Source organism: Medicago truncatula, chromosome 1 (assembly GCF_003473485.1).
Source record: "Medicago truncatula cultivar Jemalong A17 chromosome 1, MtrunA17r5.0-ANR, whole genome shotgun sequence".
In the NCBI taxonomy this organism is placed as follows: domain Eukaryota; kingdom Viridiplantae; phylum Streptophyta; class Magnoliopsida; order Fabales; family Fabaceae; genus Medicago; species Medicago truncatula.
The window spans coordinates 20,059,648-20,166,686 of NC_053042.1; the positions used below are offsets into that span (position 1 = coordinate 20,059,648).

At 34.6% G+C, this 107,039-nt stretch overlaps 14 protein-coding genes and 1 long non-coding RNA gene across 19 annotated transcripts; 8 read left to right on the forward strand and 7 right to left on the reverse strand.

Annotated features, from left to right (window-relative positions):
* The first annotated feature begins 908 nt into the window (after positions 1-908).
* LOC25483257 (cleavage and polyadenylation specificity factor subunit 2) lies at positions 909-12,066 on the forward strand. Of its 2 annotated transcripts, none has more exons than XM_024775881.2 (17): positions 909-1,088; positions 2,732-3,159; positions 3,237-3,363; positions 3,452-3,567; positions 3,795-3,889; positions 3,986-4,137; positions 4,627-4,684; positions 4,759-4,866; positions 6,666-6,918; positions 7,537-7,721; positions 8,166-8,258; positions 9,144-9,242; positions 10,264-10,395; positions 10,481-10,525; positions 10,613-10,780; positions 11,301-11,375; positions 11,505-12,066. In XM_024775881.2, the coding sequence occupies exons 2-17, from the start codon at positions 2,745-2,747 to the stop codon at positions 11,604-11,606; spliced, it is 2,223 nt and encodes a 740-aa protein (XP_024631649.1). In that variant the 5' UTR covers positions 909-1,088; positions 2,732-2,744; the 3' UTR covers positions 11,607-12,066. The 2 variants fall into 2 exon arrangements, with proteins under 2 accessions (XP_024631649.1, XP_013467375.1); XM_013611921.3 differs by having other exon boundaries at positions 2,735-3,159.
* Positions 12,067-13,698: 1,632 nt separating this feature from the next.
* On the forward strand, positions 13,699-15,534 carry LOC25483258 (pentatricopeptide repeat-containing protein At1g12775, mitochondrial). The gene has a single exon (XM_013611922.3). The coding sequence runs from the start codon at positions 13,768-13,770 to the stop codon at positions 15,403-15,405; it is 1,638 nt and encodes a 545-aa protein (XP_013467376.1). The 5' UTR covers positions 13,699-13,767; the 3' UTR covers positions 15,406-15,534.
* An 8,797-nt stretch (positions 15,535-24,331) lies between these two features.
* Positions 24,332-26,857, forward strand: LOC25483259 (bZIP transcription factor 60). The gene is made up of 3 exons (XM_013611924.3): positions 24,332-24,826; positions 25,028-25,251; positions 26,353-26,857. Exons 1-3 carry the CDS (start codon positions 24,495-24,497, stop codon positions 26,601-26,603), a joined length of 807 nt encoding a protein of 268 aa, XP_013467378.1. The 5' UTR covers positions 24,332-24,494; the 3' UTR covers positions 26,604-26,857.
* Positions 26,858-27,975: 1,118 nt separating this feature from the next.
* LOC11434124 (WAT1-related protein At5g07050) lies at positions 27,976-30,147 on the reverse strand. Its single transcript, XM_003590245.4, has 6 exons — positions 29,842-30,147; positions 29,689-29,751; positions 29,223-29,580; positions 28,714-28,875; positions 28,463-28,614; positions 27,976-28,327 (listed from the first exon to the last, which is right to left on the reverse strand). The coding sequence occupies exons 1-6, from the start codon at positions 30,045-30,047 to the stop codon at positions 28,195-28,197; spliced, it is 1,074 nt and encodes a 357-aa protein (XP_003590293.2). The 5' UTR covers positions 30,048-30,147; the 3' UTR covers positions 27,976-28,194.
* A 3,320-nt stretch (positions 30,148-33,467) lies between these two features.
* Positions 33,468-36,768, forward strand: LOC25483260 (exocyst complex component SEC15A). Its single transcript, XM_013611927.3, has 2 exons — positions 33,468-33,685; positions 34,048-36,768. The coding sequence occupies exon 2, from the start codon at positions 34,062-34,064 to the stop codon at positions 36,417-36,419; it is 2,358 nt and encodes a 785-aa protein (XP_013467381.1). The 5' UTR covers positions 33,468-33,685; positions 34,048-34,061; the 3' UTR covers positions 36,420-36,768.
* A 4,721-nt stretch (positions 36,769-41,489) lies between these two features.
* On the forward strand, positions 41,490-46,208 carry LOC25483262 (uncharacterized). The gene is made up of 4 exons (XM_013611929.3): positions 41,490-42,569; positions 42,771-44,114; positions 45,015-45,129; positions 45,725-46,208. Exons 1-4 carry the CDS (start codon positions 42,018-42,020, stop codon positions 45,967-45,969), a joined length of 2,256 nt encoding a protein of 751 aa, XP_013467383.1. The 5' UTR covers positions 41,490-42,017; the 3' UTR covers positions 45,970-46,208.
* A 1,337-nt stretch (positions 46,209-47,545) lies between these two features.
* Positions 47,546-55,316, reverse strand: LOC112418549 (protein MAINTENANCE OF MERISTEMS-like). The gene is made up of 3 exons (XM_024774944.1): positions 55,248-55,316; positions 47,648-48,379; positions 47,546-47,551 (listed from the first exon to the last, which is right to left on the reverse strand). The coding sequence occupies exons 1-3, from the start codon at positions 55,314-55,316 to the stop codon at positions 47,546-47,548; spliced, it is 807 nt and encodes a 268-aa protein (XP_024630712.1).
* A 627-nt stretch (positions 55,317-55,943) lies between these two features.
* Positions 55,944-58,462, forward strand: LOC25483263 (PP2A regulatory subunit TAP46). Its single transcript, XM_013611930.3, has 8 exons — positions 55,944-56,003; positions 56,089-56,175; positions 56,321-56,407; positions 56,591-56,752; positions 57,022-57,057; positions 57,138-57,209; positions 57,552-57,832; positions 58,052-58,462. Exons 1-8 carry the CDS (start codon positions 55,944-55,946, stop codon positions 58,299-58,301), a joined length of 1,035 nt encoding a protein of 344 aa, XP_013467384.1. The 3' UTR covers positions 58,302-58,462.
* Positions 58,463-62,567: 4,105 nt separating this feature from the next.
* LOC25483264 (pleiotropic drug resistance protein 2) lies at positions 62,568-73,626 on the forward strand. The gene is made up of 20 exons (XM_013611931.3): positions 62,568-63,121; positions 63,320-63,440; positions 64,406-64,494; positions 65,404-65,488; positions 65,735-66,025; positions 66,117-66,207; positions 66,451-67,351; positions 67,697-67,857; positions 67,988-68,091; positions 68,178-68,343; positions 68,592-68,723; positions 69,168-69,313; positions 69,725-70,057; positions 70,306-70,596; positions 70,684-70,767; positions 70,848-70,981; positions 71,086-71,313; positions 72,153-72,324; positions 72,424-72,678; positions 73,241-73,626. Exons 1-20 carry the CDS (start codon positions 62,769-62,771, stop codon positions 73,508-73,510), a joined length of 4,407 nt encoding a protein of 1,468 aa, XP_013467385.2. The 5' UTR covers positions 62,568-62,768; the 3' UTR covers positions 73,511-73,626.
* LOC112419071 (uncharacterized) lies at positions 64,639-72,307 on the reverse strand. Of its 2 annotated transcripts, XR_005646558.1 has the most exons (8): positions 72,169-72,307; positions 70,662-70,779; positions 70,416-70,489; positions 66,802-66,915; positions 66,469-66,597; positions 65,756-65,948; positions 64,969-65,086; positions 64,639-64,810 (listed from the first exon to the last, which is right to left on the reverse strand). It is a non-coding gene; the product is annotated as an uncharacterized lncRNA (long non-coding RNA). The 2 variants fall into 2 exon arrangements; XR_003009101.2 differs by lacking the exon at positions 64,969-65,086.
* Positions 73,627-75,995: 2,369 nt separating the features above from the next.
* LOC25483265 (eEF1A lysine and N-terminal methyltransferase) lies at positions 75,996-77,690 on the reverse strand. Its single transcript, XM_013611932.3, has one exon. It carries the CDS (start codon positions 77,583-77,585, stop codon positions 76,179-76,181), a length of 1,407 nt encoding a protein of 468 aa, XP_013467386.2. The 5' UTR covers positions 77,586-77,690; the 3' UTR covers positions 75,996-76,178.
* A 3,936-nt stretch (positions 77,691-81,626) lies between these two features.
* On the forward strand, positions 81,627-86,836 carry LOC25483267 (protein FLOWERING LOCUS D). 2 transcript variants are annotated; one of them, XM_013611934.3, is made up of 6 exons: positions 81,628-83,449; positions 84,394-85,161; positions 85,258-85,303; positions 85,413-85,540; positions 86,392-86,455; positions 86,558-86,836. In XM_013611934.3, the coding sequence occupies exons 1-5, from the start codon at positions 81,769-81,771 to the stop codon at positions 86,427-86,429; spliced, it is 2,661 nt and encodes an 886-aa protein (XP_013467388.1). In that variant the 5' UTR covers positions 81,628-81,768; the 3' UTR covers positions 86,430-86,455; positions 86,558-86,836. The 2 variants fall into 2 exon arrangements, 1 of the variants encoding a protein (XP_013467388.1); XR_005646566.1 differs by lacking the exons at positions 85,258-85,303; positions 86,558-86,836 and having other exon boundaries at positions 81,627-83,449.
* Positions 86,837-88,496: 1,660 nt separating this feature from the next.
* LOC25483268 (BLOC-1-related complex subunit 8 homolog) lies at positions 88,497-90,394 on the reverse strand. Of its 2 annotated transcripts, XM_013611936.3 has the most exons (3): positions 90,280-90,384; positions 90,072-90,124; positions 88,497-89,573 (listed from the first exon to the last, which is right to left on the reverse strand). In XM_013611936.3, exon 3 carries the CDS (start codon positions 89,543-89,545, stop codon positions 88,802-88,804), a length of 744 nt encoding a protein of 247 aa, XP_013467390.1. In that variant the 5' UTR covers positions 89,546-89,573; positions 90,072-90,124; positions 90,280-90,384; the 3' UTR covers positions 88,497-88,801. The 2 variants fall into 2 exon arrangements, with proteins under 2 accessions (XP_013467390.1, XP_024632464.1); XM_024776696.2 differs by lacking the exon at positions 90,072-90,124 and having other exon boundaries at positions 90,280-90,394.
* Positions 90,395-93,900: 3,506 nt separating this feature from the next.
* On the reverse strand, positions 93,901-95,663 carry LOC25483269 (F-box/kelch-repeat protein At3g23880). The gene is made up of 2 exons (XM_039834908.1): positions 94,259-95,663; positions 93,901-94,098 (listed from the first exon to the last, which is right to left on the reverse strand). The coding sequence occupies exon 1, from the start codon at positions 95,548-95,550 to the stop codon at positions 94,330-94,332; it is 1,221 nt and encodes a 406-aa protein (XP_039690842.1). The 5' UTR covers positions 95,551-95,663; the 3' UTR covers positions 93,901-94,098; positions 94,259-94,329.
* Positions 95,664-100,331: 4,668 nt separating this feature from the next.
* On the reverse strand, positions 100,332-105,384 carry LOC25483270 (putative carboxypeptidase C). The gene is made up of 9 exons (XM_013611938.3): positions 104,999-105,384; positions 104,756-104,927; positions 104,500-104,619; positions 103,332-103,475; positions 103,095-103,248; positions 102,349-102,437; positions 101,512-101,770; positions 101,263-101,396; positions 100,332-100,743 (listed from the first exon to the last, which is right to left on the reverse strand). Exons 1-9 carry the CDS (start codon positions 105,286-105,288, stop codon positions 100,615-100,617), a joined length of 1,491 nt encoding a protein of 496 aa, XP_013467392.1. The 5' UTR covers positions 105,289-105,384; the 3' UTR covers positions 100,332-100,614.
* Positions 105,385-107,039: the final 1,655 nt, after the last annotated feature.

The following is a 107,039-nucleotide window of genomic DNA, read 5'->3' on the forward strand; positions in this document are numbered from 1 at the left end:
CAGTTATATAAATGAAGAAGTTGTTAGATTGGCTCCGTCTACGATGGGAGACTTGAATAGGTCTTCTAATATAGGAGACATGGTTTTTTTCTTCCTTTAAAATGAATATGAACCATATGATAAGGGTTGGATCAAATTCCTTAATATACATTTCCATCACTCAACTGCTTTCTTTTATTTTAAATTAGTGTATTTATCTGACGTTGTTCGGTTTATACTTATAATTAAGGACGACCAAAATTTTGTATGCAACGTATCTGCATATAAATTTACCACGAGCTGGTATAAGACCAATATCTTAATGAGTAAGCACGAATAAAAAAAAAAATTCATATTTTAAGTACTCGTAAATTTATAGATGCACATGCAGATGATATTTATAGAATTTAGTAAAAACAAAAATTGACACATTGGATTTAGTAAAATTATTAACACATGTAAAATAAAATAAATATTTTTTAAGTTCATGGACTCGTATAAATTTATACTCGTTATTAAATTAGTAAAATTATACGACTGCCGTATTACTTAAATAAAAAACTTCTCGTCATGAAATAAAAATATGTAATTTTGTAACAAAACTTATTTTTCTATCTAGCATAAACATCTCAACAATCCACATCGGCTTCGTCCAAATATTTTATATGTTTGTTTTTATTTCATGAGAAGATTTTTATTTTATATAAAATATAAAAATATTTATTTTATTCAATATGTGTTACAAATATTTTAAAGGAATATGTGTAACCAAAAAAAGAGGAATTGTTGTGACAACCACTTTTCACCTCATTTTATTGGATAAAAACAATAGAAAGAAAGAAGAAGAGAAATAATAAAAATATATGTAAATATAAGAAAGATGTTGTTTCAAAAGTTGTCAAAAAAATAGATGTACAAATATTGTTTCTCAATATTTTATCACCAAGTTGAATTCTCTCGGCTCTTTTTCCATCAGAAACGAGCACTGAACTCAAATAGCCGGAGTTGCTTGTAGCCGCCGGCGATCACATCTCTCACGGCCAAGTCCACCGCTCTATATTCATCTCTCACTCACTCAACCTTCATTTTCGTTTTATTCTTCCAATCAAGTAAGTTCATCGATTTTGATTTTGGGTGATTTTTTTCTTTCTCAAATGCAACTTTTGTTGTTGAGTTAATGTGGATTTTTATGCGTTATTTATGCATTGAAAAGATTAGATTTCATCTATTGGCTTAGGATGAATGAATTTTTGCATGCATTTCACTTGTTGCCTTTTAGGTGTTTGATAAATTGTCCTAAGTGGTGTTATGTGAATCTTTGATAGAGTAGACTGAATTTTTTGTAATCTTGTGTGGCTGTGAAGATAAATACACTAGAATAAAAGAAAGTAATTGAGTGTTGAAGATATATAATAAGTATTTTGATCCAACCCTTATCTAAGCAAAGTGAATTCGGTAATGCTGCGGAATAACACATCGGCTGAGTTCATTTTCGCATTGTTACAAGAACTGTCTCATGCTCAAGCTGAGCTATTTGCTTCGGTATTGTGGAGTTTGTGGAAAAGCCGTAACCTACAACTATGGCAGAATGAAGTAGAGACATTGCAGGCCATTGTTGCACGCGCACAGAAGCTGTTGGTCAACTGGCGTGTAGCAAACAGCAAGCGACAGCAAGGTGGAATGACTGGCAGGTCTGCTGATCCGATTACAGATGTGCAGCAGTCAAAATTTGTGTCCAGCAGTGTGCAGATTGGGCAGAATCGATGGCAGAAACCAATCATGGCAGGCTAAAGTGCAACATTGATGCGTCGTTTTCGGAAGCTTTAAATTGTGTAGGATTTGGATTCTGCATCAGGAATGAATTTGGAGAATTTATTCGAGCAAGAACAATGTGGTCGAATCCTGTTTGTCCGTCGGATGTTGGAGAAGCTTTGGGACTTTCATACGCCATCCGTTGGGTGCATGAACTGCAACTCAATAATGTTGATTTTGAATTGGATGCCAAGACGGTTGTAGATTATTTTAATTGAGGTTGCAATGATATATCCGAGTTTGGAGCAATAATTGACGAGTATCGGAGAAATCGTGATATGTATCTAGAAAACTCCATGGTAGAGTTTAGTCGGAGACAAGCGAATGAGGTCGCTCACACTCTTGCACGAGAGGCCACTTTCTTAGCTAGTCCCCATACTTTTAATGATGTACCTCATTGTATTACGACGTTGATTTTTAATCAAAAGCTATAAGCTATTTTCCTTCAAAAAAAAAAAAGTATTTTGATCCAACCCTTATCCAATGGTTCATATTCATTTAAAAAAAATGTCTCCTACAGCCCTACCGTAAACGGAGCCCATTAGATTTCATATAGCCACACCTGATGATTATTGCCCGATTTTTTAAAAATAAAAGAAAAAAATCAAACGACACTGCATACTCTCTTCTTCTCACTCTCTCTTACAACCAGTGTGTCACCACTAGTCACAGCTAATTCTCTCTCAGTTGTCATTATTCACTCTAAGGTAAGCCAATTGATTTTCCAATTTCTTGTTTTAGTGTTTCAAAATTGGGAATTGGAAATGAAATTTTGTTATGACCAAGTTGTTTGTTAGTTAGAATTGGAATTTCGGAATGTTAAAAAATTGATGCTTTTGTTTCATGTAATTGGATTGGATATCAGCTGTTTGTTCAAATGTCTGAATGCATTTTCCTTTTTGCTTCATATCGGTTTTTATGTTATTATTTTGACACACAGAAGAAGGCAGATCATGGGAACATCAGTGCAAGTAACACCACTTTGTGGAGTTTACAATGAAAACCCTCTCTCTTATTTGGTTTCCATTGATTCTTTCAACATCCTCATCGACTGTGGTTGGAATGACCACTTCGACCCTTCACTCCTTCAACCCCTTTCCAGGGTAGCATCAACTATAGATGCTGTTTTACTTTCACATCCTGATACACTTCACCTTGCCGCCTTACCATATGCCATTAAGCATCTTGGACTTTCTGCTCCTGTTTATTCAACTGAGCCTGTTTATAGATTGGGACTTCTCACTATGTATGACCACTTCCTCTCCAGAAAGCAAGTGTCCGACTTTGATCTCTTCACTCTAGATGATATTGATTCTGCTTTCCAAACTGTAACAAGGCTAACATACTCTCAGAATCATCATCTCTCAGGTAACAATAACATAACACCTTCCTCAATTTATTATGTGTTTGTTACCATCAATGACATTCATTTTAACCAATACTAGGAAAGGGAGAGGGAATCGTCATTGCACCACATACTGCTGGACATCTTTTGGGAGGTACGATATGGAAAATTACAAAGGATGGTGAGGATGTCATATATGCTGTTGATTTCAATCATAGGAAAGAAAGGTAAATTATTTTTTTACTTCTCCAAAATTTAACGTGCATATTCTTAACGACAAGAAAGTAAGCTACTTATCAATCTAATTTTCACTAGGCATTTGAACGGAACTGTTCTAGGTTCTTTTGTTCGCCCGGCTGTTCTAATAACCGATGCTTATAATGCTTTGAATAATCAGCCTTACAGACGTCAAAAGGACAAAGAATTTGGAGGTAACTAACATTTAAATCTTATAATTGCTACACCTTGACAGAAATAAGGTGAATTTTTCATTTTTTGTTTTCTTGAGTTGCTATTAAGAGAAAACTGAAATATTTTTATGCCTGGGATATTCAAAGACAAGGCATGCAAGCATTAAAAAGTCTTCATCACGAAACGAGAAAACTGTCTAGACTATATACTTTGTTTTTTCTGATCATATATCTTGTTGATTATTTAGATATCTTAAAGAAGACTCTAAGGGCAGGTGGCAATGTGTTACTACCTGTTGACACTGCTGGACGAATATTGGAACTTATTCTGATGCTGGAATCGGTCAGTACAAGAAAAGACTTACACTTATATTCTCTCTTTCTCAGTTTATTCCTAAATGTACATGCATGTATTGACATCAGATCTTGCCGTTTGCAGTATTGGGCGGATGAAAACTTGAACTATCCTATTTACTTTCTTACATATGTTGCATCCAGCACTATTGATTACGTGAAAAGTTTCCTTGAGTGGATGAGTGATTCCATAGCGAAGTCCTTTGAACAAACTCGTGAAAATATATTTCTTCTGAAGTAAGTTGTGTCTTCCTTGATTTATATTGGGAGCAAGATATTTATATGTCAATTGCATTTTTGTTCTTGGGGATGCTACCGTGCCTTTTTATTGTTTAAAATTTCAAACCTAAAAGTAATGAGTTTCTTGTGATATATTAAAATAGAAGATTTTGTTCAGTCATGGGTGAAAGATGAGTTTTAATAACCTACAGGTTGTCACACACACTTTGAGGATCTTTCCTATATATGTATTAAACAAATATTTAAGAGAGAGGGAGATATGCACTTTCAGTGTAAGCTAGTTTTAAACCAATTTCCAAGAAGAAATATTTTAGTTATTTTTAAAATGTTGAAAAAATGTGGCAATATGATGAATTGTCTTTGGATGTTGGTGTAAAACTAATTTACACCGGCAATGCACCTCCATTAGCTCAAAAGTTAATGTCCTTATATTTTAGTTTCTGCATTTATCTTGTGTTTAAAATAGACTGTAATGCCTGCCTGCAGGAATATCACACTTCTGGTTAGCAAGGCTGACCTCGACAATGCTCCTGACGGTCCAAAGGTTGAATGATTTCTTATGCTAATATTTTATGAGGCTTTCTTCCTTACTGATTCTGATACACATATCTTGTATAGGTTGTTCTAGCATCCATGGCAAGTTTGGAAGCAGGTTTTTCACATGATATATTTGTTGAGTGGGGGAACGATGTCAAAAATCTTGTGCTTTTTACTGAAAGAGGCCAGGTATACTCTTTAGAATAAAAACATTTCTGATGTAATGTGTTTTAGTATTCTTGTGAAAGAACTTCTTTAGAAAACTCCTACTCTTGGTCAAGGGAACCTAAAGGAAAGTGAAGCAAGAGTTCTTTAGAATAAAAACATTTCTGATGTATTGTGTTTTAGCATTCTTGTGATAGAATTTCATTGGAAAACTCCTACTCTTGGTCAAGGGAGCCTAAAGGAAAGTGAAGCAAGAGTGCTTGAGAGTGGAGATTAGGCAACTCAATAAACAACTAACTCCTGTACATTCATCCCCAATGTGTGGCTCAAGTGGTTGAGTTGGAACATATGAAAGAGTTTGAGAAGCAGTTCTAGAGTTTGAACTGCTACTAACAACCCATTTGGGTTGGCCTTATGGTGTTGACTTGGGATCTTGGAGTGTGCTCCTCTCAAGGTCTCACATTCGATTCCCCGCGGTGCCAATTTTAGTGGGCTAAGTCCATATAGAGCTATGCTCTGGCTTTAAATGGGTACCCCCGCACGTGGACGGTGGGATTGGATCCCTCGGGTTAGTCGGTCCTTAGGCTGGATACCGAGTCTGCGAAAAGAAAAAAAACTCTGGCTACTAACATAACATACTAACAATAAGGTAGATATAACATGATATACTCTCAACAGTTCTCTTATCTAAATCTAAGGAACAATCTTTTCGAAAATTTAATCCAATGGCTAACGTGAATTCGTTGCTTTTCGTCGTCACGTCCCTTGTACCATTTAGTATTCCTTTTATCTCTTTTATTAGAAAATGCTTTATACCTGTGCTAATAGTGCTTGAGAGTTTGTTTTACGTCTTTTGGGCAGTGAGAATGGAATAAGGATCTTGGGTCATGCTCATGCGACTTATTTTTATTTGTGATGTATTTTTTAAAAGATTAATTTTGTGTTGGAAATCCCGCCCCGAGCATGAGGGGGCTAATAGTGCTTGAGAGTTTGTTTTACGTCTTTTGAGCAGTGAGAATGGAATAAGGATCTTGGGTAATGCGACTTATTTTTATTTGTGATGTATTTTTTAAAAGATTAATTTTGTGTTGGAAATCCCGCCCCGAGTGTGAGGGGGTGTGTTGGTAATCCCACCTTAATTGCGATCTGCCCCTAGTTGCCTTGTGTTGGCTTGTCTTTGAGGGGGTGGATTTAGTCCCACATCAGTTAGATTAGAAGCTTGATCAGAGTTTATAAAGAGGAGGCCATGTTGAAATTTGGGGCCTAACTCATCCTTACAAAACCGGCTTGTAAGGTTTGGAGTGCCTACTCTTTATAAACTCTGATCAAGCTTCCTATCTAACCGTTGTGGGACTAAATCCACCCTCTCAAAGACAAGCCAACACAAGACAACTAGGGGCAGATCGCAATTAAGGTGAGATTACCAACACACACCCTCACGCTCGGGGCAGGGTTTCCAACACACCCCCTCACGCTCAGACCCAATGGGCATGGAGCGTGGCAATGCGGAATCCCGAAAATGGTAGATCTTGGATAGGCTCTGGTACCATGTTGAAATCTGGGGCCTAATTCCTCCTTACAAAACTAAACTGGTTTTGTAAGGATAAGTTAGGCCCCACATTTTGATACACTATCTAGTATACACAAATCATCCTTTTTTATAATTTTTAAGGTAGATATGATTAAAGTTAAATATTTTTAGTGACCAGCGAGTATGATTGATCGACAGTAATAAATTATTCATTTCAATTAAATCATTTCTTTAAATACTATATATTTGTTAATCTTATGTTTCAATTGATCCTTATGTATACAATGCATAGTTTGGCACACTAGCTCGTATGCTACAAGCTGATCCACCTCCAAAAGCTGTCAAAGTCACTGTGTCGAAGAGAGTTCCTTTGGTTGGTGAAGAGCTAATTGCCTATGAGGAAGAGCAAAACCGAATAAAGAAAGAAGAAGCTTTAAAAGCAAGTCTTATGAAAGAGGAAGAATTTAAAGCATCTCAAGGGGCTGATAATAATGCTATTGATCCAATGATCATTGATACTGGCAATAGTCAACCATCACCAGAAGGTATGTATTGTATTAATTATTTCGGAGCTAATGATTAGAAGTGTTTCCCTTTTTTTCTTCTTCTTCTTCCTTTCACTACAAATCATGACAAATTTGGTGTTGTTTTTATGTTAAATGCATTCACTTAGGTATTTAGAATTATCCGCTTGTGTTTCCTCATATCATATTAATTTTCTTCTGTGTTTTATTTAACTATATGCCATTTTGGGTCATGTATACTTTTTTCTACTATTATTAGCTGAATCTATTTATCTTTAACTAGTTTTGAGTCTTGGAAAGTGCTACACAGAGTGTTAAAACAAAAGAATAAATAACTTCATCTATTCCCTTCTGTTACAAAACAATCACTGAAATCTATTAAATAAGCTACATTTAATAGCCATATAATATAAATCAATTTTGGAGCTAACATTTCTGACACTTTTATCATTGTTTTCTGAACCTGCTGATGTAATATTAATATAATATTACAATGCAATTTGTATAATATAATCATGTTATATCTACCTTAAAATAGCTATATCATGTGTGTATAATATAATGCATCTCCGAATATATTTTGTATTTTTTTAACGATGTTTCTTTCGACCCCTTAAGTAGTTTAATTTGCACTTGCAGTGGCTGTTCCTAAAAATGGAGGATACCGAGATGTATTTATTGATGGATTTGTTCCCCCTTCATCTAGTGTTGCCCCAATGTTTCCCTGTTATGAGAATATAACAGAATGGGATGATTTTGGTGAAGTCATAAATCCAGATGATTATGTAATTAAGGAGGAAGACATGGACCAGGCAGCAAATAATGTAAGTTTCCGCTTTAAAAATATCAACCTCGTGACATCCCAGTTTCATTAGAATTATCTTTTCCTGTTCAAAATGGCATTAGTGTTCATATCATATGTTTCCGTTCTGAGTTACTAGTCTATTGTAGACCACATTATAAGGAAAAGCTTATAACGTTTTTTATAATTTACATTGATAAAGGTTAATGACATCATTGGATTGAAAAGGAGTAGGAAATGTTATAAATGATGATATGATACGTTCGGCTTATGGTAAAGCTAGTCTTTAACTATTTCCCCATGACTTAAATATGGAATGTTAGACATTTGTCTTCTATCCATGAAAAATATTTGCTGTGATCTAAGTTTTCTTGTTGGTGATTAGAAACGTTTGCTGGTATTTGCACTCCAACCCTATGTTATGAAAAATAATACTTGTTTATCATTTTCCTATTTTTTCTATTAGGTAGGTGGTGATTTAAATGGAAAACTAGATGAAAGTGCTGCAAGTTTGATATTTGATACAAAGCCATCAAAAGTTATATCTGATGAAAGGACTGTAAGCTTCGCTCACTATCTTTTTCTTAAATCTTTACGTTCCGTGTTCTTGTGATTGGTAATTTTATGTAATTGTGTTGGAATTTATTACTGCTTTATTCATATATTGATTGGATGAATGAAGTTGAATCGCCTTTTCCATTTTTGGCTTTGTCACCAAATTTATTATTTTGCAAATATTAAAAGTCTCTCCTCCCGTCTTTGATATTTTACAACAGATGCTATTATGTTTGTTTTTTCTAACATCTGTATTAGCCCTGCAACTGATTTTTTTCCCCAAACTATTTATTTGCTCCTTAGTTAGATAGATTATAGTCTCCGATGGAAGTCTATCTTACAGGCATTTTTATCTTATTTTATCCCTTAAATTCAATATATTAGGCGGAACATCGATGCAATAGGTTACAGAGTTGAAACCACATTCATGATTTATTAAAATTCTAAGCTTTGTTGTGTGCATTAGGGTTGAGTTCGACCAATCCAAATTCTAAGATGGTATTAATGTCTATCCTAGATCCACTGGGCCACCCACTATTGGGCCACTCGGGCCACACTCTAGATATCCAGTCATGGGTGTGAGGGGGTGTTGAGATCCCACACTAGAGAGATATGACCTGATAATGTGTTTATAAGTGGGAGACATCCGTCACCTTATAACCAGGTTTGTAGGGTTAAGTTCAACCCAGATTCTAAGATACATATACATTTCAGACTGCAAAACACATTAGAGAAGAAGTACTATTATGGGCAAGGAAGCTTGTTTTGATTGTGGATTTACACTTGCATTTCTTGTATTTGTAACAACTTCTGCATTTATTACTCTACTTGTATGAATCTTAAATGGGCCGAATCTACTTATGATGGTGTTGATTTTGTTGTTGTCTAGGTCCAAGTCAGATGTTCATTGGTTTACATGGATTTTGAAGGTCGTTCAGATGGAAGATCAATTAAGAACATTCTCTCCCATGTTGCTCCCCTAAAGCTGGTATGGATCTTTTTGGTCTTTTTCAATTCAATCAACAGGGGCACATCATAAATCTTCTATAACGTACTTGTATTTGGAGGATAGATCAGAACTCATAGGTTGCCATATCTTTCCACCATTAAAAACCATATGATATTGAAAATAATTTATTTTAATTTTTAATTGATGTGAAAAAGTGTTGTCAACCGCGGATTGTGGAAAATAGTGCTCTGTTAAAATTCCTCCTCTACCCTATAGTGCTATTAGTGCTACTATAGCCACTGTTTGTCAACACTTCGTACTAAATCGCATATCCCAGAACAATAGCAGTTTGTTAAAATTCACTACCCTATAGCCACTATTTGACAACACTGATGCAATATTTTAAGCAAATAATACTTTGACCTTCTGGCTGCAATTTTCAGTAGGGCCAACAAATTAGGATTTTAGCTAACTAGGGTTATAACTTATTATTTATAAAGGCACTGGAATTTGAAAATATGTAAAATCTAAGATGCCTACTTAAAGTATTAAGTTCTATTGAAATGCACACTATTGATAACTATGGTCTATGGCTGTGTGTTGTCCAAAGCTTAAGCTGTGACAATTTTGCTAACTATTGAAATTGATAGCTATCAAATGAATACTAATGATAACTATGCGCATTTTGTTTAATTTTTTTGGTTTTTTGTTTTTTTTGTTTGTTTATGTGTTGTGTTGCATTTTTCCTTCACACTTTATTACTTTAATGTTTGTATTTCTCTAATTTATCTGTTTACATATATAATGTGTTCTATTCTTACCTATGACATCTATTATATAGTCTATTTTATGTTCAAATTCCTATTAATTGTGTACTAGTCTTTAATTTTGAGAAATATTTTTATTTTCTCATTTATAAAATGTTTTGTACAAATAATTTATATTCTTCGGCACAGCAGCCATCTTGCTCTAGCAATTTTGGGATTGTTAACTCCACTCTAAGCAATCTATTTGTCATGTTTATCATTGCATGATGATGAATCTCACTATTGTCCTGAAGGTTTTGGTGCATGGATCGGCTGAAGCTACAGACCATTTGAAGCAGCACTGTCTAAAGAATGTCTGTCCTCACGTTTACGCTCCCCAAATTGAAGAGACTATTGATGTTACCTCTGATTTATGTGCTTATAAGGTGCAATGACATAAAATTTTGTACATTTGCTGAAAAAGCTGTCCAACATGTCAAAATTAATCATGTTATGCTTTTCTGGTTATAGGTTCAATTATCTGAGAAGTTAATGAGTAGTGTACTCTTCAAAAAGGTATATAATATATGTCTGAACTGATTCATTTTGTACAAATTGTCCGCCAGTTATCGTGTTGAATAATAAACATAAATTCAATTGCAGCTGGGAGAATATGAAGTTGCTTGGGTTGATGCTGAAGCAGGGAAGACAGAAAATGACATGCTTTCGCTTCTCCCCGTTTCCGGAGCGCCTCATCCACATAAATCTGTTCTTGTTGGTGATTTGAAATTGGCAGATTTCAAGCAGTTCCTCTCCACCAAGGGTGTTCCGGTAATTCTGCATCTATAGATTTAGTACTAGTTTACTAATTCCATCTTACACTGATTCTTTATTCCTAAATGGAGTGATTTCCATTTCATTTCCCTAGCATTGAAAATGCGGGTTACCATGCGTTCTGAAACTGAAACTTGACTCAATTAAATCTGAACATTTTCTACTTTATAAAAAATACTTTATTACAGTTTTGATCCCCTTATTTTTACTCATCCACGTAATTGATCCCCCTAATTTAAAATCACGTGGGTTTGGTCCCTTTTTCATATTTTTCATCTCAGAATTGTTTTAAATGATGTGTCATGCAACCCAATGATGTCAAATTCTCACCAACCATTAAATTACCAGAAAACCCCCTTAAAACTTCAATTTCAATATCACCTTTTTTTAATTTAAAAAATCTAAAAAAGGGACCAAAACTGTGATTTTAAAATGGGGGACCAATTCCGTGAGTGAGTAAAAATATGACTGTAATTAAGCCTATAAAAAATGTGTCATAACATGATAACTTTTGTAGGTGGAATTTGCTGGCGGGGCTTTGCGTTGTGGTGAATATGTAACTGTTCGGAAGGTTGGGGATGCAACTCAGAAGGTAAATGCTTCTTCTGAACATTTGTTAAATTTTATATTTTCTTTGGAAAATGACTTTTCGAATACAGCTGCGGTTATATATTCAGTTTTATGATAAAGATTCTGATTTATTAACATATATTTTAAACAGGGTGCTGGTTCTGGTACTCAGCAAATTATTATTGAAGGTCCTCTATGTGAAGATTACTATAAAATTCGAGATTATCTCTACTCGCAGTTTTACTTGCTTTAGATTTGGTTGTACAAGTGCATAGGCTAACCGTTAACTTCTTACCTTCCCTACCCTGTTTTCCAAAAAAGGCAGAATGCAAAGTACTATGTAGATGCTTGTAAACATGGTTAATTTCGTAGCCATTCTAACAAGATTCACAGGAGCTGTTATCCATTTTCGAAGTTTTAAATGAAGAAATCACACTGCATTATTCTCGGTTTCTACCTCAAATTTACATCAACCATCATATATCAACTGGGGTATATGAACTTTTCAAGTGTGTTTGCTCTATTTGTATTGGTAGAAAAGGAATTTAATATGTTCCTATTTGTCTGTGTCATTACTTTTCATCTCTAGTATATGCAGTGTTTAGACACTAACATTGAATTAGATAGATAAACAAATCTGTGTAGAGATCGTTTCTTTTCATCCTTTGATAATTTGGACCTTTACTTATATTAAGAACTTATTGTTTACTGAATCACTATGACAATCTGATGGTGGTTCCTTTTCTTTAATGTTATTTTAGAAAGAAAAAAAGCATTCATGAAATTCGTGGGATATTCTAGTCGTGATATATAGCATCACCCTTCTTTGATCAAAAGAGAGTTGATTGAATATCTTTGATCAAGCATGATTGATCACAATAAATAATGACAAACATTAGCAGCAGAATATTTGATTGCAAACAAAATGAAATCATTGAGGAGGTTGTAACAAAGTACCACTTCTTAAACCAATCATTTACAATACTTTAGTTATCCTTCACAATTCAATGATTATTTTCAAGCTTTTACTTGCCTCAATCTTTTTCAAATCTGTCGAGCTCAACTCTTGCAAGTATCAACATTGATTCATTAGATCTGAATTCTATAAAATAATTTTAGCCTAATTTTCCCGAAATGGTCTAAATATCCATGTTAAAGGCAGCCAATGGATATAGGAAAAAAAAAAAAATGAAACAATCAAGTATAAATGGGAATGGGCACAACAAATTGGGAAATATAGAGGATCTTCAAAATCTAAAAATACCAACCTTTTCTCTTCTTTTTTTACTTAATAAAGAGTGAGGAAGACATCAAGGAGTCGCTGGACATCCCGATTAGGTCGGCACCTCTAAGGAACTCTAATCCTCTGCCGCTCACCCATATATTATATATATAGAAAAAAGGGAAAAATACGTACAAGAGGGAGGCCAAACCAAACCCTCGAAAGTTAGGTAACTCCGAACGGTGTTATATAGTTCTAGGGTGGAGCCATTCTTCGGTATAAACTTGAGGCTTCATTTCAACTTCTTCAACTATTTTTCCCAATAAATTGTGAGCTTTTTATGAAACTCAACAACATCATTGTCTACCCTATATGAAGATCTGTTGTTTTCTTTATACAATTCAAGTTGCCTCATATGTCGTATCATTTCATTCAAATTTATTGTTGAATCAAATGATATCTTCTTTTGAATGATGAATCTTGCTTCAAGTTTTTTTTTTTTTTTTTTATCTTTGTTTCAAGAACTTTGATATCAATGTTATGCTTTTGCAGAATGTGTGATGACAACCCTAGCATTTGCTGCAACTGCAAGTGATTCTTGAAAATTGCTTTACATATGAGTTTTTCGACAATATTTCCATACTCAACTGAATCAAATCCTTAACTTTGTTGGATCGTTTTTCATTGGGCTTTATTTCGGTTCGGAAGCATAAACACACTCATGAAATAAACGATATAACTTGCAATACTATTTAATCATTACTTCTCAGTCCGCCTTCAACTAACACTTACTGCTCAAGAGTTGGTTGTTTGCCATAACTATCTTTGTTGTTACCAAACGTAACTTGCTTACTCCTACTAATCATAAAGGACAACCCCACACATTTACCCGTGCCAAGAACCGCTTGTACATCGAAGATCTATGAGATGGACGCGCATACATGTGGAAAAACAAATATTTAATAAAAATACCACATAAATGTTGATTTTTTTTTTACTCTTGTGATAGTGTTTATTTAATATCATTACATATTTGAAATCTTTTTTGGGAAAATGTTAACAAAATATAGGAGTACAAATAAATAAAGAAAAAACACTACAAAAAAAAAAGAAGAAAAATCTTGGTAAAATCCCCAAAATCGAATCCATCAACTCCCGACTCCAGAGCAGTTCTCCTTGGTAACTGGTTACAATGTTGTTTTCACTCTTTCGATCTAGGGTTCTTTCAATTTCAAAACCTTCTCTTCTTCCTTATTTTCCCTTATCTCACTTTCACTCTCAATCGACACCTCTGAATGTTGATGATGCTGTTTCCTCCTTCAACCGCATGCTCCGAATGCGTCCTACCCCACCCATTATCGAATTCAATCAAATATTAACTTCTCTTGTCAAGATCGATAAGAACAACTTCTCCACTGTCATTTCTCTTTTCAGACAAATGGAATTTCAAAGAATTCACCCATCCATTGTCACTTTAAGCATCTTAATCAATTGCTATTCACACCTCCGTCAAATGAAGTTCGCTTTCTCTCTTTTCGGTAAAATTCTCAAGATGGGTTGTCATCCCGATGTCATTATCTTCAATACACTTATCAAAGGTCTATGCCTTAACAACGACGTTAAGGAAGCTCTTCACTTTCATGACAAATTGGTTGCCCAAGGATTCCAGCTGAGCAAAGTTAGTTACGGGACTTTGATCAATGGGTTATGCAAAGTGGGACAAACGCAAGCTGCCCTTCAATTGCTAAGACGCATCGAAAGACAGCTGCTTTTCAGACCTGATGTGGTCATGTATAGTATAATTATTGATAATCTTTGTAAAGATAAACATGTAAATGATGCTTTTGATTTATATTCTGAAATGATTCGTAAGCGGATTTCTCCTGATGTTTTCACTTACACTAGTCTAATACATGGGTTTTGTATCGTCGGTCAATTGAAAGAAGTGTTTGTATTGTTAAATGAAATGGTATTGAAAAACATCAATCCGGATGTTTATACATTTAATACATTGGTTGATGCTTTGTTCAAGGAAGGAAAGGTCAAAGAAGCTAAATGTTTGATTGCGGTGATGATGAAAGAAGGTGTTGAACCGAACATTGTTACTTATAGTGTTTTGATGGATGGGTATTGCCTAGTTAATGAAGTGAACAAGGCGAAAGATATATTCAATTCTATGATGCAAAGGGGAATGACTCCTGATATTCAGAGCTATACTATCATGATTAATGGATTATGTAAGATGAAAATGTTGGATGAAGCGGTAAGTCTCTTTGAAGAAATGCATTCCACAAATATGACGCTTGATGTAATAACTTATAGTTCTCTTATTAATGGTTTATGCAAATCGGGGAGATTAATTTCTGCTTGGAAGCTTTTTGATGAGATGCTTGATAGAGGTCAGCCACCCGATGTAATAACTTATAATTCTTTATTAGATGCTTTATGTAAAAGTCATCAAACCGACAAGGCAATAGCATTACTAAGCAAAATGAAAGATCAAGGTATTCAAGCAGATATCTTCACATACAATATACTTATTGATGGACTTTGCAAAGATGGAAGACTTGATGATGCGCAAAAGATATTTCGGGATCTTTTGATTAAAAGCTACAATGTAGACGTTGTAACATATAATGTTATGATCAATGGGCTTTGTAAAGAAAGTTTGTTGGATGAAGCATTGACCTTGCTGTCAAAAATGGAAGCCAAAGGCTGCATTCCTGATGCTATAACTTATGAAATAATTATTCGTGCTCTCTTTGGAAAAGGTGTGAATGATAAGGCTGAAAAACTTCTTCGTGAAATGATTGCCAGAGGTCTATTATAAATGTATAAGTAAGTGATACTTTTTGTGCTTTATATCATAATGTTTACCTATTTTATCTGGATCAAATGTATTTCAACATGGACTACTATACAAAAACAATTTATAAGAGATTATTTTTTTTATTAAAAATTAATGTCTAGAGGGTTCCTGTGATTCGTTTTAAAACATCTTTAAAGTTATTGCAAGATATTTTCCTGGTTTTTGTTGGTCATGAGTTACTTGTGGAAACCCGTATTTCATGATTTTAATTTATGATAATGACCCGTGTATGAGCGTTATGTTTTTTGCGGTATGTAATAATTTCTTTTATATCACGATTGGATTATGTTGATTACAAGGATAATGAGTTTATCTTTATAAGAAACTTCATTTAGCAGAACTGTTGTTTAGAGGATGGCTCAATGCCAAAATGAAAGGAGGGCAATATAATTTAAGCCCTTTTAGTGGTTTTGTTGTTGTGGTACTTTAGTTAGTTGGTGAATGGAGCTTGGTCGGTGAACCTTGGCACGACGATGGGATTTTAATCACAAAAAACTGCCTCCATGATTGAAGGGACAGTTTGCAAAAGCAGTCCTTGGTGTTTTTAGATTTACCCATCTCTACATATTGGGAATATTAGATCATTTCATACTGGTTGTTTTTTTAGTTTCTTTAACTGCTTGAATATGCAGATTGCTATAACTATTTGTTACTGATTTTTATGAGGAAATCCAAAATCATGTTATGCGTTCTAAACTTCTAATCATGTTTTACAGATTGGAGATTTTGGTGGTTGTGGTATTCTTTTAAATCATAATTCATATGCTTAATTTCTTAAAATAAATAATCTAAACTATGTACAAGTGACCTAAGGTATCTATATTTGATTCTGCTTTTTTGTTCTAGAATTTTACTGATATGTTCTTTGACATTATACTTTAATAATTATATAGTAGGATTTCAACTCTAGTAAGATTATAATAATTTCATTACATGAGAGTCAAGAGAGGAATAAACATGAAGCTTAAACTGAATAAACACTTGTTTGTATAAGATTGATTATTATTATGTTCCAGCCCAAATAACTAGTTATTTATGTCAGATTTGTCGTCAACTAGCATAAGTAACTACTTGACTGAATCATGTGCTCTAAAACTAATGCAATTTGTCTCGATAGTTTTTACCTTTGGAGGCTAAATAATGCAACACATTGCATGTCCTGAAAGAATGAGTTTGACAGTTCACATTATGTTGAATGATCTCTTTTATGATCTGTTATTGACTAAGGCGTTGAGTTTGAAAAAGAATTCCACTACGAAATATATATACCTTTGGGAATTAGTTTATATTTTCAAGTTGTAGATGATTGGTAATTTGGGAGTTGGCAAGAGTAGACTCACACTATAGTATAATAATCAATTATCTAGCTAGTTTGTTAGGATCCAATATGAGGCGGTGTTTTAAGTAATTAGTAGGTAGTTAATTAGGTTTAAGTAGATTATTAGTAAGTTGCTCATTAGGATTAGGATTAAATAATAAGAGGCCCAATAGGGTAAAATACTAGAATGTTCTCTTTATTTGTTTTTAAAGGGGAATTCTCAGGAGTTTTAGAATACAACGGAACAAGTTTTCTGTTTAGGGCTAGAGTAGGATTCCTCTCTGAGTTGTGTCGGAGCTTTGCACTGGGAGTAGTTAGAGAAACTTTCTCTTCTACTATTTTACTATTCTCATCATATCAATAAAGCACCCTATTTTCTTTAATTACCATCTATTTCATCTTCTTCCTTGGTTGTGTTACTGTTAATTCGTTGGTAGGATCTGTTGGTTCCTATCATAGTTTACATTATCTCGTGAAGCAATTTGCATCCTTAAAACTAGATTTTGATGATTTGCTGTCTCCAAGGTTGTCAAAATCGGGATCCTACTAAAGATCGTTGGGGCATAGAAAGAGCGTAGATCGTAGGATCGTAAGATCCCATCTAATAGACAAAATAATAATAAAAGATACTAAAAAAAAATAACCTTCCATAAAAAAAACTATTGAAAGTGGATACTCATGAATTATTATCATACTAGCAAGGTCTTTTCTTGATTTTTCAGGATCAAAATGATAGTTACTCAGATGAGAAGATGACCCGTCTGTTTTCTTTTGTTCTCTCAACAATATTGCTTGTCTTATATCCCTATACGGTTTTCTTTTACAAGACAAATAATGTTTCTTCAAATGACTAGTTCCATGAGTTCTTTTACCTGTCAAAGCTTTGTTACAATAATTGCAGACAACTTTTTCCTCCCCTTTAATTGTTTTTCTTTTGAAATGGTCCCAAACATTAGATATCTTTTTTCTCTTGCCCTCATTAGTCAATTCACATGCATCAACATCATCGTCATCATCAGTAAGAGGATGAATAAGGTCAGTTGGGGATTGAGATTGATCTCTGTCGGAATTGTCCACATTATCACTAGGAGTGATTCCAGGTTGTGTGAGAGAATCATTAACTTGAATCATTCCACTCCTAGTTTCCATCTAGAAACAATAAAATTGTTAATAACTGGTACTTTGTTTAGAATCTCACTAATGAAAAAAATAATGTATAATAACTAAAAATATTAATTATCATAAGGAAAAATTATTTAAGTAGCCACCACAGCTTGAAACATATACAAATAAAAGATTCAAAGCAATTGTTAACAAATAAAAATGTTCAAAGAAAACCATGCAGTCATGCTACGTCAACCCCAAATATGAGACATTAACCTATACCATGTAGTGGCACTTAGTAAACTATATCCAAACATGTTTCAATTATAGTATATGGAGTAAATTGTTTATTCTTTTGCATTTAAATTAATAAAAATTACATATATAAGTGCCACCATAATCAGCCAAAAAATAATCATGTAACAGTCCCTACCAAAATTGCAAACGCGGTAGGCACCTGATTATGTCTGGTTTTTCAAACTATAAAAAAAAAAAAAAAACAAGAGAAAAACAAATCATCCATTGAGTCATGACTGAATGGCGTAAGAAGTGTTTTCCTTTCTACTCACAAAAGTGAATTGAAAATTTCAAGTGTTAGTTTGATTATATTAAAAACAACACAAAAGTGTAATATAGATTTTATATCAATCAATATAGAAAAAAACTGAAGTACGATGAAAAACAATATGAGAAAAAAACTGAAAGTATCAGAAAAGTATAAATGCTATTTTATAAAATAATTGGATTGAATTTGGTAAAACATTTGGTAAAGAGAAAACAAAACAACGGGAAATAAAATGTTACCTAGAAGTAGAAGAGAAGGAATTGGTCATCACAAACACAACATCATTCATTGTTTTCTGCTTCAGCCTATTTCTTCTCTTTGTATGCACCTAATAGACACAAACTACATTAGAATACTATATACCAATTTGGTAGACTATTATCACAACTTAAATTTGAAAGAAACTCACCATTTCAAACGCACTCCAATTTCTTTCACATCCGGATGAGCTACAAGTTAAGCTTAGAACACGGATGGCAAATCTTTGTAGTTCCGGATGCTCATCTCCATATGACTCCCACCATTGTGCCGGAGTTTTGGTTTTAAGAGCAGCCATTGCTATTGGACTACCAAAAAACTTTGCTTTCCTCTTAAAATCTTCAAGTTATTGAGTGAACACCCTAAAGTTAAATACGAGGTAGCAAATCGGGTAGCCGCTGGTCTCACCAAATCTTTTCCCTTGGTAAAATGTTGCAACAAAGAAATTAGGGAAGCTTTAGAGTAAATATATTGAGTGAGCTTCTTACCCTTAGAAATGGTTTAACGATGGATTGTTATTTTTTTTTTCTTTCAAAATCCTCCAACATCAAATCGATACAATGCACGAAGCAACGAAAGCAACGAAAGGCACGCAGCAGCAGCAGAGAATCAACCCAACAGGATGCTAGGTTTAGGTTACTGTAATAAGCATTTTTTAGGTTTAGATTTAAGCTTAAATAGTTAGGTAAATTAATTAATTAATTAATTTATATACATAAATTATTTTTTATTTTTTTTTGAATATATAAATACATATATGCGGGCTGCGGGGCTGGGTAGTATAGTGCCCATACCCGTGCCTGTACCCTTTTAAGTTTGCGGGTAATTACCCGGACCCATGTCCAGACCCATGAAAGCGGGATTTTACCCTACCCATTGCGGTTTTTTTTGTGGGTATCCATCGGACCTGGGTCCAATTGCCATCCCCAAACATAACATATTCGTCTTAATGCTAGTATAACATAATTATAATATAAATTTTTCTTTTCAAATTCCGAAACGTATACTTGAGTTTGAGTTAGAAATTTGCTGTTCACACATGTCATAAGGCTGAGACACAAGTAAAATACACTTTTGCCCCTCGACAGTTAACTATCAAGAAATTCAAAATCCGGCTGCAGTTAACTGCCGAGAAAAACTATTATGCAGACAGTGGGTTCTGCATAATTGTTAAGCATTTCCAAGCTATTTTTCGGCCAGTTTTTACCTGTAATTAAACCAGAGCATTTCCAAAGGTAATATAATTCATACAACATTTAAACTCAGTCATAAATAAGAAAAATACAATATCTTTTACAATTGTCCATAATTAAATCAAACCGACATTTGGTTCAAAATACACAAAAGTTTGAAATTCATCAAACGCGTGTTACATAGTGTCCATAATTAAACAACACATTACAAGTCATTACACATCATTAAATTAAATCCCTACTTACATTCAACGCAATTGCATATAGAACGAACATACATATATAATATATTATCTTCCACCATATTCCGAAACATAAATCCAACGTCGCTATCGTCTCGAATAAGCCAAGGCATATAGCTTGCCGTTTTTTCATACGTATTCATCTCTATCTTCTCGTAGGAATATGCATGACATTTGACCAAACAAGTGACGTGTATATTGATTTTCACCAAGATGCTCAAAATAAGTGTTAAGTTGTGCCTTCAAATCATCAAGAGAGTCGGTCGGCGTTATCATAACCTTAATTGTCTTTTTAAAAGCGGAGTACCTAACACGACCTTCAATTTTTGCAACCTCAGACATGTTTCACTTCACAAAAACTTTATGAAAAAAAATCATACATTAGGATGAAATTAAATGAAATGTAATAACGAATAAATCAAATGCGTAAATATTAATAACGAATAAATAAGTATTGCACTAGTTTCACCACATAAAAGTCATATTATCATATATATCAATATAAATTACAAAATGTTACTTATATATTGGCCACAAAAAATTGGCGTTACAATTTCGACGCCAAAATACACGTCGGTGTAATTTCTACAAAAAAAAAGGACTAACACCGACAAAAAAATCACTCATTAAAGACCAAGTGATTAGGGAAGATCAAGTGAATTAGAATCTTCATCATCTTCCGCAATAACTTCAAATTGTTGCTTTGGTTTTTCGGGAGTGTCCGACAAAATAGGCGCTGCTTTGTTCGACTCCTTTTGTGGTTTCGGCGGTTTGTTTCCACTTTCAATAGCCATGAGCTTTCGGAACAACTCACGTTGATCCAAATACTCATCTTTCCAAGTCACCGCATCTTCTTTCTTGTGATTGTGCCACTCCGTAGATGATATAAGTAGTGGACAACCATTCTTCAAATAAATAAGCACGAAATGACTCGGAATTACCCCAAGGCACATGATGGGAGTTTTTTGCTTACCCAGCGGTGGTGGCCCTCTTAGTGGGAAAAAATATTCCGATTTTCCAACTTCAAGATTTGTCAACACGACCACACACCTTTTGTAATAATTAGCAACAATGTGTCTCATGTCCGGAAAGTCATCCACTTATCAACAAGATGTGCACAACCTTTGGTATTTGTGGGAGGATGTAAGCCATTTAAAATGTAGTTATAACGATCCTCACCCGTATATACTTCAACATAATCATCTCTATGATCTTTCAACTCTTGAATAAGATGTGTATGAATCATGATATGATTTTGTTCGGTCAAGCCCATGAACTCGACTATAGCTCGGAATCCACAATGTCCATCGCCTAAAACATCCACCACTTTTTCAATAAATGGAAGCATGAAGTGTGACATATAATCAATAGGCCTCATAACTGGGATAGCCTTAGGCTTTGGATACCGAGAAGGTGCTGGAAGTGGGGAAAGTGATATTTTACCAAGACGAGCCCCTTTTTTTCTTTTATATGATGATGTTGTTGGTGATGGTGACGGTTGACTATCTGAATTTTGGGAATCAACAACCTCCCACGAAGAAGGAATCCGACTAGTCGATGTAATTTTTCCTTTAGACCTCGCAATGTCCACTTTTTTCTTGGATCCCTTGGTTGGTACTTTTCGTGGTGGTGGAGACATCATGGTGGTTTCAAGAAATGCCAACTGTCGCAAAACCTCTTTGACTTCAAGCTTCATTTCGTAAGGGAGTTTCTTGAGACGTTGTTGAAAAACCATGGTCATTACTTTCTTCGCCCATACGTAACCTATGTCAATGGTGGTATATCTCATCTAATAAAATTGGCTTCTCTTCAAGGATTTTAGTAGCAATTTTGCATGAACATGGTAGCTCGTAAGCTATCCTTTGAACACAACCACAAATTTCCTTGTCCATGCACAATGTTCCCCTACAACGTGACTCTTCCAAAGCAATGTTGTCCAAAACATATCTAGACATATGACCACCTCACCTGGAGTACAAAGTGACATCTTTGAATCTATGTTCCAATACGGTAACGCTCTGACAAAAGGTTGTTTGTATCGCAGTGAACTGAAGCACCAACATGTCATGTATTTTCTCCCAACAAGTACCCAAATCACCCACACTATTGTCCAAAAATTTCTTTACTAAAGCATGAGCCTATTCTACCCTGTTGGTGGTTCTGCCACCAAGATGCAACACATGGTTTGTCCATGCCCTCACTATTTTCTCCTTCACTTCTTTCAAGGTGGTCATGGCATAATTTAGGAAAAGTGGGAAATCACTACATGCATCTAGGAACTCCACTAATGCATTTCCATATAACTCTTGAGTGTGCGATTCAACCATAACTTTTCATGCCCTCATTATCTTCTTCACAACATCGCGAGGTTTCACCTCTTTGCCATCCTTTTTTCCCAAAGGATATTTACAATCTAAGATGCACCTTTGTTTAACATTTGCTTGCACATGAAAGTAACAATTCATTGCATAACTTTCGGGGAAAACATTTGCAACCGCTTTCATCAAAGATATATCCCTGTCAGTCACAATCACCTTAGGCATATTCATCTTTGACGTAAGAAGTTTACGCAATATTTTTAAAACCCAAACAAAGTTTTCCTCTTTCTCATGTGTCACAAATCCAAAGCCTACCGAATATGTCAAATCGGTCGAAGTGACCCCAACTACCTCAAACATTGGCATCTTGTACATGTTTGTTTTGTGGGTGGAGTCCATAACCAAAACCGTTGGAAAATTGTTAAACAACTTAACGGATGTTGGATGAGCCCAAAAGTATCTTTGATTGTAGTACTTTCACTTTGTGTTTTTTAGAAATAAGTATAGTTGTGCTCCTCCAACTTCGAGATTAGATATTGCAACATGGGATTGATCAAGCTTGATCTTTGTGTAACAATTGTAAATCCTGCCTTATTTGTTTGACGACGTGTCCACTCAAGCAATTCTTCTCTATCTTTCGACTTAACGTCGTCTGAAAAAAATCTAGATGTGTCAACTTCGTGGGCATGAAGTGGGAGGACACCGGAGTCAACATATTTAGAAGCTTCAACATGGACGGAAGCTACATCAATGTTTGATTTGGCTTCAACCTTAGGCGGTTTGACATCTCCGAAAATTTCTACAAAATTTGGTTTTGCCTCTCCCGGAACATCTTCCGCATTCTCTACCATTACTATAATTAAACAACACAAAAATATGAATTAACAACTAACTAATGCATAAACATCAATGCCATAATGAATTAAAACAAAAAAAAAAAAACAAAGAATTTTTTTTTTTGAAAAAATAGCAGTAGCTTCCATTTTTTAGGTGTGAAATTTTTTTCACAAGTTTTTCTCGATACCTAACTACCGAGCTTTTTTTCGGCAGTAAACTACCGAAGTTTACTTCGGTAGTAAGGTACCGAAGTTTACTTCGGTAGTAAGGTACCGAAGTTTCCCATGACATAGTTCTGCGTAACTGACGTAGAATCCATAACCAAACAAAAAAATAAACCGATTAAAATGCTCAATACCTGTTTTTTACGTCAAAAGTGTGTTGATACCTCCTATGCTTGATGCTTGAATGTATTTGGAGCAAGATTTGATGAGAAAAAAATATTGGATTTGGGGATTTGATGGAAGTGGTATGGAAGTTGATGATGAAATAGTGTGTAGGGGGAGCAGGTGACTCTTTCATCTGATGAAACATATTTCTCTGCAGTTAACGACTGAGGTTTTCCTCGGCAGTTAACTGCAGCCGAATTTTAAATTTCTCAGCAGTTAACTGTCGAGGGCAAAAACGTATTTTACTTGTGTGTCTCAGTCTTATGATATGTGCGAACAACAATTTTCTATGAGTTATGCTCATGAGAACAATAATTTATAATATAACTAATATAATTATTTATTTTATATAAGTATCGTATTGTTCCTTAAAAAGAAACTATTATATTATTCGCATTTAATATAGTTACTTTTTTTTTTTTTTTTGTGGTGGTCGGAGTTTAAATACACCTTATTTATAACATGAATAAACTAACGAGAAAAGTTATAGACTACTAAAAACAATTAAAAAAAAAAGAACAGAAGGATTGTCTTGGTTGAGATAGAGAGGCCACGTGTAGGATTGATGCATTCTGATTGGTCGAGTGACGGTATACATAAGACTGGAATTAATATACGCGGTTCCTTCCTCCTCAGTTTACAGTTTTTATTACTTTTCTTTTTTTATTTATTTTACTTTTCCTTAATCACCAAGACAACACACAATCAACCCCACTGTTCATAACCGCTCTCACATTTTTTCTTTCTTTCTTTTTTATATGCATAACCTTCACTAATTCCATTCAACTCATTCCATTCATCATCTTCTTCGTAATTTTTGGGTACCATGGACACTTTCGAACCCCAAATCGATTTCGAATCTCTCTTCGCAGAATACGAAGTCGCCGATTTTTTGCAGGAGGATGATATCAATCCTTCTGTTTCCGTCGCAGACACTCCCTCGCCTCTTTCAGAGATTGAGAATCTTCTCATGTCTGATGCCGAGGGAATTGCGTCCTCATCATCGGATTCTGACTATCATAAGCTTCTCCAAGATATTCTCGTCGACCCTATCCCTCTATCGGATGATCAAGGTTTCGTTCTTTCTGATGAAGCCAGGGTTGATCCAGTAACTCCTCAAGAGGTTCCTCCTGAACCCGTTTCAAAAAAGCAAATTAGGTAAAACAAAATAATTTACATATAGTTTATAAGAATTGCTGATGTTGATCATATAAGTATTAATTAGTCTTTAAAATCATGATTTTTTTTTTTTTTTCAACCTGCTGGAGTAATTAGTAATTTGTAATTTGTATTCGAGGTTACCGAATTTGATGGGATGATTATGGTTCTAAAGAGAAGTTTTTGGTATCTGATTTTCAGGCAGATGAGGAACAGGGACGCTGCTGTGAAATCAAGAGAGAGGAAGAAGGTGTATGTGAAAAACCTTGAGACAAAGAGTAGGTATTTTGAAGGGGAATGCAGAAGATTGGAGCATTTGCTTCAGTGCTGCTATGCTGAGAACCATGCTTTGCGGCTTTGTTTGCAATCGCGTGGTGGCTTTGGTGCTCCCATGACCATGCAGGAGTCTGCTGTGCTCTTGTTGGGTAAGGCTTGCAATTGCAAATCATATTTGCTTTGCTTCTTTTTTTATTGTCATTGCCATTTTATTTTAGGTATTGTAGTTTAACTGCTAAAAGTATGACCATATGAAGGATTACAGTGACTTTGCACAAATGATTTGGTTTCATTATTGCATATTCTTTGGTTGTTTGGCCTGGCCTATAATTTTTTTTTTTTTTGCTTACTTTCTTGAATGAATGGACGTTTTGCTAATGCTCTATAGTTTCATATATTGGACTTATCATAGTTTCCCAAATTGCTACTTGTTAGTTGATATTGAATAATATGGATAATATGCTTTTTGTCGGTAGAATAACTGCCATGTTTTCTTCTTACTGTTGTGTAGATCAGATGTTAAAGATGTCTTTAGGTTTTTTATTGGGTTTTGCAGAACACAAAGTACTGGGTAAATTTATTTTATGTTTAGCAGTGTTATGAATAGTGGTGTAGCAGAGTGGCTGCTACAAACAAGCAGTAGTGCAGCCGCTGCTATAGCGGCCAATATAGCTCATGTTGCGGCCTCTAAAGCACTGCATGAAATGAGATCTGAAATTCAAATGAAAAAATTTTAACAATAAAAAAATCCCATGAAACATAAAGCACTAGAGCTTTTTAATTGGAGTATCTTAGGAATTTTTAAATTATGAAAAACACCATGACAGTGTTCGGGCTTCTCATTCTGTCTCATTTAGGCTATAATATTTCACCTTCTCACTGGTCAATAACCATAGTTATTGAGCTCTATGTATGTACTGGTCATCCCACTATAGTATTTTTGAGGTCAGCAACTATGCTATGTTATTCAGGCTAATATTTCACCTTCCAAAGGTGTACCTCCTTTTGCTGTAATCCAGATTTGTGTGCTTATGCAAAATACATAAAACATATACAACATGGAAATTCCAAAACATTCAGAGAAAAAGTAGATTCCCTTTATGCATGCTAAATGAATAGAAAGTGATTTTCATATGTCAATTCCAATGTTGCTATCATTCAAAGAGTGAGTTTTATGAAGCTGCTCTAATGGAGTTCATGTTAATTAGATTATCATTTATTTACAAATATTCATCATATTCATGTTGCAGAATCCCTGCTGCTGGGTTCCCTGCTATGGTTCCTGGGCATCATGTGCCAACTCAGTCTACCCCTTCCACTGTCGCTAACAACAGTGTTACCTCCAAGAGAAAACATGGATCACAAAGGTCTAAGAAGGGTGGCTCTAAAAGGGCCAAACAGTAATAATATCTCTGATTATTTCCTGACTCGATCGTTTGTAAAGAGTAGAAGATGCCAAGCTTCAAGAACGAAGATGAAATTTGATTTTATCATGTTATAAAACTTTTGAAGTGGGGCATTTCAGATGTTCTATTTATTCCTTCTTTCTATGCATTTTCTTTCTTTCTCTCTCCCTCTCTATCTCTCTCACTTTTTGGTTTTTGTTTTATTGAGCTTTTAGATAGAGTCCTAGTTATAAAAAAAAATATGTAAACCAAACATGTTGGGATGCTTTTGACATGTATTATAAGCTTCTATGTTATGCACTTTGACGCTATGTGTTCTTCCTATTTGAAACATGGAAATTGTTTTTTATGTAGCAGTTTAGACTGCTTGTTTTTCTATTATTGATTCTTCGAAAGAATAGTTTTTCAATCAAACGATCTCTATGAACATCTTAGCCAGACCATTAAAAAACCCAAAGCCACCTACAAGCTACAGTTCCACCTCTAACAACCATCATGAAATCTCTTCCATGAAGCACTATCAATCACCAACCTCGGACATTCAGATCGAATACAGCCAAAGAATCAAGAGAAAGACCATGACCATCACCATACTACACCCCTTTAACCTTCTATCTTGAATCTAAACCTACATTAAACCACACCATTACTATCTTTGGTTACCATAAAGTCCACTCAGTACTCACCCACCTGAGGTTTCCCTTTGTGCCCTATTTTTAGTTTTGCTCCAATATATTCATATTCAGTTCATTCTCCTGCAAACACCTCAGTTAAACAACGCTCTCGTGAACCTAGAACTCATGGTAACTCTGAAGTTTTCGTAATCACTAGAGCTGATTATGAGTGATTCAGAAGGAGTTCTAACTAGGCAGGGGGGTAATTGCCGTGGAGACAAGGGAAATGGATCATCTGCTACTTCAAGTCTTGAACAGACTACCTCCTCCTCAACCCTCTTAGTTAAAAATAGTTCAAAATTCAAGTCATAATAAATCAAATGACAAGAAAAGTAGTTGGCACCATAATGAAATGAGATTTATCATATTAAATCAGAATTCGTCATAATTTAGTATCAAATTGAGATACAACACATATCTTAAGGGTGTGTATGTCTTGTCCCTTGCTTCCCAATTTGTCCTATCACTAGAATAGTTTTACAATCAAACACAGTACAACTGGGGTTACAACTGGAGTTGTCCTATCCTGTCCAGTCCCTTATCTTTTAGCAAATCAAACACACCCTTATTGTTATTTCTATACTTTGTGGTGTGTAATGAATTATCTTTTAGCAAATCAAACACACCCTTATTGTTATTTCTATACTTTGTGGTGTAAATGAATTATGAATGGCACATTATGATAATCAGTTGTCTTGTTCTCCTTTCTTTCATCTTTGATTATTATTTATTTATTTATGTTACTGGTTGTACTGCTTGGTGAGTATAACTATTCTGATTTAATGACATGAACTATACAATATTTAGTTTTCATTTCTGCAGTTTTTGTTGGTCAATATTATGAAAATTTGTCTTGTAGAAGTAGAAGTGGTGAAACAGAACTTTGGGAAGCCATGGTTTTTGCACAAAATGTATAGGCAAAATAAACCTACAAATCCTCGTGGTGTACAAATTTATTCTATTCTCTCACTTGGATGTAGTACATTTCCACCTTTGCAGCTAAAGTTACTGACTATATTTTGCATTCTTGGTCTTCACTATAGCACTGCAATTTACCTTTGGTCTTGAAATCAACCTCTCTGTCACCTTCTTTCCCCCACAGTAACAAGTATAGTCCCATGATGACAATAAGTGCACCGATCATGCTGAAAATTTTATGAAAACACCAATTTCAGACTTATAACTAATTATACTAAAAAAAATATTCATGGTAAAACTAGATCTGTATCCCCAATTTTCTTATTATACTATGAAAAGAACTATGAGTCATTGCATGTTACCTGCCCAAATAAAGTTTTTCACCAAGGACAGAATATGCCAGAATTGCCACAAATATGGTACTAAGAGGGTTAAACATTGTGACAAAAACTGGTCCTTTTTTCTCGGTGCACCATAGTTGAGTGTACGTCAACAAACCACTCACAACAATTCCCTGTCATCGATGATTGATAAAGTCAGAACTCTAGATTTTGCAGTATTTTCTTTACAGAAATCATGTCCTTGTTATGAGCTGATTACTTGGTATACTAACCCCATATATTGTGGACCACAAGTCAATATTGAGCCCTATAATCCATGCTGAAGGGTTATTATGTTCTGCTATCACTGTGAAAATAGCTGATTGTGCTGCTCCAATAAAGCACATCCATGTCGTGAGTGATAATTGAGCAGGGTATCTTTTTAGAGTCGATGCCTGAATTTCCAATTACAACCAAGATATCAGAGTTGTAATAGTTTCCAACGTCAAAAATTGGTGCCAGTATTGCCTGCGATGGCAAGCATTCAGTACATCCATAATGATTGGATAAAAACCAGACGATCTAGATTTTAAACTTTGTATTTTCTTGTTTAAAGAAATCGAAATATGTATTGAAATTTGGATCGTCAGATCTCGATCCATCGACCAAGAAGGGTACTTGCTATATGAAGAATCCTTAGGAAAAGGTCAAAACAACAAAAAAATGAAAAAAACTTCTTATTGAAAAATAATAATTATTAAAATTTTCCGGCTAAAAACTAATCATGAGTTAAGATACGGACCTGCATAATGAAGCATAAAGACCATGTAACACAGCATAAAACTATGAGAAGTGAACCCTTAAACTGGCTCTTCTCATTGACAGAAGAAGCAATTGTTGGTTGAATAGTAAACAGAGGACGCCAAAAATTGCTCATAACAGGTCCTTTATATAGTGTCATGGTCATAACACCGGCTAAGGAGATTAAGGTACCAAGGACCTTTGATATACCATGAGGATTTTTAAGATCAAGAACCTCAAACCTGAGTGCCACTGCAATAATGAAGGTAAGGGAAGCTATGCAGTTGACCATGGAAGCAATAAAAGTTGGAGAAGTGTACTTGAAGCTTACAAAGTACATATTCAATGTCAAACTGACCCTGCAATTTTTTTTAATACTATACAAATTAGGTTTTCATACTTGTTTGCGTGTATATATATATATATAACAATGTGATAGCATGCATTTTTTTATTATTTGTGCTTACCCTAACACTGCAAGCACAAAAAATTCCATAAATAGAGAAAATGTCAGCTTTGGTCTTACATTTCTGCAAGAGAAACAACAAATTGTCATCAAACACAAACTAAGAACTCGGATGCATGCATTCGATTAAATATACATATACGTGTGTACGTACTTCTCTAGAAAGTATGCAAAAGGGAGCATCACAAACCCAGCTACAACATGGCGATAGGTAACATACACATAAGGACTCATTCCATGATTAAAAGAAGCTTCAGTGATAAAATATAACAAGGTATAGCCCAACTGGCCAAATACCATGACTAGGTGTGGCTTGAACTTTTTGTATACAAGTAGACAACAAAATATTTTTTGCTCCATAAGTTTTGAGCTTATTTAGAAGCTCTCAACAAGTTCATTACATGCACTTTTATATATAACAAACATATTGAGTATTATACCAATTCGAGTATAGCTCAATGAATGATCGAATCCGTGAAGCATGAATCAATCAATATAGTTATATGCCACGAAATGGCCGGTTCCACTAATTAATTTATTTTATCAAGGCCTGTCTTTATTTTTATTTTATTTTTTTACAAAGTGCATGTCCAACTTAGATATAAGATATATAATATTCATGGTTGATGAGAGTATTTTCTAAAATAATTAATTAAAAGTCGAATTAATCACTCAGTGATTGCAGCTTCCACTCAAATATTTTATCGGGACCTGCCTAATTTTTTAATATAATAACAACAGTGATTGATGAGTATTTTCTTGAATAATTTATTTTTGCGGTCGAATTAATCACTCATGACTGCAGTTTCTCTTTTTTTTTTTAAGCTGCTATATATTCAACTTTATACATTATTGATTAATGAGTATTTTTCTTGAATAATTTATCTGTGGTCGAATTAACTGAGCATTTCCTGTATTTTCATTTCATTTTTAGTTAAGTCGTTAGAGTTAAAAAATATATAATAAACTTTTTTTCCCATTTGTTTACCGACCAAGATAACTTCCGTTCGCTTTGTCCGAGAACTACAATTCTTCTTTTACACTCAACCTTTATCTTCCATCAAAAGTTCAATTATTTTTTACGAAATTTAGGTCTCAAATAACCATTGTTCAATTCCTAAAGGCTTGCTAGATCGGAACGTAATTTTGATCGTTTAAAATAAAAAAGTTGCATTGTTTTATTGCATTTTCTATTATGTGTATGTGTTTAAGTTTTAATTTATTGCTTTTGGTTTTGTGTTGTGATGTGTTTATAGTTATGATTGAACCTCTCGTTGATTCGAAATTGTGTTTAGGGATGGCAATGGGTATCCAATGGGTAGGGTACTATAATGTCCATCCCCATACCCGAATTTTTAAAAATTACCCGTACTCGTGTCCGTACCCTCGTGGGCAACAACTTTAGTGCCCTTCCCCATACCCTATGGGTATCTAAGTGCCCATACCCGCACCCATTACCCACACTTTAACTATGAAAAGATAATAAAAACATCACAATTGAAATAAAACTATGGTCAAAATATTTTAAAATTAACTTATAAAAATAATATGAATTGTAGTATTTAGTCCAATTAAAAACATTTAAAATATCTCTAAAATATTGTACACCAGCAGGATGGAGTTGTTATTGTATTAAGCAGTTTTTTGGTTTAGATTTTAGTTTAGGCTTAAATAGCTAAATAAATTATTTAACTATACACTAAAAATAAATAAATTAGTTATGATATTAAATAAATATGTATATGCGGGGTGCGGGGCTGGGCAGTATAGTATCCTTATCCGTGCCCATACCCATTAAAATTCGTGGGTATTACCCGGACCCGTCCCCAGACCCATGATAGCGGGGTTTTACCCTATCCATTGTGGGTATTTTATGCGGGTATCCATTGGGCCTGGGTCCAATTGCCATCCCTAATTGTGTTGAACCTTCCAATGATTCGAATATGAATATTGTTGAACATGCATGATGTAGATACAGTCAAATACTTTTGTAAATATAAGACATATAAAGTTCGAGATGATTTGATTAATTGAGTTCATTGTGAAGTATAAAGTCAGGTTAATAGCCTGCAAATAGGGGTGGGAATAGGTCAGGCCAGACCAGGCTTTGATAGGCCTGAGCCTGGCCTACGAAATAAATTACAAGCCTGAGCCTGACCTATGACCTATCATAGGCCGTTTTTCTAGGTCTGGCCTGGCCTATTTAAAAGCATGGATTGGCCTGAAAGCCCACTTACAGACCTACTTCACATTAAGGCCATCAAATAGTTCATTTGGCCTACTAAATAGGTTAAACATGTCTTAAAGCCTACTTAAAAGCCTATTTCACTACAAGTAAATTTCAACTAGATTAAAGCCTACATAAAAGCTTATAACAACAAAGCCTATTAAGGGACTAATAGATAGAGAAAAAAATGTTTATATTTTTAATATATGCAATTATTTTAATATAAAAAATTATTTTTTAATAATTAAGTATTAATAGGCCGGCCTATTAGGCTTAACAGTCTTTTTTTAAAGTCTAAGCTTGGCCTATTTAACTAAACAGGCTTTCTAAAAAACCTAAGCCTAGGCCTATCTACTAAACAGTCCAGGCCAAAACAGGCCAGGCCGTAGGCCCCTGTAGGCCAGCCTGGCCTATTCCCAACCCTACCTGCAAATACATTTGAGTCTAAAATGACTAAAATATCCTCCTAACACCAAAATCTACTAATCCCAACCGAATTACACACAGAGACAAATACAAGCACGAATAAACACATATAAGAATTAATTAAAATAAATCTAACGAAAATCAGGCTGTTACACTCCACGTCCTTTTGGTTTGATTTGACTGCAGCGTTGGATTCTGCAAAAATCATGGTGGTTCGTTGAAGATCCATCGAGTAAAAAAGAACATTGTTTTCTCTTGAGAAAACAATATTGAGAACATATTGAGTAAAATAGGGTGATATTTAGGGCTGGAAATGAGTCGAGTCGAGTCGAACTTATCTGAGCTCGGCTCGACTCGAAACTCGAACGAACCTTTTTTTGGGCTCGAGTTTGGCTCGTTTAAAGTTCACAAGCAACTCGGTTCTGCATTTACTCGAATCACATAATTTTAAAATTTATTCTTTTATTTAAAAATTGCATATTTTAAACCTATTAATATTTTAAAAAAAATATTATAAAAAAAAAAAAAAAACTAAAGCAAAGAGGACTACAGCCATTTCACAACCGTGAAATAATAGATTACCCATCTTAATATCAAAGAGTAGCAAAGCCGCTTCTTTTATAGACAAATATTGTTGTATCTATCTCAAATACTTTCGATGTGGGACAAAAACAAAGTAGTGCAGCTTTGCTAAAACACCATGGGAGTACAAGCAATATATTTCCATTGTTTTATATTGCTTCTATTATATTTTACTATTAGTTAAATACTATTACCTAGCTTTTTATATATATATATATATATATATATATATATATATATATATATATATATATATATATATATATATATATATATATATATAATCGAGTCAGTTCGTGAATCAAACGAGTCGAACTATATATAACTCAAGTTCAACTCATTTGGTTAACGAACTTAATCTTTAGCTCAAGTTCGGCTCGTTTGGTTCATGAACCAAGTTCAACGAACTAATTACCGAGTCGAGTTCCGAACTTTATTCGAGTTGTATCGGTTCATTGTCGGTCTTTGTGATATTTATTTTTGTAGTTGAAGGAAGGAAGTATTTGATTTGAGTCAATTGACTTAAACTAACTAAAACATGTGTGTAGTGTATTTAGTTAAACAAAAAACACGCCGGCGCATTTGCGAATGTGTGTGTTTGGGTTGGGACAATCAAACTCCCAAACAGTACTGCTGTCTGTGAGTGCTGGGAATTGTCGTCAGTACAGCTAGTACCATTCATTCATTCGGCAACGGAAATCTCAATACAACACAACACAAACCCTCTCTCTCTCTCTTCTGTGAATCTTTCATTTTCGACCAGGTACCTTTCTTCTCTTCACTCTCACTCTTACTTCAAATCTACTCAACTTTATTTCCATTTACGATTAACTTCTCTATTCCTATTCTGCTCCAATTATACACTGTTCAAGCTTCCAATTATTTTACTCATTTCAGTTACCCTTCTCCAACATTAGCAAAGGTGGGATGGGTTAAGTCTTTACAATTTTACTTAATAATTAATGGGTTAACTTTATTTATTATGCATAGTGATTCATATTCTCTTTGATTTGTTTTTTATTTTCTATTTTGTGATGGAGAGGAGCGAAAAACAAATCACTATTGTTGTATGTTGGTTAATCTCTTGAAATGGAATTGTTCATTTTTGTTGAATTTGGTTTCTAGGGATTCATGTGATCATGGATTTAAAACCAAAGAGGACAAGTGTTACGGAGAATGGTGATGGTGGGGAGGATTTGGCTCTTGCAAATGGGAATGATGTTGGTCCTCTTGTTAGGCATGCCTTTGAAATGGGTCGTCCGGAGGGGCTTCTTCGCCAGATGAGTTTTGTGGTTAAGGAAAAGGAAGCTGAAATTGAGGAGATGTGCAAGACTCATTACGAGGAGTTCATCCTTGCAGTCGATGAACTTCGCGGGGTGTTGTTTGACGCTGAAGAGTTAAAGAGTCAGCTCCATGGTGACAATTTTAAGTTACAGCAGGTTGGCAGTGACCTTCTTGTCAAGCTTGAAGAGCTTCTTGAGTGTTATTCTGTTAAGAAGAATGTGGCTGAAGCTGTAAAAATATCCAAGAATTGTGTTGAGGTGTTAGAGCTTTGCGGAAAGTGTAACAGTCAAGTTTCTGAAGGCCAGTTTTATTCAGCATTGAAAACTGTTGATTTGCTTGAGAAAAGTTACCTTCAGAGTATTCCTTTGAAGGCTCTCAAAGTGGCCGTAGAGAGAAGAATTCCTGTAATAAAATTGCACATTGAGAAGAATGTTTGCAGTCAAGTTAACGAATGGATGGTTCAGATAAGGAGTTCTGCTAGAAATATTGGGCAAACAGCAATTGGCCGTATTGCAACAGTTCGCCAAAGGGATGACGAGATGCTAGAACAGCAGAGAAAGGCTGAGGAACAATATATTTCAGGAGCAGGGAGTCTCGCTTACACTTTAGATGCCGAAGAATTTGACGAAGATTCTGTTATCAAGTTTGATCTCACACCTCTTTATCGTGCTTGTCATATTCATGATTTTCTAGGAATCCGAGAGAAGTTTCGTGAATACTACTATACTAACAGATTGTTACAACTGAATTCCGACCTTGAAATATCTTCAGCACAACCTTTTGTTGAATCTTACCAGACATTTTTTGCTCAAATTGCTGGCTTCTTCATGGTTGAGGATAGAGTCCTCAGAACTGCTGGGGTCCTCCTGGTAGCTGATCAAGTTGAAACAATGTGGGAGACAGCTGTGGCTAAAATGACATCCGTGTTAGAGGAGCAGTTCTCCTCTATGGAGTCGGCCACACATCTTCTCCTGGTGAAGGATTACGTCACTCTGTTTGGGTCTACTCTTAGACAATATGGGCATGACATTGGGACACTTCTTGATGTGCTTGATAGCAGCCATGAGAAGTACCACCAGCTTCTCTTGGAAGAATGCCGGCAACAAACTGTTGATGTTCTCGGCAATGACTCATATGACCAAGTGTTGATAAAAAAGGAATCTGACTATGAGAATGTTGTTCTTTCATTTAATCTTCAAACATCAGATAGTATGCCTGCTTTTCCATATACAGCACCATTCTCCTCCATGGTACCTGATGTGTGTCGCATTGTGAGGTCCTTTATCAAAGGCTCCGTTGATTACTTGTCTCATGGTATCGGTATGCATATGAATGTCTTTGATGTTGTGAGGAAGTATTTGGACAAGTTCCTGATTGACGTATTGAATGCAGTATTACTCAATACAATTAATGGTGGCAACATCGCTGTACCTCAAGTTATGCAGATTGCTACAAACATAGCTGTCCTTGAAAGAGCCTGTGATTTTTTCCTTCGACAAGCAGCCCAACTATGCGGCATTCCTTGCCGATCAATTGAAAGGCCTCAGCCAGATTTAAGTGCAAAGGTGGTCTTGAAGACATCGAGGGACGCAGCTTATATTGGCCTACTTAACATGGTAAACAAAGAAATAGACAAGTTTATGACTGCTGGTGTTAATTGGACTCCTGAAGAGACAAATCAGAATGGAAATGACTACATACATGAAGTGATTATTTACCTCCATTCTATTTTAAAGCCAGCACAACAAATTTTACCCCTGGATGCCATGCACAGAGTTGGGAGTGGTGTTTTTGAGCATATTTCCAATTCTCTAGTGGCTGCTTTCTCTAGTGATAGTGTCAAAAGGTTTAATGCAAATGCTGTTATAAACATCGAATATGATCTTCAGATCATAGAAAATTTTGCAGATGAGCAGTTCTATTCTGCTGGTCTGGGAGAAATTTACAATGAAGGTAGTTTTAAGAATTGCTTGGTAGAAGCAAGGCAGTTAATTAATCTTTTGCTAAGTAGTCAAGCTGAGGACTTCATGAATCCTGATATAAGGGAGAAAAGTTACTATGCATTGGATTACAAGAAGGTTTCTGCCATCTGTGATAAATTCAAGGATTCACCCGATGGGATATTTGGAAGCCTTGCTAATAAAAATGCTAAGCAAAGTGCTAGAAAGAAATCAATGGACGTGCTCAAAAAGTGGCTTAAGGATTTCAGTTGACTAAATATTCTTTCATTTGAATAGGGTACAATTGAGGTGGTCTTCTTCTTCTATTGTGTATGTTTAACTTCAGAATGATTAGTGTTTCTATATTGGTCGGACTTGTTTAATTAGGCCTTAAATTTGAATGAATTTTTCATGGAGCAATGCCTCATCATTGCATAAAATCAAAATTTTACTACCTCTAGGATGTGATTTACTGTCTTAATATGTCTTTGTTGTTTCTGCAATCTGCACCATTCAGCTACTGGAGTGAATGTGTTGATGGATCTGGTATGCGTACATGGCCGAATATAGTTCATGTTCATCTAGTTTGTTTGCAGCTTTCTCATTCGAATGCCCTTTCACACTTCTGATTCTAGTTCTAGTTTAAACTTTATTCAGTTCCTTGTGGCCATTCAATAACTTGTTTTCATATCATCATGGATACTGATATTACAATTTACATCATATTTTTGATACACCAAAACCAATGATTCGTAAGGTTATGTTCAAGTGTATGTGTATGGCAAGACTTTAGAGATGACGAATGTTCTAAAGTTAGTTATGTAATAGCTGAATTCTTAGTATAAGGTAATCTGATACAAGGTTAAGTATGTTTCTAGTTCTTATAAAGTGGTACTTTTCTATCAAGTGTGGTCGCTAAAATTTCCGTCCATATTTAGTTCCTCGTTTGGTGATTTGAGGAAGTAAATTAAATATATATGATGTTGTTTTTTACTGAAATCATTGTATGGCAATCAAACATGGATGAAATTTTTTGTAGAGAGATTAAACTTGATAGAAATATATATTAACTATAGTATATTTAATCGTTTGAAAAATAAGAAAATGTAGGAAGAAGGGAATCCAGGTCTGACAAATTTACACCTCACATTGCGCTCTCATTTTGGTCATATGTATCACTTCCCATATATCACCATCCTACGTGACCACCTTCTCCAATTAAATAGTAAATACCCAATTTGGTCTTTCAAATTGAGCACTTGCATCAACTTAGAAAGCATCTCCGATGGGAGAACTTATTTTGGTTGCTTAGAGCATCCACAATGGCGAGGTCTTCACCATTTAAGATCTGATACCTAATAGGTATCTCCATTGTGGAAAAAAAATTGGAGGTCTTAAAAGATTCAAGATCTAACGCCCACATCACTTTTTATTAAAATAATAATTTTCATGGCCATTAAATAATATTTGTGGGACTCTATTAAAATTTTTGTTAAAGGATCTTCATTGGAGTGGTTGAGTACCTATTAAGTATTATTATTAAAAAATTATTAAAAAATGATATGTCCATGTGCGACCCATTTAAGACTTCAAAATTGAGGGTCTACATTGTGGATAGTCTTAACTTGTTTTTTGTGGGCCCAAATTGCCACATTGCATGTAGCCAACTTATAAGCAAACTCAACCATCCAATGGTGATTAACAATAAGCAAACCCTATGCTTGACCCACAAATTTGTATTTTTTTATCTTCACTTAATTTTGATTTAAATTTACATATTTTTATTAATAGGTAAAAAAATCATAAATATTTAAAAAATGATATACAAAAATATAATAGTAAAAAATTCATTAAGAATTAATGGAATCAATTGACACAATTTTATAATAAATAAATTTTTATAATAAATAAATAATTAAAAAACATTCATTATGATTTAATGGTTGAGTTTTTCTATTCACACCCTATATATTTCTGGTTACATCCAGTATTTTTAAAAAGTTTTTGATAATACCAGAATTGTCCTTTTATATAAATTTTATGAAAATCTTGATTTCATGCATTGTCACTTTAAAATTCCACTCTCTTTCACCCACCAACGATCAAACAATCCTGATGTTCAATTAATCTCTATGAAAGATTAAAGAGTGAATCAAAACATCTTTCATTCATACTCGATTGCATATAAACAAGTGAATTTTTTCTTTTTTTCAATAACGCTGGTTTCAATTTTCTTCTTCTTGTTCAACTGCACTGTACGACAGTTTCAGTTTTACATTGTTGAGGTTAACTTAAATTCAGTTTAAGTAGGTTCATGTAAACTTAATTTACATAATCTACTTAAACTTAGTTTACATAACCTACTTAAACTGAGTTTAAGTATGTATACTTAAACTCTGTTTACATGAGCTACTTAAACTAAGTTTACATGATCTACTTAAACTAAGTTTAAGTATGTACACTTAAACTTAGTTTACATTACCTACTTAAAATTAGTTTATATGTACATAATTAAATTGAGATTACGTAGAATCATTGAACAAGGTTAAACTTTTAAATGTACACTTAAACTCGGTTTACATGACCTACTTAAACTGAATTTAAGTATGTACGCTTAAACTCAGTTTGCATGACATACTGAAACTAAGTTTACATGACCTACTTGAACTGGAGAAGGATTTTAAGGTGTAACCAAGAAAAAAGGAAGATGCTTTTTGAAAATTAAATTTTATGGAAGAGTAATTTTGTTATTTTAAGATGCAACCAGGATTAAACAGGGTGTAATTAGAAAAACTTTTTACGGTTCCGTTGATCTTCAACCCACCCAGGCACCCACACTTTCTACTTGTATCTATAACTCTCCACTCTGTTTTTCTTCTAAATCCACACTTTCAACCATATTTTATTGTCTTTTAATGAGAAGCAAGACACTTTTTGCATTGCTTAAATAAGCAACTGACACAAAAAAACTAACCAAACTGCCACATGTATTTGCTCCAATGCTAGAAATGTTAAGAGACCGAACTTATGCATCCATGTGGGCTATGTGAAGTTACGCGCTCACAAATTGATATGAACTAGAATTTCAAATTGAAAATCTACCATATGTATTTCTGGTTCTCTTATTCCTCTCCTCTTCTCTGAAACCTTAGGAAATTCTTATTGACGATGAGTGCTATATTTAGATTGCTCACTTTTTGTTCTGTCCAGAGAGAAGGAAAAATAACTTTTCTTCCTAGTATTCTCTGCCAATATTTTGCTAGAAGTATAAGCTTTGTTTTTTTCTGTACAAAGAACTTCGAGGTTTTGTATTCGTGCAGCTTGTGGATTCTTTGCGCTATTGATTCCATAGGCTGCAATCACAATGAGAGCAAGTAATGTAAGAGACAAGGCAACAGAGAGAAAAGTGGACTGAAGATGTTAATGAGAAGGAATTGGCTCTTATTCACCAGAAATACATGGAAGCAAAGTGTATGGCTTTCTATGAGACTATGATGAGAGAATATGTCAATCCAAGGAGTTTGATGAATGCTTGGAAGTTTTTGAGCTCCAGTAATGATTTGGCACATGATATCAAGGCTGCGGTTTCTCCGACAGCATCATCATCACTTTAAAATCTGTGAAACACAACCATGAAAATGATGATCTACTTGAATCAGGAATTGCGGCGAAAGAAATCACACAAACAATGCATGAAGACAAGAGGAGCTATGCAAGAGATGAAATCGTGTATTCTGTAGTATTTTCATTCAACAAAAAGTTGCAAACAGAAAAGAATAATGGGAACTAATTGAAATATTGAAGGGAAAAACAGTATGAGTATACATTGCAAGGCTGGCTGTCTTTTCATCTGTTTCTAGGTCTTGCTAAGTAACTCTATAAAAGCAGTCTTAAGTCTTAACCTGTATAATCTTAAGTACTATCCAGAAGTAAGTTTGTGCTTTTTCTACCTAACTAATGAAACTAGTTCCTTGAAACTTGCACTGTTGTAGAAATGTTTGCACAAGTTTTGGCTTCATATGGCATATTTTTAAGGAAATTGGATGACATGGTGGCAAGTTTCTAAATAAGCAAACAATGTTTTTGGAACGTGTTGGAATAGTGAAACAAATGAAAACAATACCTGGTTATAAACATCATATGGCTTGTGATAGTTAAGCTGAAGTGTAAATGGACTAGAGAAGTGTCTGAGACTGTTTTGTTTCTTTTCACTGCCTAAATCGACCATGTCAAAGCCCCCAAGGGACCTCCATACGAAGATGAAAATGCAGCTCATAGAGTACAATCTCAGTTTTAGAAACTTCTTTTGAAGATGAAAATGAAGCTTACAGGGACCAAATTGATGAATGTTAATGTAAAATCAAGTCATACAGTACACTATTTTTTTATAATAGGCTTAAATATGTATTTCATCCTTGCAATTAGGGGTCGTTTAAAAATTGGTCTTTGTAATCGTTAATTCTGGAAATTTACCCTTGCATTGTTTAATTATTTAAAATTTCGTCCCTCTCCCCACTTAATCACTGCCATACATGAAATTCCAATTTTATCCCTGGGTTTCCAATTCTCTCTTCAATATTTTGTCCTCTTCTTAAGGGCAAAATTGGAATTTCACGTGTGGTAGTGATTGCCACGTCATCGAATTAGTGACGTGGCAATGATTAAGTAGCAGTTTATAGAGGAAATGATAAATTTCATGGCGTAAGCCCATAGTAGTCACGGCTCCCCCCACTCTAAAAAATAATAAATTTTTATAGAGGAAATGATGAAAATACCCTTGATATATTTGGATATTTTCTCTTTGGTACCGGAGTCTCACACTCATACATGAAACTCCACCCCAATACACTTTTCTCGGTTCTCTGCTCTCCCTCGACTGCTTCGCTGCGCTCTCTAATTGGTACATAGTAATTGGAGAATTAGTCTTGTGTTGGAGTTGTTGTGATGATGTTTTTTTTTTGGATGAAATTGTATATGACTTTTATGAATTTCAATTATAATATTTAGTTAATATTTGCTGCTCCCTTAATTTTTTTAGGCAAGATCCACAGTTGTGGCTAGAAATTCACTTTTAAAGTGAATAAGTTGGTGTCAAGATTCGAGCATCGGTCCTGCATATGTTATAAATTGCCTCCACCAAGTGAGATAAGTTTACAATGAAATGAAAAATTGTTTTTATTCCAAAAATAAATAAATTGAAAAAAAATCCCAAAAAGAAACTTATAATAAAATGTTGATTATTTACCCTTTAAAATAAAAAAAAATGATATCCAATGCACGCAGAGGTGAGTCATCTGTTGGATTGGAGTATAAAGGGTAAACCTGTCTTTTCCATTAAGTAACCATTTGCCGCTGTACGTGTCCTTGGACGCTCACTCTTCTTTCTTTACTCCTCCTGTCTTGTGAAACAAGAAAAACGCCCTTTTCTTTTCTTCACAAACAAGGATCCCTTGGATTGCGTGCTTAATTAATCTCAACCGTACACCCTTTCAATCCAACGGTACATCTCCACTCTCTCTCTGCACTACAACAATAACACTCTCTCCCTCTTTCTTCAGCGGTTTTTAATCATCATCATCATAATAAACCCTAGTTAGCCGAATCACTCTAACTCTCTCTCTCTCTCTCTCTCTCTCTCTCTCTTCGCTTTGCGTCCGATTATTTCCCTTTGTTTTCGTTTCAGGTTCGATTTTATATAATCTTTTCCTCTCTCACTCTTCATCTGATTTTTGTTTTTTGTTTTTTTTTTTTTAATTCGACTCGATCATCGTTCGAGTAACGATGGCTCTTGATTCTATGTAAGAAACAGAAAAAAGAAAAAAACCCGGTTCGATTTTTCTTAGTTTTTCTGATAAAAAGAACCGTACGGCAATGCCGGCGGCAGGTATGAGGCGGTCCACTAGGGTTTTCGGAGTGGTTATGAAGGGATCCGAATCGGGTCGGGTCCTTCGATCGGGTCGCCGGTTACTTCCAGAAGAATCGGTTGAAGTTAAGATAAAGAGAGAGAACGAAGGAGACGATTGGCCTATCCCGCCGCCACCACTTAAAAACAAAGCCGTAGTGCCGAGAAAGGCGCCAGTTGTGCCCAAAACGGAGGCTGAGGAAGAGCGAGCTGTAAAGCCGGTGAAAAGAAGCCGGGTCGGCGACGGAGTGGACAGGATGTATGGTATTGCGTATACTAGAAAGCGGAGAAGGACTGCTGGTGCTGCAAGCTTGGAACTTTCTAGTAAGAAAAGAGAAGAAAGTGGTGAAATTTGTGTATTTTCTGTTGTTGTGAAGTCCTGTGCTGCAAAGAGTGGCCGGTTTTCGTCTTTGTTGGTTTCGATTTTGAGATACATGATGATGATGAGGTTCACAGTTACATTACCTGAGGTTTTTGCCTTTTTTCTGTCCAAACCATCACAGGGTGTACAGTTTCTGCAGGTATACTTTTCATCTGCATGTATTTATCTTTAATTTGATTTACTAAATTTATTGGATTGAATTTACTTATTGTTACATGATTGCTTCGATTTACTTGTTGTTGTACTGTTTACTTCGAGAAAAGCAGCATGATTACTTGCGAAAAAATGCATACTTTATCACTGTTACATGTTGTCATGATATATGTATATGTATATGCAGGGTTCTCCTCCTTCCATCACTGGAATCTGCCGGTTTTTTGAGATCACACAGTTCATTCCACTGTTCTCTGTTGATTTTTCTGCTGTTCCGGTTTATTTTGAGTATCTGCACTCGTCAATGCTTTTAGATTTTCTCTTTAGGTCATTTTTTATTGTACAGAATCCAATAAATGCACATAGTGATGATAAGGATCATGAGGAGGAAATTGGTTTCCTGAAAAACAAGGACGAATTGCAGACTTTGTTTGATACTGTTGAAAGAGAACCTTCTGCAAGTGGTACTGTTATCCCTGATGTTATTCAAATCAGTGACAGTTTATCCTTACCTACGTCCGCCAAGGGTACTGGGCAACCTCGTAGTCGAAATGGGCAGTTTAAAAGTGTTCTGAACTCTAGATGCATTCAGAAGAGGAGGAGTTCACTCAAGAAAAGGAAAGCTCACAGTCCTTCAACGATGACTTTGCGCAGAAGTAACGGGTCAGTAGCTTCGGATTTAGTGGGTAGTAGAAAATGCAATATCCAGTTCTCTGGTATGACCACCTCCACTAAGAGACATAGAAGTTTTGTCAATGAGAATACTGCTGGAAGCTTAAAAGAAGCAAGTTCTGCCAAATTGGGTTCAGCACAAAGTGTGGATTCTTCTTTCTGCTTTGCAAACGTATTGGTTATAGAGTCAGACCGGTGTTACAGGGAAGATGGTGCAGTTGTCACTTTAGAGATGCCTGATTCAACAGAATGGCTTCTAATTGTTAAGAGAGATGGATTGGAAAGATGCACTTGCAAAGCCGAACAAGGGATGCCATCTTGGTCATCCAACCGGTTCACCCATGCATTTATGTTTTCATTGGATAATGGTTGGAAGCTGGAGTTTACGGATCGCCGGGACTGGCATTTCTTTAAAGACCTTTATAAGCAGTGTTTTGATCGAAATATCCATGGTCCTGTTGCTATTCCAGTGCCAGGCGTTCATGGGGTCTCTTCCTATGCTGAAAGCAACAACAATTCTATCTTTCAGCGACCAGCCACATATATATCTGAGTATGGGGATGAGATAACTAGAGCAATGACAAGGAGAACTGCAAATTATGACATGGATGCTGAAGATGAGGAATGGCTGAGCAAGCTCAATAATGTGTCTCAAGAGCATATTTCAGAGGATAACTTTGAGTTAATCATTGATGCTTTTGAGAAGGTTTATTATTGTAATCCAGATGATTCTTTTGATGTAAAATCTGCGGTCAGTAGTCGTCAGGATCTTGGTAGCATGGAAGTTATTGAAGCGGTATACACCTATTGGATGAGAAAACGGAAGCAAAAACAGTCTATGCTAATTAGGGTCTTTGAGGTAAATTTACCATCATGTATTAGTTATATTTTGTCTGTGATGCATGTTCGTTTATGTTTCATGCATAAAAAGTTTTTGTCTCTTCCTAATTCCCAAAACAATGTCTGTTGTCTTTCCATCCCAGTCTGAGATATAGAAGAATTACCGGTGTGTATGAGCTGTGGTAAAATGGTGTTTTCCATATATTATGAAAATCTGGAAGTTCACATGTATTATAGCAAAAGCCTAATATATTGTGCTTTTCTTAGCCTTTGTTTTTACTAATATGGTTGACTTCAATTTAAATCTGCATCTTATAGCTAAGCCCTTGCTTTTTATGTGGTGGCCACTTCCATTCGTTCTTGCTTGTCTGCAAATTGGTTGTTGATCATTTAAAGTCTCTTAATTTTTTCTTGTATCTTGAATTACATGGAAATGTGACAGTTATGTTATTGCATCTTAAATTTTTCTTTTAATGAGAACCACTAGTGATCCTTAATGATGGAATTTTTTTGCGAATCTCAATGATAATAAACATGCTAGAATGGCACCGGTCAACCAAAGCAAGGGATGAAATCGCATTACACCCCAAATAAGTGTCTCTAGCCACATTAGTTGAGGACAAAAGATTTTTCAGTTAGTTTGAATACTGTGGCCGTGACGGATGCAATTTCCTTCCAGTGCCATAGCCGACACGACACCAGAAATAACGCAATTTATGTGGTTTGAAGGGGCTTGTTGCAATTGATTAGTATAGTTGATATCTATGCCAATCGTATATTATACCTTGAACACATCTAGATAGATTTTTCTCTCAATCTAAGTTTTTGCAAAATTAAGAATACTTAGGTGTGGGGTGTTGTTGTAAAGTGCTGTACTGCATCCCTATTATCTTGTTGACATGGTTATTTTTTTTGTCAGATTCATCAATCAAAGAGGGCATCACTTATTCCGAAGCATTTTCTGCGAAAGAAGAGGTCATTTAAGAGACAGCCAAGTCAGTTTGGTAGAGGCAGTCAACCAAGTTCGTTGAGAGGTAATTTTATTTATACTTTGTCTTCAACCAGATTAAATGAGGAATTCTTCTGTTAAATGTTTTGACTTCCAAACATGTTGGCCTATGGTTGGTGTTGAATTTTGATGTACTTGTTTTTTCTTTATCCTTTATGGTAGGAGTAGATAAGGACCTCTATTTTATTTGGTTATGTTGCAATATAAATACTTGAATATTACCAGTTTGTACAAATATCATGTTTAGTTGTATTTTTTTTAGTTAAATATTCCTATATTTTCCTTGTTTTTTAGGTATTTCATTTGCAATGTAGTATCTTGTATCTGCATGTATAAATTCGTCAAATATCACATTCTTTATTTACCATTTCATAACATGGTACTTGGTCTGCAATTTTATGCATATTTAGAAGAATTATGTTCTAGAATGTCATAAGAGTTAAATGATTGCTGTTGGTTTTACTGGATATTTAATTATATGGTAGAACAACGGGTTGTGTTCATCTTCTGTTCTTAAGTCGCAATGGAATTTATTTGATGAGCATTTAAGTTTCAGATGTCTGTCTGCCTATGTTAAATATAAAGAGCGTGTTGTTAAAGTTTGTCATCTTGATTTTCAGCAATGGTAGCTGAACAAGATGCCTTGGCAGTGGATAGAATGCATAAGGCTCAAGAAGCTAAAGCCTCAGCAAAAAAATCCACTGAAACAGCCATTGAAAAACGCAAAGAGGCCCAATTTCTTGCTAAAAATGCAGATTTGGCAACCTATAGGGCCTTAATGATGCTTCGAGTAGCACAAGCACTAGCTGTTGCTGGAGAATCAGGAGAAGTTGTGGCCAAGGACATTCTTGGGATTGATGGTTAGAGATAAATCCCGTTCCGGATGCTAATTATAACACCATACATTTTATTATAGGAATGCTCACAGGAGATTTGCTGCTGTTCCCCCCTCCCCTCCTATACTGTAAACTTTGTACAGATTTTTGTTTTTTGATGGAAATCAAGACCTTATACACTAATCTTCCGTACCAAGTAGATTGGTTGATTTCTTTCCCTTGCAAAAAAGAATCCTAAGAAAACGAAATACAGGATTTTCAAGACTCATTTATTGCCTTTTTTTTTTTGTTCAACTGGTGGGGAGTTCCTATTTCTTGCCTCCTTCTAAGAGGAGAATTGCTCTTCCCACATTTGATAAGGCTGTGGCACACGGGTAATTTACGTTTGCCCCCTCGGCAACTAAGGAATTAGAAATCCGGCTGCAGTTACCTGCCAAGGATAATCTCGGTAGTTAACTGCCGAGGAAAACAAATTATGCAGTCGGTGACTGAAACATTTCCAAGCCATTTTTTGGTCACTTTTTACCTGCAATTAAAGCAGAGCATTTCGAAAGGCAAAATAATTCATACAGCATTGAAACTCGGACATAAACAAGAAAAATACTATATCTTTTACAATTGTCTATAATTAAATCAAATCGACATTTGGTTCAAATTACACAAACGTTTGAAATTCATCAACGGTTCAAATCACAAAAAAAAATATTGGCGCAAATGCACAACTTAATTAAACCAACATTTTTATGCATTAAACAAAGTAAAAAGTCCCATGAAATTAAAAGTAATGTCATCAAAGTACAAATATACAAATCAATGTCATGAAAACACAAACTAAAAAACAAGTCCTAAAAAACAACTACTGGTTCTGATCCTGCTGATGGTGCCTCCTCCTCGGCCTCTGGCCTCGCCTCTTGGTCAAAATCGGCGCGATCTGCTCCCTCATATGACTCATGGCCTGAAACCACTGTTGAGGGCTCATGTCCTCCTGGCCCATCTGTGCATCAGCATAGGCAACAACGGCACTAACCATGTCATAGGTGTCAGGCGAGCTTCTCGCCTCATACCGCTCTCACTGCTGTGCAATGATCTGCTCTTTATTTGCTGGCCTCGAAAGATCTCCTGGAAGAGGTGGCAAAATCTGAGGGTGAGACACCCTAGTGTACCATAACACATAGCCATCCGCCATGTCTGCTCTCCTGCCTGCTCACCCCAATCGGCTGCCTTAAGCGTGTGAGGGCGGAAGTTGACGAACGCCTGCACAATGTGAGGCGGTGGCAGCTCTACAACATCCGTCGAATGTCTGGGGACGGTCTGGACGTATCCGTACTGCCTCAAAACCCTCTCGGGCAAGTGACGATACACCCTACGAACACCGCACATAATCCAGCCAGAATACCAGAAAACCTCCTCAAGATCCTGAATCTCCCTGTGCTCTTCGTACGGCCTCCAGCATACGTCATCAAATTGTATACGATCAAACAGTGACCGATACATGACCCCCTCTCCGTGACCCTTCTGAAGCTTCCACCTCGCTGCAACCGGATAGTTTTCCATGTAGTTAGTGTTGAGATCAACACTGTAAAAGCCAGGAAAATGCGCCAAAAATCATGCCTGCACAAACCAAACAAATCACATTTATAAATTATTACGCACGAAAAAATATAACAAAAAAATAAAAGTTAAGGTTCACATTTATAAGTTTCTTACAGTGAGCAGTGTCACGCTCCCCCCAAGAGCTCTGTCTCTAGGCCTACACGCCTTAGCTAACTCGACGTATAGGTATGCGAGTGTCATCCCTCCCCAGGAATAATTACGCATCCCTGCGTAGCCGTCCTCCATGGTCGTTAGATAGACCAACTCGATGCGTTTGTTGCTTCTATCGCCAAACAACAAGCATCCAACCAAGTAGAGAAGGTAACACCTCACGCAATAAGTCCTAACCCTCTCCAGCTCCTCCAGCTCCTCTGGATCCTCCGTATCAGCCAATAAGTTGGCCCTACCAAGATACCTCGTATATAAGTCTCTCAGTCTCGGGTAGCTAATGTACCCACCATCCTCCTGCCCACAAATTTTGTCCGCCTCCTGTTGCGACACACCCAAGTGCCTCATAAGTAGTGCCGCTCCCTCATGTTTCGGCATCTTCTTCCCATGGGTCAACATCCGCCCCTCAATCTGAAGATGCGTCAGACATGCGACATCATCCAAGATCACAGTCATCTCCCCCAAGGGCATGTGAAAGGTGCTGGTCTCCGGATGCCACCTCTCGCATAGAGTCATCAGCACGGCATGAGGCACAGTGGCGTAGCCCAGGTAAACCAAGTCATGTAACCCGCTCTCCCTAAGCGGATCCCAAAACCAATCCTGATTCCCGTTTGGGCGTCCGAGACTCAGGATCTTAGCCCCATGATTAATCGGTTTTACCACACGGAGCTTACGAACCTGAAATAATAGAAAAATAAACATAGTTCAAACAAACACACATATTAAGTAAATAATTAAACATAAAGAAAAGAATTAAAAAAACACATATAAAAGTGGATATAATAATTAAACAAACACACATATAAATAAAATAATTAAAATAAAGAAAAAGCATTAAAAAAAACACATATAAAAGTGGATATAATGATTAAACAAACACACATATAAAGAAAATAATTAAACATAAAGAAAAACCATTAAAAAAACACACATATAAAAGTGGATATAATAATTAAACAAACACACATAAAAAAAAAATTAAACATAAAGAAAAAGCATTTAAAAAAATTACACTTATGTTATCTGAATTATACCATAGCGGCAACACCACATGATTGACATAAGAGTGCAGCAAAGATAAGTCTGCCGGTCCTCCAGGAAAGGGAGGGTCCACATGAAACACCGTCGGGGCAATGTCATCATCATCTCCTACATGCTGCTATTGTGGTATATGATCTTGGTCATACCCACCATCAGTCACATCGTGGTGTACCTGATCCTGATAATTTAGGTACTCCAACTCAGACCGGTTAACAAGCTGTGACGGGTCAACAACCTGTGACTCTTCAGGCTATGTAGCATAAGAACTCCCTGAACCATCTCCCCTCCGACCTCTCCCCTTCTTTGGGATGTGGCCGCTCTGCCTCTCTCTCCGGTGGCTTTGGGTCATCGCACGCCTACCACCAATCATTTTAGATGGATCAATGGGGTCCTGATCGGCCATATCTACACAAAAAATAATAAAATTAACATCATTTCCATAACCTAATAAAACACATTAAACCTAAACTAAACATAATAAAACTCATTAAAAGTACAACAATGAACATCATTTCCATAACCTAAAATCATTCAATATAATCAACATTACAATAAAATTTATGTCCATCATTTCCATAATAACATAAACATCATTCATTATTTAACATACACTTAATCATTTATATACACTTAATCATTTGTGTCCAATATAATTCTCGTAACCTACACTAACTAAAAAATCAATATACACTTAATCATTTCCATAACCTAAAATCATTCAATATAATCAACATTACAATAAAATTTATGTCCATCATTTCCATAATAACATAAACATCATTCATTATTTAACATACACTTAATCATTTCTATACACTTAATCATTGGTGTACCTGATCGTGATAATTTAGGTACTCCAACTCAGACCGGTCAACAAGCTGTGACGGGTCAACAACCTGTGACTCTTCAGGCTATGTAGCATGAGAACTCCCTGAACCATCTCCCCTCCGACCTCTACCCTTCTTTGGGATGTGGCCGCTCTGCCTCTCTCTCCGGTGGCTTTGGGTCATCGCACGCCTACCACCAATCATTTTAGATGGATCAATGGATTCCTGATCGGCCATATCTACACAAAAAATAATAAAATTAACATCACTTCCATAACCTAATAAAACACATTAAACCTAAACTAAACATAATAAAACTCATTAAAAGTACAACAATGAACATCATTTCCATAACCTAAAATCATTCAATATAATCAACATTACAATAAAATTTATGTCCATCATTTCCATAATAACCTAAACATCATTCATTATTTAACATACACTTAATCATTTATATACACTTAATCATTTGTGTCCAATATAATTCTCGTAACCTACACTAACTAAAAAATCAATATACACTTAATCATTTCCATAACCTAAAATCATTCAATATAATCAACATTACAATAAAATTTATGTCCATCATTTCCATAATAACATAAACATCATTCATTATTTAACATACACTTAATCATTTATATACACTTAATCATTTGTGTCCAATATAATTCTCGTAACCTACACTAACTAAAAAATCAATATACACTTAATCATTTCCATAACCTAAAATCATTCAATATAATCAACATTACAATAAAATTTATGTCCATCATTTCCATAATAACATAAACATCATTCATTATTTAACATACACTTAATCATTTCTATACACTTAATCATTGGTGTACCTGATCGTGATAATTTAGGTACTCCAACTCAGACCGGTCAACAAGCTGTGACGGGTCAACAACCTGTGACTCTTCAGGCTATGTAGCATGAGAACTCCCTGAACCATCTCCCCTCCGACCTCTACCCTTCTTTGGGATGTGGCCGCTCTGCCTCTCTCTCCGGTGGCTTTGGGTCATCGCACGCCTACCACCAATCATTTTAGATGGATCAATGGATTCCTGATCGGCCATATCTACACAAAAAATAATAAAATTAACATCATTTCCATAACCTAATAAAACACATTAAACCTAAACTAAACATAATAAAACTCATTAAAAGTACAACAATGAACATCATTTCCATAATCTAAAATCATTCAATATAATCAACATTACAATAAAATTTATGTCCATCATTTCCATAATAACCTAAACATCATTCATTATTTAACATACACTTAATCATTTATATACACTTAATCATTTGTGTCCAATATAATTCTCGTAACCTACACTACCTAAAAAATCAATATACACTTAATCATTTCCATAACCTAAAATCATTCAATATAATCAACATTACAATAAAATTTATGTCCATCATTTCCATAATAACATAAACATCATTCATTATTTAACATACACTTAATCATTTCTATACACTTAATCATTGGTGTACCTGATAGGGGTGTTCGCGGTGCGGTTTGGTTCGGTTTCAAGCATAATAATCATCCAAACCGCGAGAGAAAAAAGCATGCGGTTTGGTTTGGTTCGGTTGATTTTTAAAAAGTCATCCAAACCAAACCAAAGCAAACCAATGCGGTTTGGATTGGTTCAGTTGATGCGGTTAATCGTGAGATAAATAAAAAAATTACATTAACTCTAATATTGCCAACTAGTACCAAGCAATTTTAATTATTCAAAAAAAGAACTTGAAGTTCCAAAATAGCATTACAATACCAATAAAAGTTATTTATCTAAAATAACATTACAGTACCAAAATAATATTTAAGAACCAAAAAAGAACAACTTGAAGTTCCAAAGTAACACATTATCATGACTCCAAAATAAGAACACATCGCCTCGACGCCTCCATCTCCGTGACTCCATCTGCATATCATAATTGATTAGTTTGTTGGTCAGATCAATTGATTCAAAAACAAATATAAAAATTTAAAAAGAATAAACAATTGAACATACCATTTACTTTCTCACATCTTCTTTTTTTTCCTTTTTTCGATAACATATAATCATATATAGTCATAATAGGTAAAATTATAACTAACCATATTAAATTTAAACACAACTTATATTAAAATAGGTAAAATAAAGAAGAAACATAAGCATGAATCAAATTATTGGGAAGAAAATGAAACAAATTCATCATTGGAAATGAATTGAAGGAGATGGAAAGGAATTAGAATCGAACCTGATGATGCAACAATGGGAAAATCGAATTAAAGGAGATGAAATTTGGATTATATGGGAGATGGAATTTGGATTATGGGAGAGATTGAGGTACGCAGCCAGAAACCCTAAGGAAAATGAATTGAAACGAGTCTCTGAATACTGAAATGAAATGAATAGCTGGATAGTGTTGGGTTTGTGCTTGGGTTCACTTTGGTATTGGGCTAGTACACTACTTACTTAGTTTAATAACATTGAGTATTTTTGCGGTTTGGTTTGGTTTGGTTCGGTTGCTGAGATGCAAACCGCAAACCGAACCGAACCGCGCGGTTCAGTCTAAAATTCATCCGAACTCATCCGAACCAAGTGCGGTTTTTTGCGGTTTCGGTTTGGGTTGGTTCGGTTTGCGGTTTTTCTATTGGATTGGTTCGGTTTTGAACACCCCTAGTACCTGATCGTGATAATTTAGGTACTCCAACTCAGACCGGTCAACAAGCTGTGACGGGTCAACAACCTGTGACTCTTCAGGCTATGTAGCATGAGAACTCCCTGAACCATCTCCCCTCCGACCTCTACCCTTCTTTGGGATGTGGCCGCTCTGCCTCTCTCTCCGGTGGCTTTGGGTCATCGCACGCCTACCACCAATCATTTTAGATGGATCAATGGATTCCTGATCGGCCATATCTACACAAAAAATAATAAAATTAACATCATTTCCATAACCTAATAAAACACATTAAACCTAAACTAAACATAATAAAACTCATTAAAAGTACAACAATGAACATCATTTCCATAACCTAAAATCATTCAATATAATCAACATTACAATAAAATTTATGTCCATCATTTCCATAATAACCTAAACATCATTCATTATTTAACATACACTTAATCATTTATATACACTTAATCATTTGTGTCCAATATAATTCTCGTAACCTACACTAACTAAAAAATCAATATACACTTAATCATTTCCATAACCTAAAATCATTCAATATAATCAACATTACAATAAAATTTATGTCCATCATTTCCATAATAACATAAACATCATTCATTATTTAACATACACTTAATCATTTCTATACACTTAATCATTGGTGTACCTGATCGTGATAATTTAGGTACTCCAACTCAGACCGGTCAACAAGCTGTGACGGGTCAACAACCTGTGACTCTTCAGGCTATGTAGCATGAGAACTCCCTGAACCATCTCCCCTCCGACCTCTACCCTTCTTTGGGATGTGGCCGCTCTGCCTCTCTCTCCGGTGGCTTTGGGTCATCGCACGCTTACCACCAATCATTTTAGATGGATCAATGGGGTCCTGATCGGCCATATCTACACAAAAAATAATAAAATTAACATCATTTCCATAACCTAATAAAACACATTAAACCTAAACTAAACATAATAAAACTCATTAAAAGTACAACAATGAACATCATTTCCATAATCTAAAATCATTCAATATAATCAACATTACAATAAAATTTATGTCCATCATTTCCATAATAACCTAAACATCATTCATTATTTAACATACACTTAATCATTTCTATACACTTAATCATTTGTGTCCATCATAATTCTCGTAACCTACACTAACTAAAAAATCAATATACACTTAATCATTTCCATAACCTAAAATCATTCAATATAATCAACATTACAATAAAATTTATGTCCATCATTTCCATAATAACATAAACATCATTCATTATTTAACATACACTTAATCATTTCTATACACTTAATCATTGGTGTACCTGATCGTGATAATTTAGGTACTCCAACTCAGACCGGTCAACAAGCTGTGACGGGTCAACAACCTGTGACTCTTCAGGCTATGTAGCATGAGAACTCCCTGAACCATCTCCCCTCCGACCTCTACCCTTCTTTGGGATGTGGCCGCTCTGCCTCTCTCCGGTGGCTTTGGGTCATCGCACGCTTACCACCAATCATTTTAGATGGATCAATGGGGTCCTGATCGGCCATATCTACACAAAAAATAATAAAATTAACATCATTTCCATAACCTAATAAAACACATTAAACCTAAACTAAACATAATAAAACTCATTAAAAGTACAACAATGAACATCATTTCCATAAACTAAAATCATTCAATATAATCAACATTACAATAAAATTTATGTCCATCATTTCCATAATAACCTAAACATCATTCATTATTTAACATACACTTAATCATTTCTATACACTTAATCATTTGTGTCCATCATAATTCTCGTAACCTACACTAACTAAAAAATCAATATACACTTAATCATTTCCATAACTTAAAATCATTCAATATAATCAACATTACAATAAAATTTATGTCCATCATTTCCATAATAACCTAAACATCATTCATTATTTTACATACACTTAATCATTTCTATACACTTAATCATTTGTGTCCATCATAATTCTCGTAACCTACACTAACTAAAAAATCAATATACACTTAACCAAACTATAACTAACATCATTTCTATCATTTTCATAACCTAAATTAACTACATAATCAATAAAATTGTTATTGAGGCATTTTATCAAACACTTTGTGTGCAAAACATAAAACATATTCAAATTGTGTCCATTTGCCACCATTCAAAGCCACATTATGATTTAAACAACATAGGCAACAACTACATTCATTTATCAATTCATAAAATACACATGCAATCATCAAATTGTCAATTTTAAAATCAACCATAACCACATGCAAACTACTCTAATTTTTTTTTTAAAATCAACTTAAACAAATTAACATTATCATTAAAATGATTGACACAACTTACTTGCGATTTTGTTACCGGGAAGAGTCCATTTGTTACCATACATACATATTATAAAAGAAAAAAGATATAATTGATTTTGATATTTTTAAAAATTAATTTAAAAAAATCGTAAGTTATTTATTGTAAATCATTTTTTGAAAAGTAAATTAATTAGTTATTATCTCATTAAAAAGATAGTTTTTTTTTTGAAAGAATAAAAAAGATAGTTATTAAAAGTAATTTGAAGATAAACTTTTCAAATGGATGATCTATTTGCGTAACAAATGGATGAAGTTTTTAAAGTTATCTTTTAAAATTATTTTTGCAACGAAGATAAGGATTTAACTCATTTGTGATTGGTAAGGATGAGTTCAACTTCCATGGTTTGAAATGACATTTTAGTAGGTAATTAAAAGTCCAATAACAATTTTGTAACAAAAAGAGTCTATTGATCTAAGTGTGTGTTTGTTTGGATTAACTTTTGTAGTGCAAATATTATGTCCCGAGGCAAGTTGGATGCGGAAATCTTGAAACTACAAAAACAAACTTCATTTTATATGAATGAAATTTGGCACTTATACACAACAAAAAGTTATAAGATTATTACAAAGACCGATTTTCATCCATGATACTTGGTATTACATCTCCACTACTTTGCATTTGCTGTGATTCCATGGAACGATAGAAATGCCTACTAAACTTTCCTTCCATTTCCATATGTATTCAATAATTGCCTTTGCCTAAGACATAACTGCTGTCTGATATAATAACTTCTGTCTAATCACACAAAAGCTGCAGCCTGATCACCTAATAACAGCACTAATAAATGTTCTAACAGATTATAGGTAATTACCGTCAAGAATCAATCGCTTGTGTGATTCTAAACCATGTTTTTATTTTGTTTGAAAAGCTACATTAGCCCCATCCAAATTGACCGGGGAGAATCGAACCTGAGACCTTGAGGAGGAGCACACTCATAGATCCCAAGCCAATACCACCAGGCCAACCCAAGTGGGTTGATTCTTGTTTCTATCTGATATACTTGTTAGAAGAGAAAATGTTAGTGAGGCTCGTAATCTTTTCTATCTGATATACTTGTTTCTGCTTCTTCTGGCCGTTTCATAATCAAATCAGTCTTTTAAACAATATTTTTTTATAACAAAATTATAGTTAAGTAAACCAAGTGAAACCTGGAAATTTAGTAAATTATTTCTTCCTAAACGTCACTTAAAAGGAATATGTGCAACAACTGGTACTTTCAATTTAGTATCTATTTATGCATAAATCCTATCATGCACATGCAGCCCTTTCACTTAAGTATGTATCCTCCTTATTAATATGGGAAAGCTGGCTGGAAAATGCACTATCGAATATTTGTTTCATCTGTGTGACGTTCAAGTACAGACTATTGAAGATAACTGATGAATTAATGTTTATCTATTTTTACTTACCATTTGCCAATTTTTCGTTATGATTCCCTCAGGTGCCGTATTATCTCGCTGAGTTGACCGAAAAAATAGCACATGATGACAGGATACCAATTCTAAAGGCTTCCCAGGCAAAGCTGAAGGTGAGAGCTGATCGATAGAAAGGAAACACCTTCCCCTACTTCCAACAACCAATTCAATATGATATGCACAATCCCCGTTATTTTCTGCCATATTATTTTAATTAATGTCCTTTCATCGAAGCTTACTGAAAAAACTATTTTTTAGGAATTTATCTCATTTTGTGAGGCAATGGAGCTGGTCCCAAAAGAGGGGTTAGAATCTTATATTGTTACTGATCAGAGGGCCAGAAAGGTGTCATTTTTTCTTTTGCGGTGCTATGATATGATTTTTATACAATTCATACATTTTATATTTGTATATTTAACTCCTCTTCCCATTATTCCCTTGATATGAAAATTGAACAAGCAAATTTGAATGATGAACATCCAAATGCTCACAATTAATTTATTTAATAATGGTATATCTGTTATGCAGATAGCTAGATTTAAAGGACAAAAAGCTGCAGAATCGAAGTTGTTGGAAATAAATGAGCGGAAGGAACGGCGTGGGCGTTCTACTAAAGCAGCTGCCTTGTCCACCCCTGTTGAGGCAGGAGAGGAAGAACTATTGGATGACGATGGAGAAGAAGAAAGAGAGGTTTGTATTGATCTGATCTGATTCTTTATTTATTGGGTTTATGCTGTATGACAGCTTCCCTGAAAATGTGTTTTCGCCTGGTGGATTTATCTACCATTAGATGGGCTTAAAAGTAGCTTTATGGGACCTATAGTTGTTCTATATATTGTCTGACTAGCTTGTGATTTATGAAATGGACTATGGCGATTCCACACTTTCAAAAACATATCTATATGTATAAATAATACCTGCTCATTATGTCATTCACTTGTTTTTCTTCTCTTTTCCAGGCTTGGAATACTAGCATATCTTTGGCGATCTGTAAGGTTTGTTCCTACTTGTGCAACAGTTCCACTTGTTTAAATTTATATTTCCATTTTTCTCATGGTTGTCTTGAAATGTCCAGGCATTTGATCTTCTGGAAATGATTAAGAAAGAGGAGGAGATGCTTTCTGCTGTAAAGGATACACAATCGAAGGTAGTAAAATGCTTTGTATCCTTACTGAAGTACCTTTATTATGGTGGAGATCTTTATATACTGCCACTATTTTATATTTCCATAATTATGGTGAGATCTTTATGGGATGTTGTTGAGTTCTAAGTTAAAGCTTAAAGAACTGTTATAACCTGGCAGAACTTAACATTTTTTTAGACTTTTACATTTCACTTGCTAATTCTGGAATATCAGGCTTTGAAGCATATAGATGTGATGTGAATCTATGAGACATGTTCTGTTTTAAAAAGGAATGTGAAATTGTACTTCTCTGTGAGATGAAATCTGGTTTTAATCATGGTTTCTTGTAATTTTGCTATGTTTTAGGATGGGGATCAGGAATTTTCTAAGGATGTCATGGATGACCGTGCCAAAAAAGCAGAAGCTTGGCATCGAAATGCCGCAGTTCGCGCACAGTATACTAAGCCATCTCCACCAATCACATGTGCTACCTTCGCTCAAGATGTTCTGGAAGGAAGAGCACAAGCCTCACAAGCACATGATCACAAACACCAACCACTAATATTTGGGCCACAAAGTCTTGTGAATGGAAGTTTTACAAACGAGAGAGAAAGAATGGCAGCTCAGGTCTTCCAACCCAGTCATAGGTACATATTTATCCCATTTATCAATAAAATGCACATTTTCTTAGCTACTGAAAGGCTTTGGAATAGGGAAATATAAGAAGTCCATTAAAATACTTTATGCCTGAAAGGAAATGAAGTTTAATTCCCTTGCAGTTTTGTTTGTTCCATTGCCTATGAATGATAGAAGATCAGTACTAACGTACATTTTGTTGAGATGCTAAGTTTAATATTTTGTTGAAGGATGCCAACTATGAGCATTGAGGAAGCAGGATTAAAAGAAATGGAAATAATGAATACATGGCAAGAGAACACTGCCAGATTCATTGAAGAAGCCAATTCATCTTGGCACAATGATAGGAAGTTTAAGCCAGGTGAAGAGGAGGAGGATGAAGATGATGATGCTGCACAAGATAGAGCTAGAGCTTTGGATGATTGGAAGGATGATAATCCGCAGGGTGCAGGAAATTCGAAGCTTACCCCTTGTGGCTAATTGAATCTATTCTTCCCAGGTTGAAGAATAATGAGCAACAGATGAATCTACGGTTGTCACGAAATCTCATTATTTATATTGTTGATTTTCTCCTAGTCTGTGTTAAAGATTTTATATACCTGGATACTCATCCGACTACATGTCTATATTTTTTTAGTGCAGATTAGGGTCACTCCTCTTCTCACCTTTTGTTTTGTGTTTTCCATCTTCACATGGACTTAGATAACCAGTTTGTTTAATTTGCCATATAGTTCAACCAGTTTCACCAGGAGTGAGATTTCCTTAAAAAAATGATGACTTGATTAGCAACATTAAGAAGTTGCTTCACTGCAGTCTTGATTACACATTTGAATTCCTCCTCAAATTTCACTTTAGAAATTAGAATCATGACGTCTTCCCGATTTTACCTCAATTTACTGGGAGACTACAATGAAAATATGCCATGAAGCAGTAGGAAAATAAAATGGAAATTAAAAATCTTGTTTTCCATCTAATACCAGTATAAGGAATGCGTTTGTGAATTGTTGCAATATCATTGGCTAACTTGGGGCTACCATGAAACTGTCCAACAAAGAATTATCAGCATGGGTAGACAACTACCTTTTGAAATATTATCCCTCAAAGCAACTGCCGATGCAATTTTTGTTTTTGCTGCATGAAGAGTGATTTTATCGGAACTAAAACGTAAAATATTTCTGGCCATCCAAATGGCGTGAACTGTATGCACAATGGCAGTAACATAAACATCACACACCTGAGAACTGCGGTGGACAAGAATGCAATCAAGGATGTCTGCTACAGAGGATAAATTGATAGAACAATTCATCTTTACCCCCAACCATTGCCACAGATTCATGGCAAAATTGCAGGATAAAAACAAATGGGAGGAAGTCTAATCAATAGTATAGCACAACATGCAGATATAAACCAAAACACAACCATGTGACCTTAAATTCTCGTCAGTTGGAAGCTTACGGTGCATTAGGCGCCAATAAAATAAAACAGTGGGAAGGAGGAATGCATGAACGCCAAATGATAGAAGCTCAGTCCAAAGTAATAGGATGATGATGCAAATAGCTGAAAGCATGTTTGGCAGTAAGGTTAGCATCTGGAGAGTAAGGCCAAACACGTTGATCAGGCAGGGGTATCATCGGGAGTGTGATACTGTCGATCCTGGCAGCCGCCACCAATGGGTAAGCCAAAAGAGACAGTTGGAATTTTCCACGTCCCGTCGGCAATAAAAATAGATAACTTGTTGTTTAAATGGTGATAGGTGGAAGGATGGGGTATTAAAAATAGAAACAAGAGGAGTACCACGCCAATTGTCAAGCCATAGATTAATGTGCTCTCCATTTCCAATCAACCAAATAAAATTTGCAAGAATTATGTCCATATGCAATTCTGCCAAGACATGGTTGCTTGTTAAATAAAGTCTGAATTTGGATGCTTATTATCAATTTTCAAGCCATATAGTTGAATGTGTATGATGACTGTACGTTAACTTAATTACTTTGGTGTTTTTGTTTTGGGTATATCTGTTTTGTTTGTTGTAAGGCAGGATGCCTATTCATGCATGGGACCCTCTCCTTATTTGATTATTTCAAAAAACTTGATTAGTCGGCTATTTATCAAATAATGATTATACAAAGTGTATAGATTCTGAATAAGAATGAGATCCCATCATTCATTGTTGACATGTGTGGAAGAGGGAAGATTAGTATTGTGGTATAAAGGAATTACAATACATTGATATTGATATTCCCTCCGTTGCAGATTAACTGAGTCAAAAGCTCATTTCACACCTATTAAAAAAATATATAAATGAAGGATAGAGAAAAATAGTTTTAAGTGTACTTGTTAAGTATTGGTTCATTCTCCACTATCATAAATGTAAAGTGAAATATATTGAACTGTAAATGATGAAAGTAGTATTAATTAAAGTTATAAAGGGAAAAAAGTAATTAATATTGTATTGAAAAGTAAAATGACTCAGTTATTTTGGGATTTTTTTTTTTTGCAAATGACTCAGTTATTACGGGACGGAAGAAATATGTAATATTTATTTCAAATTAATGATTTTTTTTTTTGTGGTGGCCGGAATTCGAACCCAAATCTTGCATATATTATGCATTGTCCTTATCAACTAAGCTAAGTTCAATATATCAACGAGAGTTTTCGGGATCACTCTTTAAATATTTTAAATTAAGCAATTATTTTTTAAAAATATCAAACTTTTCAATGCATTGATTATAGTAACGTTCATATTTAAGGTATTAACTAATAATGTCTTCCTTAACTATTGTCCCGAAGGCACTAGTTAACATTTTCATATATATATATATATATAGTCAAAATCCGTTGACATCATATATCAACAGATTTGTTGATACGAAATCTTACCCGTCTATTTTATTTGATCAAAGGCTCGTAATAAATTCTAAACCAACTCATCCTTTTTCTTGTGTACACACGATTATCATTTTTAATAATTGAAAAACCCAATTCCCCTAATATGCTTATTAATTGTCCTCACCGATCTTAGTTACAAAGCCGTTCATACCCAACATCTCTTGATTTTTCTATACACTAAGAATTGGCAGGTATTAAGATGTGCAGTTATTTTTAATGATTTACAAACTAATACATCCAAATCATTTTAAACAATAATATTTTCATACAAACCCATCCAAAATACCCCAATTCATTATTTTCCTCTCCAATTACGATGTTTTTCATAGATTTGACAGATGCCGTTCATAGGAGAAATTAACAATAGGGAATAGAAGATGTAGACAAGGAATAACAAATTTGTCATAAAAGAATAATAAGGAGGATCGATGTATCATGATATAATAGTGTTTTTGATTCCGGTGATTGAAAATTTAGGCGAGCCTTGTAATGCAACAATGTTAAAAAATATTAACGTGGGTTAACTTGAAGACTATTATAAACCTTTAATCAAATAACATTAACTATATATATAGGGGATGTTTCAAATGAGAGGAGTGATTATTATGAGAGGGTGAGAGGAGTAAATAATAACCATCAGATTTAAACCAACGGTTAGGATTATGTTTATTAATCTGCACACGTTTTCTTTTCTTTATCTTCACTGAGGCGCGTTTCCTTTGCTTTTCCGTCTCCTTCAAGTCGCTCTCCGCCCATGTTCTCTGAATGTTAATTGTTAAAGCATGGTTTTTTTGTTTTCTTTTTGTTATTTTTTTGAGCAATTTTCTGTTCATCTCTTCTTTGATATATACAGACGTTGCGATTCTTTTCTTTCACTCCGGCACGGCGATGTGAACAATATGGAGAGAATGAACACTGATAAAACAAACCCATTTATGTATATTCTTTTAATTTTAATCCAATTTGGAGTTGAGCAAACAAGGGGTCTTCAAGGAAGAATAAGGAGCAAGCACAAAATAATTTTAAAGCACAATCACGATTGCCAGATTTGGGATAGTGAAATAATTTTGATGCATCTAAACAAATAATTTGTGACAGATTTGTCTATTGAATCTAAACAAATTAGAATGATGAAAAGAAGAAGATACAAGAATGAAACGGTAGAAATTACTCGTGAAAGAGAGAGAACGTCGCAGTTGAGAAGAGGAAGGGTATAGGTTGCACTACTTGACCCTTTTTAAAGAGCATTTTAATTTGAGCCGTTGATTTAGATCCAACAGTCTAAATTAATCCCTCTCATCTCTCATTATATCCACTCCTCTTACTTGATATGCCCTCTATATATATATATATATATATATATATATATATATATATATATTTGATAGGCTAATGCAGTGGCATTCATTCACCTATGCATAGATTTAACTTGATCCATACTCCATCTATCTATAATATCTAGAGCTCGTGCAATACACATATCACATAACAATCGTGTTGAAGAAAAGATATTCAAAATGTTACTTTAAATATTTGCTCGTGTATCATTTGTTACACTGTTACCACCAATTTTTTCTTCATGCCAAAAAAAAAACTATATTTTTTTGGCAATGAAAGAAAATATGATATTTTTGCTTTGTCTCATTCAATTGTCATAGGGTTAATGGAGTGTACAACGAAGGTAACATCCTAAGTCGGCTCTCACCATAACCTTTGACATTATTTGGTACTCAATTTCATGCTGTCTCAATTAACTCTACTATACTATAATAATATTAAGTCTTCACTTAACAGTAGATTCCTACGAGTTATTAATTATAACCAAAATACTTGAGTTTGTTATACCTCTTACATCTTTTTCATTTCATAATGCATTCTTTTTTTTCTTGAGATATATTTTTTCAATTGATGTCAAATATTACTCTCTGTCTTAGACCCTTTAGCCTCAAATCACAAACTATATACATATAGAGCTCAAAAACTTGAAATTTTCATATATTTTTAATGTTAATTTAGAACTATAAAAGGGGAACCAAAAGAATACCAAATTTCATTGATATGGAAGCTGAAATGGTTGAAGAAGATATTGTGAGGTCAATGAGTGATTTAAGGAAGAGGGTGAGTTTCGGAGAGTTGATTCGGACCTCAGCAAGCTTCCACGAGAAAACTAAAAGCGAAATAAACGAAGAGCAGGATTTGAAATGGGAAGCTTTATGGAGGCTTCCAACATATGATAGAATGAGAAAAGGGATTTTGAAGCAAGTTCTTGATAATGGAAAGGTTAACTATGAAGAGGTTGATATCACAAAGCTTGGAGTAGAAGAAAAGAAGCATCTTCTTGAGAGTATAATTAAGACTGCTGAAGAAGACAATGAGAACTTTCTCCACAAGATGAGAGACAGAATTGATAGGTAGATACAACTATATTTTTTCTCCGCCTCTTTGCGTCTTGCGAAGAGTTTCGGTTTCAATAATATTTGCCGTTTCAAAAAAAGAAGAAGATATAAGTATATTTGGTTTGATTTGAATTGCTTTTACTTTCTAATTCATATGTTTTGTGCAAGGTTCTACTAAATGGTTTCACATGTCTTTTTTTATTGCTACTATAGGGTTGGAATTGAGATTCCTAAGATTGAAGTCAGGTTTGAAAATTTATCAGTTGAAGGAGATGCTTATGATGGAACCAGGGCCTTGCCAACACTAGTCAATGCTACCCTGAATGTAATAGAGGTATGTTCAACAAATCTAAACATTATATTTTTTTATCGACGTGTTAATCGAGTATCTTTGTACACAATTGCGAATACTACTGGCTCGGATTGCATTCATATGGTTAAGATTCAAATTCAAGTTCAGATTTGAATTCAAGACTACTAAATAAGCTGGAAGGAAGGATCTTTACTATCTTATCTAAACAATTTTAATTATTTAAATTAGAGTATTTTCTTGTCAGCCGAATTAGAATATTTTTAAATAGTTTATCAAAAATATATTAAATGAATTTTGTTTTGGGCATATGATTTTATGTTGGCAGATCCGATTTGAATTATTCCTTCTATTTTTGCCATATGCATCACGGCATTACCTGCACCCTATTTGAAAATAGCTGATACAGTGAAAAGAACATTACAGGGTGATAATTTGCTATAGTTTTATTTTTTTATGTCGTTAACATTTCCTTAAAAAAAAATGTATGAGTCCTGGTATAGTAATTATATTACCCCGTAAGCATAGCTCAGTTGGTAGGGACATGCATTGCTATATGTAGGGGCTGGGGTTCGAACCCGGACATCCCACTTATTCAACCACTAGACTACTTGACAAATAATAATAATAATATTTTATATTACTTTTACACTTGTCAAAATGTTGGAGAGGTGAAGTTAACAGAGTAAAGAACACAACTCATTAAAAAACTTCTCATCTACTAAAATCTTAATCCAATGAATATATAAGTCATGTCTTTTATATACATTCCTTTAGTGCATTACTAATCGATATGAGACAAATTACTCAAACAGATTTTAAATTAAAATAGGAATGAAACGTGAAGCAATTAACAACAAAGAATTTGTTATTATTTGTTTTGTTTCTATCTTTCCACAAACAAGTAGATATATGCACTTTATATAACTTAACTATGCTTACTTATATTGACTTATGATCTTATATGTATTTGTGTTTGTGGCAAATAGGGACTTTTGGGCTATATCAAGATTTTGGCATTTAAGAAAAGGGTTGCCAAGATACTCAAAGATGTTAGTGGAATTATAAAACCATCAAGGTACTTCAATTAGTGATGCTAAATCAAATCTTCTATTCACAGTGATGTTCCAAATATGAACTCAAAGTTAATCATGCATCAAAATCCTACATAAAAGAAGAAATTTGTATTTCTTCATTTCATGTGAAATTGAGAAAATAAAAATTGATCATAATCAAAATATTTCAATTACTAAGCAAAATAAGTTGTACTTCAACCCAATACAAAATAGAATGAATGTATTAAATACACCTCAAACAATTGAGAAGATTACCATACAATGCTGCCAAGGGCAAACCAACATTGCTCCCCTCCTTGCACATATATAAGCTACTCCCTGGACAGGAATTTGATTTGGTTAATGATAGCATTACAATCAACTCTCAACACTCCTTTAAAAATATATAATTTGGTTTTTCATAAACAAGCGTGACAACGTAACTCGTAACAGCTAGCTAGGCATATAATGCGTCAAACACTCCTGAATTTTCTCACCAAGTATCTTTCCAAATTGTAAGAAATGTTGCATGTACTCCATTTTCATAAAACACACCCACATATCCCATCCATTCATAGACAGCTAGCAGTTCAGATACGGTATGAGAACGAACAACTGAAGAAGAGGATGTATCAAAATAAAGATACAAGAATTAAGCTTAACATTAGAGTCACAATGAGCTTATAATTCCATGTTGTCGTTTTATTATAATAAAATCTTGAATATATACCCCTTCTCTTCTCATCTCCCACCAAAATATCAGCACACATTTCCAGCCCAAGAATCGATTGTATTATATGAATAAATTATATGAAACAAAGTTGAATTAATGTTGACTAAAAAGAAATCAACTTTAAATGTAATAGCATAACCAAACCTAATAAATAAAGAATATATTGGTAACTAGATTTTATTCGTTGTCTCTTTTTCAGAATGACTTTATTATTGGGACCTCCAAGTTCAGGAAAAACTACACTTCTTCAGGCACTTGCTGGGAAATTGGACAAGGATCTAAGGGTTTGTAATCCCATCCTAGTTCCTTTTTCCGAAATGATAAATGCATCATATAAATGAATTGTAGCTCAATAGTTGTGAGTTTGTTCCTAACATTAGTGATCATAATTTGTCATTTAAAGCATTTGGAATAATTCATTTCAATAAAGAAAGAAAAAAAAAAGGATCTTCATGATAATTTCTAAGAATAACTATTTCCCATATATAAGTTTACCAGACATATGCAGTACATCATAAAATTCTCAACAGGTATCAGGAAGAGTCACTTACAATGGTCATGAACTGTCAGAATTTGTTCCTCAAAGAACATGTGCTTATATTAGTCAGCATGATCTTCACCATGGAGAAACGACAGTGAGAGAGACGCTGGACTTCTCCGGACGCTGCTTGGGAGTTGGAACAAGGTATGATATGTTGACAGAATTGTCAAGACGTGAAAAAGCAGCAGGTATCAAACCAGATCCTGAAATAGATGCTTTCATGAAAGTAACATCAATGGAAGGTCAAGAAACAAGTCTTGTTACAGATTATATTCTCAAGGTTTGGTTATGCTATTACTTTTAAAGTTTATTGATTTTTAGTCAACAATAATCCAACTTTCTTTCATCTAATTTATTTATATAATACATAGATTCTTGGGTTGGAAACGTGTGCTGATATTTTGGTGGGAGATGAAATGAGAAGGGGCATATCTGGTGGACAAAAGAAGCGTTTAACCACTGGTAAGTGTCGTGTGCTTCTCGAATTGCATATCTTTATAGAATAATAACAATATTGCATAGAATCTTTACAAATCCTTCAGATATGTAATAATAAGCAAGGTAAATGGGTGAATAACATATGTAATTATTTTGGTATAACTTCTCTTGAATGGTCAAAGATATTATGGAGTAATGTCAATTTTCTTTACAGAATCATATTCATAATATCAATTCTCAATCTCAATTCATAAAAACACAATGCAGGTGAAATGTTAGTAGGACCTGCAAAAGCACTCTTTATGGATGGAATTTCAACTGGTTTGGATAGTTCCACAACCTTCCAAATTGTCAGGTTTATGAGGCAAATGGTTCATATCACGGATGTCACTATGATAATCTCACTTCTGCAACCTGCACCAGAAACATACAACCTTTTTGATGACATAATATTACTTTCAGAAGGTGAGATTGTCTATCAAGGTCCCAGGGAGAGTGTTCTAGATTTTTTTCAAAATGTGGGCTTCAAATGCCCAGAAAGGAAAGGAATTGCAGACTTTTTACAAGAGGTAACTTCTAGAAAGGATCAAGAGCAGTACTGGTTCAGAAGGGACATACCTTATGAATATGTTAGTGTGCCTGATTTTGTAATCCACTTCAACAATTACAGTATTGGTAGAGAACTTCATGAAGAGATTAAAACTCCATTTGATTCTAGTAAAGCTCATCATGCTGCATTAGTAAAGGAAAAGTTTGGAATCTCCAAATGGGAACTCTTCAAGGCATGCTTTTCAAGAGAATGGCTATTCATGAAGCGCAGCTATTTTGTATATATATTTAAGACTTTTCAGATTACAATCATGTCTTTAATTACCATGACAGTGTTTTTTAGAACAAGAATGGAGCACGGTAAACTTGAGGATGGAGGAAAATATTACGGTGCACTGTTTTTCAGTCTTATCAATGTGATGTTCAATGGAGCAGCAGAACTTGCAATGACTGTTAACAGACTTCCTGTTTTCTTCAAGCAGAGAGATTTCCTATTTTATCCAGCATGGGCTTTTGCATTGCCCATTTGGGTCCTCAGAGTTCCTCTCTCTATAGTGGAATCAGTATTATGGATCATCCTCACTTATTATACTATTGGTTTTGCTCCAGCACCTAGTAGGTATGAGAATGCAATCTATACTGAGTTTCTTAGTGACATGTGAGAATGTTAGGATGAATGTGTTGACAAAAGATAAATCAAATTGAGAATAGTAGAGTAATTAGAGGTAGACGGAGACACATAAAATTAAGGCATGTGATATGATGAAAAATGGTTTTGGAATTATATTGTTTGTCAACACTACCATTAGGTATCAGTATGATGAATAAAAGAATATTACAAGATTCAGTTAGCCATCACCTGGTGGGAAAAAGCTTTGGTGGTTGATGCATAAAATTGAATTGATTGCAATATTATTCTATCATTTTAATTTATTTATTTACTAGCAAACTTCAATTATTACAGGTTTTTCCGTCAACTACTGGCATTCTTCTGTGTGAACCAAATGGCCCTATCTCTTTTCCGGTTCATTGCTGCAATTGGAAGGACAAGAGTTGTGGCTAATACATTTGCTTCCATAACAATTTTAGTTATTTTTGTCCTAAGTGGATTTACTGTTTCAAGAGGTAAGTAGCAATTTCTCTTTATACATCTATACATTACTAAAAAATATTTCAATATTAAATGAGATTTCTAATTTTTCATGTGAAATAGATTCTTTTTATCTAATCACTGCAAACCATACTTCATATATAGATGATATTGATCCATGGATGATATGGTGCTATTATGCTTCACCTATGATGTATGGAATGACTGCAATAAGCATCAATGAATTTCTAGACAAAAGATGGAGTACTGTGAGATCTTATTCTTGTTGAGATTATCATTGTTCTTCAACCTTAACATAACTATCAATTAATTGCTGATTTTTCACTTTTCACAGCCTAATATCGACCCCAGAATTGATGAACCCACAGTTGGGAAGGCCTTTCTTAAGGCCAGAGGCATATTTACAGAAGACTATTGGTATTGGATATCTATCGGTGCTCTTGTAGGATTTTCTCTATTGTTCAATGTTTGTTTCATTCTCGCTCTAACTTACTTGGACCGTAAGTTTCCATCTTATCTTTCTTGATGTTGCATGTTTGCATCTGTAAAATCTTGTTTCTTAAATTGTTATATAATCTTTATAACTCTATTAAAAGAGAGCATTATAAAGGAACACTAGAAAGACAGCTATTAGATAACCATATCAAGAAAAGCAAAGCCACCAATCTTGCTACATGGAAAACAGTAACTATTTGAAAAATCGTTAACAAAAAAAAACTTCTGATATCACTATGAAATTAAATTGCAGCATTCAGAAGCTCAAAATCTATCATAGTGGAACAGGAAGACAACAGGGAAAGCACAACGAAGTCCTCCTCAGTAGAAAAAACAACTGGAGAAATGACAGAAAGTTCAGCTTCAAATGTTGAATCGTTTGAAGGTAATGATAAATTTTGTTTGAAAATAATCCCTAAAGTGCCTAATAATGTATATAAAAATAATTTGTTCTTAAAATTAAAAAAATCCATCAAGTTAGTCCTTAAAATATATATAATTCGTCAAATTAGTGCCTACTGTTATGTACTGATGTGATACTAGGAACTGGAGAGACGGATTTTATATCGTTTATGGACTAAATGGATTTCATTTAGTTTAAGGACTATTTATTATTTTCATATAGTTTAGGAGCTGAATAGGAGAGAGAGTGGTCAAAAGAAACGCCAGTTCTATCCTAAAATCATTTTTACCTTAACCAAAATGAGTAGCTTATTTATCTCTATTTCAAGTGTACACCATTGATATGATTTCTGCATAACTTTTTTATACTAACATAATCATTCATGCCAATTGGAAATGAACACTAAGATAATTGTGATTACTACAGGTGTTGACATGGAAGTAAGAAACAACACGAATAGCTCAATACCTAAAGCTGCAAAAAATGTAAAATTCAAAAAGGGAATGGTGTTACCCTTTCAGCCTCTGTCACTTGTGTTTGAAAATGTGAACTATTACATCAATATGCCCAATGTAAATTCCTATGACCCCTGTTTTATCATATCCTCTTATTTCTCACCTCTAATACAACTTTATTCAGTGAAGATTTTATCGTTAGCTTTGACATTTGTATTTTTCTAGCTGTGCCAAATATTTGGATTTGGCATTTATACTTACAAATTAAAATACATAATGATTAAACATTGAGGAGTAAAAGGTATGCGTGTGTACGTGCATAATATTGTTTATGACATGTGTGTGATCAAAGATTTTTATTATCACTAAAAGACAACTAAAATAAAGTTGAACACAGAAATTTAGTTTACATGAAAAAAAAAAATTGTGTAATAAAGTCATCTTACTTAGATAGTAAATTTCAAATTATTTTGAAAATATATTATAGTATCACAACTCCCAAATGTCACTTTAGTAATTTATAATCAGGAAATGAAGACACGAGGAATTGAAGAGAACAGACTCCAACTACTAAGAGACATAAGTGGTGCTTTTAGGCCTGGAATTTTAACAGCATTAGTTGGTGTAAGTGGTGCTGGAAAAACCACTTTGATGGATGTGCTTTCAGGAAGGAAAACTAGTGGTTACATTGAAGGAAGTATCAGCATATCGGGTTATCCTAAGAACCAAGCAACTTTTGCTCGGATTAGCGGTTATTGTGAACAAAATGATATCCACTCTCCCAATATTACAGTTTATGAATCTCTTCTGTTTTCTGCTTGGTTGCGGCTCAGTAAAGAAGTTGATATAGAAACACGAAAGGTATATTATTATCAAACAAATTTTCATATTAAACACCCTCTCATATCCCCACCTATTTAGTCAGAAACTTGACATTTGAAAGTTATAAGATAATTATGCAAGTTTCACATGCATTAAGGTTATTTCATGTGGTTAGCAAGGAATCAATTATTTGTCACCGAACTCCATGCATGATGATAAGAAAAATATCAATTATGATGACACTCAAACAGATTCTAATAGTCTAAAATTCTACTTATTATCTTCAGATGTTTATCGAGGAAGTTATAGAGCTAGTTGAGTTACATCAAGTGAGAAATTTCTTAGTCGGCCTTCCTGGAATAGATGGATTATCAACTGAGCAGAGAAAGAGGCTTACCATTGCTGTAGAATTGGTTGCAAACCCTTCCATTATCTTTATGGATGAACCAACGACTGGTCTTGATGCTAGAGCTGCAGCAGTAGTTATGCGTACTGTTAGAAACACAGTTGATACAGGGAGAACTGTTGTGTGCACAATTCATCAACCAAGTATTGATATTTTTGAAAATTTTGATGAGGTAATATGAATTACAAGATTTTGAAAATTAAATTTTTATAATGATTTAGCAGGAACTATACTAACCCTTAGCAAATCTTGCGTTTAGCTGCTTTTGATGAAGACTGGTGGACAAGTGATATATGGTGGGCCTCTAGGTCGAAATTCTGAGAAACTTATAGAGTACTTTGAGGTGAACTTGTCCCTGATAATGTATAAACTTAAATTAGTTAGATGTCAGTAAGCTTACAGATTGTGCAAAACATTTGTCAGGCTATTACAGGAATTCCGAAGATTGAAGATGGATATAATCCAGCCACATGGATGCTGGAGATCAGTTCTCCTGTGGTTGAGTCTCAGCTTGATATAGATTTTGCAGAATTATACAACAAGTCAAGCCTTTATCAGTAAGTAACAGTCATAGTCGATGCTATATTCTGAGGGATTCCTGCTTCTTTTTTTCCCATATTTACTTGAAATTTCTCATTATAATTTGATAATATTTTTCCAGAAGGAACCAAGAATTGATAAAGGAACTATCCATACCAGCACCTGGAACAAAGGACCTGTACTATCCATCTAAATACTCCCAATCATTTGTTACTCAATGCAGTGCTTGTTTCTGGAAACAGTATCGTTCCTATTGGAGGAATCCACAGTATAATGCCATCAGATTCTTCATCACAATTGTCATTGGTCTTATGTTTGGACTTATTTATTGGAAAAAAGGAGAAAAGATGTAAGTAATTTGATAGTATAATACTTCACCGGTACCTGTTAACTTTAAACCGTTTCAAGGTCCAATAAACAATGACATGTCTCCATACCAGTGGCCCTTAGCTTATTGATCACAGCAATTTCCCCATGATATCATTAGACATAGGACTATGGTGCATCGCACTCCACCCACAGGAGTCTTTCTCGTAAGGGTGATACCAAGATGCATTTTATTACATTGCCCCTTTTCATTCTTGAGCAAATGATCGTATCCACTTAGGCACTCTACCCTTTTTGTCAAGACCCCAGCAGGGCAGTGCTCATCGTTTTGTAGGGATAAAAATCTATCTCCATAAATTTCAATTGCATGTACGAAAGTTGCCAGGTCCCCAATTACTCTGTGAATGATTTACATCATAGGCACATGTGTTGTAAACAATTCTCAAATTCTCATATGACCTTTCCAAAGGTTATTCTTCTAAGGCCGAAGATTCTTCTTTTATTACTCTCCACTCTCTAGTCATACACTACAAGCCGTATGACCTGTTAACTTGTCTGGCATGCTCATCCTATGAAAGCAATAATTAATCCTTGGCTAAGAACAAGGCAACAATGCACATCATACTTGATGTTTGATGTCTTTTCCTAATGAGATCTCTAATCCACAAGAAAAATTGTGAATAAAGTGCAGGATAGTAATATTTCTTTAAATCACTAGCACCAATAAGAACTGTTGCTTTCCTCATCTGAGAACATGTGTAATCAACAATTTATTTTTCCAAATCTACATGATAAAGTTATAAAAATACATAGTGTAGTATTTATATATGTTACATGAGAAAAAATATATCATATTTGCAGGCAAAGGGAACAAGACCTTTTGAATCTCGTTGGAGCTATGTATTCATCTGTTATTTTCCTTGGTGCAAGCAACACAAGCAGTGTGCAACCTATTGTTGCAATAGAAAGAACAGTTCTCTACCGTGAAAGAGCTGCTGGAATGTACTCAGAACTGACCTATGCAATTGGTCAGGTAAAAAACTACACAGACCCTTTCACCTAACACAACATTAACTAACAAAGATAGATTAGCAAAATTATACAGTTCATGATAACAACTATTATTTTGCAGGTAGCAATTGAAGTAATTTATGTTGCAATCCAAAGTTTAATCTATTCCAATATCCTTTACTGGATGCTTGGGTTCCCACCGCAAGTTGAAAATTTCTTTTGGTTCTACTTCTTGATATTCATGTCATTTCTCTACTTCACACTATATGGACTGATGACTGTGGCTTTGACACCAAACCATCAAATTGCTGCAATAGTTATGTCTTTCTTCATCAGTTTTTGGAACCTGTTCTCTGGCTTTCTTATTCCAAGAACGGTATGTGTTTGATCAGCAATGATAAAATATATTTCTTACTCTTGATACCCTAGGAGAATATTCCACGCCATTACTGAACCTATTTATACCAACCTCTCTATCTTTTAAGGTTGCCAGACCCTGTTGCCACTAAAGTGGTACTTAGGGAAGGAAAATGGAAATAGCATTTTCAGTTAAAGGATATTAAATCTCTTAAGAAATATATATAAAAAAATATCCTAACCAAAGAATTAGGCACATAGAGCCACATAAACAGATGGACCCCAACAAACAAAAACTTGCTGTGTTTATAACCTTATGGGGTTAAGGTTTATGTATTATCTAGCCTGGAAAGAATAACTTCTTATTAGTAAGGAAAGAAAAAAGGAATGTGTGTGTGTGTGTGTGGTTAGTTAGTTAGCTATGTTATTATTGCAACAAATGACTTATTTTTTTAATAAATACCATTTCTTGATTCTGAGACAGTTATTTTACGACACTTGTTAAGATCCTTGAAAAGATGCTAATATTATTTTTAATGATCATCCAATTTTTCAACTAGTTATTGTTTTTCACTTTGCAGCAAATTCCAATATGGTGGAGGTGGTATTATTGGGCATCGCCTGTGGCATGGACAATATATGGACTGGTGACATCCCAGGTGGGTGACAAGAACAGTCCAATAGAGGTTCCTGGATATAGGCTCATGACAGTAAAAGATTATCTTGAGAGGCGATTGGGTTTTGAACATGACTTCCTTGGATATGTTGCTTTGGCTCATATTGCTTTTTGCCTTCTCTTCCTTTTTGTATTTGCCTATGGCATCAAGTTTTTGAACTTCCAGAAAAGATAATCACACATGGAATAAATGAATATGAAAACTGAGAATTGTCATGCGAAATGATATTAAGCAAAATTACTTATAAAACAAATATGCAAAATTTATTACTATAGTGATATATTGTTTAATCTTCAGTGTGACTGTTCTTAATTTCCTTAATGCATTGATGTTTTGCTAGATCATTTGACGATAAGCAATACAAGGGCAATTTACATATGATTCATCACATATAAAAGGGGAAATTGAACTCGTCTCCCCTAAGTGTGTTTGATTGAAACACATAGCTCTAGTTTTTAATTGAACACTAACCTCATTTATTTATTTTCTCCAAGTGACACACACATCCCTTAGAGTATAATGGTGTTTGTTCTGAGTTAATAAACCACAGATGCAGCCTTACATTTGCCACACCTAACTGATCTAAAGATGTGATCAAACCATTTATATCACAAATCAGAACCAATTATACATTTATTCTAATCAACAACGCCAAAGTAACATACCTAGTAGGAATCAGTCCACTTTTTCCTTGTAAAGAATCAGTCCACGTGCAACAAAAAAATAAATTCTGACAGATCAGTTTTTTTTTTATTGAGATTATGATAAGAATTCAACAATATATCAATATGTCAATATGCCGAGGGTGACCCATTGATTATGATAGATCATTGGAGTCACCCTCGGCATATTTTTAAAGGAGACTTATCACAATAGAAAACTACAAATATTTATAGGGAAATGCTAATGAGTGCCCTAAGGGCACTCTTTAAGGACTTTATATAGTAAGTTTTTATAGAAACTTGTGCATTCAATGCATCGGGAATTGAAGTATTGGACATTTTCAATGAATAATTTCTTACTTGGGAATCCTTAAAGAATGCCCTTAGGGCACTCGTTAGCAAGACCCATATTTATAAGGTCATTCGGTAAGGTTAATGTCATTCACTATTATCCTCTATGAATGTCTACACCAGACAATCAAAGTTTTGAAACACTTAAAAAGAAGGGGGAAAAAATCAACACTTATCACCATTACAAACTCCCATAAGATAGAAGAGTTTATCTCAACTTTCTCAGAATGATTAGTTTTCTACCACAATTCCAACATTTGAGACCTCTGTAGTGTTTTTTGAAAAAAAAAATTAAATTATTTAAAATTTTAAATAATAAACACAAAGCATTTGAGCCTAGCTATATTATATTAACCTTTAGTGTGGGAATAAAAACAAACATTTGGCAGATATATGCATGCACATTCTGACCATGGAAAATTCCCATTAGCTTATCCACAATGTCCATTAAATATTGTAATGCTATCAAAATGCAAGATGCATTTAAATATTCTCAAATCATATTAAAAAGTAAAGATGAAATTTGATATCTATTCATAGCACAAACTTGCTAAGAAATGAAGAGCATCAGAAGAGATAAGGACATAACGAGAATATGTCAAAAGAAAAGATTGTGGCACAATCAATTAATTCAAGCTAGTAAAAGAATATTAATTCAAGTTAGAAAAGAAAGAAGTAAATCATAGGCTGTCGAGCTGAATGCATTTAGTAAAGGATTCATGCTAGAAGAGCTATGAAAACACAGAGAGCAAAGAAAAAGTTGTGGATGATTAACCGATAAGTCTTCCTTTTTAAAATTTAAATGAATGAATTCAATATCTTTCTATTGAGATATTATATGAAAACATGCACCTTAAATGAAGTCAAAAAGGCAAACAGGCAAAAGCAATTTACATCATAAACACCAAGTGGATCACCTCTCATAAACACCAAGTCTGAGGAGATGCTTATACTATTTGCTACACAGCTCCTAACTAACACATATAGATTTGTCCTGCAAATGCAAACAATGGTAAATATAATAATAGAAAATAAACACAAACAAATAGAAAATAAAGAAGAAGAAAAAAAACCAGGTAGAAAAGCCATATTCCTATATTTGTGTGATCAAAATAGTCGCAGCAACCCAACATATATTAATTTGGTTATTCAAAAAATGAGAGCTTTTAAAAGCCTTACAACTGCTCTTCACAAATGAGAAGACAGATTCTCGTTTCGGTTGTTTTTTATGTTGGTTTGGCTTTGGGGGAGAGAGAGAAACTGGACTCTCTAATTCCTAGAAGATTGGTTATTTGTAGCAATTACTGCTTACCTTTCCTTTCAACCGCATAACTGTTTCTGCAGGGAGTTATTCTGCAGACAGTGTTAATAACAATTATCAGTTTGCATCCATATCTCTTATCTAATACTCACCCAACAGCAAAGTTTCTATAACCTTTACAGTGATCATTTATCATCTCTCATTCTCTCTGATATCCACAAACCGCAGTCCAAAGGTATCCTCCTTTCGTACTTGGTAGCAGAAAGATATGAATACAATCTTCCATTAAGATTCCTTAATGATAAAGTATGAGTACAGCTTTCAAATCAACCAAAGCTGAGAGCAACTAAGAAACAGTAAATTTACCAATTATCATACTTGCAAATGGATTTAATAAAGGTGCTGCTTTTATTGATAATATTGTAATTACAGTGTATGGTCAATTGACTTAAAACAGCATCTCTACAGAAGAGCAATGATGCATGAGAGAAAGATTCTTCATCTTGCATCATGGTATCAAAACTACTACTAATACATCATCAATTAGGTTTCTTCAACAAGTGAGACATTATATCTTCCTTATGGAATTTATGTATGTTTCAGGAATAACTGATTTCAGTCGCAGAAGAAAAGGGTTGCTGCAGTCCCCAACAGAAAACACCTGAGGTGATACTGTCGCAATTAGAATGAAATTTTCACCATTCCCCACATCTATCTTGTAAAGATCATGAAAAAATTTCTGAAAAAGATTTAATATGTTGTCATAGAAGGACTGACTTGGAGAAATGACATTGATAGCAAGAATTCCAAATTCAGAAAGAACTAATTTAGCAGCAAGAAGAACCTGCTTTCTAACAAATTCCAAAGGTGGAGAACTTATACCATCTCTTATATCGCTAGAATCCAAATCGACCATAACAGCATCAAACTTATGACGAGTGACCTCCTCACCGTTCACCATGTGGCCAAAACCATCAGGCTCGGAATCATTAAAAGAACTCTTACTGCATTGTTTTCCACGGTCAGCAAGTTTCTTCATATATTTAACAGCATCTGCAACAATAATACGAATAAATTCAGAGTCTTCCAATCCAAAGTAGTTTTTTGCCACCTTCAAAACCTCGTTATCACTATCAACACCGACGACCTCAAAACCCAACTGAATTGCCAGAAAAGTTAACAAAGCCCCACCTCCAACCCCAAGGCATAAAGCTTTCGGTCTAAACCCATTTCGAATTCTTCCATCTATATAATCACTTATCAATGAAAGACTAGCCACCATAGGTCCTAAGTAAGGATGAACCAAAACCTGAAGATCGGGTATAAACTTTGTATCACCAATACATACATTATTCAAACCAGAATCGGTCTCTGGAACAATAAGAACCTCTGTTTGAATCAAATTAGGCATCCTCTTAAACCTCAACCGCCTTCGAAATTCTCTTGAATCATTCTGAGTTTCGATTTCGACATCTTCAACTAACATTTGACCAACATGAGAACTAAGACATTGATTTATAACTAGACTAGAAATTAAATTATCTTCATAACTCAAAATGGGTATATCAGGTAAGGCGCCATTTGAAAAAAAAGATTTAGGAGACAAAGCAAGAAGAAGAGGTTTAGACCAAATGTGAAATTGTTGATGAAGCAATGAAGAATTGAATGGACGATGGTAAATATGTTTAGAAGAATGAGGGTTTAGACCAATGAGAATGAAACGGGAAATTGGGTGTGGAGAAGAGAAGAGAAGTTGAAGATGACCTGATTGGGTAGAGAAGATCCAATCAGATTCACGGCCTTCAGGAACTAACATGGAAGCAACGTGTGGTGGTGATGATGAGTTGAGTGGTGAGTCGAGAACAGCGACTCGGATGAGTGAGTTTGAATGTGAAGAAGTTGGATTGGGATTGGGTAGAGTGAATGTGATGAAGCGAGAAGGGGTTAGGGTTTCAAAGGTCGATGCATCCATCATCACAACAACACTGTTCTTTAGTTACATCTTCCACATCTTTGTTTATTCAGGAGAAATAGCAACGGTTTTCATTCTCATTTTAAAGCTCTGTTTGAATAGTTTAAAAAGGACGGAGCGGAGTGGGATGGAGTGGAGCGGAATGCCACTATTTAGATATTTTACAACGGAGTGGAATAAGTGTAGGGTTAATCGATGTTCCGGGACACCGGTTAAACAACCTACAAAAGAAAAAGAATAACATTTTTTATGTTTAGTTCCAATGTAATACTTAATAGATTTGCTTTCTTAACCTGTGCCTCGGAGCGACTATTAACATTACTCATAAGTTTAATATGGGTGCATTTCCGGCATCTTCGTGTGTATATCCTTTATAAAATAATCAACATTACACAACACTATATGTAATTATAACATAAAGTTTAGCATTATCGTGTCAAAAAAACAATAAAGTTTAACACTGCATAGCTTAACTCATATATAAGACGTGTTCAAAAATATCAATCCTACATCTATTAATTTTGCTAAAAATATCGAACATTAAGTCTATTAAAAAGTTGTCATCATGTATGTATAAGAGCCTTTTAAATTGCATTGTATGTATTGGAGCCTTTTTATTGCCTTGTTGTCACGATATCAATGATGTCCAATTCAGAGTATCCATGTGGCTCAACAAGAAGACGTATGTACGATGGAGAAGCAGGGTTGCAGAGGAGCACGTGTGTATAGAAGAAAATGCATTAGAAATGGAACGTCTTATATGAAATGGAAAAGAGGGATAAAATCGAAATACATTAAGATTGTGTTACATTCCATTGCTTACACCCCAAATTCGGGGAATGAAAAATAGAAGGAGAGGGTGGTATTGGATGGAATGAGTTCCATCATGTTCTATTTCATTCCATTACTTTTTTACAAAACCAAACGATGGAATCCCACTCCATTCCATTCCATCCCACACCACCAATCCGAACAAAGCCTAAATGTGTCACACTAAATTTAACGTCATTTAGCGTAAACCATTTTAGTTTCAACCAATTAACACTCGTGATCAGTTTAGACAAATAAATCAGGTGTTGGGTAACCCACTTTAGAGATCTAGTTGGATACAAATGGGTGGATTTGGATGGTTAAAATGTGTCAAAAAGAATCAATGCATGCTTCTATTAGGCGAGAGTGTGTGGAGAGGTTGGAAGCAGAAGGGGAGTGCCCAGGTGTGGTAGGAGAACGGAAAGGGAAGGGCACGCCATGCTGATGGCGAGGGAACATCTCAGGGGAACGATCTGAAGCCACACTACGAGCCCCAGATGGAGATGGAGGAGCAAGTGGAGGGTGATGTTGAGCAGCAGGTGGGTATGGAGCCAAAGGCATAGTAGCTGGACAATTATCCTGTTGAGCCAGAGTCATGTATTATGTTCACGTGGCCAAGATGACGGCTGATGAAGTGGTAAGACAATACACCTTTTATTTAATGAAAATTTAATTTCTATGTTGTTTTAATTAATGTAAACTATTGTTAATTTTTCTCATATATTATTTTGATTATTGTGAAGCCGATGTTACTATTTTTTTAATTTTTACAGTGGTGTGACAATTTAAAATATGTAAACAACAGAAAGAAGATTGCAGCAATACATGATAGAGAAAACATCCGTTGAAGATTACAACAATTTAAAATTTAACTATTATTATTATTATTTTATAATTTAGATTGTTTTCCCCGGTGAAACTACATTACCCCCTAGCGGAGTCAAGTCCTTCTTCAAGGAACTTGGGTATCATGTTGTTGTTTCTCTCTGTCAGTCATATCGTCTTTGTCGTCCTGCATTCATACTTGCATCACGAGAATTCATAGTATCCTAGGGTCAAAAATGAAGTACTCTATATTTAAGTCTCTTCGGCCCGTCAAAATGTATTGTTTTTGGAGAATCCCTATGCTCATTGGGCGTAATCAAAACATCTTGAATCATAGTTTGTGCATTCAGGTTCATCACACTTTGAGAAAAGGTAACATAAATTTTGATTGACTTACTGACTTCAGCCTTACCGTGAAATGTTAGAATTTTATTCTTTTGGAGACCATTCCTAGTGAGCTCAATAGTCAATTCTTGATGACATCTCTCAGATCTGTATATCTAGAAATGTTCGTTTAATTGTGTTAGTTTTATGTTTAGGGCTTTGGCCCTCTCTTATACCAAAAAAATGGTGAGCTTTTCAACTTCCAACATTCTCAGCAATCTCCGCCTCAATCTCAATCTCTAAAAATACAATTATAATGAGATCGGCTAGATATGTTTTAGGTCGTCAGGAAGGGCATGCTTGTTAGACAGCTTAATAAATAAACATTTCTAGACATGCATTTCTAGACATACAAAATGGTCTCATTCATTTTGCAATTATTTGTAACCATGTCAATAACTAATTTTGAATCACTTTCAATGCACAACTGAAAAATATCGTCCTTCAAAGCCAACTCTAACCTAGGTACATACCCCATATCTCTCCACGAAAAGCATCACAGGTATCAACCTTGCGAACAAAAACTTAGATCCATCTGTCGTTAGCATCCCAAAACAGGTTGCCACAACCCAAACAATCTCCATTTTCTTTGCACACCCCATCACAATTGAGTTTGACCCATGCCTCTTGAAAACATTACCAACCAAATTTAATTGTTTCGGTGTGTCGAGTATCATCTGAATATGATTACAAGTACAATCTTCAAAGCCTTATTTTATGATTAGGTTATTTAATGTATAGTTTTTCATAATTGCAATTATTTATGGATTTTCAATTATATGAATTTATTCATAGATGTTATTAATTTATTTATTTTTCAGACCATGGATTTTAATTTTCACATGTCTTTTTTTTCCTTTCTATATAAATATCATTTTCATATGTCTTATTTCATTATTAAATATTTGTATTATTTGTCCATGTGAGCTTATTTCAGTTCATAGTTTTAAAAACTGGTTCGGACCGGCCGGTCGAACCGGTTGGACCAAGAACTGGAGGGGTAAGCGGTTCGAGCTAGCTAACGGATCGGCCATGCTTTTAAACCGGCGTGAACCGGCCAAAACCGGTGACTCGCCGGTTTTTTGAACCGGACCGGGTCAGTGATGGAAAGGAAAAAGAAGCGGAAGAACAGAAGAAAACGATGGACGGAGAAACGTTTTGATACTTGAAAACATCTTCATCTTAAGTGGTTTATGCTTTCACTATTTTAATTGCATCTTTGACATGATAACAATACATATTGATGTAGAAGAAGAAGAAAAAAAAGTAGAATATGAAAGGGAAAGGTCGCATGTGGAAAGGATAGAAAGAGATGGGGAAAGTGTTTGATGATTTTTTTTTAATGTAAACTAGTTGGAGAGATTATTGTTTACAGTGGTGTGTATTTCTTGGAATTGTAACCAAGCATATTGACTATTCTTTGAAATCCCAAAAGTAATAGTAGTCTGTGCCGTGTACAATTACTGCTATTTTAATTTTTTTTAACTCTATACTATTTTTTTTTTTGGGATAGGATTAACTCTAAAATAATGTGAATCTCATTTGGAAAAATAAAATAAAATATGCATCTAATCAAAACATACTACTATATGCAAGGTGGATTTTTGCTTAAAAAAATATATGCAAGGTGACTTTTATGTGTTTTGTTTTATTAAAATGTAAATAAATATTTGTGACATTTTTAGGTTTTTAAAAATAATAAACATTGATTCATCAAGTTTAGTCTAGTTTTTTTTTTTTTTTTTAACAAAAGGTTTAGTCTAGTTTAATAAACAATATTATTGAGTTTACCAAGTCAATCGGTTTAATTCAGTTCAGTCATACGGTTCGACCAATGATTCAGTGGTTCGATCAATGACTCAGTGATCCAGTAACCTCACCGAGTCGATCATCGAGCCGAGTTTTAAAACTATGGTTCAGTTGGTAGTAACAATGCATATTTTATGCAGGTCGGATTCGAACCCCGGACACCTCACTTCTCCACATTTAATTTTGTGAGTCTTGAAAAAAAAATGTAATATTTGTATTATTTTTTTGTAAGTAAAAATAGACTAGAAACAATATTCGAAAAACACTGAACCTTCTTCTCCGGTGAAACTGAACGGTGGCATTAGTGGCGGTGGACGGCGGCGCATAAGAGAGCTGGCGTTTTCGTAGTGTTAGTGTGATGGATCCTCATTTTTATTTCACTCCACCTTCCCTGTCACCACCGTCACCTCAACTAAACCCTAACCCTAACCCGAATAATATTCAATCCGATTCATCCCCCAATTTGGACCAAAACCCTAACCCTAACCTCACCAATTACCTTGGTTTACCCGTCCCCAAGAAGAGAAGGCGCGGCAGGTCCCAACGCAATCCTTCCTCCTCCTTCCGTTCACCTCTCAACAATGATCTCAGCTCTTCCGCTGTTGCACCTCCACCGCCATCGACTGAGGACTTTTCCGATGACATTATCATGATAAACAAAGAAGCCAAAGCTGAGGCAATGATAGCACTGACAGCTGGTTTTCCTGCAGATTCGTTGTCCGAGGAGGAGATTGAAGCTGGAGTTATCCCTGTCATTGGAGGGATTGAACAGGTGAATTACACTCTCGTTAGGAATCACATTATTGCGAAATGGCGTGAGAATGTTTCGGTTTGGGTTACTAAGGCAATGTTTATTGATTATATACCTCAGCATTATCATTCACTTTTGGACTCTGCTTATAATTATCTTGTATCACATGGTTATATCAATTTTGGTGTTGCTTCCGCTATTAAGGATAAAATGCCAACCGAACCGAGTAAGCCTGGTGTCATTATCATTGGGGCTGGTCTTGCTGGGTTGGCTGCTGCGAGGCAGTTGATGCGGTTTGGGTTTAAAGTGACTGTGTTGGAAGGGAGGAAACGGGCTGGTGGACGGGTTTATACTAAGAAAATGGAGGTAGGGAGTAGGGTCGGCGCGGTTGCTGAGTTAGGTGGGAGTGTTTTGACAGGTACTTTAGGGAATCCTCTTGGGATTGTAGCTAGGCAGTTAGGTGATGTGCTTCATAAGGTGAGAGATAAGTGTCCCCTTTATAGTGTGGACGGAAAGCCGGTTGACCCTGATATGGATGCCAAGGTTGAATCTGCTTTTAATCGTTTGTTAGATAAGATAAGCAGACTTAGGCAATCAATGGGGGAGGTCTCTAATGACGTGTCTCTTGGTGCAGCGCTGCAAACGTTCAGCCAAGTGTATAAGGATGCTGTGAGTGATGAGGAGATGAAGTTGTTTAATTGGCACCTTGCAAATTTGGAATATGCAAATGCTGGTTTACTATCACATCTTTCACTTGCATTTTGGGACCAAGATGATCCGTATGATATGGGAGGAGATCATTGCTTTTTGCCTGGAGGAAACGTAAAGCTGGTTCAAGCCTTGGCTGAGAATGTGCCAATTTTATATGAGAAAACTGTAAATACGATTAGGTACGGTAGTGATGGAGTGCAGGTTATTGCAGGAAGTCAGGTATTTGAGGGTGATATGGCATTGTGTACCGTTCCGCTGGGTGTGTTGAAGAAAGGGTCCATCAAATTTATACCGGAGTTGCCTCAAAGAAAACTTGATGGAATTAAAAGATTGGGTTTTGGTCTACTTAATAAGGTTGCTATGCTCTTTCCTCATGTGTTCTGGGAGATGGATCTCGACACATTCGGGCATCTTTCTGATGATCCAAGTCGTCGCGGAGAATTTTTCCTGTTTTACAGTTATGCAACTGTTGCTGGTGGTCCCCTGTTGATTGCTTTAGTGGCAGGGGAAGCTGCACATAAATTTGAGAGCATGCCCCCTACAGATGCAGTAACAAAGGTTCTTCAAATTCTGAAAGGTAACCTTTATGTAAAAGCTACAGTATTAATATTTCTTTTCTGTCATAATTCATGAGCTCCATAAATCAACTAATACAATTACATGATAAGAATGTTCCCGAAAAATACATAAATAAAATTACAACTTACAGCATAATAAATTGCAAGTCCCTTAAATATTTTTTATGTTTTCCTTAGTTCCTTAACATGTCTTGGGCTGTCAGTTTTGTTCATAGTATTTTCTCCCTTTGTCTTATTTAATTGTTACTCTTAGGAAAAAGAGTTGTCTCAAATGATTTGTTACTTTAGAATATCGAGAATTATTAAAAAAAAATTAACTCCCTTGTATTTCAACCTATCCAATATTAATTAGTCTTTCTACCTAACTCCTGCTAAATCAAGGGCATTCTAGTGATAAAAGATTATTTTACTTTGAAAATGAGTATAATTAATGATTTTCTTAAGATATGTGTATTAAATTAAATAAGAAATAGAATGAGACAGGTGGAGTATTCATTTTTCTTGCATGGAATCTCCTGTAAATGCTTCTTTTAGTGCTTAGAGAAAAAGCGTATTCAGTGAACTACTTAGCATTTTTCATGAATATAGAAACAAATCACAATCAGTTTCAGATTCTCAACTATTTTAATAGGTTCTTCACATTGGTCAGGGAAAGGTTTATTTTAAGCCACAATAATGTGTTACTTTAGGTTATATAAAACTGCCAATATTCACTTCTGATTCTTTAAGAATACTGATATATAGTACATGTTTTTTAGTATTTCATCCAATATGCCTTAATATCATCGCTTCAGCAGTAGTATTTTTGAATTGTCAGAAAAAGATCCTGATCATGTTTTCTTAGCTGAATTTCAGTCAAATCAAATTGGTCATAATTTTTTAGATCTGATTACTCTTTTATTTAAGAAATATGTATGAAGAAAAATGCTTTATCTGTATGCAGGTATTTATGAACCAAAAGGAATCAATGTTCCTGAGCCTATCCAAACAGTCTGTACTAGATGGGGGAGTGACCCCTTCTGCTTCGGTTCTTACTCTAATGTTGCAGTTGGAGCTTCGGGTGATGATTATGATATTTTAGCCGAAAGTGTGGGGGATGGTAGACTTTTTTTTGCTGGGGAAGCAACTACTAGGCGCTATCCTGCTACCATGCATGGGGCTTTTCTAAGCGGTCTAAGAGAAGCAGCGAATATGGCCCACCATGCGAATATTCGATCAATGAATGTGAAGGTTGAAAAGACCCCTTCAAGCGCTTATTCTTGTGCTTCCCTTCTTGCGGATTTATTTAGAGAACCTGATGTAGAATTTGGGAGTTTTTCTATCATTTTTGCTCAGAAAAATGGAGACCCAAAGTCACCTGCAATCTTGAGGGTAACATTTGGTGAGCATAAAAAGAAATATCACGAAGTTTCCAGACAAGACCAACAACAACATTCAAACAAATTACTTTTTCAGCAGCTTCAGTCGCATTTTAATCAGCAGCAGCAGCAGCAGCTTCATATTTACACTTTGCTGTCAAGACAACAGGCTCTTGACCTAAGAGAAGTAAGGGGTGGTGATGAAATAAGATTGAATTACCTTTCTGAAAAGCTAGGAGTGAAGCTGGTGGGAAGAAAAGGATTGGGGCCGAATGCTGATTCTATCATTGCTTCCATTAAAGCTGAGAGGGAAAATCGTAAACCTGTTTCAACCTCTATGGCTCATAAACCAGGTGAGTGATTTATCTTTCTTTTGATTCTTTCTCCTCTGTTTATGCATAGATGCAGCAATTTAATTAATATCTTCCATGGTCTATAATTTATATAAGGTGTGTCAAATCTAAAAACAGACATTATGAAGCGGAAGATAATCAGGTTTGAGCTGAATTTCTTGATATTCATAAGTTATAGTATCTTGTCATCTCAAATCATAAGCTGATCTATTTGATATTAAATTGTAACTTAATAATATTGATTAACTCAGAAAGGCAAAGGTGGTGAAGAAAAGCAATGGATCTATACCCCATGCAAGCATGAATGTGAGGAGTGCCTCTAAAGTACCAGAAGAGAATCAGATAATAGATCAAGTGCTTCCTGATGTGCCTGTTTCAGGTAACTGTTCTATAAAGAAAAAAATATGTTGATACTCAGTATCTCCTTTCGAAATGAACCATCTGGAGCTGTGATAATTGCATTATAAATTTTTAAGTTCTTTAATTTTTCTATAGGTATCAGTTCCATATGATATTTGATTTTGTTGTGAAACGCTGTTACTTTGCCCATTTTTAGAATATGGATCATTAGTTTGGCATGTTTAAGATGAGAAATGAATATTTTTGGGGAGAGTTTGTTCACATTTAATTTGCATATCTTATACATGGTCAGAACTCTAACCTGAATGCTAACTGAGAAATTTTGTTGTTATGCCAATCGCCTTTTATGATATTTGTTATGTTCATGTCAAGCTCTGCAAGACTTTCCCTCTTTGCAGGGTATAGGCCGTCTGTCATCAGGCATAATATCCCCTTTATTTTATATATGCTGCTGGTTTCATATTTATCATTAGAGGATTAGGCTAAAGATGAGAAGGTTGGATCTGCAATAGTTCCTCTCACCTGCTCCTTCTCTACAATTGAAAAAAAATACGAATTAGCGATATTGTGGGTAGTGGGTATCAGGGTCTATTTTCTCAAGTCCCTAGGGGAAATATATGGATGAATTAGGCAATTAAAATGTTTTGAAGGATAATTTATCTTTTCCCTAGTTACACTATACTTCTATACTCAATTGCATTCATTACAATTTTTCCTATTTAATGATTGACGGTATCCCTGGCATATTTATCAAATGTAAACAGAAAACTTCAACTTTCAAGTTAGCATGTGTTAATATTTTATTGTAGTTTTCTTTAAGAAGCTATCCACTTAGTCTTACTGAAATACTAATTTCCAAAATATTTCCAGGGAACAATCAAAATGACTTATCAAAGTCAAATCCGTAAATGGATGACATTTCTTCATCTAGCGGGTGAGAAATTCCTAATATATCTTAATTCTGATAGTTTTTTTTTTTATTTGGATTTCAGATGTATGATTTAACTTATGCCTAACTGTTCATATTAATTTGCAGAAAGACTAAGATGTTATTCAGCTTGCTCTTCTGAGAGCTTCAGTCGGATCTTTAGGAGTCATTCTTTGTAAATCCTCAGTGTAATGTTTGTAATACACCTCTTCATTTTTTTATTTTAACAAATGGTATTTCTAAGAAATACATTTGATTGTTGTTGTAACTTATAAAGAAATAAGATTATGTAAAAGAATAGATTATCCATCATACTACCAAACGCAAGATCTTGTTCGAAATTGGAGCAGTCCCTTGCATTATAACCAGACATAAATCCTTTTGACAGTAAGGCGCCCGCTGTTTATCATAGTTTTATACATCAAGCTTGATTTGCTTTCATTGGTTGTGGTATGATATTTTCCATTTCAGTGGATCATCTCAGTGCTCTTTTTCCATAATGGCTCTGACTTGCAAGTAATCAACACCGATTACAGTATTAACATTGCCTGGGTCTAAGTAGCCTACCTTCCTGACATGAACCAGTTTAATTTTAATATTATGATCCAGTTTTAAAGCCGGTTTATTTCAAATCTGTTTTTTTTTTTTTTTAAATGGTTTTAAGAACTCTCCCTCTTTCTAACTATTTTCATCTCTCTTTCTCAGCTTTTTGTCCTATTATCTCTCTACATCTCCCTCTATTTTTCTTCTCTCTACAAAACTGTGTTTATCTCATTACAGAAAAGTTACTTCTGGTTACATGTTTTCATCTTCTTTGCCGTCCTCATCTTTTTCGTAACCACCGAGAACTAACTCGCTGTTGGTGAATGGAAAGATAAATTTGATTGACGCCGGTGGCGACGGTTACAGAGTTTGAGGAAAAATACGATGGAGGGGAGGAAGGTTATGGCAGCGGTGACAACGCCAGTAATTGGAAGAGGAAGAGTGAATGGAAATCCTGGTCATACAAAGAATTCTAAATCAATTAATTCAATTTCTTGGCTAGTGGATCATCACCGGTGGCCGGCGAAATCAATACAAAATCAAGCGAATTTCATTAATAGAATTTGGATTGTGGTGTTTTGTTGAGAAATTTGACTGGATTTGAAAACGTATTCGTTATTGGATCCTTGAGTTTTTCACGATAGTGTATTGCGATCGGAAAGCAACAAAAATTTGTAAACCAATTTAGAAATACAAACCGATTCTAAGCTGGTTTTAAAAAGTGGTTCAGTTTGAAACCATGTGAAATGGTTCAGTTTAAAATATGGTTCAATGTAGTTTGGTTCGGTTCAATTAACTGGATTTTTTTTAACACCCGTATTCAACAATGCTTGTGTGTTCTGCAAATTGAGACTGGTCATTGTCCTTTTTGTTTTGGTGCAGCTTTTTAGGGAATCAACTGGTGAAAAGAAGTAAGTTCTTTTTTGTTGTTCTTATTGTATGATATATGAGGACATGAAACAGCAAGCTGTAATCTATATTTTATGATCTGAAAACTGTGCTCCTTAAATTTCCATCTTTGCAAGTATTTTACTTGTGTTCATGATCACTTGTATTTATTTATTTATTTATGAATGAACGTCTAGTTGTTAAACATTCATATTGTTTTGTTGTGGATTTTACCAACTTATTTTATAGCGAACTAATCAACGTTTTGTTTCTTCAAAAAATTGTTTTGAAATTTTTCCATTATTGTTAAACGGTTAAATTAATTCGGCTAACTAGATGTTACATAATCTTGCGATGCAATTTTGAGGTCATTCTGATTGTGAGAACATAAACTTGCAATTTGTATATTGTAGCAGCAATATTGGTCTTCACATAAACTTGATATAATCCATGATACTACATGGCTTCACTCTGTTTCACTTTCCTCCATTTCTTGTTTGTGAATCTGTACAATTACCGGATGCATTTATTTTGGTCTTCGCCCGAAAATTTATATCAATATATATTCACCCTTAAAACCATAATGACAGTAAAGATAAAAACCCTTCCAATAATGTAAACTCCATGATTTATGACATATTTAAACATTATAGAACTATTTGAAGTTAACAATGATTGGATTTTTACTCCTACAATAGCCAATTTTCAAATTCTCAAACATTGAAAGAAACAAATTGCCCGAAACACCTTGTTCAAAAAAAAAAAATTGCCCGAAACACACGTTTGAACACGTGAAATTTTGGGCAATAGTAACATGTTTCTTTGGATTGCAAAATCACAATTTAGAATTAACCATACAGAATTATATACAGGCTGAATCATTGTATGATATCCAAAGAATAGCCTAGCTAAGGCCTATACTCATGACTTGCCCAGCCACTCCTCCAGCTTAGCTTGTTTACTGGCTTTAAAGTCATCATATTTTTCTGTCACTGACAATAACTTATTCTCAATATCAATAGTATCACTCTGTTCTGATTGAGATTCATCTTCAATCTGGCTTGGCAGTGGCAACTCATCAGCTTTCGAAGATGTACAATTGCTTGCATTAGTCACAGGCAAAGGCACATCAGGGTACAGCTCTGGCTTCTCAGTCTTGGGATCTATTGATCCTGTAGAATCAAGTTGTGACAACTTGAGACTGTCTTCCTTCTGTTTTGAAAACTTAAAAACACTTGAAAAATAGCTTCCTCTTTTTTCACTTCCCTCCTGGAGATCAACTGCCGAATTACTCCAAAAACTCGTTCTCTCTGTCTGAAAATTTGATACTGAACGACGGAGTATCCCTCCTTTTGGTTGCTTTGATGTTATAGCAGCCAGAGTTTTTTTAATGTCTCCAATCATCTCATCAACTATTGGGAATCCATACTCTTTCATTGATTTCACCATTGTGACAGAGTCCTGCAAATCTTCTGTGTGCAAAGTTGTTTCATGAGACTTCTTAACAACATTGTTCTTAAGCTTGATGACATTGGGCACTGCATTTTGAGTATGCTGTTGGATGAAGAAAAGACCAGCAGAAGGTTCATTTGCCACGTATTTAATCATCTCTGCCAAACACTCACTTATCTCCACAAAACCATCAACAGTGGAGAATCCATGCATCTTCCCAAAGACAAATTATTGTTCATCCCTGACATTGTACAAAAAAGAAACATTCAGATAAATTACAACAGAAGAAAACAAAGTAAAGTAAAATTTCCATTTGAAATGCTATTGATATAATAGGAAAATTACAGACATATGCATTTCATTATTAGTCTGTCGTAAATACCACAGTTGTTGTGATAAAATGAACCATAATATGCCAAAACAAACAGGTGTGGGGTGTGCTATGAAGCACGACACTCCTCGGATTAGGTGTGTCCCTGTGTCGGACACGTGTTGTATCCGACACTGACACCTACACATATAATTACACTGAACTATGAGATTTTCTCAAATTATTAGCAGTGTCGGCGTGTCAGTGTTCGTGTGTGTCCGGTGTCTGTATCCATGCTTAGGTGTTTAACAATATGGCACAAGAAACAGTATATGTGCACAACTTTAACTAATCTTGGGACTTTGTATATGATATCTAATCTAGGTTTAAGGAAAAGAAAATCGAATTTTGAAAAGTATAGTATTTTACCTTGGAAATGTATGTCTGGGTCAGGGATAAAAAGTATATGATTAAACAGTATCCTATATACAAATCAAAGAATGTTTGACTCAGAAGATGATTAAAATCACGCGTTCTCGCGTATAAAATTGAAAATACAAAGACATATCAAAGTGTCAAAATTGAGAGAAAATTAATACACTATATATCCAGCCAGGTTAATCGACAACGTACGTACCTAAGAGCAATTGAGCACAAGTTGTTGTTATTGTTGTGATCGTGAGAGAGAAGGAGTTTGTTTTGTTTTGTTCATACCTTTGTCTCTTCGATTTTGTTTCTTTCTTTCTATTTATACCCCTTCTCTTATTTCTTTTCAATAATTTTAGAACACGTGGCGTATTCTAAAAAATTTTGGGACGGAAGGGGCCAAAAATGTTATTTTTTTAATAGGGGTCAAAATTGCAACATTTTAAAACTTAAGGGCAAAAAGTGCAGTTCAGCCTTTTAAATAATAGGATTAATTGTTGATGAAATATTCTTGCATAAACTCTCACCCAAGACATCATTCTTACACCCAACCAATAAAAATATGACACATATTATTAACTTTTAAAAAAGTGATTTTAATTAAGGAAATGAAAACATAAATGGTGGTGGGTGGTTTTTGTCGGTTAAAGAAAGTGGAAAAAGGAGAGATAAATATTAAAAATAATGAGAAAAAATTATGATATTAATTCTTTTTATTATTTTAAGGAGGTGTTTGATTTTAATTGGTTGGATGTAAGAATGACATGTGAAACCTGAAAAATGATGCACTAATAAAAACACATATTCTAACTGGTGTAATATGTGATTTTTTTTCTACTCCATCCGTTTTAAAATGCTAGTAAGTTTATGCACACGTATTAAGTAATATAAAAAAGTTGTCAAAAGACATAACCATTTTACTAACCTATTCTTAATAACTATTCTATTTATGTGTTTCCCACATAAGTATAATAATAAGTAGTGTACGCAACATTAATTAAAGGATATAATTGTAAAAGTTTACATTAAAAAGTGAACATGTCATTCATTTCGAAACAATTTTTTTTCTTTTTTTCTAAAGAGACTCAATTTAATTGTAGAGAAATGGAGTGTCCGAGGTTCGAACTCCGACTCTTGAATATAAAATGTAATATCCTTATCAACTGAGCTAAGCTCACAATGATAACCCATAATTACTCTTTTAAGATGTAGTTATTGAAAATCTAATACTCGTTTTTTTTTTTTTTTTGTCTAGTAGCCTAATGGCTAGAGTTCACACAATTAAATGTGGAGAAGTGGGGTGTCCGAGGTTCGAACCCCGGCCCTGCATAAATTATGCAATGTCCTTGCCAACTGAGCTAAACTCACGGGGACCGTTTTTATTGAGAAATCCATAATATCATCCTATATTTAATAATAAATTTTATATTTTTTATTAAACCAAAAAACATAGCATAAAACTTTAGACTTCCATTTACTTAGTGAGTATAGACCATATATCAATGGTCTAAACACATGTTTCATTACATTACATATGCTTTGTTATATATATGTATATAGGACATGCTTATTGTGTGTTCCCTGGGTACCCGATTGGAATCTACATTTTCTTTTGTAGATTGACAACAACAACAAATGCAAGGACGATGATGATTGGTTACATTTCTGGAAAAGTCATTTGAACAATAATTTCGAGACTAAGTATGGATTATATATTTCTAGCCCACCAAAGCAACTCAAGTAGGTTACTTTAATTTAGATTAAATTATAAATCAAAGTAGATTCCACTGGAAGACACTCAAATATATCAAAATCAATTATACAATTCTTGAATTAATTTTGCATCCTCCAAAAGTACAATAGAGCATACTCAGGTTTTATGATGGCACAAGTTTATTTTGATTTAATTGTAAAAATGATTTTTGATAAAAGTGAGTTTAAAGTAATATTTAAGTTTAGATCCATTCACATTGAATAGTGACTTGAACCATTTTAGTGTAAAAATCATGTTTGCATGCAAAAGCTATATATCTTAACTTCAAATTATTTATAATCAATTCTAAAGGCAAAAGCAATCTAATTGAGAAACTTCAAACATGGCCAAATCAGCTTTAACTCTTCATGATCACATGACCATAATTTGTTATGTTTGTTGCACAAATGACTCTCTTTCAAAGTTTGAATCCCTATACAGCGTCATATCTAAGTTCTTGTTGTCTTAACCCGAGATTTGATTTCAACATATAAGATAGATAAATGCCTCTCTTTCACAGATGAAGCTTAAAGCAAAATATGTCTTCTGACACGTCTTAAGGGGGCGTTTGTTTTTGGAAAACACAAAATTATTCCCAAGAATAACATATTCGGAAATGAAAATATGAAAATTTGATTCTTGGGTATTTCTTAAAAAAAGTGTTTGGCAAATAACTTGACATTCCTGGAAAAATTGGAAGTTACAATTTTTTTTTTTAAATTTATGCATAATATCATGGGAATGCACATTCCCATCTCTTTACATGGGAATAAATTTATGGGAATAATGGAAGTTATGGGAAGTTACTCTATTCCCACGAACCTTTATGCCCAGGAATATTTTTTCTCAACCTCATAACAAACATGGGTATAATCATTTCCTAGCCATGTATTCCCGGGAATGTCATTCTTAACCTTGAAACAAACACCCGAGTCTTTGAAGATTTCTCTGCACAGCCTTATCTAATGCAGACTGTTAATAGAAATAAGTTTGGTTTGCAGAATCTTTCAGATCAAAAGCTTCAATGTATTTCAAAATGCAAGAACCTTGTATCGCTCAACTTGAATATCTGTGTATCTCATTTTATTATGATAAACGTAATGGCGTTGTATCTAATTTTATGTTATAGGTGTATGTGTGTGTGGCTGATGAGGAGTTTATAGCCATTGCACAGAGTTGCATCTCATGAATTTCTAAGGTAGATCATAATTTGATAAGTTTATAGCACTTGGACATTAAAGTGATTGTTAAGCTGATTCAAGTCTTAAGAAAAAGGCACAACTTTGCTTATTTGATAACATTGTTTTAGCTAACTATCCTTCTTAAAAACTTCCTTCTTGCTGATTACTAATTGTTTCCCTTTTGTTTTTGTCTTTGTTTTTGTTTTTCTGTATGTTCTAGCCTATAACATAAACCGTTCAAAATTAAAGATGAAATAAAAAAATGTCAATTCAAATTAAAACATGAAAATACTATGTTAAAGTAAATTCTAAAGTATAAACTGTTACATAACAATAATCCTGAATGAAGATTACTTCAAATTCCAGACCAACATGGCAATCGATTGAGTAATTTTTCAATAAGCCAAATCAAATATTAATAGGAGAAAAAGTTACACTAGAGCACAAGCATTGCACAAGATGAGCTACAAATAATGTCAACAAAAATTTAAAGCCAAGTTTGATGTGTTTAACAGCTTTTTAGCTTGTCAATACTAAATCAACAAAAACCATCTCAACTCTTTTAGTACCAAATTTCCACAACCTACTACCAGCAAATCTACCACCTAGTATCTCATTATTAACTTAGCTACATTGTTGCGAATTGCTTTAATCATAGTAGATATTTCTTCCAGAATTTCAATGAGCATTGTCTGGGAGCTCATATAGTCATATTCAATTTGAGACCAATAAAACCTTATCCTAGGGTAAGATACCAAATACTAATTCTAAATACCATCGATCCAATAAATAATATCAACCTAATAAAATAGAAAAGAACTATGTAAAACTTTTGTCAAACCAATCATCCTTTGTCATTGTGATTACTGGTAAGCGGCATAACGGAAAGACTACTCAATTTTTCTAACAAACAAATGACTTGCAAATGTAGATTAAAATTGTGAATCCTTTGTTTTTGCAAGTAAAAGCATAACTAGTAATATCATTCAAGTTTCTCACACCATACATAATAATACTTCCTGAGTAAAATAAAAAGCAGATCACAACAAACATTAATTTAATCCTACAAATTAGTGACTTTAATTCAACCAACAATATTACTAATAGATAACAATATAATAGATAGCAAATATGAGACTACACCATAACAACTCACACTACATATTCCATGCTACTAATGTTAAGACCAAAAAAGATATAAAGCAAAAGATATAGTTACTTTTATCAGAAGTCATGCAACTAGAACTTGGAAGACTCCAGAAATGTGATTTATCATTGCAATGATAGCACCTCTCGTGATAAATATGCATCTCCCGCCCAAGTATGCCTAAAATGGTGATACCAGACTCTCGTAGTATATATGCAGCTCCCTCCCAGTCCCAAGTATGTCTGAAGTCCTAGGATAATCAACCCCTCCATTATTTAAGTTACACAGGACAAGTTTGGAACGCATGGTTCTCAGTAGAAGAACTCCGTCTTTTGAAACGAACAAGGGCTCAACAATAGGGTGCCTTGGACGACCCCAGAATAACTTCTCATGAGAGATGATTGTCAATATAGTCCATGACTCAGCAACTCCATACTCTTTCATTATCCACACAGCCAAATGAGTTTCCGAGTGATTATCAGAACACACACAAAGACAGTTACTCAAAACATACATGATAGGATCGCAAACACGGTAACCATCATGTTGAGGAAGCAACAGTTCCCCATAAGTCTCTTTCTCAAGATCAACCGAAAGAATCACCCGTTGATTGGAATTAACAGCATTTTTACTAACTATCCAATTCAAAGTGCCACTCACAAACTTCCCTGACCACATACTAGGATAACTCGGGAAATTTTGAAGTGTTGTCCAAGAATTTTCACCAAAGGTATAAATTCTGGTAATTCTTTCAGTAAAATCATCCTGATTGTGTACAAAAAGTAGCAACTTGTACTTGTCATTGACTTGATCATAGCCAAAACCATGATATGTAACAAGCTTTTTATCAAAAGAAGCAACAATTGGAAATGTATCCGATTTCAAGTTGATCAAAGGATTCCACAATCTGAAATTAGATTGAGAATCATCATACAAACAAAGTAACCCATTGCACGAACCTAGAATACCGTATCTGTGCGTCATGCCTATAGTAACGGGTTGAACAAGGGTTGATGGATTTTCCAACAATGGCTTCACAGCATAACATACTATTTCACGGTCGTCTCCAGAGAACAATTGTGGATAAGCTGTTGATGAGGTGAGAAGGTGGGTCTTTGTGAATTGTGAATTAGAAATTAGGGTTTTCCATGATTTGCAAACGAGCTTTAATTGGAGAAGGGATCTCACCGGAAGCCTCAGAAGGATGTCGAAGAGGACTTCTTCCGGCAAAATAGGTGCTTCGTCGCCGGTCGGAGGAAGAGGCTGTTCGTTCTTGACGGTGGTTTCGGACAGTGGTTGAGAAAAAACGGTGTGGTTTTGAGAATGGTGGAGACGAATACACGAAAGATCGGTGATTTTGCATTCCCCAGTCTTCATCTCATCGTCATCGTCATCGGCCATTCGAACGCCTGTTGTACTGCAATCTTCTTGAAATTGATGCAGATGAGTTCTCGTGGGAGAAAGAAAGATGCTCAGTAGAGAGAATAAGAAAATTGGAAATGAAATTAAGAAAAAATGGTAGTCTTAACTTAACTTGTGCCCTTAGATATATAGATAGTGATGACAATTGGACCTAAGCCTAATAGACACCACAAAAAATATCGACAATGGACGGGTAAATATCCGCATTGTTGGGCATGGATTTGGGCACGGGTAATTACTCATAAATCTAAACGGGTATGGGTGCAAGTACGAGCACTCTAGTGCCCACCCCGCCCCATGCCCAATATAAACTATACTAATAATTTTATTTATATTAAATTTAGTTAATTAATTCAAAGTCTTTGATATTTATAATATGCACTTATTTTTTATATTTTAGATACTTTTTATTTGGCTAAATAATATGATGCGTGATAGTTTATATGTTGATTTAGAATATTTCATATCATATTTTAATTATGTTGTGATATTTTTTGTTATTTGTTATCTTTTTGTTGTAAAAGTGCGGGTATGGGTATGGGCACTTAGATATTCATAGGGTATGGGGACGGGCATCGAGCTTATTGTCCACGAGGGTATGAGGATTTTTTTTAAAAACACGGGTATGGGGTTGGGCACTATGGTACTTTGCCCAATAGGTACCCATTGTCATCCCTAGACACACGTTAAGAAAAATATTCTATAAAATTTTGTGCATTCAATTTATTAAAAAGTTAAAAGATTTAATGAAATACACATTTTTCAATAAATTATTTCTACTATTAATTCATTAACTTATGTTTTAAAGACACAAGTTAACATTTTCCTAAAAAAATGGATTTTGATGTTGTCGTTGTAAGATAACAAATTGTAGAGCTTCACTATGCAACGATCAAAATCAAATATTGGCACTAATCCACGCTAGAAATAAATAGGACACAAGTAGTGATGGATACTTTTTTTTTAAAGAAAATTAGGGAAAAGAGAAATTATTATTGATTTAAGTGACATAACAATCATCTACGATGGAATTGTCTCTTAAAGTTCAAAATGAAATCATTGAATGAGCATTGCAGCGGACAAAAGGAAAATCATTAGACAAAACTCTTATCACATACAGACAATTCTTTCAATAAAATTGTGTTTTTTAGGGTTAAGTAAATTGTTGGTCCCTCTAAAGATATAGTCGTGCCAAATGGAAATCTAGATAGTCAACATCCAACTACCATAGGGATGGCAATGGTCCTCCAATGGATATGGTACTATATTGTATGTTCTAATAACCACATTTGTAAAAAAAAAAATATATACATATCTAAGCTCATACCTTCATGAAAAACAACTTTACTGTTCGTACCGATGCCATCTGGGCATCTAAGTACTCATGCCCATTACCCACATAGCTTATGAGAAAGATGCAGCAACAACGGTTGTTTAGGGTAAGGTTTAAACACTTTTAAAAAAAAAGTTTTAGATTTAAATAACTATAAAAAGTCTACAATTAATTAACTTTCATTGCATATAATATGTGAAGGATAGGGGCGGGTTGGATATTGAAATGCCATACCCGCACCCATCCCCATTCAAATTTGTGGGTATTTACCCGAGCCCAAGCCTAGACTTTAACCTATTTATTGTGGGTATTTTTCCAGGTGCCCAACGGTCTCAAGTCTAATTGTCATCCCTAACCTACCGCACAATCCACGATAGCCAACACATAACATATCTATTCGCTTCCTTAGAAATACCAAATGCTTGATCTTCGACACTATTGATAATACAATAACCATCTCCGAATCTGATTGACTTGCACAATCAAATTTGAGATACTTTTACTCCTAGCTGCACTCAATCCTTCGTACACTCACACATTTCAATTATATAAGTTGTATTTTGCTCCAAGTTGTTAGCAAAACCACACGTATAAACTCCATTGTCATCCCTAATCAATCCTTCATAATATGCAAGTTTGTTGCTACCTTTGGATGCTTTATTCATGTTCAAACGAAACCAACCATTTGGAGGTTTTATCCAAGGATAATATTGAGTAAACCTCCAAATTGGCCCCTGTCTCTGTAAGTCACTCTCAATTTGTGTTGAAACAAAATACAAAAGAGCTGGAAGCTGGTTTACTAAACAATGAAGAAGATGAACACAATAGTCCTTAGTTACTTATGCCGCAAGAAATTGAAGTTTAAGACAGTTTTAGACTCAGAAACTTAACTGTAACAACTTTGCTTAATGTGCTTTATGTGCCAGAGTTTAGTTTTAATTTCATTTACGTATCAAAATTGAGTAATTCTTTGAATTGCACAATAACTTTAAGTGGTTTCCAATGTTTAATTCAGGACAGAAAAACAATGAAGATGATTGGCTCTAGTGATAAAAGAGAAGAATTATACTACTTGAATCTCTCCAATAAGTTGGCTTGCTCTGCAAGCTAGACTATCCACACATCTGTTCCTTTACTAGATAGTGCCTTATCGTATTTTAGACTAGGTCACCTTTCTTTTTCTAGAATATTCTTCTTTACGTTCTAGTTTTCCTTTTGTACATGTTGACTCTATGGCTACTTGTGATGTATGCCATTACGCCAAACATAGAAAGTTACCTTTTCCAACAAGTTGAAATAAAGTTGAAAAGTATTTTGATCTAATACATTTTGACATTTGGGGACCTATTGATGTTTCCTTTATTCATAATCATTCCTATTTTTTAACTGTTGTAGATGATTTTAGCAGATATACTTAATTAACTCTAATGAAATCCAAAATTGAAACAAGACAACATGTCGTTGGTTTTATCAACTTAATTGAAAATCAACATGATTGTCATGTTAAGACTGTTAGGAGTGATAATAGTCTTGAATTCATCATTCCACAACATTATGCTGCTGAGGGCATTTTGCATCAAACAAGCTGTGTTGAAACACCTCAACAAAACTCTAGAGTTAAAAGAATGCACCAACATATTTTAACTAGAGATTTGCTTTTTCAATCAAATTTACCCAAAACTTTTTGGTCTTATGTTGTTGTGCCTGTTGTTTTTACCACGAATAGAGTACTCAGTCCTCTCTTGCAAAATAACTCCCCATATTTCCTCTTACATGAGAAATCACCTGATTTGAATCAATTAAAAGTTTTTGGCTTTTTAGCCTATGCATCAACACTTCAAGCTTATATAAGCAAGCTTGCTTCTAAAGCAAGAAAGTGTGTTTTTTTCCACTATTTTGCTGCAAACTATTCTTTTTTCCCTTCCTTTTAGTGACATAAGGAGTGTATAAAATGTATTCTTCACCAAAATCATTTAGATTCTGATCCTGCGCCCCCTCCATAATCTGCTCATCAAAAGATAAGTCACCCTATAAAGTTTTCATGATTGTAACATTGTTCATAGCAGCTTCATTGCAAGATGCATGGCTGAGTGTCATTGACTAGCAACAGTTTTTTTTTTTAACAAGTCTATGCATAGTGTTTATTACAATACCATAACAGTTGTTCGAATCTATATTACCTACCAACTATCAACCTACCATTGTTTTTAACTTTTTTTTAAGAAGAAAATCATATTTTAAGACAATCATTAAAAGTGTGGTGGATGGGATTCAAACCTTAAATATAGAGATGTAATAAACTTGCTTTAGCCACTTCGCTACAGTGCTTTTTATGTTTAATTTTCGCATTACTAATATATATATCGTATTATAAATCAAATGTACATTAAAAAATTTCTTTTATAATTTTGCCATACCAGACCACCCCTGCACCCCCATCTATTTTAGATCCTTAACTAATGACGATGAGATGCTAGAAAAAAAGAGAAAAAAAAAAGTTAGCCACTGTTATGATTGAAATTAGACTGAATATTGTTCACTTAATGTTTCCAAGTAATTTTGTTCTAAAATTAGTTTTACAATAATGTATATTTAGTCTAGAGTAATTTTTTTTTTTTTGAATAAATAGTCTAGAACAAGGTAATTAAAATGTGCCCGGTCCGTTTGGCATGAAAAATTGATCTACCACAAAATCAGAAAGGAAACCGGACTTAAACTATGAGAGTTGGTCAAAACGCATGGCAACAAAACCCATACTTGTGGTTACCCGCCCGAACCAAACCTAATTTGACGGGTTTTCCCCATTTTGACTGGGTTTGGGTATGGGTATGGGTTTTTCCCGATTTCAAAACACGGGTATGGGACAGGTAACGGGTATATAGGTACCCACCCCGAACCCATACTCATACCCGTCCCAAATGTAAAAAATTATTTTATGTTGATATGTCATGTTATTTTGTTTGATAATTGCCATGTTAATAAAAACTACCATTGATATTGAAGGATCAATTAAATCATTACGTCTAACAAATGTTAAAGTGAGCATATTGGTGGATAATGTATTACAACGTTGCTCTTGGAAATGCAAAAAAACTTCTATTTTTTATTAAAAAAAATTATTCGATGCGGGGATACCCAAACCCGTCGGGGACGGGGATGAGATTCAATTTCTCATCCCCGTTGGGTATGGGTAGGGTAACGGGTAAGTATATGCGTATGAGAATCGTATAGGGTATGGGGAAGGTAAAACTCGTCCCCACCCCGCCCCATTGCCATGCTTAGGCAGTTCACCTGATTCTACAAGTTAAACTGGATTTTACTTTTTTCCTTGATTTTTTAAAACAAGAAATTAAAAAAAAATTAAAAAAAATAATGTGCTTTACAGATCTCAAATCAAAATGTCGCATTATATCATTTAAGAGTGATATTTGAACGACCCAAAAAAGAGACAATGTATTCACACGGTAGTCAACCAAGCTGGTCCCCATCAAATTCACAAATTGAGGTGGAGAAAGAAAATATTAAAAAACGAAAAAGTCGTTGGATAGTAGTTTTATACATGTCGGACGACTTTAGGTTGTTAGAAAAACCGTTTGAAACTTCCCAGTGTAGGACTTATATTACAACCAAATCAGAAATAACAAATGAGTACAGCCTCCTGGTTTTCATTTTTGTTTCCTTTTGCTAGATTAATCAAGCAACAAAAGGGCTCACATGTCAGCAACCAATTTTTCCTCACCAACTATGGATTCAGCAAGAGTTCCCCGAGTCCACTTCTTCAGCATATCTAATGCAGCTTTGGGCTGGTCCATTGGAACCATGTGACCCGCATCATGGACCTGTTTTTATTACACAGTAAATAAAATATTTTTCAGTGAGCATGAGCAAAGCAATAAATGATTTGGGTAGATATATGAAGTGTCTTTCTGGACAACATTCAATGTCATTGTACTGCAGAAAAAGCAAGTTTATATTTGATCATGGCAATACAGTAAGTAATTTATCTCCCGCACAATATAAGCATTCAGTAGTGTGAGTCACTTCAAATTTTAACATTTTGGCTTTAACAGAAAAAGCATTTATAATCCTTTCTGCTTTTGTCATCGCTAATGATTTGGATGCAATGTTGAAATTGGGGTGCATTTAATCAGCACTGCTGAATGGTGAGTCCTGTTACAGGTGCTGATTAAATGTTGGGTGTATTTTGCAGGTGGCGTAATGCTGAAGTAAATAATCTATAGTTTACCCTGTTTTCCATGTAAAGTATGATTAATTCCATATAGTATTGGTAGTTTTCAGTTTCTCTACATAAGCATGTGCCTAGATGTGTATGTGTACAGAGAGAGAAAGATAGATACCTTCAGGAAACTCAGGGGACCGTAGCTCTTCAATATTCCAGCTTCTGATCCATTAACAACAAAGGGAACATCAGGGGAGGCTACAAATTCTTTCTGACCAGACCATTTCATGGCATGAACCCATCTTGAATTACCTAGTCATTGAAACCATACCATGAGGAAAAGGTCCATCACCTCATTATTCAAAAACTATAATATGAAATATTAAACTCCTCAACAAATCTTGAATATACAAGTGTAAATACTTACCAAGCCAGTTGCATATGAGATCATATTCCCCAGCATAAACAAGCAAATCGATTCCATCCTCAAGAAGGATAGGAATACCAACTTCAAGATTCCTCATCCAGTCCACCAACATAGCCATATAAACTTCAGTGCTACAAGAAACAAAACGAATTTTGCCAACCCCTAGTGAATCCCGAACCGATTCTTGGTTCAGAAACTTTTCCATGTTTGAAAAATCATAGCAGAGACTCCCCTCACACTTCTTTCTGATATCATAGTACTGCAACAAAAGTATATAACAACTAGTAAAAATTATGAAAACACCCATATATTGCTTCAAGATTACAATTTCCATAAATATGGGTTTCTTCGGACCTATCATCGAAGCAGCATTGAAGACATTCTAAACATTTGCCATAAAACCTCTTAATTAAAAACTATTGTGGTTTAGCGCAAGTAGTTGATGCACAGTGTGTGAGCATTGTAAATTGCAGGGGTACCGAGATCAATTCCTATTGAATAAAAAAAACTCCTGATTAAAATATCCTCAGCTAAGAAAGAGTTAAAGGAGGTGTGTACAAAACAGACTTTGGGTTTGGAAAATGATCAATTATCAGAATGAGTACTTAGTGCTGGGAGTGCATATCAATTAAACTGTTCCAAATCCTGATAAACTGATTGATTAGAACTCTCCATGGTATACAGTATTTTAGCATCTCTTTTTCCATATAGATTGCTTGAACTGTATATCTTTAACTATGCCTCATTCTCAATGAGCTTTCATGTAAGGCCTCTGTCACAAAAAAAGGTAATAATGAGATGCAAACTACACAGAAGAGGAGGAAATTGTTTGCTCACATTTACACCTCCAGCATGTAACAAGATGTCACTGAAAATGAGATTACAGGCTACATTTGCACTCAGGCAAGCAACTTTTCCATCGGTTCCTGAAAGGATTAAAACAAATATTAAAGGTAAATGTACCAGAAGCCAACCAGGAGAAGATTCTTAACAAGCGTGAACATTGGTTTTAGAAGAGAAACAGGTTTGGTCAAAAATAAAAAAATAAAAACAGGCAGTGATTCTTGACAATTTACTTCTTGTGAAATAATAAGAAAATATTTGGGGCACATTAGATTTGGTTAAAAATGAAGGATAGAACAAAATGAATTTTGTTCAAAGCTTGGTTTTAAACAAAACTAAACTAAAAATGAAGCATTAAATATAATTCTAAAATTTATTGTTCACTAATCGACAAACAAGAAGAGGAACCAACAGTAGTTTTATGATTCAATTTTATATCCCTTGTGGTTCTGTTTGTAAAGTCCCTCAGGATGCATCAAATGCAACCTTAAAGTTTACATGATCATTGGAAATCAACAAACTCATGCTCTCAATATAAACTTCCAAAACTGAAATTGCAAATGAATTTTGTAAACTTTCCAATGATTTAGAATGAATCCACATTTTATGCCAACTATATACTTGTAAAGAATATGCAAGATATATGTGTAGTTTAAATATATACATGTATGAGTGTTATTGATCGTAGTCAGCAACACAGTGGCAGGTGGACTTCATATAGAAATACAAATGTAAATTACCGCATAGCTTTATTGCCAATTCACAGGCTGGAACCAACACTTTGCCAAGAAGTGCATGTGTAACCTTTGTAATTAAGCCCATCTCCAGAGCATAATCTGGGTAGGCTTTATACTGAATTGCAGGATTAGTAAGCCCATTACCAATGGCCAGTCCCTGTTCAAACCATTAAAAATAAAGATACACTGGTTTGCTATATAAAGTCAGAATGTTTCACTATATGATGTAACAGAATGAACCTTCAAATTTATATGAATTCCTTCATTAGCTTGGTTTCCTTGATGGATGCGAGATGCTAAAGCAGGAATATAGTGCCCAGCATATGATTCACCTGTAATAAAGAAGTCATTCTTTGCATATTGGGGATGCTCTGCAAAGAAGGCCTGGGGGAAAAAAATTAAAAAAAGAAACTGTTAAGATGCTATTGTAGTCTTTTTTATATTATTTTCACTATGAATTGACATGTGTATTACCCGTTCGACTCTACTGAGATAAAACGAAAAACCTGAACCCACATTTGGGTATGAAGCCCATAATTGTTTTACTTTAAATTTGTAAAAATAACAACTTTTTTAATTTGTGTATGTGTGAATCATGATGACCTAATGCCAGTTTTCTGCAAATTCAAACAGGGCTCATATGGATTACAGATGCTAAGATTCTTCAGAAGATCAGAGATTCGTAGATCTATGTGAAAGAGAGTATGGATGACCTTTGATTTATAGGACTTGGACTTTTTAATGTGAAAGAAATCTACAATTCTAGACATCTCAATATGAGTAAAGGTTGTTTATGTCCACTTTAAAATCTCAGTTGGTGGTTCTTGATCTTGAAAAAACTGGTTTGATTTTAGTAAGTATTGTTTCTGAACTCGGAAGCCTTTAAACTAGATATTATTCTTTTTCAAATTTGGATTATTTCCCTATTAAGAAATTGAAATAGTGAATAGACAAAAATAAGAAAAAAAGCTCCTTACTCATTGAAAATTATGATTCCTTTAAATTATTTGAAAATTTAAAGTTGACTTCAAATCTGAAAATGAAATTTTTTGGATAATGATTTGATTGTCAACTAAATCCCCCTATGAATAGCTTGACTAAAATTACCAACATTGGCAAGTTGATAGTATGGAGGTAAAACCCCATTTCAAAAGTTAGAAACAATTCCTCTAGGAAGTGGGATTTAAACTTGAGTAGCATCTATTAATCTCCTTTACCAAATTAAAACACTGTATTTAGTTTTGTCTAAATATAAAGGAATTTAAATAGGGATCAATTTGCTACTCTAGGAAATTTCCCCCACAAGCCACTCTTCAGTTATAAGTAGAATTAGGGAATCTAAACATAATGAAAACAGAGAAAACACCCTCTTTAGAAAACATTCAGATTCAAGAGCAAACACAGGTACCTGCAAAAAGTCATACAGGTCATTGCTAACACCCTTTTCATTATGACGAATATCACGTAAATCAGTACTGTAGCTAAAGCCAGTTCCAGTAGGTTGATCAACATACAAAAGGTTTGACACCTACAAAATTGGCAACAAATTTTTAATGTCATAAATAATTATCAGAGAATATGTACAATACAGAAACCATTTTTTACTCTCTTACAATACATGAAGTAATTAACTCTAATAAAAGAAAAATGTGAAATTCGGTTACCTTGTCCCAACCATAGTGGTTCCACGTAAGAGACAAGTCATCCTTAATTTTGAAAGGACCATTTTCGTAAAACAAAGCCAATTCACTGCTACAGCCAGGTCCTCCAGTCAACCAAATGACAACAGGGTCATCTTCCTTATGGTTGCGTGATTCAAAGAAAAAGTAGAACATCCTACAAACAACACATATAGTTTTATTATGGAAAGAATTTTGATAAAAGGAAATAAAAGTGAAAAGCCTTACTTTGCAGCATGGGAATGTTGAATGGGGTAATAGCCAGCATAGTGACCAAAATCCTCAACGGAAACATCATCATCATCGGAAATTAGGTTACGGAAATTGAGGGGATTCTCAACGATCTTGCCACGGGAAGATGAATTTGCAGCAGACGAAGCGATGTTGAGGTTGACGTCCGGGAACAAATTAAGGTCTCTCACAAGCTTCTTAGCCTCAAGCTTCAGTCCAAGATCGCCGCTAGTGGCAGAACAAATTGATGTCCAGAAGAAGAAGAAAAGGACGAAGATTGAACCCATTTTATAATCACAAAGAAATAAAAGGTAGTTAGTTAGCTTAGAAAATTCACATCTACTCAAGTCATCAAGTGTTAGTGTCACTTCAAGGTGCACACTTTTCAAACAAAGATATTTATATTCTAATTAGATAGATTAAGTCCATAACACGTGTATGCATCACAATCACAATGCTTTTTTTTTTTTTTTTAATAAATCAAAATGATATAAATACTCAAAAGTGTTTTGAATTACACAAGACGCGCAAAATAGGAACACCACCAAAGTTAATACAATACAGAGTCGGATTTCCCTTTTAAAGGAACAACCTAGAAACAAAATTACAAAAACACATCCATATAAGAAAGCGGATGTTTCCACCAACCATAATAAGAATAAGCTGATGCTGCCTGTTTTGATTGCTCAGATTTTTATCTTCTTAATAATTTGGACCCAATTATTTCATTGCAAATAATTTTATTTTTTTTTACCAAAATTCGTAATTTTTTTTCTCTATAAATAGAGACTTGGATCATTTGATTTGGACACAGAAAAAAAAAACCAAGTTTTTCACTCTCTTAATCTTATTATTAGTTTTGTATTAGCCTTTCTTTTGAAGTTTTAGTGTTTATTTAGTTTGTTGTATTGCATTTTATTTATGTTAAGAAAATAAAAATAAATTATTTAAATAAATTTTGTTTTTACAAAAAAAAATTGTTAAGTGTTTCTTCGTTTTAATTTAATTATAATCGATAATTGTAATTTTATGTAATTATAAAAACAAAAATATAAAATTAAATAAGAATAAGAAATAAAAGGTGGTAGGGTAGGGTGTTGAATGAAAAAACCAATTGGAGAGGTAAAAATTGAATGGGTGTTGAATTAAGAGAGAGAAAATGATGTGGAGTGTTGGGAATTGAAAAAGTGGATGTTGAGGGTTTTTTTTTTTTTGACGGAAAAAAAAAATGGTCTAAGAATGAAAGCATCTTAACTTTTTCAAGAAGGGTAAATGGAGTACTTGTCGTGTATTGGAACATGCGATTATTTCGTTCCTTCCAAATCACCCAAATAGTAGCAAACCAGATATCTGTAAAGAAAAGATGAGTAGTTTTTGGCAAACTTGACATCCTGGTAAACTGAATAAAATGGTGTCGAAGCTCACCAGGAGAGACCAAATAAATTCCCAGCCAAGTCTGCACATCAGACCAAAGAGCTCGAAAAATATTACAATGCAAAAAAAGGTGATAAGTTGTTTCTGAGACATTACAATCAGCCACACACATGCCATATGTTGGAATAATAATACCCCATTGAACCAGATATCTTTAGTAGGTAGGCGATTGTGAAGAAGACGCCATCCCAATAAAGACACCTTTGTCGGAACATGCTTTGACCAAACATCGTGAACCTGAGACCTGTCAGCCATGACACTTGTGTCTGTAATATAGCAGTAAGCTGTTTTCACCGAATACCCATGAACCGGGTCTAACGACCAGCTCCAATAGTCATTAACACTGTCCTGCGAAATAATGTTACATAAAAGAGCAACACACTCCCTCACACTCTCCTCCTCCCATGCATACAAACGACGACGCCAAACGCACGCATTACCATTACCGTCCCACCCCAACCGCCTCATATCCTCAACCTTACTCTCCTTCTCCACCGCCAAATCAAATAATCTAGGGAACTTTAACCGCAACAGAGTGTCCCCTACCCAAGTATCATACCAGAATAAGGTGTTCCTCCCGTCACCAACCTTCCTTCGAACATTA

Coding starts and splice junctions, on each gene's coding strand:
- LOC25483257 (XM_024775881.2), top strand. CDS start 2,745: ATGGGAACATCAGTGCAAGTAACACCACTTTGTGGAGTTTACAATGAA. Junction 6,919..7,536: donor TAGTCAACCATCACCAGAAG/GTATGTATTGTA, acceptor TTGCACTTGCAG/TGGCTGTTCCTAAAAATGGA. Junction 9,243..10,263: donor ATGTTGCTCCCCTAAAGCTG/GTATGGATCTTT, acceptor ATTGTCCTGAAG/GTTTTGGTGCATGGATCGGC.
- LOC25483258 (XM_013611922.3), top strand. CDS start 13,768: ATGTTGTTTTCACTCTTTCGATCTAGGGTTCTTTCAATTTCAAAACCT.
- LOC25483259 (XM_013611924.3), top strand. CDS start 24,495: ATGGACACTTTCGAACCCCAAATCGATTTCGAATCTCTCTTCGCAGAA. Junction 24,827..25,027: donor GTTTCAAAAAAGCAAATTAG/GTAAAACAAAAT, acceptor TCTGATTTTCAG/GCAGATGAGGAACAGGGACG. Junction 25,252..26,352: donor GTCTGCTGTGCTCTTGTTGG/GTAAGGCTTGCA, acceptor TTCATGTTGCAG/AATCCCTGCTGCTGGGTTCC.
- LOC11434124 (XM_003590245.4), bottom strand. CDS start 30,047: ATGGAGCAAAAAATATTTTGTTGTCTACTTGTATACAAAAAGTTCAAG. Junction 29,752..29,841: donor TTTGCATACTTTCTAGAGAA/GTACGTACACAC, acceptor TTTCTCTTGCAG/AAATGTAAGACCAAAGCTGA. Junction 28,615..28,713: donor TGTGGTCCACAATATATGGG/GTTAGTATACCA, acceptor CATCGATGACAG/GGAATTGTTGTGAGTGGTTT.
- LOC25483260 (XM_013611927.3), top strand. CDS start 34,062: ATGGATTTAAAACCAAAGAGGACAAGTGTTACGGAGAATGGTGATGGT.
- LOC25483262 (XM_013611929.3), top strand. CDS start 42,018: ATGCCGGCGGCAGGTATGAGGCGGTCCACTAGGGTTTTCGGAGTGGTT. Junction 42,570..42,770: donor AGGGTGTACAGTTTCTGCAG/GTATACTTTTCA, acceptor ATGTATATGCAG/GGTTCTCCTCCTTCCATCAC. Junction 45,130..45,724: donor TCAACCAAGTTCGTTGAGAG/GTAATTTTATTT, acceptor CTTGATTTTCAG/CAATGGTAGCTGAACAAGAT.
- LOC112418549 (XM_024774944.1), bottom strand. CDS start 55,316: ATGGAAGGAAAGTTTAGTAGGCATTTCTATCGTTCCATGGAATCACAG. Junction 48,380..55,247: donor AAATGCAAAGTAGTGGAGAT/GTAATACCAAGT, acceptor CTATTATTTCAG/GTTCGTAAGCTCCGTGTGGT.
- LOC25483263 (XM_013611930.3), top strand. CDS start 55,944: ATGGGAAAGCTGGCTGGAAAATGCACTATCGAATATTTGTTTCATCTG. Junction 56,176..56,320: donor CTTCCCAGGCAAAGCTGAAG/GTGAGAGCTGAT, acceptor ACTATTTTTTAG/GAATTTATCTCATTTTGTGA. Junction 57,058..57,137: donor TATCTTTGGCGATCTGTAAG/GTTTGTTCCTAC, acceptor TGAAATGTCCAG/GCATTTGATCTTCTGGAAAT.
- LOC25483264 (XM_013611931.3), top strand. CDS start 62,769: ATGGAAGCTGAAATGGTTGAAGAAGATATTGTGAGGTCAATGAGTGAT. Junction 71,314..72,152: donor TGGAAAAAAGGAGAAAAGAT/GTAAGTAATTTG, acceptor TCATATTTGCAG/GCAAAGGGAACAAGACCTTT. Junction 72,679..73,240: donor GCTTTCTTATTCCAAGAACG/GTATGTGTTTGA, acceptor TTCACTTTGCAG/CAAATTCCAATATGGTGGAG.
- LOC25483265 (XM_013611932.3), bottom strand. CDS start 77,585: ATGATGGATGCATCGACCTTTGAAACCCTAACCCCTTCTCGCTTCATC.
- LOC25483267 (XM_013611934.3), top strand. CDS start 81,769: ATGGATCCTCATTTTTATTTCACTCCACCTTCCCTGTCACCACCGTCA. Junction 83,450..84,393: donor GGTTCTTCAAATTCTGAAAG/GTAACCTTTATG, acceptor ATCTGTATGCAG/GTATTTATGAACCAAAAGGA. Junction 85,304..85,412: donor ATGAAGCGGAAGATAATCAG/GTTTGAGCTGAA, acceptor TGATTAACTCAG/AAAGGCAAAGGTGGTGAAGA.
- LOC25483268 (XM_024776696.2), bottom strand. CDS start 89,545: ATGCATGGATTCTCCACTGTTGATGGTTTTGTGGAGATAAGTGAGTGT.
- LOC25483269 (XM_039834908.1), bottom strand. CDS start 95,550: ATGGCCGATGACGATGACGATGAGATGAAGACTGGGGAATGCAAAATC.
- LOC25483270 (XM_013611938.3), bottom strand. CDS start 105,288: ATGGGTTCAATCTTCGTCCTTTTCTTCTTCTTCTGGACATCAATTTGT. Junction 103,476..104,499: donor ACCTGTATGACTTTTTGCAG/GTACCTGTGTTT, acceptor TTTTTCCCCCAG/GCCTTCTTTGCAGAGCATCC. Junction 101,397..101,511: donor TCTCATATGCAACTGGCTTG/GTAAGTATTTAC, acceptor TTCAATGACTAG/GTAATTCAAGATGGGTTCAT.